The 106,568-nt window shown below is 50.1% G+C and overlaps 1 protein-coding gene across 2 annotated transcripts; it reads left to right on the plus strand.

Annotated features, from left to right (window-relative positions):
* The first annotated feature begins 18,145 nt into the window (after positions 1–18,145).
* Positions 18,146–102,324, plus strand: CPT1A (carnitine palmitoyltransferase 1A). 2 transcript variants are annotated; one of them, XM_010358429.2, is made up of 19 exons: positions 18,146–18,302; positions 42,516–42,669; positions 45,445–45,584; positions 50,658–50,829; positions 54,187–54,288; positions 58,950–59,087; positions 61,387–61,464; positions 63,410–63,517; positions 65,221–65,308; positions 74,585–74,780; positions 77,686–77,874; positions 78,886–78,991; positions 82,102–82,218; positions 86,977–87,141; positions 97,095–97,229; positions 98,115–98,267; positions 99,501–99,614; positions 100,180–100,272; positions 102,106–102,324. In XM_010358429.2, exons 2-19 carry the CDS (start codon positions 42,529–42,531, stop codon positions 102,190–102,192), a joined length of 2,322 nt encoding a protein of 773 aa, XP_010356731.1. In that variant the 5' UTR covers positions 18,146–18,302; positions 42,516–42,528; the 3' UTR covers positions 102,193–102,324. The 2 variants fall into 2 exon arrangements, with proteins under 2 accessions (XP_010356731.1, XP_030773706.1); XM_030917846.1 differs by lacking the exon at positions 18,146–18,302 and adding an exon at positions 20,326–20,435.
* The last annotated feature ends 4,244 nt before the right edge of the window (positions 102,325–106,568 follow it).

Genomic DNA, 106,568 nt, shown 5'->3' on the forward strand with positions numbered 1-106,568 from the left:
CATAGCTGAGGGCAGGCTATTGGGTGCTCCCACAGCAAACTCCACCAAGGTACGGAGTACTTTAGGATCCAAAGGAAGAGGGAATGTTTGTTTCCTTCACAGCACAAAAGGACCTTTCCAAAAATAGCCACCCCTTAGGTACAAGCAGAAACATCTGAGCCACGCTTGGAGGGTTAGTATTTTTTTTTCTCTCTTTTTTTTTTTTTTTTTTTTGGCATTACAATGATTCAACTTTTCAGAAAGAAAATCAAATGGAAAGTGCATGTCATACCTAGCAAGCCTTGTGAACAAGACTGGGCAAATTGCTTCCAAATTCTTAACATTCATAACCTTTGGTCTGGAGATACCAGTTATAGAATTTGTCATAAGGAAATAATCAAGTATACGAAGATATCTGTATATATGAGAATGCTCTTCCTAGCTGAAATAGCAAAAATGGGATAAACATGGACATCTAACAGTAGAGTAATGCTCAAATAATTACAAGGCAGTCATATGATGAGAAGCACCAGGCAATCATTACCAAAAAGCAGATGGGCTGCTGCCTGCGGAGGGGGTGCCAGGAGGGAGCAACCCCAATGGGGTATGAGGAACTTTCGGGGGGTGATGGATGTGTTCACTATGTTGATTGCGGTCATGGTTTCCCGGGTATATACAGATGTCAAAACTTACCAAACTGTATACTCTAACTATGTATAGTTTACTGTATATCAACTATATCTCAACAAATATGCTTTTTAAGAAACCATGCAGTTATTAAAAACCATGCTTCAGAAATATTTAATAAAATAGCAAATGATACAGAAATAACATACAGTGAAAGGTGAGGGAAAATAATATAGGTTTTTTGGAGAACAATTTGTCAATTTACAACAATTTTTTTTTTTTTTTTTTTTTTTTGAGATGGAGTTTCGCTCTGTCACCAGGCTGGAGTATACAGTCCCACGATATTGGCTCACTGCAACCTCCACCACCCTGGTTCAAGTGATTCTCCGGTCTCAGCCTCCCAAGTAGCTGGGATTACAGGCACCCACCACCATGCCTGGCTAATTTTTGTATTTTTAGTAGAAACGGGGTTTCATCATGTTGGTCAGGCTGGTCTCGAACTTCTGACCTCAAGTGATCTACATGCCTTGGCCTTCCAAAGTGCTGGGATTATAGGCGTGAGCCGCCATGCCCAGCCAATTTGCAGCAAAATTTGAACTGTCCATACCCTTAGACCCCCCGGTTTCCCATCTGGGTATTATCTTATCAAGTGAACAGTTCTAAAGATCTTATCTGCAGTTCCTCGGTATCATTAGAGCCTAAATCCAAGCCAGACTCCACAGTTACCTACCAGGCCCCACGTGGCCTGGCTTCTCTAGGAACCCATCCCTGTCCTCATTGCTTCCCCAGCACCTACAGCCACACTGGCCTTGCTGTTCTGGGAATCAGCCGAGCTTCCTCCCACCTTGAGACCTTTGCACAGGCATCCCTCTCCGTCTGTGGTCTCTGTGCATGGAGGAGAGTGTGCCTCCTGTCCTCAGTCTTCGTAAATGTCACCTCCCCACACTGGGCTAACTGCCCGACCAAACCCTTTCCTCCAGGTTGCCAGGGACACACACGGCACCACCTCGGGAAAATCGAAGAAAGTTGATGCATGTTCACGTCAGACACCAGAATAAAATCCACGTGGATCCAAGTTTTCTTTTTTTTCTTTTTTTTTTTTTGAGACAGAGTTTCAGTCTTGTTGCCCAGGCTGGAGTGCAATGGCGTGACCTTGGCTCACCGCAACCTCTGCCTACCGGGTTTAAGCGATTCTCCTGCCTCAGCCTCCTGCGTAGCTGGGATTACAGGCATGTTCTACCATGCCCGGCTAATTTTGTATTTTTAAGAGACGGGGTTCCTCCGTGTTGGTCAGGCTGGTCTCGAACTCCTGACCTCAGTTGATCTGCCCACCTCGGCCTCCCAAAGTGTTGGGATTACAGGCATGAGCCACTGCACCTGGCCGGATCCAAGTTTTCAATGGAAAGCCTGAAAGCCTAGCAGTCCTAGAAGAGAATATGGGGAAGTTTCTTTTGAATCTTAGCGCAGGGACAATTTTATCTATGACTCAAAACTCAGATGCCATAAAAGACTAAAGTGTTTGATTACAGGAAAAGTCTACATTAAAGAAAGCAAATGGGCTGGGCACAGTGGCTCACGCCTGTAATCCCTGCACTTTGGGAGGCCAAGGTGGGTGGATCACGAGGTCAGGAGATCGAGTCCATCCTGGCTAACACGGTGAAACCCCGTCTCTACTAAAAATACAAAAATTAGCCAGGCGTAGTGATGGGTGCCTGTAGTCCCAGCTACTCGGGAGGCTGAGGCAGGAGAATGGCGTGAACCCGGGAGGCGGAGCTTGCAGTGAGCCGAGATGGTGTCACCGCACTCCAGCCTGGGCGCAGAGTGAGACCCCGTCTCAAAAAAAAAAAAAAAAAAAAAAAAAAGTGGCTCACAATCTCAGCATTTTGGGAGGCTGAGGTGGATGACTCACTTGAGATCAGGAGTTTGAGACTAGTCTGGCCAACATGGTGAAACCCCGTCTCTACTAAAAATACAAAAATTAGCCAGGTGGGGTGGTGCATGCTAGTAGTTCCAGCCACTCGGGAGGCTGAGGCAGGAGAATCGCTTGAACCTGGGAAGCGGAGGCTGCGGTGAGCTGAGATTATACCACTGCACTCCAGCCTAGGTGACAAGAGTGAGACTCCATCTCTAATAATAATAATAATAATAATAATAATAATAATAATAAAGCAAATAAAAAGACAAATTGGTTAGTTATTGGGGAAAGGTAACTTGAAAGCATAATGAAACCCCCTCACAGCCACGAGTGTGGCTATCATCAAAGCTCCAGGTGAGAAGTGTTGGTGGGGATGTGGAGGAAGTGGGGCCTCATAGTGGCCCTGCTTCTGCTGGCTGGAATGTAAAATAGTACAGCCACTTTGGAAAACACTCTGGCAATTCCTGCAACAGGTTCCAGCAATTCCATTCCAGGAGAACTGGAAACACATGTCCCACAAAAAAACTTGTGCACAGACGTGTACAGCATCGTTACTCATAATAACCACAGTGGAAACAACCCAAACATCCATCCATAGCTGAAAGGAGACTCGAAATGTGGTCTCTCCACACAGTGGAATACTATTCAGCCACTGAAAAGGAAGGAAGTTCTGACGCATACCATAGCCTGGATGGAAGCATTACGCAGAGAAACCGGACACAAAAGATCCCATACTGTATGATTCCATTTGTATGAAGTGTCCAGAACAGGCAAATCGATAGAGACTGAAAGTACATTAGTGGTTGCCAGGGGCTGGGAGAGTTGGGGGAAATGAGAAGTGATTACTAATGGTACAGGGTTTCTTTTTGGGTAAGGAAAATTTTCTAAAATTGATTGTGATCATGTTGCACAATTATTTGAATATACTAAAAATCACTGAAATATACTTTAGAGGGTATATATCTCAATACTGTTGTTTTTAGGATACACTGGTAATAAATTTTTTTCAGCTCAATCTATAAAAAAGCAACAGCCTAACAAAACTGGGCAAAGCGTATGAGCAGTATACTGAAAAAGAAATACAAATGGCCCCACGTTTATAAAAATACGCTCAGTGATCGAGCCACTGCACTCCAGACTGGGCAATAGAGCAAGAGTCCATCTTAAAAAAAAAGAAAAAGATGTTCAGCTTCCTTTTTTTTTTTTTTTTTTTTTTGAGACAAGGTCTTGCTCTGTTGCTCAGGCTGGAGTGTAGTGGTACGATCATGGCTCACTGCAGCCTCAACCTCCAGGGCTCAGGTGATTCTCCTACCTCAGCCTCCCAGGTAGCTGAGACTATAAGAGCACACCACCACACCCACCTAATTTTTTTAGAGATGGGGTCTTGCTATGTTGCCCAGGCTGGAGTGTAGTGGCACAGTCATGGCTCACTACAGCCTCAACCTCCAGGGCTCAGGTGATTCTCCTACCTCAGCCTCCCAGATAGCTGAGACTACAAGTGCACACCACCACACCCACCTAATTTTTTTAGAGATGGGGTCTTGCTATGTTGCCCAGGCTGGAGTGTAGTGGCACAGTCATGGCTCACTACAGCCTCAACCTCCAGGGCTCAGGTGATTCTCCTACCTCAGCCTCCCAGAGAGCTGAGACTACAAGTGCACACCACCACACCCACCTAATTTTTTTAGAGATGGGGTCTTGCTATGTTCCCCAGGCTCGTCTCAAACTCCTGGGCTCAAGAGGACCTCCCGCCTCACCCACCCAAAGTGCTGGGGTTACAGGCAAGAGCCACCGCACCCGGCCTCAGGTTTACTTACAATGAAAACAATGCACATGCAAACTGCCCCCAAGACAGCATTTTTCACTTCGCAGACGCAGGAATGTCCACATTTCGGCAGGCACTTTGGTGAGGCCTGTGCAAACCCTCACACCCGGGCAAGGGGACCATGGAACAGGACAATCCCCACGGGGAGACGTGACGGTTACTCTGATGTGTCAGCCTGATGGGGCGACAGGGTGCCGGGATATTTGGTCAAACATGATCCTAGGTGTGCCGGTGAGGCTGTTTCTGGATGAGATGAACATTGAAATCCACAGACTGAGGAGAGCGGAGGACCCTGCTACCTCGGATGGGCTCCGTCTAGTCAGTTGAGGGTCTAAATGGAACACAAAGGCTGACCTTCCCCCAAGCAAGAGGGAATTCCTGCTGCCTGACTGCTCTGGAAGGTGGACATCGCTCTTCTCCTGCATCTGCTCTCCTGGGTTTCCAGCAGCCCACTGCGGATCTTGGGACTGTCAGCCTGCATAGTTTGGGGAGTCATTTCTCAATTCCTTACCCTAAATCTGTCTCTCTCCCCACCCTCCCATCTCTCTCTCTCTGTGTGTATGTGTTTGTGTGCGTGCGTATGTACACATATATCCTACTGGATCTGTTTCTCTGGAGGTCTTCGCTAATACAGAGGGCAACTCTGTGAAAGACGTCAACACTGACCGCACACATGGCTTTGACTCAGCAATCACAATTCTGGGAATCCACCCAGGGGATGAGCCTACAGGTGAAAACCTGACCTTTGTACAGAGTTATTCATTGCAACAATGTTTATAGGAGCAAAAGACTGGGAAGACTCTTGTGTCACAGGGAACAAATCACTGTGGTAAAATAAATCTGTATGATGGAGCACTGTGTCCCTTTAGGCAACATATATAAATAAAGTTAACGAACCCGGAAGCTCTCTATTTACTTAATGGAAATGAACACCAAGACGCAGAAGTAGATTCTAAAATGCAAGCACAGAGCACGGGTGATAGCGTGCTCCCTTCACCATGAGAAAGGAAGCAAACACATACAGGTACTCGTTTTTGCTTATATTTTCATGAGTAAATTCTGACGGATACACGAGAGACCATGTGTCAGATAAGCCATGGATGGTAGTAAGACTTTTCTCTAGATACTATATATTTTTTTTCTTTTTGAGACAGCCTTGCTCTGTCACCCAGGCTGGAGTACAATAGTGCCACCTTGCCTTACTGCAACCTCTGCTGCCTGAGTTCGAGCTATCCTCCCACCTCATCCTCCTGAGTAGTTGGAACTACAGGACTACAGAACTACAGGCGAGAGCCACCATGCCCAGCTAATTTTTGTATTTTTTTGTAGAGATGGGGTTTTGCCATGTTGCCCAGGCTGGTGGTGAACTCCTGGGCTCAAGCGATCTGCCCACCTCGGCATCCCAAAGTGCTGGGATTACAGGCGTGAGCCACCGCACGTGGCCTCTAGATACTTTTTAATTTTGATCTGATATTTGAACCATAGTAATGATCCAAATATATCCTCTTCTCAGAAAATAAAATATCCCCTCCTCACTCACCTCCAGTGTACTGGTTCATTGCCCTTGCAGGCCCAAGCCCCGTGATGGTGGAATGTGTCTGTTTGTTCCTCTCTGCATGCACTCCCTGCACCTAGAAGAGGCCGGGAGTTGAGCAGGTGCACACAGGGGCTGAAGGGCTGGATAGAGAAAAGCTGGAAACATACTAAAAACAACAGAGAATCCTTGAAATAAACGAAGGTGCGTTCCAATTGTGAGTGGCCTGTCTCTTCCCCAGTTAAGAAGGAAGCAGGTCCATTCCAGGGGCGCGGTGGCTTTCACCTGTAATCCCAACACTTTGGGAGGCCAAGGTGGGCGGATCACCCGAAGTCGGGAGTTCAAGACCAGCCTGATCAACATGGTGAAACCCCCATCTCTACTAAAAATACAAAATTAGCCGGGTGTGGTGGCGCATGCCTGTAATTCCAGCTACTTGAGAGGCTGAGGCAGGAGAATCGCTTGAACCTGGGAGGTGGAGGTTGCAGTGAGCTGAGATGGTGCCACTGCACTCCAGCCTGGGCAACAAGAGAGAGACTCCGTCTCAAAAAAAAAAAAAAAAAAAAAGCGGGTGGGAAGCAGGTCTAGGTCAAGCAATTTCCGAACTCACTGTTAAGTAGGGGGAAAGCCCTTTCTAGAACTGTAACTACAACCCCATCTGTTTTACGTTAAAGCGACCCCTAAATAAAACTATGTATTTCTGGATGTATATATATACACAGTACATAAAATGCGAAAAAGACTGGGAGAATACACAGCTGACTCACAACCACGCTTACTTCCAGAGCGGGAGTGGAAGGGTGTAGGGAGGGAGAGGGGCCAGGGGCCTTCGCTGTTCAGTTTCGGTGTCTTCCCAAGAGATTGCATTTATTACTCGAGGAAAACAACATTTATAAATGTAAACGTTAATAAATAACGAGCAGAAACGCTTATATACCAAATGACTTGCATTTTGTTAGCGCGCACAAAAAGAGTGGAAAAAACTATATGGAAATTAGCACAGACCAAAAACAGGAAGCAGAGCAGTATGCTGATTAGGTAACAAGATCTCAGGCGATTTTAATAAGCGTTTTGTTTTACAGGTCAGTGTTTCCTGTTTTTCCACAATGAATGCTTCTAATAACGGGGACTCGGAGCAGTCAGCCCGGGGAGGGAACTCTCGCTCCAGCCCGGACAGGGCGGGCCGGGAGCCCCTGGGGGCGCTGGGCAGGGCCGGGGGCTGGGCTGCAGGGTGGACCGAGGATACCGGAGCAGGAAGAGGTGCTCGGTGCTGAGCGCACGCAGGCGACCAGGGGATGCTCGCGCAGCGCGCTCGGTCCTCCCTCCGGGTCTCGGGGCTCTGCGCCAGCTCCGGGAAGCGCACTGGGCAGCAGGCGGCCAACCGCGCTCCGTCTCTTCCCACCCTCAGTCCCAGCCCAGGGTCGGGCAAAGGGGTGATTTCACACTCCGGAGGGGCGACTGAGGGGTTCACGCCTCTGCCCGCCGGTCCCTCCTGCGGTCTAACTTCTTCCCTCCGGGCGCAGCCTGGGCCAACCTCCACCTTCAGCCATCGCCCCCGGCGGGGGTGGGGGGGCTCTCCTGCCAGCCCCTCCGACCCAGCTGACTCTGGAGGGGATTCGCGCGCTCACCAAGGACGCCCTCCCCACTCGCCCCTGCACCTCCTCGTCTGCAAAAGAGGAGCCGAGGATGCCAGCACTTTGGGAGGCCGAGGCGGGCGACTCATGAGGTCAGGAGTTCGAGACCAGCCGGGACAACATGGTGAAACCCCGTCTCTACTAAAAATACGAAAATTAGCCGGGTGTGGTGGCGCGCGCCTGTAATCCCAGCTACTCAGGAGGCTGAGGCAGCTCCGCCTGCAACCTCCGCCTCCCAGGTTCAAGCAATTCTCCTGCTTCAGCCTCCTGAGTAGTTGGGATTACAGGTGCCTGCCATCATACCTGGCTAATTTTTGTATTTTTGGTAGAGACAGGGGTTTCGCGATGTTGACCGGTTTCGCTTGAACCCGGGGAGGCGGAGGTTGCAGTGAGCCGAGATCTTGCCGTTGCACTCCAGTCTGGGCGACAGAGCGAGACTCCATCTTAAAAAATAAATAAATAAATAAATAAAAGAGGAGCCGAGGGAGAGCCTGGGACGGAACGGGGGCTCTCCATGGGAGCCGAGAGGAGCTGAGGAACCTGGGGGACACGCGCACGCTCCCTCCCCAGCCTCCACCAGCTCCTTCCCAGAGGGAAGGACCCGCGGCTGCGCGGGCGCCCGGGACCTGGACTGCGCCCTGGACCCCCAGCCCCTCCGCGGTCCTGCGCGGGCGCCCGGGCCGGCAGGGAAGGGAGCTGCAGCGCCTGGACTGGCCGTCGAATTATGTTGAATGAAAAACAAAGAGAGCAGGGCCGTTTGGCGTTTCTCACTGCCGGTCCGCCGCTCCCAGCCCACCCCCCCACCCCGCGCCTTACAGGAGGGTCACTTCCTCCTACCCACCGGCCCCAGCTCCAAAATACCCCAGCTCTTCTTTCCTCCGTCTGAAATCTGTGACTTCAAGGAAACAATTAGCTTCTCCGGCAGCCAATTATCGTGCAGCCAATTCCCCATTTTTCCAGTGCACAAACGTTTTGGGGGTTTGGAGACACTCAGGACCCCAGAAACAGGACAACCGCAGTTTCAGCCTGGAGCGGCGAGGGGGAAGAGATGGGTGGGTCTTAAACAAGGAAGAAACCTCACTGGGAGCACAACGGAGGAAGGGATTATCAGTCCATTTGGGGTAACGCGCGGATGCAAGTGACCTCCGAGTGGACCTTGAAGGCTGAGTGGGAATTTTCCAGAAGGGAAAGGAGACAGCCATTGGGTTATATCTCAGGTCAAGGTCAGCATGGGAGGTCCGGGCACCCACACCCATCCCCAACAGGCAGACTGGGAGCTGGTTCCTCAAAGTGCTGTGCGCATCTGTCATATCGTGAATGGACGCATCCAACGTGGTCTATCCGGTCAAACAGAGTACTATTCAGCTGTACAAAGGGGTGAAACACCGACCCAGGCTACAACGTCGGTGAACCCTGAAGACATGATACTCTGAAAAAAGGCAGTCACCAAGGACCACATATTGTAGGATCCCATTCCTATGAAATGTGCAAAATAGGCAAATCCATATGTGAATTTGGCAGAAAGTGGACTGGTGGCCGCCCCGGGCGGGGAGCATAGGGAGAATGGCTGCTAATGGGTTGAGTGTTTTGTTTAGGGGAGAATGTTTAGGAAATTAGATTGTGGTGGTGGTTGCACAACCCTGTATATATACCAAAATCGATTGAATTGTACACTTGAAAACAGTAAACTTTATGGTATGAGTCAAATCTCAGTAGATTTTTTTTTAAAATGAGAGCTTAGCAGGGCCAGGCGCAGTGGCTCACATCTGCAATCCCAGCACTTTGGGAGGCCGAGGCAGGCGGATCACCTGAGGTCAGGAGTTCGAGACCAGCTTAGCTAAAATGGCAAAACCCCATCTCCAGTAAAAATACAAAAATGACCGGACATGGTGGCTCACGCCTACAATCCCAGCACTTTGGGAGGCCGAGGCAGGTGGATCACCTGAGGTCAGGAGTTCGAGACTAGACTGACCAACATGGAGAAACCCCGTCTCTACTAAAAATACAAAATTAGCTGGGCGTGGTGATGCATACCTGTTATCCCAGTTACTCGGGAGGCTGAGGCAGAAGAATCGCTTGAACCCAGGAGGCAGAGGTGGCAGTGAGCAGCCTGGGCAATAAGAGCAAAACCGCCAGTCTCAAAAAACAAAACAAAACAACAACAACAAAAGTTAGGCAGACGTGGTGGTGCCCACCTGTAATCCAGCTATGTGGGAGGCTGAGGCAGGAAAATCGCTTGAACGCAAGAGGCAGAGTTGCAGTGAGCCGAGATTTTGCCACTGCACTCCAGCCTGAGTGACAGAGCAAGAGATCAAGATTTCATCTGAAAAAAAAAAGAGAGAGAGAGAGAGAGCTTAGCAGAGTTGCACCTCAGGTCCTGCGCCGTGGTTCTTATGGCTGCCCCATTTTGCAGCAGAGGAAGCTTCTGCTTGAGCCTTGTGGTGGGGCAAGGCTGCAGCCGGGCCAGCACTCTGCCACCCTCTGAGACTGTCTTCTCTGGAGAGCTGACTGGGCCTGCTTTGCCTCCATCTCCTCTCCTGGCACCTGATCCATGGCCGTGCACAAAGACAAGAAGAGGTGAGTGGAAAGGCATGCTGGGCAGAGGGAACAGCGAGAACAGATGCTCAGAGGCAGGAAGTGAGGTGAGGTCTTGAGTGGAGGGAGCACAGAGTCCAGAGAAGTTTGTGAGCCCAGGGTGGAAAGGGTGTTTGGGTGCAGATCTCTAGAAGGTCTTTCCAGCCTGCCCTAGAGGAAGGGCCAGCTTCTGAGAAATGCAACTCGCGCATTTCACACAGGGGGAGAACTTAACAGGGCTTCGTGGTTAGTTTCATGCTCTGCGGTCACTGGCTTGAAATTCCTTTCTTTTTTAAAAAAAAATTTTAAATTTTGTGTATTTATTTGTTTATTTATTTTGCAGACAGGGTCTCAAGAGCTCTGTAACCCAGGCTGGAGTGCAGTGGTGTGATCATAGCTCACTGCAGCCTCGAACTCCTGGGCTCAAGCTCAAGCCATCCTCTTACCTCAGCCTCTCAAGTAGCTGGGACTACAGGCACACCACCAGGTAATTTTTTTTTTTTTTTGGTAGAGACAAGGTCTGGCTTTGTTGCCCAGGCTGGTCTCAAACTCCTGGTTTCAAGCGATCTTCCCACCTCAGCTTGACATTCTTCATAGTTTTTGATCAAAGGACTCAACCTTCCTTTCACTTTGCTTGACAAATTTTGAAGCCTGTTTTGCCTGGAGGCCACAGATTGCATCAAAGACATTGGGGCACAGAAGATGACCGTGAAGAAGGTCACGCATGGGGACAGTGTACAGGTTCCTGTGGGAGACATGGAAATGGGGTGAAGGCCTGGAAGGGAAGGGCCAGATGGAGGGGCACCAGGCAGCTAAGCCTGCAGAGCCCCAGGCCTCCACCCATCCATCCCAACTATCACTCAGTCATTCAGCTAACATTTCTGAAACCCAAATTATGTATCCAGTTCTGGTTTCCAGGGTTTCCAGCCCTAGGGGCTTATGGTCTATGGAATCTGTAAGCTAGTCCCCACCCACCCCATGCCAGAGCCACACTCTGCCCCAATCCCTGGTTTGTTTTTCTCCTTTGCCTTTTTTTTTTTTTTTTTTTGAGACAGAGTCTTGCTCTTATTACTCAGGCTGGAGTGCAATGGCACGATCTCAGCTCACTGCAATCTCCGCCTCCCAGGTTCAAGCGATTCTCCTGCTTCAGGCTCCTGAGTAGTTGGGATTACAGGTGCTTGCAATCATAGCTGGCTAATTTTTGTATTTTTGGTAGAGACGGGGGTTTCGCAATGTTGACCAGGCTGGTCTCGAACTCCTGACCTCGTGGTCTGCCCACCTCTGCCTCCCAAAATTACAGGTGTGAGCCACTGCACCCAGCCTCCTTTGCCCTTTCCACATGAGTCTGTTTCTTGACCGCCTCTCTCACTAGAATTTGGGCTTCTGAGGATGTGGCTTGGTTAAAATGCTCTGTTCACTGCCTGAGAGTCCCAGTGTCTAGAATAGTGCTGGCATAAGTATAGGGGCTCAATACATATTTGCAGAATGAATGAATGCATGATCAAATGAATGAGTATGTGTAAGACCAGGGCCAGATTCAGATGTTTCCTCTTTCCAGTACCTCCAGCCTGGGCAACACGGTGAAATCCTGTCTCTACTAAAAATACAAAAATTAGCCAGGCGTGGCATTTGCCTGTAGTCCCAGCTACTGGGGAGGCTGAGGCAGGAGCATCACTTGAGCCCAGCAAGTCGAGGCTGCAGGGAACTGAGATTGTGTCACTGCACCACTGCACACCAGCCTGGGTGACAAAGGGAGACCCTGTCTCAAAAAACAAACAAACAAAAAATCTTTCTAGGACCTAAGTGCTAAAAGGATTATGGCAATCTCTTCATATGTAATTTGAAAGATGTCAACTAAAGAAAAAAAAAATCAAGCTTTTGAAGCTTTAAAGTTAGTTTATTCGGAGATCTTGCTGAGGACTATTGACTGAAGCCTACATCCCAGGAGCAGTTCCATCATATTGCCCTGCCATGGTGTTTCAGGCCACAGCTTATATACCTGTGGTGGAGGTTCCGCCTGTGCAAAATCACATCAAACTTTCTCAGAAGTTACATTGAAACAGAATCACATCAGAAGCTGGGTTTGGCTATATTTGGTTATAGATTACAGAGGCATAATCCCTAACCTCGTTAGATGTTATTTACTTTTATTTATTTATTTTTTTGAGATGGAGTTTCGCTCTTGTTGCCCAGGCTTGGAGTGCAATGGTGTGATCTCGACTCACTGCAACCTCTGCCTCCCGGAATGAAGTCATTCTCCTGCCTCAGCCTCCCGAGTAGCTGGGATTACAGGAGTGCGCCACCATGCCCAGCTAATTTTGTATTTTTAGTAGAGACAGGGTTTCACCATGTTGGCCAGGCTGGTCTCCAACTCCCGACCTCCGGTGATCGGCTCGCCTCGGCCTCCCAAACTGCTGGGATTACAGGTGTGAGCCACCTCACCCAGCTGACGTTATCTTATGTGCAGAAAAAGGCAAGGATTAGGGTCACTTATCATTTAAGAAATATAGTAACTCAGGCAAGAGGCATGGGGGCCATGGGCTCTGTCCTGTTTTGTCTTCAAAGCGTCCTTCTGGAGAGCTGCAAGTCAGAATCAGGGTCTTTGTGAAATGATGCTGCAAACAGAAATGAGTAAACACGGTTTCTTATCTTTGTCTCATAAAGATGTGTGCTAAACTGTTAAATAAGTATAAGAAAGTCCATCGGCCAGGTATAGTGGCTCACGCCTGTAATCCCAGCACTGCTGGAGGCTGAGGCAGGCGGATCACGAGGTCAGGAGATTAAGACCATCCTGGCTAACACGGTGAAACCCCGTCTCTACTAAAAATTACAAAAAATTAGCCGGGCATGGTGGTGGGCGCCGGTAGTCCCAGCTACTCAGGAGGCTGAGACAGGAGAATTGCTTGAACCCGGGAGGTGGAGGTTGCAGTGAGCCAAGATCACACGACTGCACTCCAGCCTGGGTGACAGAGTGAAATTCCAACTCAAAAATAAAAATAAAAAGGAAAGAAAAGAAAACTGCCATAAGATTGCTACAAAACTAGTTAATGTCCTACAGGGCAATAAAATCATAACCTTGGGGAATTCTTGTTTCTATCAACTGGAAATCCTTTGAATTTCTATTGGACAAAAATCTACCAGCTCACATGTAACTTCACAGACTCTGGGGCCTTGTCCAAGATACCGTTCCCAGAAAATGAGCGAATCCTTGAATGGGACAGTTAGGCAATGATCCAGCGTGACGCTGAAATCACATTCAGACATGCTTTTGCCTTATTTCCAAGTTTGGGATATTTTTTCTTAACCTGTGTGACGCAGGAGGCTATAGACGGGCCTTCGAAGGGCCATGACTGGAATGATTTACTATGTGTGTGTGCCTGTGTGTGTGTTCGTGTGTGCGTGTGTGTGTGCATGTGCGTGTGTGTGCATGTGCACGTGTGTGCGTGTGTGCACGTGTGTGTGTGTGTGTGTTTTCAAGGATAGAATTTGTAGGCATCATCGGGTTTTCCAAGGGTCAGTGACTCCTCGTTCCAAAGTTTTTTTTTTTTGAGACGGAATTTTGTTCTTGTTGTCCAGGCTGGAGTGCGGTGGCACAATCTCAGCTCACTGCAACCTCCGCCTCCCAGGTTCAAGCGATTCTCCTGCCTCAGCCTCCCAAGTAGCTGGGACTATGGACGTGTGACACTATGCCTGGCTCATTTTTGTATTTTTAGTAGAGACGGGGTTTCACCATGTTGGCCATGCTAGTCTCGAACTCCTGAACTCAGATGATCCACCCACCTTAGCCTGCCAAAGTGCTGGGATTACAGGCATGAGCCACTGCGCCCAGCCCTTCCAAATTTAAAAACTATAAAGACTCAAGTTATTACCTACCTCTCTCGTTCTCCTTCTACCTCTACCTCCAAAGGGGAGGATTTATGTCCTTAACACAGAAGACCTTTTGCCAATGCTCTCATTTAAAAACTCAGGTGTCTGCTAAAATGAGCTACAGGAGGGTCACCTCCTCCCTGTGCGTGAAGTCCCAGTGTCGGGGCTGCCGGCATAGCAGTCAGGAGCAAGATTGCCCTGGCTCTGGTGATAGGCAAGTCGAGACACCAACTTCAATAGCATCCATTAAGGCATTGCCTGCTCTGGACCCAGCATGCTGCTCTGATCCCATGAAGAAGCTCAGGTCCTGGCCTGAACACATACTCTCTAAGTAGGCTGGGTAGATGGGGGCCTCAGAGATGACTGGGGAAACTGAGGAGGGAGTAATAGTGACCCTTGAACTATTCTGACCATTTCAAACGGCCTTAAAGAGGCCCCTCATCTATCTGAAATTAACCTGTATAGATTACAATGCCCAGCCTTTTGGTTCTTGGCTGGCAGTACATGGTGTCTTGGCAGCCACTGTGCTTATTGACAAGCGTCTTTTAAAGGAATGAATTAATTTTATGCTGGTTGTAGTCTCCAGCTAGCAGTTTTGCAGATTTCTGCCGTATGTACCAGAAAATTTTGTTATTCCCCCATTAAATGTACTGTTTATAAGCAACAGTTTTTATTTATTCATTTAGATATTTTTTCCTTTTTTTCCAACATTCTCTGATCTGGGAGGGCAACAGTTTTGAAAACATGGACTCATGATGGGGTGGGGGGAATAATAATCCCAGCTAAAGCTTTACGTGGCACCTGCTCTGTACCAGGGAACGCTCTAAGCACTCCTGTCAGTTACTCATCTTCATTACAACTCTCCAAGGCAGCTTCCGTTTCTTTCCCATGTTACAGATGAGGAAACTGAGGTGCAGGGAGGTTAAAGATCACTCGGCTAGTAAGTGGCAGAGACAGGATTTGAACCCAGGCTGAGTGGATCTGGAGTTCACGCTCCCAACACCAGAATATGACTGCTTCTCCAAATAAATGAACTAATCAGAATAAGATTAGAAAGAAAAGAGTGGTGAAAAGGTTGCTTATTAGTGCGCAGGGTCAATGTCCTCTCTTTTTTTTTTTTTTTTGAGACGGAGTCTCACTCTGTTGCCCAGGCTGGAGTGCAGTGGCACAATCTCAGCTCACTGCAACCTCTGCCTTTTGGGTTCAAGTGACTCTCCCGCCTCACCCTCCCAAGTAGCTGGGATTACAGGTGCCAACCACTATGCCTGGCGAGTTTTTTTTTTTTTTTTTTTTTTTTTTTTTTTTTTGTATTTTTAGTACAGATGGGGTTTCACCTTGTTGGCCAGGCTGGTCTCGAACTCCTGACCTCAAGAGATCCACCTGTCCTCAGCCTCTCAAAGTGCTAGGATTACAGGTGTGAGCCACCACGCCTGGCCCATCCTTTTTGAAGTGAGGAAACTGAGGCCAGATGGGCAGTAAGGCACCCATGCAGCCAGCCAGACTCAGCTCTGTGCCCTGTGGCCTGCTGTACCCTCTCCTGACCTCCATTCTTGCTTCTTCACTGTGCTGCCTCCCCAGGAAGGCAACCCCCTGCCGACCTTCCTTGTGCCTCAATGGGCCAGCCAGGGTGCTGGGGACTAAGAGGTGCAGAAGAAACAGCGGAGTCCTGGATCTGAAGGGATGAGGGAGAGTGGTGAAAGCTTGCTCATTAGTGCCCTGGGTCAAGGTCCTCTTTTTTTTTTTTTTTTTTTTTTTTTTTTTGATTTGTTCATTTGTTTGTTTTTAGGCTGAGTTTCAATCTTGTTGCCCAGGCTGGAGTGCAATAGCACGATCTCGGCTCACTGCAACCTCTGCCTCCCAGGTTCAAGCCATTCTCCTGCCTCAGCCTCCTGAGTAGCTGGGATTACAGGAGCCTGCCATCATGTCCAGCTAATTATTGTATTTTTAGTAGAGATGGGGTTTCACCACGTTGGTCAGGCTGGTCTCCAACTCCTGACCTCAGGTGATCCACCCGCCTCAGCCCCGAAGTGCTAGGTTTACAGGCGTGAGACTCCGCACCCAGTCAGTCCTCTTTTAAGTGAGGAAACTGAGGCACAGATGGGCAGCAAAGCAGCTAGGAACAGCTGGATAGAACGTGTTCTGGGCCGGGTGCGGTGGCTCATGTCTGTAATCCCACCACTTTGAAAGGCTGAGGCGGGCAGATCACTTGAGGTCAGGAGTTCGAGATCAGCCTGGCCAACATGGTGAAACCCTGTCTCTACTAAAAGTACAGAAATTAGCTGTGGTGGCATGTGCCTGTAATCCCAGCTACTTGGGAGGCATAGGCAGGAAAATCGCTTGAACCCGGGAGGCAGAGGTTGCGGTGAGCCGAGATCACACCACTGCACTCCAGCCTGGGTGACGAAGAGAGACTCCATCTCAAACAAACAACAACAAAAGAATGTGTTCTGATCCCACGTCAGAGCAGACCTGTTCCATTAAGAAAACAGTGCACTTGTTGCTCTGAGTCCTTTCCGTGCACATCCTCTTGCTGCGTGCAGGTGCTTTCGTCTGCATCACCCAGTTCTGTCCTCATGAAACCCTGGTGATGCAGGCTCAGCAAAGTGGAACTGACCATATTTACTCAACACCTACAGGGGCCCAAGGTTCAAGGTCAGAGGGACTACAGGCTTCAGAGAGGAGAGGGAAGCACACCACGTGGAGATTTCAACACTGTTTCCTATGGGGAAACCAGAACTGAGTTCCAAAAAATCGTACATACTTCTGGATCAGAATCTGCTGGGAGTTGCCAACAAGAAATGAGGCTGGTGAGATCGAGTGGGGACTCAGCTGTGCTCTTGGCAGGCAACAGGGTTTACCATTTTCTGTCACAATTGTTCATCTATTTTAGATGGACAACAATAGTATGGTCATATTTTTTCATTAAGAATGTTTATCTTTTAGAGGTTTGTACTCAAGAATTTGAGGGCCGGACACGATGGCTCACACCTGTAATCCCAGCACTCTGGGAGGCTGAGGCGGATGGATCACCTGAGATCAGGAGTTGGAGACCAGCCTGGTTAACATGGTGAAACCCTATCTCTACTAAAAATACAAAAATTACCGGGCATGGTGATGCATGTCTGTAATCTCAGCTACTCGGGAGGCTGAGGTATGAGAATCGCTTGAGCCCTGGAGGCAGAGGTTGCAGTGAGGTGAGATTGCGCCACTGCACTCCAGCTTGGGGGACAGAGCAATACTCCAAATCAAAAAAAAAAAAAAAAAAAAAAAAAAAAAAGAGGAATTTGTGGACATAATGGTAGAATTTATGAATTTGCTTTAAAATAAACAGTAGGACTGGGCAGGAGTGGGTAGGAACACAAGCATATACCTTGGCCCTAGCTCAGTAACTGCTGAACTTGAGTTTTGGTTGTACGGGCCTTTATTACACTGTTCTGGTTAATTTTTTTCAAAGGTTTGGATTTCTTCAAAATATTAGCCAGGCATGGCGGGACTTGCCTGTGGTCCCAGCTACTGAGGAAGCTGAGGTGAGAGGATTGCTTGAGCCTGGGATGTCAACACTGCAGTGAGCTGTCATTTTGCTACTGCCCTCCAGCCTGGGCAACAGAGAAAGATCCTGTTTCAAAAATGAATGAATGAATGAACAAAAAAGTTTGGATTTTTCCATAAAAAAGTATTTTTTAGAGTAAAAAGAGAAATCTTAGCGATAAATAAAAACATTACCTGCATTAAAAAGAAAAGTTTTCTTGTAGCTATGGTAGGCAACTGCTACAGTATTCAAACTGGGGCAGAATTTGTAAAAAAAAAAAAAAAAAAAAAAAAAAAAAAAAAAAAGGCTTGAGAAAGAAAGATTATTCTAGTTTCAGAGGCAGGCATGGAGATGTTTTTGGCCCCAGGGAACTGAGGCTTAGGCCTGGAGCTCCCCGGGGGGCCTGGTTCTCTGGTTCTTTATTAATAGACTCAGCTTCGCAGCCGGGGGAGCCGCCGACCAGGGGATGACAGCTGCCGCGTGGTCGGCGGGAGGGGAATGAGGCCTCCCCAGTGCCGCTGCAGTCGCAGGCTCGTTGCCGCCGCCGAGAGCAGGGCCTCCATGGCACAGGTGAGCGTGGCGCCTCGACGCCCCCACAGACCGGGTCCCTGTCCCTGCCCCGCCCGGCCTGCAGGTGGCACCGAGGCGGGGCGCAGGGAAGGGCGCACTGTCAAGGCCGAAGAGCCCTGGGAACAGACAGGGCGCGGGGCCAATCCCAGCTGGGCGCGCACCGGGACGCTGAGCGAGGGAGGAAGTGACCTTGGAGCGGGACCTGTCGGCGGCTGAGGTTCCAGGGAAAGGAGGGAAGGGCATTTGAGGTGAGAATGACAGTCCAGCTTGTGTAGCGCAAACCGTGAAGGCCCACGCGCAAGGAGAGCCCCACGCGCAAGAGCCGCCAGGGCTCGTGGGGTGCAGCCGCGCGTCGGGAACGTGTGCCCTGGCCCAGCCCGCCTGCCTTTTGGGGCGGTGAAATCTGCGGGGGTCGAGTGCCCGGGCTCACTTGTGGTCCAGACAAGAGCCAGCAGGGGGACAAACCCCCAACTTCTAACCTCAAAGAAACGCAAGTTAAAAGGAGAGATGAGAGGTTCTTCCCTCCTCCACCCCTCTTTTTAGGATTGGCAAAGATTAAAATAATCCCTTGTCGGAGACAGGGACCCGCTTCCACGCGCGGGTGGCAGTGGAAGTTGGTAAGCTTTTCGGCATGGTCGCTTGGCCTGTGGCACCAAAATGTTGCATGTGCCTGCTTGCGTCCCCTCCAGGGATCTATCCTACAGGAGAACCAGGAGCTCCAAGAGGTACATCGAGGGCCAACGCAGCTTTTATTTATACCTGCAATGGTGGAGTGGGGGGCGGGGAGGAGGGCTTAATTGTCCACTGGGGGCCGCGTAAATAGATCACAGCATCGTCAAAGGAAACCTTACGCAGCCTTGGGAAGGCCGTTGGCATCTCCGTCCCCCCACAGAGAACTATGTCAACGACTTAAGCCAAGCGAAAACAAAACAGCCTTACAGACAGCTTGCATCCTGGCCTTCCTTTAAAACAGCGAGCCTGAGAACCGCAGGGAGAGTTAACTGAAGCAGTGGTGGGGGGCGGGATCAAAGGAGAACTTTCATTTTCTCTTCTAAATTATTCTGCGGTAACAACCAAATAATACAGAGAGAGAAGGCTGGTTGCTAACATGGATTTTTCATAACTAGAAGTAGTCGACCTTAAAAAGAGCCGGGTTCATAAAAAAAGGTTTAAAAGAGTCTTTGTTCATAAAATCGGTGCACTTATGGAGCACCTGCTGTATGCAGAGCCGCCAGCTCGCGCCTGGAAGCATTGCGGGTAAAGATAGGGGAGGGGTGGCTCCCGGGCAGGAAGAGCCCCTTGGCCCTCCTGTTATGCTTGGGGCCCCTCTCCCTCCCCGTCAACCCCCCAGGTCCCCTGCAGCTGCGCTCGCCCTAGACTCCTGGGACGGGTGGATGTTCAGTTCCCTCTCCCGGCCCCTCTCCCGAGCTCCAGCACAAGGGTCTCTCGGTCACTCTGCCCTGGACTCCAGCTACTCCTCTCCCGGCACCTATTATGTTCTTGACATTGGAAGAATTATTTTAGTAAATCTAACCAAAGCCCAGCAAGGGAGGCATTTATATACTAGCTAGATGAGGAGAAGCCACGCTGCCTCCAGATCGCTCATGGTATAAGGTCTGATTTGGGGCATAGGCTGTGGAGTCAGATCTGGACCCACTATCCGGTCTATCACTCCCCCCCTTTTTTTAGAGACGGGGTCTCCCTACGTTGCCCAGGCTGGCCTTGAACTCCTGGCTTCAAGCGATCTTCCCGCCTCAGCCTCCAGAGTAGCTGGGGTTATAGGCGCGCGCCACCACTCCCGGTGGATCGGTTGCTCCTCAGCTCAGTGACGTTGGGCAACTTATTTCCTGGCCCGCCACCCTTGTCTGCAGAAAGGAGTCGGGGGTGAATACCATCAGGGGGTGCCTGGAGCATTACACGAGGCAATGCCGATAAGCCGCGAGCATGAGCCAGGCTCATAGCCAAGCATTTTATGCGCACAGCCTCCACGAGATGAGTCATTTTACGGATGAGGAAACTGAGGCTCGGAGGGTGAGGAATTTCGTGCTAGACCCCATTCCGGCAGAGGTCGAGGACGCGAGCACCCGCGGGAGCCTCAGTTTCCCTCCCCTTCTCGCCAGGCGGACGCCCCGCCCAGCTCAGGCCCCGGGTCCGCCCTCCGCGCGGCTGGAGTCCCCCGCCCGCCGGCGCCGCAGCCGGACCCGCCTCAGCCAATCCGCTGCCGCCGGCGTCGGGTGCGCTCGGCCTCACCCGCGGCCCTCCTTCCCCGGAGCCCGCTCGCCGCTCGCTCACTCAGCCGCCGCTACCACCGCTGCCACCGCCGCCGCCGCCGCCGCCGCCGCCGCCGCCGCTGCCGCTGCCGCACCTCCGTCGCTGACTTGGTGAGGCCCGGCCGCGCGCGGTGGGGAGGGACGGAGCGGCCCTGCGGGCTGCGGGGGCCGGGCACGGGCGGCGCGCGGGGCTGCCGGGAACCGGACCTGGTGGGGGACCCCGCCGGAACCGGGGCGCCGAGAGGAACCCCCGTATTCCCCCCGGACGGTGGGGTTGTGGAGATCCTGAACCCGGAGAGGGACCGGGGCTCGCCATGTCCCGCAGGGGATTGGGTCTGGGGGCCCGCCGGGGGTCGGTCCGTCAGCAGGCGGGTCCCGTGCGGCCGTGGGAGGGATGCTCGGCCCTCCGGACTTGGCTGGAGGCCTCCGGCCCGGGGCCAGCGGGGCCACCGGCTCCCTTGTCTCCCACTCCTTAATCCGCCCCGGACTGGATTGAGTCTGAGGGTCTGACCGGGGTCGGTCTGCCTGCGGGTGGCCGCGGCAGGGATGCTGGACGCTCTGGATGCTTTCCAGGATGCCTTCGCCCGGGGCCAGTAGGGCCTCCGGCTCCTGTCCCTGCCCATCCCACCCCGGCTCCGGAGAGGATTGGGTCTGAGGGTCCGCCCGTGGATCGGTCACCTGCGGGCAGGTGCAGTGCGGCTGAGGGAGGGATGCTTGGCCCTCGGGATTCGGCAGAACGCCGCTGACCCCATGCCAGCGCCCGTCTCCCGGGTCCCCCTCCCCAAGCCCGCCCTCGCAGTGCAGCCGTCGGGACACGCCCTTGGCGCAGGGACTTCAGGCGGGTCCGAGCGCTGCCGTGAGCAGGATGAGGGTGCCGGGCCCCGTGCCTGCTTGGGAGCGCCCCGCAGCCTCTCCCGTGCAACGCTGGGTCAAGGGCAGGTGGGCGCGGAGCGCGTGCCCAAGGTCGTGCCGGGCCGGGAGCTGCGGAGCGGCGCGGGAGGGTGGGGGTGTCACGTGGCCGGGCCCTGGCGAACTTGGCCTGCGAGCCCGACGGTGCGGTCAGGGCCACGCGGGGCAGCCCCTTCTTGGAGCCACCGCCGCGGCCAGCCAACAGCCGGCTTCTTTCGCTTTGTCAGGAAAGGCCGTGGGTCAGCCTCTTAAAAATGTAAATCCGCCCTTGGCTTTCCTTAAAGCCGCAGGACTCAAAGATGAGGGCTGATCTTACTTAAAAAAAAAAAAAAAAAGAAAGAAAGAAAGAAAAGAAAGAAAGAAAGAAAAGAAAGAAAACAACTCAGAGAGTTAAAATCCCAACTAACTACCAGGTTAAATAAGTAACAGAGTTAATATTCCCAACTCGGCACAGGCTTTTGGTTCCTCTCGGCTCCGTGTGTTATAAAATATTTAAGAACAGATTTTAGTAGGAAGCCGGTAACTCTGTAAGTTACCGAATAAAATGAAAATCGGTTTTACCTTTTGCAACGGTGTATTTTGTTACACCATTTTCTTCCACAGGTGTCTGGTTTCTGGTCATTCCAGATATGCAAGCATGTTTATTTCCAAGCCACACACCAAGTGAATAAAAAGTGGCTGAGCCCTGGTCTTTTATTTATGTCAGGAAACACCCCCACCTCCGGGCCTTTCCAAATTCTTTAAGGCGACTCTAATCGAGTAAACGTAGCAATAAATTGAGGACATTAGTGTCGCTGAGAATGCACACCGCTGAGACCAGCGAGCATCCAGCTGTCATTTGGTCTGGGGATTCTTTGGGTTGGTTTTGCCTCAATACCAAGAACCTGTAGACTGCTTTTCGCATGTAAATGACTGGTTTCTTTCCTGTGAAGCATTGCTGCCTCGACCTTGCACTTGAACTCTTATCTTAACAGTTGGAATCAAACAGTAAAAAGGACCAGGTTTGGGAGTGCACACACTTTGTTTCAAAGTGGCAGAAATTAGCATCATGCACAGGCCAAAATAACGTTTCGAGTTGGTACTAAACACAAGCCGCCTACCCTGGGGCAGAGAATTAAACTGGGTTCCTTCCGATGCTGCTGCGGCGGCTGTGTTTGGCCCCGGACCAGTGGTCACCGAGCGGTCAAGCTGGGCCTCCAGGGAGTCCTGGAACGAGGGCCTGCCCTTACCCAACCCTGGCCCCGCGTGCCCATTCATAAAAACACTGTCAGTTTTCACTGGGGCTTCACAGTGAGCCCCTTTTAGACGCGCCCTGGGCTCTTGAGCGCGGTGCCTGCGTTTCTGGCTCGTTGGATGCAGCATCTGTCATCAGAAGCACTGAGCACCGAGCTGTCCCCAAAGTTGGGCACCGCAGGGCTCGACCTTTCCACGGAGAGGTGCGTTGCATTTCTCCCGCTGGGGTGGCCACAGGGACGGGCGCCAGCTCGCTCCGGAAGGTCTCTGTGGGCACGGCGGGTGGAACAGGATCCGAGCGCCTGGGACGCGCCAGCCCGGGGGCGGGGCGGCTGCTGACCTTTCCCCTACTTTTCTCAGCCGTCACGTGACGCCCGCCCGGGGCTTGGGGGAAGGGGCGGGGCGCGAAGCCGCAGTTGCTGGCGGTGCCCTTCCGAAGACGCGTTCCAAGCAAGCAATTAAACTTGCTGCCCGAAATCTAAAGGCGCAGGGGCGGTGGCAGCGGCGGCGGGAGTCGGAAACCGGCGCCTGCGCTGGCCAAAGGCTGCTTCTGCACTTTGATCGTTTGCATTTTTTCCTTTGTTGGAAAAAATGTTTAGTCACTCTGCATGGTTATTATTGGCAGGCCAGAGTTCTGTTGCTGGTGAAAGCCTGAACTTGAATGCCGGAAGAATTGGTGCTTTGAGAATTAAAATGGCTGTTCGAGATTGTGTTGGAGAGATTCTCTCCAATACACTTTAAAGAGGCCCCAATTGTCTTCTGCCAGTCTTGAGCTTTTCTTGTGAAGATTTTTTTGTTGTTTTTACAAATAAGCGATATAAGCACACGATGCAGAGTTAAAGAGGCACGAATGGGCCTGGACTCGTGGCTCACGCCTGTAATCTCAGTGCTTTGGGAGGCCAAGGTGGGAGGATTGCTTTGAGGCCAGGAATGTCCAACCTGGGCAACAGAGCCAGACCCCGTCTCTACAATTAGTAAAGCCTGGTGGAGTGCATCTGTGGTCCTAGCTACTCAGTAGGCTGAGGTAGGAGGATGGCTTTAGCCCAGGAGGTGGAGACTGCAGTGAACTATGATTGCACCACTGCACTCCAGTCTGGGTGACAGAGCCAGATCCTGTCTCAATTTTTTTTTTTTTAAAGGTGCAGATACAGAGTAGAGTCCTTCTCACTTGGTTCCCCTCTCCAGATGCCACCACTATTAACAGTTTCTTTGACGACATGTACAGGATATGTTTTTTAAACAAATTGATTGCTTAACACAAGTAAGGACTTTTTTCTGCTTGCTGGCTTTAAATATTTGTTACCTTGTGTAAATTTCAACTTTTACCTCATTCAAATGTCAGGTAAAGGTTGGATCCCCAGCAGGCCCTGGGCTGAGGCCAGCTGCCTATTTGGGTAACTTGATAGCCTCAGAAGTGTCTGTCGGCCTTTGCCTTTTTTTTGGTGAGGATTGTTCTTGGGTCCAGGAACATCTTTGGAAGTTAACAATGAAAGAAATGATGCTGCTGAGTGAGGCGTGCCTCTCCGGGGTGGGCAGGAGGATCACGGTCACCCTGGAGGGTTGGGCGGTAGGGTGGGGACCGCTCTGCTTCCTGAGGGATATAGCTTAGGCGTTGGACATCAAGTTCTTTAGGTTAAGAAAGGAAGGCTTCATACTCCTGATGCTGGTGGTTTGTGGTACCCAGCCCAAGAGCCGGAGAGCCAGCCTGCATTCTTCTTGTTCCCTAAGCCCCCACATGCGGCCGGGGCTAAGTGCTGCTACTTCTTCCTAACTCGCCCTTACACTCACCTTCCTCATTGTTTCAGTGGCCCAGAGCAGACATTCAGATATGTGTTTTGTAGAGATGGGGTCTTGCTACATTGCCCAGACTGGTCTCAAATACCTGGGCTCAAGCGAACTTCCTGCCTCCGCCTGCCAAAGTGTTGGGATTATAGGCGTGAGCCACCATACCCAGTCCAGAATTCCTTTGATTTTATTATTTTTGTTTTTTGAGATGAAGTCTCACTCTGTCACCCAGGCTGGAGTGCAGTGGCATGATCTCGGCTCACCATAAACTCCACCTCCCGGGTTTAAGCGATTCTCCTGCCTCAGCCTCCCGAGTAGCTGGGATTACAGGCACCCACCACCACACCTGGCTAATTTTTGTATTTTTAGTAGAGACGAGGTTTCACCATGTTGACCAGGCTCGTCTTGAACTCCTGACCTCAGGTGATCCACCTGCCTCAGCCTCCCAAAGTGCTGGGATTATAGGCGTGAGCCACCATGCCCAGCCCAGAATTCCTTTTATAACCTGACAACCCATTATATTGACCCTATAAATGTGAATAGTCCGTCATGATAAACTTCAATACAGGAAATTCACTCTGTGGCCAATTTAAATAATGTGAATATTGAATGATCAGTCATGAATTCAAGGTGCAACCTTTCATAATGAGAGCTCCAGGCTGGGTGTGGTGGAGCACACCTGTAGTCCCAGCTTAGGCTGAGGCAAGAGGATCTCTTGAGCCAGGAGTTCAAGGTCACCCTCAGCAACAGAACAAGACCCTGTCTTATAAATAAATAAATAAATAATGAAAATGCCTTCACGTTTCTTGTACATGAAACCCTCCAAAAAACATAAGGTGAGTCTCACATTCTCACTTCTAAGGTGCTTCCGTCGGGTTTGGGAAACAATTTCTTTTTTTTTTTTTTTCTTTTTTGAGATGGAGTTTCGCTCTTGTTTCCCAGGCTGGAGTGCAGTGATGCGACCTTGGCTTACTGCAACCTCCGCCTCCCGGGTTCAAGCAGTTCTCCTGCTACGGGCGCCCACCACCACACCCAGCTAATGTTTTGTAATTTTAGTAGAGATGGGGTTTCACCACGTTGGCCTGGCTGCTTTTGAACTCCTGACCTCAGGTGATCCACCCGCCTCGGCCTCCCAAAGTGCTGGGATTACAGGCAGGAGCCAACACACCCAGCCAACTTTGGGAAATAACTTCTATTTGTGTGTATACACATTTACTGGAAAAGTACAGGGGCACCATTACAAATACGCATATCTGCAATTGAATAACGACGTGGCTCACACAGTGTGGAGAGCATGCACCCACGCTTGCCCAGTGAAGAGGAGCTGCTGCTTTTCTTCCTTCCCATTATTGCTAATTTTTGCCTGCACCTCAGTTCAGAAGAGCCATGAACTTTACTGCACGCGCGTGCTAGTTTTAGGGAAACCCCTGGGCTGCTGATGTCCTTCCAGAGCCTTCCTGGTACTTCCCTTGAAGTTCTTTGGGCAGCAGTGAGGAGACCAGGCCAGATTTTTGCCACCTTGGAAGTCATGCATATTGTGAAGGTGGTTTCCCCGGACTGGAGCCAGTCCCGGAGGCCCACACTAGCTTTCTAGCCAAGCAGAACCTTCCCAGACATTGGTCACCCGGGCATCCAAGAACGTGTTGTAGATGATAAGATAACTGCCCTGCCCTTCGCCAGAGACACTGCTTCCGACTCTGCCTACGATGCTGCCTCCAGTTTTTCCAGGAATGGGGCCCATGTCATCCAGCCTCACACTTTCTCTTTTCCTAGAGTCCCTGCTGGTATTCCTGCTGAGCTAAGCTGTCGCTTCCCACGGCTAACCTTTTCTCAGAGGATTTCCAACACAGTTGTTTACCGCTGGAGGAGATGGGCAGCTGTTAGCTAGGTTTGAGTAGAAGGCAGAGCCTGCTCCTGTGTGCGTGGGCACTGGGCAGTGGGAAGACTGCAGCATGTGGATAATTTTACAGTTGGCGCTGACGGTGTTTGTATTCGCTGGAGTTTTATTGCTGGCTGCAATCTCATCATTTTGGTTACAACAGTGACCTAATTTTATATCTGTGTTGTAACTTTAGGAATCCTAAGTAGAAGTTTTTGTATAGTACCTACCACTTTGCTTGGGGATTTAAGAGTACAAGTTTTGGAGTTGGACTTGGGTTTTTTTTTTTTTTTTTGAGACAGAGTCTCATTCTGTCGCCCAGGCTGAGTGCAGTGGTGCAATCTCGGCTCACTGCAACCTCCACCTGCCGGGTTCAAGAAATTCTCCTGTCTCAGCTTCCCTAGTATCTGGGACTATAGGCGCACACCACCAGGCCCAGCTAATTTTTTGTATTTTTAGTAGAGACTGGGTTTCACCATATCGGTCAGACTGGTCTCGAACTCCTGACCTCAGGTGATCCATCTGCCTCAGACTCCCAAAGTGCTGGGATTAGAGGCGTGAGCCACCACGCCTGGCCTGGGCCTGGGCCTGGGTTTGATTCCCAGCCCTGCTATTTGCTGGCTGTGACATTGGGCAAGTTTCTTGACATCTAAGCCCTGGTTTTCTCATTAGTACATGGAGGTAGCCCTATTACCCATTTCCTAGGGTGCTAGCGAGAATTAAATGATCTAATGCTAGTCAGATACATCAGTATAAAAATATATATGGGTCACATTGTCTAGCATATGCCAAAGGGTTTGGTAAAAGGAATGTTCTGAGTTGGGTGCAGTGGCTCACGCCTGTAATGCCAGCACTTTAGGAGGCCAAGGTGGACGGATCGCTTGAGGTCAGGAGTTCGAGACCAGCCTGGTCAACATGGTAAAAGCCCATCTCTACTAAAAATACAAAATTAGCCAGGCGTGGTGGCGCATGCCTGTAATCCCAGCTACCTGGGAGGCTGAGGCAGGAGAATCACTTGAACCCAGGAGGCAGAAGTTGCTGTGAGCTGAGATCATGTCACTGCACTCCAGCCTGGGTGATGGAGCAAAAAAAAAACAAAAAGGAACATTCTTTATCTTCATTATTGAGAGCACAAAAAGGAATCTGTATGTCTTACCTACCTACCTTCCCACCCACCTGTTAGTATCGCCATACCTGTTGATTGCAAGGTTATGTTGGAAGACTTCTGCCCCACTCATAAATTATTTACATATTTCAGTTGCTATAAAGACCATTTTCTTGGAAGTCTGTTATCACGCACCAAGTTTTATTGTTTGTTTTATATTACAGAGGCAATTCCCGTATCTCCGTTTTCCTTGGGCGTGTTTTGAAACCTGGCAATGCACGGTGCATCATACGGACCTTTCACCTGCTTTCCTTGGCCACCTGCCTGTCTCAGCTCTGCAGGGTTGGGGGTGCAGGGGTGGGGAGGTTTGCTTAAAGGGCATAAGGACCTGTGTTGTGGGTGGCTTCTTGATTACGTGGCCAGTGTTAGGATTCATAGGCCAATGACTTCGAAAGAGGTGAAAGGTTTTGATTAAAAGGAATTGATTATGGAGAAAGAGAACAAAGTGAACACTTTCCAAAAAACAAAGTAGCAGAGCAGTTTATTGGCCAAGGATTTGGGGAATATTGAGCAAAGTTGTAAAAATGAAGATAACCGTAAGCAAAATTGAAGATGTGTTATCACCAGCCCCCCTAATTGTTCATGTAGCATTCAGTGTCAGAGAACTGTCTGTAGTCTTCAGGATTCGATTCGGATGACACGAGGATTCAGGTTCTTGAGAAGTGTATTTGGAAGACTGGACACGTAACTCACAAGTGAAGGTCGTTTGCCAGCCGGTGCAGGTGACATTGATAAATGTCTCTTGTAGAATTTCTTGGGGAGTTTGGGTTCATGGGCTGCCCGCTAAAGTGCTGGCAGCTTTAAGCTAAGTATGAAGAAAGGAGAAAACAGAAATGGAAAAAGAGCTGAAGACCTCCCAGCTGCGAGCCAGTTAGTGGCATAGGTCCAGGCTGGTGGGCCTGGCGGAGGGGCAGGTGACAGGGAGAGCTGAGCTTGGAAGACAGTAGGAACAACCACGGGAGAGGTGAGCTGGAGATGGGACAGTGGATTTGTGACAGCTGTGATGAAGGGGTTGCGGCCTTGGTTGGGGCCTCTTATTCTGCATCTCTGTGTGGTTCCGAGAGCAGATTAGCATAAGGTGCTTAAGTGCTCTGGCACAGACCTCAGTGAGGAGTCCCTTCATAGCCTCCAGGATGGCACATGGCCTGGCTCCCATGCTCTACCTGGGAGTTGCTGGGCACCCAGTGTGCTCTGGGCAAGGAGGTCTGTGTGAGCTCCCAGCAGGGCAGGTGGGCTCCAGGTGGGCGATCTCCACCCCGCACCCCCCAACCCCGCTCAGCCTCCCCCACTCCCCAACCCCACTCAGCCTTTCTGTTTTTGTGAGACAGGGTCTCACTCTGTTGCCCAGGTTGGAGTGCAGTGGCACAATCTGGGCTTGCTGCAGCCTCGACCTCCCAGACTCAAGAAATCTTCCCATCTCAGCCCCCAGAATGGCTGGGACCACTGGTATGCACCACCACGTCCAGCTAATTTTTTTTTTTTTTGAGACAGAGTCTCACTCCGTCGCCCAGGCTGGAGTGCAGTGGCACGATCTCGGCTCACTGCAAGCTCCGCCTCCCAGATTTACACCATTCTCCTGCCTCAGCCTCCCGAGTAGCTGGGACCACAAGCGCCCGCCATCTCGCCTGGCTAGTTTTTTGTATTTTTTTTAGTAGAGACGGGGTTTCATCCGTGTTAGCCAGGATGGTCTCGATCTCCTGACCTCATAATCTGCCTGTCTCGGCCTCCCAAAGTGCTGGGATTACAGGCTTCAGCCACCGCGGCCGGCCCCAGCTAATTTTTTGTATTTTTGGCAGAGAAAGAGTTTTGCCATGTTGGCCAGCCTGGTCCTGAACTCCTGGACTCAAGCAATCTTGCCCTCCCAAATCATGCTGGGATTTCAGGCGTGAGCCACTGCGCCTGGCCTCCCACTCAGCCTTTCAGAGCTCATATCCACTTGGGGCAGAGGCACAGGCCAGGCCCTAGCTACCGTGGCAGCTTCTCAGAAGTGATTTATGTACTTTCAGTAAAAATAGACACGTCCCCGGCCCCACCACAATGCCGGACGATGTGGTGTCTTTGGCGTGGTGGAGGCCGCTGGGGTGTTGCCTGCCGCCTCCGATTTACCCTATAGCTGTCCTGGGGGCACACAGCAAGGAGGGGTCTTAGGTCAGGAACAGCCCCCAAGGGTCCGCCTGTTTCACTTACCCAGAGCTGCCTCCTCCACGAGTCCGTTCCCAGGGCTAGTTTGGGATTCCCGTCCGAGGGCTCCGTGATGATTTGAGGGAGCGAGTGAGTGACAGGGAAGAGGTTAAGTTGCCTTTTCATCCATCTGTATTTTTCTGCATTTTCTTATTTCTTCCTTTTAACTTTTCTTCCTCCTTCTCTTTTCTGCCTTTCTTTCCAGTAAAAGTGTTCTCTCCTCTAGCCATCCTTGAACTTGGGGCGCGGGTGCACGCCCTGCCGTGCACCTTGGATCCCAGTGGTCACACTGTGTAAACTTCGTCCCCCGGGACACCACCTTTCCCCACCTGGGCTGTGATATGTCTCTGAGACCTGGGCATGGAAGAAAATCACAGCAGGAGAGGGGCTGCAGATAGGCCAGCCCCTGGGATGACGTGGGTTAAAGAGCAGTTGGGCAGGTCTCTCTGGGAAGTCTCTGTATGGGGGTGGCTTGGAGAAAGGAGGGCTGGGCTGTAGAGCGGATGTGTTGCTGGTGGGACATGGGAGCCCGGGGACCTTCACATCAGCAGGTTCTGGGGACTGGAGTGAACAGCCCTAGTCCATCCCTACTTCTCCCCAGGCAGGGCAGGTGCCGGCGTTCTCAGTAAGAGAAACCCTGGGGAGGATGTGGGCACGTGGGCAGGTGGCAAGATTCATTGTCAGCTGGTGAAGTTTTGGCTGGTTGAAGATGTGCTTGGAAGGTCAGGTGCAGTGTGCTCAGGTTTAAGCTAAAGTCCTGGGGGGCTGGCTGACTCCCGGGGTGCAGGGGGAGCCGCCTACTAGTTCAGAAGCCAGAGGGGCCCAAGGCAGCAGCAGATGGACCAGGGCCAGCTTGTGTGCCTGGAGGCCTCCCCCAGGAGGAAGAAGGAACAGGAAGTGGGACCAGCCCACAGAGACTAACGGTTTAGTTGTACACCATGAGTGGGACGTGCCAGAGCCCCCACCAGCCCGAGGAGGCTGCTGCCTACTTGCCCACGCTCAGGCCATGCCGTGCCCCTGCTGCCCTCCTCGCTACAGCCTCAGGAGGACCGAAGGGGTGAGCAGAGAGGCTGCCTAGTGTTGGTGGCCTGGATCCAGACACAGGCCCGGCCGCCAGCTGGCCTGAGGGCCCTTCCTCCCAGTGTGCTAGAGCTCCCAGCCACAGTGCCCAACCTGGCAGGGCATGCCCAGGACTCCAGGGAAGTCTTCCAGGAAGGGGAGATGTCACACATAGGTGCTCTGGCCTCCTGCCCTCGATGAAAGGTGCTGGGGAGGAGAAGACGCAGTGAGCCTGGTGAGGGACTCCCACGCAGGTGGGAGGTGGAGGGCCCTGACCCAGGCCTGGCTGTAGCGGACAGGTGGCCCATTCTGGACACACAGACGTGGAAGGAACACAGGCTGCAAAGTGGTGGAGTGTGCTTCTGCTCCAAGAAGCCCCTGGCTGGGGCCGATGTGGCAGTGTTGGCGAAGTGGGCAGGGCGCTCAGACACCCTGGGAAAGCTGACTTGGGAGACACAGGGAGATGGGGTGTCGAGCAGCAGGTGGGACTTTGGTGAGGGCAGAGAGGACAGGATGACCACATCAGGAAGGAGCTGGACCTTTGGTAGAGCAGGCAGGGCAGGGCAGGCATGAGGAAGGCTGCCCCAGAGGCCAGGGGTGCCCACGAACACCATGCTCTTTTTCTACCCCCATTAAAATACGATGCTGCAACATGGACAAGACTACTGTCTGCTTCTTTGTTTGTAACAGTGAAAAAGTGAACAGAGAAGTTCCCTGAACCCCAGCAGGGACACAGGAGCAGACTGGTTCCTGCTGGCAGAGGGGTGCAGGACAGCAGGGCCAGTGCTGCATGGGTGGGCGTGGGGCAGCTTGGAATTCAATGTGTACGAGAAGCAAGTTGCAGGAGTGTGCACAGAGTAGGCAGCATTTGTGTGTGCCTCACACGTGTGCGGTGGTACTGTATGCACTTGTAGATACTCACATATGTAGGGAAAGATGAGCCCCGCATTCTGGGGACAGGGAGAGGAGGTTGTATCTATTGCATCTTAGAAATTTTTGCAGGGCTGGGCGCCTGTAATCTCAGCAGTTTGGGAGGCCAAGGAGGGAGGACTGCTTGAGTCCAGGAGTTCAAGACCAGCCTGGGCAACATAGTGAGATCCCGTCTCTACAAAAACAGAAATAAACGAACAAACTGGTGTCGGGAGGGAGGTTGGGGAGGACATTCTAAATCAATACAGCAAAATGTTAAATTTGTTCATTCCGGGAGGGTATACAGGTGTTATTCTCTGCTTGCCTGCGTGTTTGCAGTAGCTTGTGATTTAAAGCATTTAAGATAGAAAACAATCTTGCTGTATAATATAGTAAAGTTCACTGGGGCATGTGTGTGTGTGTGTTTTGAGACAAGATCTCATTCTGTTGCCCAGGCTGGAATGCAGTGGTGTGATCATGGCTCACTGTAGCCTCAACCTCCCAGGCTTAGGGGAGCCTCGCCCTAGCCTCCCAAGTAGCTGGGACTACAGGTGCTCACCACCACGCCTGGTTTATTTTTGTATTTTTAGTAGAAATGAGGTTTTGCCATGTTGCTCGGGCTGGTCTCAAACTCCTGGGCTCAAAGCGATCTGCCCATCTTGGCCTTCCAAAGTTTTTGTGAGGCTTATCTGAGGTCCAGGAATTCATCAGTGACTGGCCTTCTTCACCCCCTCCTCACCCCCACTCCTTCTCCCTAAGCCCCAAGCCCTCGGAAGAGCTCTGCGCCCCTGGCCCTGGGCTTGTGGTCTGCCCATCCCAGTCTCAGCTGCTCACCTGCCTCAGCTGGCTGCTCTGTTTCCAGGAAGGTGAGGTTAGCCACCTGTGGTCCCAGTCCTGTTTATGCCAGTGCAGTGAGGCCACAGACACGATTTACTTTGAGGGATCCCATTTGCGCTAAGTATGTTATAGAAAGGCATGCTGAGGGCCAGATTGGCTTGCTTTTTTTTTTTATTTTGACGGAGTCTCACTCTCTCACCCAGGAGTGCATGGCCTGATCTTGGCTCACTGCAACCTCTGCCTCCCGGGTTCAAGCGATTCTCCTGCCTCAGCCTCCCAATTGGCCGGGAATACAGGCACGCACCATCAGATCCGGCTAATTTTTGTATTTTTAGTAGTGACAGGGTTTCACCATGTTGGTCAGGCTGGTCTTGAACTCCTGACCTCCAGTGATCCTCCCGCCTGGGCTTCCCAAAGTGCTGGGATTACAGGCCCAAGCCACCGCACCTGGCCTCGGGTTGACTTTCAGTGCAGGGGTACGTCAAGGCAGGAAACGTGCTGACCACTCTCAAACTCTGGTCTGGTACCCTCTACCCTCCAGGGCCAGGGAGGGAAGGGGGGTGCAGTGTGAATGGCTTTATCTGGTTATCATTCTTATGAGTTCCTCAGTTTTAGAGACATTAGGAACCCTCTGCCCCACGTCTGGAGTGAGTGAGGCTGGCCCAGGAGCTGCGTGGCTCTCACCAGGGTCGGTTGGCCTCCGTGAAGCCATGGCGGCTGCGTCTTCTGCAGTCCCCCAGCTTTGTTTCCGGTGACTCAGAGGTGGGAGAAGCTGCTATTCTGCACCCACCCCCAGCTGCGTGAAAGCCAGGGAACAGGTGTGCCCTCTTTCTGGGGAGAGGTGAAGTCCCTGCATGGGCCAGGAGCGTGGCCTCCTGCCGGAAGAGGAAGCACCTGGAAAAGACTGGCTCGGTGAAGCAGGGGGCGCAGGCACTGGGGGGAGGTGGGTACTGGGGGGAGGTGGGTACTGGGGGAGGTGGGCACTGGGGGAGGTGGGCACTGCGGGGAGGCCCTGCTTTTCCTTTTTCTTCCTTTTTATTCCAGGGTCATAAAAACCCTGTTGGGTTGGGCAAGCAGGTGGTGATTGTTCAGCTATTTCCAGGTTGTGGGTAGTGGGGATGGAGTAAGGGGGCTTGGGCATGGCCACCTTTCCACACACTCTGGCCCCGGAAACCTTTGCTCCTCCTGGTTTCATCTTCTCTGGCGCTGGATGGGTTATGCCATTTCTCTGCTACCAGCCGTGTTGTATTGGGTGGGCTATGGGGTGAGAAGTGTGTGCTTCCCTTCCTGGGAGGTGGGCACCTGGGGCACTTGGAGTATCTGAGGAGCTCTCCAAACGTGAGATTTTTGAGCTCCGATTGCAGTGGACAAGTGTTTCATTTCATTCAACACATTCTAAAACATCAGGAGATCGCGAACGTGCATAGAAGAGAGACTTGTCTACCGGGCTCGGGCGGCCCTGCCCTTCACCAGTTCTCACGCGTGGCTCCTTCATACCCGTCCCTCCATTCATCCCACCCCAAGTGATTTTGAAGCAAGTCCCAGACATGATAAAAGATAAAATTAGGTTGGGCACAGTGGCTCACAGCACTTTGGGAGGCCAAGGTGGGCAGATCACCTGAGGTCAGGAGTTCAAGACCAGCCTGGCCAACATGGTGAAACCTGGGCTCTATTAAAAATACAAGGATCAGCTGCGTGCAGTGTTGGGCGTCTGTAGTCTCAGCTACTGGGGAGGCTGAGGCAGGAGAATTGCTTGAACCCGGAAGGCAGAGGTTAAAGTGAGCCTAGATAGTGCTACTGCATTCCAGCCTGGGTGACAGAGCGAGACCTAAGAGTCTCAAAAAAAAAAAAAAAAAGATAAAATTGCATGTATCATTATGTTAGTTCCTATCGATAAAAGACGGGAAAGTTTTTTAAAAATCACCACTGCCTGAGTGCCATGGCTCACACCCAGTCTCAGCTACTCAGGAGGCTGAGGCAGGAGGATTGCTTGAACCCAGAGCTGCAGTGAGCTGTGACTGTGCCACTGCACTCTAGCCTGGGCAGCAGAGCGAGACTCTGTCTCTTAAAAAACATAACCACAATATCTTGTAATACCTAAAAGATAATTAACAGAAAGTCCTTAATGCCGTGAGGTAACAGTTGTTTTGGATGAGTCTTTTTTAAAATTTAATTTAATTTTAGATTCGGGGGTACATATGCCTGTTTGTTACATGGTATTTTGCATACTGGTGGGTGTTGGGCTTCCAGTGTACCCAGAGTGCCCTCGATGAAAGGGAAGAGAGTGAACATTGTACCTGATAGGTAATTTTTCAGCCCTTGCCCCGCTTCCTCCCTTCCCTCTTGGAATCTCCAGTGTCATTATTTCCTCCTTTGTTTTTTTTTTTTTTTGAAACGGAGTCTTGCTGTCTCCCAGGCTGGAGTGTAGTGGCCCGATCTCAGCTCACTACAACCTCCACCTCCCAGGTTCAAGCGATTCTCCTGCCTCAGCTTCCCAAGTAGCTGGGATTACAGATGCCTGCCACCACACCAGGCTAATTTTTGGTATTGTTTGTTCGTTTGTTTGTTTTTGAGACGGAGTCTTGCTCTGTCCCCCAGGCTGGAGTGCAGTGGTGCGATCTCAGCTCGCTGCAAGCTCCGCCTCCTGGGTTCACGCCATTCTCCTGCCTCAACCTCCCAAGTAGCTGGAACTACAGGCACCCGCCACGATGCCCGGCCAATGTTTTGTACTTTTAGTAGAGACAGGGTTTCACCGTGTTAGCCAGGATGGTCTCGATCTCCTGACCTCGATCTCCTGACCCGCCCATCTCGGCCTCCCAAAGTGCTGGGATTACAGGTGTGAGCCACTGCGCCCGGCCAATTTTTGGCATTTTTAGTAGAGATGGGGTTTCACCATGTTGGCCAGGCTGGTCTCAAACTCCTGACCTCAGGTGATCCACCTGCCTCGGCCTCCCAAAGTGCTGGGATTACCGGCGTGAGTCATCGTAGCTGGCCTGTTACTTCCGTCTTTATGTGCATGGGTACCCATTGTTTAACTCCAACTTATAGGTGAGAACATGCAGTATTTGGTTTTCTGTTTCTGAGTGAGTTCACTTAGGATAAAGCCTTCCAGTTGCATCCGTATTACTGCAAGAGACATGATTTCTTTTTTTTCTTTCTTTCTTTTTTTTTTTTTTTTGAGACAAAGTTTCACTCTTGTTGCCCAGGCTAGAGTGCAATGGCGTGATCTCGGCTCACCACAACCTCTGCCTCCTGGGTTCAAGTGATTCTCCTGCCTCAGCCTCCCAAGTAGCTGGGATTACAGGCGTGCACCACCACACTCGGTTAATTTTGTATTTTTTAGGAGAGATGGGGTTTCTCCATGTTGCTCAGGCTGGTCTCGAACTCCCTTCCTCAGATGATCCTCCCACCTCTGCCTCCCAAAGTGCTGGGATTATAGGCATGAGCCACCATGCCCGGCCAATTTCATTCTTTTTTATAGCTGCTGAATGAGTCCTTAATGTGGCCAGAGCACTATGGTGGACGGGATATGGAAGACAAGAATAACATATCCACCCCCACTATTATATATCTGAGGAGAGAATGGTTAGGTGCATAGACATTAAATAGACAATACTTCTTGAGACAGTATTTTTTGGTAACAGCTTTATTGAGATATTCATATACCATAAAATTCACCCATCTAAAGTGTACACTTCGGTGAGTTTGTTTGTTTTTTTGTTTTTGTGTTTTTTTTAGACAGGGTTTTGCTCTATTGCTCAGGCTAAAATGCAGTGGTGCAGTCACGGCTCACTGCAGCTTTGACCTCCCAGGCTCAAGTGATCTTTCCACCTCAGCCTCCCTAGTATTTGGGACTATAGGCACACATCACCACACCCAGCTGATTTTTGTAGTTTTTGCAGAGACAGGGTTTTGCCATGATGCCTGGGCTTTCAGTGGTTTTTAGTATATTCACAGAGTTGTGCAACTATCACCACAATCAATTTTGGAATGTTTTCATCACCCTAAGAAGATACTCCCCCTCCTAACCCATTACCTCCCTATCTTCCCATCTGCTCCAAGCCCCTGGCAACCACTAGTGTACTTTCTGTCTCTGTAGACTTGCCTGTTCCAGACATTTAGAATAAACAGAATGAGCAATATATGACCTTCTGTGTGACTTCTTTCACTCAGCGTCACGTCTTCAGGGCCCATCCATGTTGCAGCAGGTGTCAGAGGTCCATTCCTTTTCATTGCTGAATACTATTCCACCGTATGATTGGACCACATTGTATTTATCCATTCATCAGCAGAACATATTGCCACTTTTTGGCTATCATGAATAACATGAGTGTTCATGTGCAGGCTTTTGTATGGACATGTTTTCAGTTCTCTTGGGTATATATGTAAGAATGGAATTGCTGGGTCATATGGTAAGTCTATTTTTATACAATTTTTTTTTTTAAAGACAGGATCTCCTCTGTTGCCCAGGCTGGAGTGCAGTGGTGCAATCACAGCTCACTGAAGCCTCCACCTCATGGGCTCAAGCAATCCTCCTGCCTCAGACTCCCAAATTGCTAGGGTTACAGCGATGCACCATCATGCCTGGATAATGTCTTTGATTTTTAATAGAGATGAGGTCTTCCCTCGTTCCCCAGGCTGATCTGGAACTCCTGAGCCAAAGCAGTCCTCCTGTCTTGGCCTCATGAAGTGCTGGGTCTACAGGCGTGAGCCACTGCACCTGGCCCAATTTTTAATTTTTAAATTTTTGTTTATTATATAGAGACAGGGTCTTGCCACGTTGCACAGGCTGGTCTGGAACTCCTGGCCTAAAGCAGTCTTTCTGCTTTGGCCTACCAAAGAGCTGGGATTGCACGTGTGAGCCACAGTGCCAGACCAGTAACTCTGTATTTAAGCTTTTGAGGAACGGACAGACTGTTTGCCAATGTGGCTGCACCATTTGACCAGCCATCCATGAGAATTCTGGTTTCTCCACATCCTCACCAACACTTGATATCATCCATCTTTGTGATACTAGCCGTCCTCCTGAGTGTGAAGTGGTGTCTTCCTGTGGTTTAGAGCTGTATTCCCTGTTGGCCACAGGAGGCAGTCTTACACTTACAGTGGCCTCCCCTTATCCTTGGGGGATACATTCCAAGACCCCTTATGGATGCCTGAATCTGTGGACAGTACCAAACCTGTACAATCAGCTTTGTATCCTCAGGTTCTGCTTCTGTGGATTTAGCCAACTAAGGATTGAAAATATTTGTGGAAAAAGAAGAAAGCTAGATAATAACAGAAAAAATACAAAATGTAAAAATACAGCATAACAACTGTTTACATAGCATTTACATTGTATTCATTATTGTAAGTAACCTAGAGATGATTTAAAGTATACAGGAGGGTTGGGCGTGGTGGCTCACACCTGTAATCTCAGCACTTTGGGAGGCCGAGGTGGGTGGATCACCTGAAGTCAGGAGTTTGAGACCAGCCTGGCCAATGTGGTGAAACCAGGTCTCAGAATACAAAAATTAAGGCCGGTCTCGGTGACTCACACCTGTAATCCCAGCACTTTGGGAGCCCGAGGCGGGTGGATCACCTGAGGTCAGGAGTTCAAGACTAGCCTGGCCAACGTAGTGAAACCCCGTCTCTACTAAAAATATAAAAATTAGCCGGTCATGGTGCCACATGCCTGTAATCCCAGCTACTCGGGGGGCTGAGGCAGGAGAATCACTTGAACCCAGGAGGCAGAGGGTGCAGTGAGCCGAGACCATGCCATCGCACTCCAGCCTGGGCAACAAGAGCAGAACTCCATCTCAAAAATAATAAAATAAAATAAAAATACAAAAATTAGCCAGACATGGTAGCACATGCCTGTAGTCCCTGCTACTCCAGAGTTTAAGGCAGGAGAATCACTTGAACCCGGGAGGCGGAGGTTGCAGTGAGCCGAGATCATGCCACTGAACTCCAGCCTGGGGGACAGAGCGAGACTGTCTCAAAAAAAAAAAAAAAAAAAAGTACACAGGAGGATGTGTGTGGGTTCTGTGCAAATACTACACTATTTTCTATAAGGGACTGCACACTCATGGATTTTGGTATGCATGGGGGTCCTGCAACTAGTTCCCCTTAGATGCCAGGGGACAGATGTGTATATGAGGTTTTTCCTGTGTAGTAACAGGCAGGGAGTGTTGGCAGCATGGATAGCCTGGGTAAAGGGGTGACTCACATCCCGGGCAGGAGGGAGAGGAACGGTGGGCGCTTGCATCATATTGCTCAGAGTGATGCACAATCTAAAACTATGATTTTTTTTCTTTTTTGAGGTGGAGTCTCACTCTGTCCCGCAGGCTGCTGTGCAGTGGTGCAATCTCAGCTCACTGCAACCTCTGCCTCCCGGGTTCAGGCAATTCTCCTGCCTCAGCCTCCCGAGTAGCTGGGATTATAGGCACGCACCACCCTGCCCAGCTAATTTTTGTATTTTTAGTAACGACGGTTTTGCCATGTTGGCCAGGCTGGCCTCGAACCCCTAACCTCAAGCGATCCACCTGCCTGGGCCTCCCAAAGTGCTGGAATTACAGGCATTAGCCACCAGGCCCAGCCTGGAGTTTTCCATCTAATATTTTCAGATGGTGGTTGACCATGGATAACTGAGACTTCAAAAAGCACCATCACCAGGCAGGGTGGCTCACGCCTATAATCCCAGTACTTTTGGAGGCGGAGACGGGTGGATCGCTTGAGTCCAGGAGTTCGAGACCAGTCTGGGCAGGGTGGTGAAACCCTGTCTCTACAAAAAAATACATCAATTAGCTGAGCATGGTGGTGCATGCCTGTAGTCCCAGCTCCTCAGGAGGCTGAGGTGGGAGGATCACCTGAGCTCGGGGAGTAGAGGCTGCAGTGAGCCATGATTGTGCCACTGCACTCCAGCCTGGGCAATACAGCAAGACCCTGTCTCAAACAAACAGCAAATAAACAAAGGTGCAAACTGTGGCTGAGCGGGGACTGCTGTAGGTGCAGCTATATCAGTGTTTTTAAACGTAAGGCCACTGATCCAGCCCAGAACCCAGGGTGGGATTTGCGCTCATTAGATTTGCACAGGGAGCTCCTCTGGCCCTTGTTGAGTTCACTCTTTGCTGCTTATGACTCAAAGAGGGAGAGGCTGGGTCAGGACAGCCCATCTCAGCTCCTGCAGAAGTAGAAAAACAAATTGTGCACCTTAGGGAAAGTTAGGACTCAGGGTTACCCTGAACGAGTCAAAATAAACAAGTCCTTCCTTATACTCAGATCACTCTGCAAGGGCGTTTCACTCCTGGAAAGGACACAGTCATTACCTCCAGTCTGACTCTTCCTATCAGAGGTTAGATTTCTGAGCAAGCGTCGGATACATACCTTTGGAGAGACTTGGCTACAGACGCTATATTTAATCCGCTGCCTTGCATAGTGCCTTTGTGTTCTGTATGAAGCCAGGAGATCTTATCAGTCATGCAGAGGGGGCCAGTCACATCACTTTATTTGACAGGGTGCACGCTTTGCAGAGTCCTCTTCTGGGATGACTGCCTCATGGTTACTGCCAAGGCTCTGATGGGGAAGGGGGCTAAGAGTTAACCTTGAGGCCGGGCGCGGTGGCCCACAGGCGTAATCGCAGCACTTTGGGAGGCCAAGGTGGGCAGATCATTTGAACTCAGCAGTTTGGGACCAGCTTGGCCAACATGGGGAAACCCCATCTCCACTAAAAATAGAGAAAATTAGCCAGGCATGGGGGCAGGTGCTTGTAAGCCCAGCTACTCGGGAGGCCGAAGCATGAGAATCGCTTGAACCCAGGAGGCGGAGGTTACAGTGAGCTGAGATGGAGCCACTGCACTGCAGCCTGGGCGACAGAGTGAGACTCCGTCTCAAAAAAAAAAAAAAAAAAAAAAAAAAAGTTAACCTTGAGACTCCAGGGTTGCTTGCTTTGATGCCCTCTTCAGCCCATGGCAAACATCTGCTTGGTGATCTTGCTGCTTTCAAAAATGGGATCCATTCCTTTAAAACTGACCAGGCCATGGGAGTTGGGTGCATGCCTACTAAATAGTATGTAAATACTGTTTTGTTGTTGTTGTTGTTGTTGTTGTTGAGATAGGTTCTCACTCTGTTGTCCCGGCTGGAGTACAATGGTGTGATCATGGCTCACTGCAGCCTCTACCTCCTGAGCTCAAGGGATCCTTCCGCCTCAGCTTCCCAAGTAGCTGGGACTACAGGCCCACGCCACCACACCTGGCCAATTTTTTATTTGTTAGAGAGATGGGGTTTCGCCATGTTGCCCTGGCTGGTCTTGAGTTCCTGGCCTCAAGCGATCTTCCCACCTCAGCCTCCCAAAGTGTTGGGATTACAGGTGTGAGCCATCATCATTCCTGGCCCATACATATTGTCCATTGCTTTGCAAATTGCTCTAAGCTAAGGTTATAGCTAGTGGAATGTAGTTTTGCCAAATTACTCTTTCAGAGTCATTGAGGCAGAGCTCACAGGATCTGTGCTGATACCTCTTGGGTATATCGTCCGGCCCAGCTCCTCCCTCACTCTGGCAGTATGTGGCATCTCCACCCGGATGTCCTGGCGACATTTCACATGTGGCAGGTCCAGGCATGAATTCTCAGCTTCCGCCCCAGCCTGCCTCCTTCCCTCCCTGAGACTGTCCCATGTCAGTACCTGGCTTCACTGAGTGGGTGGCTCAAGTCAGGAGCCTGAGAGCCCTGTTTCACCTCCAAGGGCCTGGCTCCAAGGCCTCCAAGGGCCTGGCTGTAAGATTGAGATTTGTCTGTGCTGTGCGAGTTGCTGAAGCGCCATGGGCTTTGCGTCAGCAGGTGTGTCCTGGATGCTGGCTTGGAGGCGTGGTTCCGGGGGACGTCCAGGGCCAGGGTTGGGGTACCACGGACCTGGATGCTGGCTTGGAGGTGTCGTTCCAGGGCACGTCCAGGGCCAGGGTTGGGGTACCACGGGCCTGGATGCTGGCTTGGAGGTGTGGTTCCGGGGCACGTCCAGGGCCAGGGTTGGGGTACCACGGGCCTGGATGCTGGCTTGGAGGTGTGGTTCCAGGGGACATCCAGGGCCAGGGTTGGGGTACCACGGGCCTGGATGCTGGCTTGGAGGTGTGGTTCCAGGGGACATCCAGGGCCAGGGTTGGGGTACCATGGGCCTGGATGCTGGCTTGGAGGTGTGTGTTCCAGGGCACGTCCAGGGCCAGGGTTGGGGTACCACGGGGATGCTGGCTTGGAGGTGTCGTTCCAGGGCACGTCCAGGGCCAGGGTTGGGGTACCACGGGCCTGGATGCTGGCTTGGAGGTGTGGTTCCGGGGCACGTCCAGGGCCAGGGTTGGGGTACCACGGACCTGGATGCTGGCTTGGAGGTGTCGTTCCAGGGCACGTCCAGGGCCAGGGTTGGGGTACCACGGGCCTGGATGCTGGCTTGGAGGTGTGGTTCCAGGGGACATCCAGGGCCAGGGTTGGGGTACCACGGGCCTGGATGCTGGCTTGGAGGTGTGGTTCCAGGGGACATCCAGGGCCAGGGTTGGGGTACCACGGGCCTGGATGCTGGCTTGGAGGTGTGGTTCCGGGGCACGTCCAGGGCCAGGGTTGGGGTACCACGGGCCTGGATGCTGGCTTGGAGGTGTGGTTCCGGGGCACGTCCAGGGCCAGGGTTGGGGTACCACGGGCCTGGATGCTGGCTTGGAGGCGTGGTTCCGGGGGACGTCCAGGGCCAGGGTTGGGGTACCACGGACCTGGATGCTGGCTTGGAGGTGTCGTTCCAGGGCACGTCCAGGGCCAGGGTTGGGGTACCACGGGCCTGGATGCTGGCTTGGAGGTGTGGTTCCAGGGGACATCCAGGGCCAGGGTTGGGGTACCACGGGCGGGATGATGGCTTGGAGGTGTGTTTCCAGGGGACATCCAGGGCCAGGGTTGGGGTACCACGGGCCTGGATGCTGGCTTGGAGGTGTGGTTCCGGGGCACGTCCAGGGCCAGGGTTGGGGTACCACGGACCTGGATGCTGGCTTGGAGGGGTCGTTCCAGGGCACGTCCAGGGCCAGGGTTGGGGTACCACGGGCCTGGATGCTGGCTTGGAGGTGTGGTTCCAGGGGACATCCAGGGCCAGGGTTGGGGTACCACGGGCCTGGATGCTGTTAAGTGGGGAGGAAGAACTTAAGTTCAGAAGGAATGGCACTTCTGTATGGGGGTTTTTTGGTATCTGGTCCCAGAAAATGTGGTACATTTTCTCCTTCTCCTTCCAGATAATTCCTGAAGATGGCAGAAGCTCACCAAGCTGTGGCCTTTCAGTTCACGGTCACTCCGGATGGCATTGACCTGCGGCTGAGCCATGAAGCTCTTAGACAAATCTATCTCTCTGGACTTCATTCCTGGAAGAAGAAGTTCATCCGATTCAAGGTTTGCTGAGATGTGTTGAAATCTACACAGTATGCCTTTTAATGTCTAAGAACGGGGCTCTTGCAGCAATTGAAGTCTACGTGTTTCAGACTGGCGATTGCATATCACTTACCTATTTGCACGGTACTTAAGGCTTGGGGACACCGTCACACAGACTTTAGCTCACTGGATGCTTGGAGCAGCTCCATTAGGCAGGTAAAGGGAGTTGGCATGCTCTAAAGCAGGCCGGGAAACTGAGGCTCACAGGGCCAGCGACCTACTTAATAGAAGGCAGAGTAAAGACTAGAATTCACATCTTCTGTCTGAGTCAGAATCCTTTACACCGTGTTCAAAAAGGATTTTTTCCGGGCCAGGTGCAGTGGCTCACACCTGTAATCCCTGCATTTTGGGAAGCTGAGGTGGGTGGATCGCTTGAGCTCAGGAGTTTAAGACCAGCCTGGGTGACACGACAAAACCCCATCTCTACAAAAAATACAAAAATTTGGCAGGTGCGTTGGCATGCACCTGTAGTCCTAGCTACTCAGGAGGCTGAGATGGGAGGATCTCTTGAACCTGAGAGGCAGAGACTGCAGTGAACCGTGATTGAGCCACTGCACTCCAGCCTGGGCAAGAGAGCGAGACTTTGTCTCAAAAAAAATTTTTTTTTCCAAACTTCAGCAAGTAGATGTAATAATTGCTTTGTTGATAAAACATTCACACACTAGAAACTCTCCACATAAGGGCGGGGGGCGGTGGCTCAAGCCTGTAATCCCAGCACTTTGGGAGGCCAAGGCGGGTGGATCACGAGGTCAGGAGATCGAGACCATCCTGGCTAACATGGTGAAACCCCGTCTCTACTAAAAATACAAAAAATTAGCCGGGCGAGGTGGCGGCACCTGTAGTCCCAGTTACTTGGGAGGCTGAGGCAGGAGAATGGCCTGAACCTGGGATGTGGAGCTTGCAGTGAGCTGAGATCCGGCCACTGCACTCCAGCCTGGGCGACAGAGCGAGACTCCGTCTCAAAAAAAAAAAAAAAAAAAACTCTTCACATAAGTTCAAATACAGTTGAGTCCACATGTTCTCAATTCTGTTTATCTAAAGAAGTGGAACTCTGTTCTTTTTTAAGTAAGTGTCTTGTTTTTCCATGTATTTAATTTATTTTAAACATCATAGAAGGCATAAGTGCATGTTTGAAAACACGCAAACTAGATGAAAGTTCATCAAGTCGAAAGTGGATGCCCCCGCCGACCCCCGCCAGCCCGAGCAGGAGCTCAGTTCAGTTTGTGGACTTCCCAGTGCTCCTTCTCTGAGGGTGACACTGAAGTGGGCCACTGGGAAAGCCCTAAGCTCAAGAGTAGGTGGCAGCAGGGACGGCGGGGAGGTGGGCGAGCGCCTGGGAGCCAGCACAGCTGCACAGGTGTCCCTGGGGCTCAGCCTGTGGATTCTTGGGCCCATAGAAATAACCCACCAAGGCGACATCCGAGATGTCACTGAGGCACTAGCTCGGCTCGCCGAGGGCTGCTCTTTTTCACCTTGGAATCTGGGAAAGTAGAAACTCGGATGCAGAGGCTTGGCCATCATATTCAACCCAGTGGGAATGTTGTTCTCCCCGTCCCCTCCCCTTCCCTCTCCCCTCTTTTTTTTTTTTTTTTTTTTTTTTTTTGAGATAAGGTCTTGCTCTGTTGCCCAGGGTGGAGTGCAGCGGTGTGATCACGGCTCCCTGTAGCCTCACTGGGCTCAGGCAATCCTCCTGTCTCATCCTCCCAAGTAGCTGAGATCATAGGTGCACACCACCATGCCCACCTAATTTTTTTTTTTTTTTTTTTTTTTTTTGAGACAGAGCCTCACTCTGTTGCCCGGGCTGGAGTGCAATGGCGTGACCTTGGCTCACTACAACCTCCGCCTCCCAGGCTCAAGCGATTCTTCTGCTTCAGCCTCCTGAGTAGCTGGGACTATAGGTGCCCGCCACCACACCTGGCTAAGTTTTTGTATCTTTATTAGAGACAATATTTCACCATGTTGGCCAGGCTGGTTTCAAACTCCTCACCTCAAGTGATCTGCCCGCCTCAGCCTCCCAAAGTGCTGGGGTTACAGGCATGAGCCGCCTCACCTGGCCTGCTTTGGTCATTTTTAATCCATTATCTTGGTCAAATCAATATCTTATTAGGATGGTTTAGTAAGAATGTTGTTTAATTGGAGTTGTCAAACATACACAAGAGTGTAGAGGACTGATTACACATCCCCACCGTCCCCTTCCTTGTTCAACAATTTTGCCAATTTCATTTGATATAATCCTTTTTGTATTTTTTTGGCTGGAGTATTTTACAGCAAATTCTCGACATGGAGTGAGGCCTCCCATGAAATCTTCAAGGTTAAGCAGCCTTCTGACACAGGGGCGGCAAGAGGGGCAGTTTTGGAGCTGGGGTCTCAGGGCATTCTAGACAGTAGCAGGCTGGGGACAGGGCATCATGGTGGCTCAGTGACATCCTTCACCAGCTAAACTAGTGCCTGGGCTGATTCTCATGTCCTGGGGTGTCCACTCGTGGGAAAGCTTTCAGGGTGGGTTTTGGCTCAGAGGTAGTGGAAGGGAGGAAACTGGAACCGCCGCAGGCTGTAAACTCTGGGGAGAGTCCCAGCTAGTGGGGTATGGTTTCTTAGAAGAGGGTGTCGGCACGCTGCCGACACCCTCTTCTCACTGCCTGCCATCCCGGCAGTCCTGTTGCCGGGGGCCATGAAACGCCGTTGTCCTGTGGGTTGTGGGAGGACACCGCTCACGGCCCGTGTGTCTGTCTTTAGAATGGCATCATCACTGGCGTGTACCCGGCGAGCCCCTCCAGCTGGCTTATCGTGGTGGTGGGCGTGATGACAACAATGTACGCCAAGATCGACCCCTCATTAGGAATAATTGCAAAAATCAATCGGACCCTGGAAACGACGTAAGTCATCCTGCGAAATCTCCGATTGTCTGGGAAGTTACCAATTTTATTGCTGTTTTTACGTCTCTTCAAATGTGATGATGGTCACTGTTCTGGATTCGATGTGAAGCTCCTGATTCTGTCCTCACGTCGGCTTTCTTCCCGCCTCCTGGGTGGTGCTAAGGTCCCTCTAGGAGTTTGCCGTCCCCTGCGGCCTTTCCTCCGAAGACCAGGGTGAGAAGAGTGGTAGTGGCCCTGGGGCACCCCTTGGAAGGTGTCAGGGCCCGAGGGTTTGGCCAATAGTGACAGTGCCCGTAGCCCGGCCAGTGGGGCTCTGAAACGGAATTTCTGCTCAAGGGGCTGATTCACCATGTAGTGATTTCTTTGCACTTGGAGTCTGTTCATCCCAGAGTTCTGTGACCCTTGAACGGACTGCTCTGCGGTCCTCTGCAGGGACCTCCCCCAGCTTTCTGTCAGGGTGGTTTAGAAATCTCCAGGGGGGCCGGGCGCGGTGGCTCAAGCCTGTAATCCCAGCACTTTGGGAGGCCGAGACAGGCAGATCATGGGGTCAGGAGATCAAGACCATCCTGGCTAACACGGTGAAACCCCGTCTCTACTAAAAATACAAAAAACTAGCCGGGCGAGGTGGTGGGCGCCTGTAGTTCCAGCTACTCGGGAGGCTGAGGCAGGAGAATGGCATAAACCCGGGAGGCGGAGCTTGCAGTGAGCTGAGATCCGGCCACGGCACCCCAGCCTGGGCAATAGAGCGAGACTCCGTCTCAAAAAAAAAAGAAAAAGAAATCTCCAGGGGACCCCCTGTCACTCCCACCCCTAGGGTTTTGGATTTTCCTGGGGCTTATCTCTTGCTACCAAGAGATAAGGCCCCGAGACACCTTAGGTAACATTCAGCACATGTTCATTTTATTTTTTTTCCAACCACCTGCCGCCTGTTGATAGCGCGTGTTTATTGCACGCCTGTGATGCCTGTTATTCCATCCAGTTCTGGAGATGGCCCAGACTCCCATCTAGGAAGGTCAGGCCCTGCACTGCAGTGACCTCTCATTAGGATCCCTTTCACCAGTGAGGAAGCTTTCAGACAGATGCAGGCGTCTGCCCAAGTCACAGGAAGAGGGAGCGGGGAAGCTGGAATTCAAACCCAGCTCTGCGCCAGCTGTGAAATCTGTGCTTTTTTCAGTGTAGCACTGAGGTCCCCCCACCCCCTGCCCCAGAAGCTTCCGTGAGACAAATGCACGTGAACTGCTTTATCGCCATTTGAACGTCGAGACGGTGGAACGCGAGGCGACTCAGCTTCCTCGTGCAGCTGTGACCCTTGCACTTGGACACACGTTTTCCTTTCCGATCTGAAAGCTCCATGGTGCCTTGAAAGTGTCTCTGCTGGCCCGTGCCAGGCGTTTGATTCGATTTCTGTGCTGCTTGTTTACACCAACGGCATTTTTGCCATTGGGGCACGGTGGTTCACACCTGTAATCCCAGGACTGTGGGAGGCTGAGGCAGGTGGATCACCTGAGGTCAATAATAGCCGCCAACTCCTCATAACTGGGCTTTGTTTGGGGGCCAGGAGTTGCAGGTGGAAGGCACAATGCCAGGTCAGGGCTAAGCTAAATATCAAAGCTCTGGATCTTCATAGTCACGCCTTGTGGGTTGTTTGCATGTAAATATTGTTCAATCAGAAAGAAATAAGAAAATAAACTGGCAGAAAAAGGGACATAAACGAAAACTCACTCACAGTTAACGGCTGAATTTGATTTTTTGTTGTTGTTGTTGAGATGGAGTTTTTGCTCCATTGCCCAGGCTAGAGTGTGATGGTGCTATCTCGGCTCACTGCAACCTCCACCTCCTGGGTTCAAGCAATTCTCCTGCCTCAGCCTCCTGAGTAGCTGGGATTACAGGGGCCCACCACCATGCCTGGCTAATTTTTGTATTTTTTGTAGAGATGAGGTTTCACCATGTTGGCCAGGCTGATCTCAATTATTGACCTCAAATGATCCACCCGCCTCGACCTCCCAAAGTGCTGGGATTACAGGTGTGAACCACCGTGCCCAGCCTTGATTCTGCTGACTAGAAATAAAAGATGAAGCAGATTAATGGTCTGAATCTCCTGATGACAGCTTGAGCAGGTACCCTGATTCCTGCCTCTTTTTGCAAAGGGTCTGCAGAGGACCCCTTCACATCCTGTTCCTTCTCCAGGAAGCCCCTGGACCCTCCAGAGTCATTGAGCATCCAGCTGAGTTGCTTGCAACCTTGAGGTAGCTCAGGAACGCTGGCTCAGGCCTCTGTAAGTGTCTGCAAGAGACAGAATAAAGGTTCCCAGTCATTTTAGCAGAAGCATGCCTGGCTGGGATGCCTGCCAGGTTCCTTGTCTGGGGACTACTGTCACTGCTGTCACTCAGAAAGCAGTTGGCAGACCTGGGCACTCAGGGCAGGCCTGGCTGCTGTCTTCCTTGAGGTCCCAGAACCCTCAGGCCTGCAGTGGATAGCTGCCTCCCAGCCTTGTGTGTGGAGCTGTCCCTTCATACTTTTCATTCTCTCGTGGGGTTAATGAAGATCTTTTTTTTTCTTTTTGAGATTGAGTCTCACTCTGTCCCCCAGGCTGGAGTGAGTGGTGCGATCTCGGCTCACTGCAACCTCCACCTCCCGGGTTCAAGTGATTCTCCTGCCTCTGCCTCTTGAGTACCTGGGACTGCAGGCACACGCCACCATGCCCAACCAATTTTTGTACTTTTGGTAGAGATGGGGTTTTGCCTTGTTGGCCAGGCTGGTCTTGAACTCTTGATCTCAAGTGATCCACTCGCCTCGTCCTCCCAAAGTGCTGGTATTACAGACGTGAGCCACTGCACCCAGGCCAGATCTTTAATTTACTCTCTAGTGTAGGCCTTCTCTTAAAACTGGATTATATTTAGAAGTGTTGACTGTTTAAAGCCCTTAATAATCTGGGTCTTTGTAAGATTTGTTTCTTTGTACCTCTTAAACCTATTTTGGTAAACTAGGCCATCCCTGGCCTAAATTTAGAAAGGCCGGGTTAAGGGCCAGCGTCTTCCAGCCTCATGGGCCATTCCAGAGCTGCTGTCCTGGAGGGAACTTGCAGTATCTCTGGGCCGCTGCCTTCAAAACTGGAGTCAGGCTGGGCGCAGTGACCTGTAATCCCGGCACTTTGGGAGGCCGAGGCAGGAGGATTGCTTGAGCCCAGGAATTCAAGACCAGCCTGAGCAACATAGTGAGACCCTATGTCTTAAAAAAAAAAAAAAAGAATAAAGAATAAAAATGTGGAGTCATACGTGTTACGTGGGGTTTGTCTCTGAGTCTGTTCCCGACAGGCTTGTAAGCAGCATGGCCTTTCAAAGAAAGCTTTTTGCTTAGATAAAAAGTTTTTTATCTAAGTGCCTATATGTCTATATTTTTAAAAATCTTGAATGAGTCATTTATTTGTTTATGCTAAAATATTTTTAGTTTTGCAAATCAAGTAAGTATATAGGTCTTTTTCTTTCAGTAATCTAAAATGTAGATTATCTAAAAGATGGCTTCTGAAATCCCTAAACCCAAGTTTGCTGATAGGTTAGCTGGCCAGAAAAGAGCATATAGGTTTAAAAAAGAGACTACAGTTAAACTCCAGTGCTAGATTTCATGGGTTATAGAAAGATACACATTTTGGAGCAAGAGTATGTAACCTTGAAGACAATTTGTTTTTGTCCACTTAAATATTATGCAGTGTTCAATTCATGGTTTTCTTTTTTTTTATTTCTTATTTTGAATTAGTTTATTTTCTTTTTTACATTTTATTTTTATATTGATGGGGTTTTGCCATGTTGCCCAGGCTGGTCTCGAACTCCTGGACTCGAGTGATCCACCCATCTCGGCCTCCCAAAGTGCTGGGATTATAGACTTGAGCCACTGCACCTGGCCAAATTAGTGCTTTTCAAATATTGGGCATACCTTTAGGTTATATATATTGGTGTTTTAATCATTTGAAGCATGCCTAGTTTTTATTTAAAAAATACTTTGCAGTTACCAAAACTAAAACAAACCACAAAATAGCTGCATTTCTGGCCAGGCACAGTGGCACACCTATAATCCCAGCACTTTGGGAGGCCAAGGCAGGTGGATCACCTGAGGTCAGGAGTTCGAGACCAGCCTGGGCAACATGGCAAGACCCCATCTCTACAAAAATACAAAAATTAGTTGGATGTGGTGGTACACACCTGTAATCCCAGCTATTCGGGAGGCTGAGGTGGGAAAATTGCTTGAACCTGGGAGGCGGAGGTTGCAGTGAGCCAAGATCACCACTGCACTCCAGTCTGGGCAACAGAGCGAGACTCTGTCTCAAAAAAAAAAAAAAAAAGCTGCATTTTGTCTCATTTTTAAAGTCCCATCTTTACCATAATATATACTACGTTCCTTCACAAACAAAAACCTTTCCTGTATTTAAGTTAAATATTTACATGACCGTTTTACACAGTCCATTTCTTTATTCGTGTTAAGTACTCCTAAGTCAAAAACAAGCTCTTTTGATATAAATACTGGAGGTAATAGTTGTAACAAAATAATTTGAGATTACGATTACATCGAAAAGTAAGTTTGGGAGAAAAAAGTTCATAAAGAGCTGAAGAAAGTGGCCCAGAATCTCTTGCTCACCTGCCGGGGACTCGCAAGTCTGCAGGGCATGGCTCTGACGGTGGCCAGGTCCTGGCCTCACAGCATCCCCCTTGCTGTTGGTCTTGAGGTCCTGGAGGAAACTGTGTCTTTTTCCAGATGACACAAATTGGCCCTGGTTGGTTTCAAGTCCACCAGAGCAGATCAGGCTGAAGGGACCTCTGGGAAGAGAGCAGACAGGCCTGCCCCGGGCACCCGGGTCTGCCAGCTACTTTCGGCGTGATTGGTTTTGGGGTGAGGAGGAGAGAGCCCGTGAGTGTTTTAAGAGCTCAGTTCTTGCAAGTGCTCTCCCTCTGACTTTCCCGGCTCTACATGGGGCAGGCTGCTGGACCCTGAAGCACGTGGTGTCTATGGCGTCACCAGTGGCGTTTGGTGGCACCGTGCGTCCTCACACACAGCCTCCCTTGTCTGGGTCTGTCTCCGCAGTGACTGCATGTCCAGCCAGACGAAGAACGTGGTCAGCGGTGTGCTGTTTGGCACTGGGCTGTGGGTGGCCCTCATTGTCACCATGCGCTACTCCCTGAAGGTGCTGCTGTCCTACCACGGGTGGATGTTCGCTGAGCACGGCAAGATGAGTCGCGCCACCAAGATCTGGATGGTAATTGTGCATCCCTCTGGCAGTGGAGTGGGGGTGGACGATTTGGCCTTTGGGAAGAAGGACACCCCGGGACCTTTTCTCCCTCGATGCTTGGTTGGTGACCTGGGCCTCAACCTTGAATGGCTGGAGAGGTTTCAGTCACCATGACACAAAAGCAGGGGCCGAAGAGTGCTTCTCTTTCCTGACGTTAGTGAGATCTGCAGCGTGTTTTATTGAGGTCTGCTGGGTTTGTAGTTAAGGTCATTCATCAAATAAAAGTGCTGTCCATCCGGTTCTTTGTAGCGTTCTTGACTCACTTGTTGTCAGGCATTAAATGGTTACCTTAGCTGACCCCTCGGACAGGCTCCTGTGACTCGGACTTAGCTTCTGGAATGTTCCCCCAGCTTGCCTTGGCCCTTAGCCCAAGGGTCCTTTATTTAAGGTAATGGCTTTGCCATATATGTGGATGCTTGTCCAAATTTCATGATTAAAATGTTTTTCTTTTTTATTTTTATTTTATTTTATTTTTATTTTTTTGAGCTGGAGTTTCACTCTTGTTGCCCAGGCTGGAGTGCAACGGTGCGATCTCAGCTCACTGCAAACTCCGCCTCCCAGGTTCAAGCAGTTCTTCTGCCTCAGCCTCCCAAGGTGCTGGGATTACAGGCATGCACCACCACGCCTGGCTAATTTTGTATTTTTAGTAGAGACAGGGTTTTACCATGTCGGTCAGGCTGGTCTTAACTCCTGACATCAGGTGATCCTGCCTTGGCCTGTCAAAGTGCTGGGATTACAGGTGTGAACCACCGCACCCAGCTTTTTTTTTTTTTTTTTTTTCTTTTTGAGACAGGGCCTTGCTCCATTGCCCAGGCTGGAGTGCAGTGGCACAATCACAGCTCACTGCAGCCTCGACTTCCTAGGCTCAAGTGATTTTCCCACCTCAGCCTCCTGAGTAGCTGGGACTATAGGCGCACACCACCATGGCTGGCTAATTTTTGTATTTTTAATAGAGACGGGGTTTCGTTGGCCAGGCTGGTCTCAAACTCTTGAGCTCAAGTGATCTGCCCACCTCAACCTCCCAAAGTGTTGGGATTACAGGCGTGAGCCATCAAACCCGGGCTCAATTTAAATGTTTTTGTGGGAACTGGGCACGGTCGCTCATGGCTGTAATCCCAGCACTTTTGGAGGCCAAGCCCGGTGAACCACCTGAGCTCAGGAGTTTGAGACCAGCCTGGGGAACATGGCGAAACTCCACCTCTACTAAAAATACAAAAATTAGCCAGGCAAATTAGCCAGGCATGGTGGTGCATGCCTGTAATCCTAGCTACTCAAGAGGCCAAGGTGGGAGGATTGCTTGAGCCCAGGAGGTCAAGGCTGCAGTGAGCTGTGGTTGCGTCCAGCCTAGGCAACAGAGCCAGACCCTGTCTCAAAAAAAAAAAAAAAAAAAAAAAAAAAAAATTATGGGCTTAGTTTTTCTGAAAATAAACCCTCCAAGATGGGTATCATCTCTGGACTTTCGAGGCCTCTGTCTGGGGGCTGGGGCCCCTGTGACCCCCTGCAGGTGGGCATGTGCCCCGTGTACCATCTGCCCATTGTAGTCGTGGCCCTGGGCCTTGGGCTTTGCTCGGCACCTCAAGCCCATCCTGGGTCTTTGGGGCTGGACACGTGTAAAGAAACATCTGGTTTATTCACCCCTGTCTTGCCAAGTGGCCTAAATGGTTCTAATGGACCAGGTAATCATGAGAAAATTTTCTGCAGAATCTTTCTCGAAGGAGGCTGCTCCATGGGTCTGCCAGTGTATATGAAGCCGTGGGTCTGCTTTGGTTTTCTCTCTGCCCTGACCTTGGCCCCGGGGCCATTCTGCTCAGTTGCCTCTGGGTAGCCCCACAGTGGTGCCTGCCTGGACTGGGCTGCTGTCCCAGCCTCTGGGGAGCCTTAATGAGAGAAGTGTGGGAGTCACCGCAGTGCCCACCACACACCGGGACTCCACTCTTGCCAAACACATTTTTTTTGGTTGTTTTTTTTGAGACAGCAGCTTGCTCTGTCACCTAGGCTGGAGTGCAGTGGTGCATTCTCGGCTCATTACAACCTCCACCCCGCCAGGCTCAAGCGATTCTCTCACCTCAGCCTTCACAGTAGCTGGGACCACAGGCACACACCACCACGCCCAGATAATTTTTTTGTATTTTTAATAGAGACAGGGTTTCGCCATGTTGGCCAGGTGATCTCGAGTTCCTGGGCTCAAACGATCCACCCTCCTCAGCCTCCCAAAGTACTGGGATTACAGGCGTGAGCCACCGCACCCAGTCAAACCAATTTTTTCTCTCAAATCAGTTTTCTGCCATTTGGATATAAAGTTTCTGATTTCTAGAGAAGCAGAATTTAACACCTAGAAGAGACTCAGGGGTGGTTCCCACGCTTGGCAAAGCAAGCTAAAGGGCACTCCCTCCGGTGGGTTCGCAGCTGAGGTTCAGCTGAGTCCCAACGCCCTGCGGTACCAGGACTCCCCACCTGGGCCCGAGGACTGCCTTTGTTTTGGTCGGCATTGAGGTGACTCGTTATTATACAGACTTGATCATCCAGCCTAAAACCAAGGGCCACAAATGTGCCCTCTGGGAGGCTTGGCAATGACTGAAGGAAAGATACTGCTTCCCCTCGGCTTGGCTCAGGGTCAGGCACGTTGATCCTCCTCACTGTTCCTAGAGCCTGGAGCCCATCCCTAAACTAAGGGCCTTGCAGAAGGAGGTGGGGTGAGACTCACCCTAGGTACAGAAGCACAGTTCGGGTCCTGGCCAGTCACGACACTGGCAGCGACATCTCACGGCCTCCATCAGGCTTGGCTTTGATTCCACGTGGTTTGTTTGTTTGTTTTTGTTTTGCTTTTTAACATAGGGTCTCACTGTGTCGCCCAGGCTGGAGTGCAGTGGGGTGATCACGGCTCACTGCAGCATCACCCTCCCAGGCTCAATCAATCCTTTCGCCTCAGCCTCCCAAGTAGCTGGGACAACAAGGACATGCCACCACACCTGGCTAATTTTTTGTATTTTTTTTGTAGAGATGGGGTTTTGCCATGTTGCCCAGGTTTTTATTGGCATGGAGGGCGGGGTTATATGCTTGTTTGCTAGAACCTGTAAGTATGGGGCGGGTAAAAGATGGACCAGATGAAAAATAAATCGACACAGAAAATCAGTAAGTGGTTGACACGTTGTGCACACTGGAAAGGTGACTTTGGATCTTTAACATAGCCTTGTCTTTGAAATTGTAATTCTCACATCCAAGTACTAACCAGGCCCGACCCTGCTTAGCTTCTGAGATCAGACAAGAACAGGTGCGTTTAGGGTGGTATGGCAGTAGACTGAAAATATAATTCTCTCTCTTCAGGGTATGGTCAAGATCTTTTCAGGCCGAAAACCCATGTTGTACAGCTTCCAGACATCGCTGCCTCGCCTGCCGGTCCCGGCTGTCAAAGACACTGTGAACAGGGTAGGTGTGGCTTAGGCCTCACACTGAAATGTCAGCCATCTGTGGATTAAGGCTTAGGTCTTAATTATGATGAACTAGGTCACCGTCATTTGACTCAAGTAGCCTTCAGTGGTGTGCCTGGTAGGGTTCTCATAGGAAGTCTTTTTTTTTTTTTTTTTTTTTTTCCAATGTATCACTGCTGCATCTTAGGTGTTTTTTTAAAAGTTTTAAGTTTCATAGAGAAGCTGCTTGGTGCATTTTTTAAAGCTTTATTTTATTTTTATTTTTATTTTATTTTATTTTTTTGTGATGAACTCTCCCTCTGTCATCCAGGCTGGAATGCAATGGTGCAATCTCAGCTCACTGCAACCCCCACCTCCTGGGTTCAAGTGATTCTCCTGTCCCAGCCGCCCGAGTAGCTGGGATTACAGGCACCCGCCACCATGCCTGGCTAATTTTTGTATTTTTAGTAGAGATGGGGTTTTGCCATGTTGGCCAGGCTGGTCTCGAACTCCTGACCTCAAGTGATCCACCTGCCTCAGCCTCCCAAAGTTCTGGGATTACAGGCATGAGCCACTGCGCCTGGCCAGTTTTTGCTATTTTACATAATTGCTAAATACAATATTGTATTAAATGATTGCAGTCACTCCCCATTCTTCCCTCCCCCCACCTAGTAACTTCTATTCTACTTTCTGTCTCTGTGGATTTGCCAATCTGAGGGACCTCATATAAGTGGCATCATATCATATTTGTCCTTCTGTGACTAGCTTCTCTCACTCAGCATAACGTCTTCAAGTTTCATCCACATAGCAGCCTGTGTCAGAATTTCCTTCTTTCTTACGGCTGAATAGTATTCCATTGTACGGCTAGACCATATTTTATTCATCCATTCATCTGTTGCTGGGTGGTGAATGTTTTTGATCTGATTGGTGAGGGTCCTCCAGTTGAGGGTGGGGTGATTGTCAGCCTCCAGCCGGTCTGAAGACAGGTTTTTTCTTGACACCCCAGGCCCACTTCAAAGCCAGGTCCCTAGGGGCAAGGCACTACCTAGAAAGCCTGTCATTTCATCCTCAAAACTACTCATTTCTTTTTCTTTTTTTTTTTGAGACAGGGTCTTGCTCTGTTGCCCAGGCTAGAGTGCAGTGGCGCGATCTTGGCTCACTGCAGCCTTGACCTCCTGGGCTCAAATGATCCTCCCACTTCAGCCTCCTGAGTAGCTGAGACTACAGGTGCATGCCACCACACATGGCAATTTTTTTTTTTTTTTTTTTTTTTTTTTGAGATGGAGTCTTACTCTGTCACCCAGGCTGGAGTGCAGTGGTGTGATCCTGGCTCACTGCAAGCTCCGCCTCCTGGGTTCACGCCATTCTCCTGCCTCAGCCTCCCGAGTAGCTGGGACTACAGGTGCCCGCCACCACGCCGGGCTAATTTTTTTGCATTTTTAGTAGAGACGGGGTTTCACCATGTTAGCCAGGATGGTCTCGATCTCCTGACCTTGTGATCCCCCTGCCTTGGCCTCCCAAAGTGCTGGGATTACAGGCATGAGCCACCATGCCTGGCCCTATTTTTTCTTTGTTTTTGTTTTTTTGTGGAGAGGGAGTTTCACTATCTTGTCCAGGCTGGTGTTGAACTCCTGGGCTCAAGTGATCTACCTGCTTTGGTCTTTTTTTTTTTTTTTTTTCTTTAATTGAACAAAAGGGGAGGGAGCAGCTCCATCTCTTTCGTTTTGAAAAAATTATGGTAAAATGTACACAACATGAATCATACTGTTTTAACCATTTTCAAGTGTACAGTTCAGGGGCACTAAGTACATTTATAATGTCACGCAGCCCTCACTGCTGTCTCATTCCAGGACCTTTCATCACCCAGAGGCTCATAGCCACTAAGCAGTCACTCCCTGTCCTTCTACCTCCCTCTCCCAGCCCCTCAGAACCACGAATCTCCTGTTTGTCTCTATGGATTTACCTGTTCTGGACATTTCACATAAATGGAATCATGTGGCCTTTTGTGACTGGCAGGTCGTTAAGGTTCACCTGTGTTGTAGCGTGGATGAACTTCATCTGTTTTTGTGACTGAATAATATTCCGTCGTATGGAAGGACCACAGTGTATTGACCTGTTCACCCGCTGTTGGGGACATAGCCAGGAGCGGAATTGCTGGGTCGTGGGAATTCCGTGGTAACTCGTTGAGTAACCACCAGACCCTCACGCAGCTCCACCATTTTGCATTCTAACCAGCAGTGCGTGGGTGCTTTTGTTTTTGCACATCCTGGGACCCCATTTTAAAAACTATAATAAGTAGAAACTTCTCGGGGTAAGGGTTTGAATCCAGGATTGGTTACTGAGTCCCTGAAGGTTTGAATCCAGCCTTGGTTATTGAGTCCCTGTTAGCCTTGGTAAGTTTCTTCCCATCTCTGCTCTTTTTTTTTTTTTTTTTCTCTGTCGCCCGGGTTAGGGTGCAGTGGCGTGATCTCAGCTCACTGCAGCCTCCATCTCCCAGGTTCAAACAATTCTCCTGCCTCAGTCACCCGAGTAGCTGGAATTACAGGTGTGTGCCACTACACCTGGCTTATTTTTGTATTTTTAGTAGAGACAGGATTTCACTATGTTGGCCAGGCTGATCTCAAAACTCCTGACCTCAAGTGATCTGCCCACCTTGGCCTCCCAAAGCGCTGGAATTACAGGCACAAGCCACCATGGCTGGCCTATCCCATCTCTCCTCTTCTGTACCCACACTTGTGAATCAAGGCTGACAATGGCCCCTGTTCCACTGGCAGGGTGGGGTGAGGGTGAGATGCTTGACCTTCAGTGACCTCTGTCTGTGTTGCATAGCTCAGGGTTCCACTTCAGCTCATTCAGGGCATGATTTTCTGTCTCATTCACAGGCATTTTACTTTGAATAAGCCTCAATATGCTTGACAACTGTCCCACGCGCTTTCTGTGGGAGACAGAGTCTCACTCTCTTGCCTGGGCTGGAATGCAGTGACACCGTCCTAGCTCACTGCAGCCTTGAATTCCTGGCCCAAGTGATCCTCCTGCCTTAGCCTCCCAAGTAGTTGGGGCCACTAGGTATGCACCACTATGCCTGCAAATATTTTTTTGTAGAGATGGGGTCTTGCCATGTTGCCCAGACTGGTCTTGAACTCCTGGGCTCAAACAGTCCTCCTGATTCAGCCTCCCAAAGTGCTGGGGTTACAGTCATGAGCCACCGTACCTGGCCACAGCTGGCCCTTGTAAGGGAGTGGGGTCTTACTTTCTAACGTACAGGGAGGGACCCTAGAGAGATTACTGTTTCACCAAGACTTTGGTTTTTACAGCAGACAACTTGTTGGATTAAAATATTTCATGGCAAATTGTGGGGTTAGCAACAGTTTTGCTTTTTGTTGCTGTTGTTGGGGGAGACAGCATCTCACCCAGGCTGGAATGCAGTGGTGTGATCATGGCTCACTGCAGCTTTGAACTCCTAGGCCCAAGTGATCCTCCCACCTCAGCCTTCCAAGTAGCTGGGACCACAGACACGTGCCACCACGCCCAGCTAATTTTTGTATTTTTTTTTTTTGCAGAGACAGTGTCTCACTCTGTTGCCCAGGCTGGTCTTGAACTGGTCAAGATTGCTTGGGCTCAAGCACTCTTCACATGTCAGCCTCTCAAAGTTCTGGGATTACAGGTGTGAACTACCGCACCTGACCAGTGTCACTTTCTGTAAGAGCTTGCTTAGGTGTGTAGCAGAAGCTTTTGAGTGTCTTTTTAAACAATTGCTCTCTGTGTTTCCATCTCTGAGCATTTGTTCAACCAAAGTAGCACATGTAAAAGGATGAGGTGGGGTGGGGGCTGAAAACCCTGCACCTGAGGCCCTGGCCTTGGCCTAGTTCCGGGACCTATTCCAGCCCCTCCTTCCCATCCTGCTGCCTGAGCACCTGCCCGGCCCCAGCACCTAGCTCTCAGCATGACTCTGCCCCATCTCGTGGTCACCATCACAGGTCATCAAAGCTTACTTAGGTCAGAACAGCTCTTTTATTAAGGGCCAAATAATAGATAAGAGACATTCTTGAAATTTCCTTGTTAACTTTTCTTGTCAACTCTAGAATTTATTTTAAATTCTAAAAATTTAATGGTGGCTTTCTGGTGATGCAGGATTTGGGACACTTTTAAAACTAATAAAGGAAGAAAAAGTTTAATTGTTAAATTATTGTTACCCTATGACACCATTTACATTGAAGGGAGTTAACCTGTTTAAGGACTGCTAAGACCAACTTGGGGGAAGAGTCTAAACTTTTTTTTTTTTTGAGATAGGGTCTCACTCTGTTGCCTAGGCTGAGGTGCAGTGGCGTGATCATGGCTCACTGCAGCCTCGACCTTCTGGGCTCAAGCGATCCTCCCACCTCAACCCCTCACGTAGCTGGGACCACAGACATGCATCACCATGCCCAGCTAATTTTTGTCTTGTTTTTTGTAGAGATGGGGTTTCACCATGTTGCCTAGGCAGGTCTTGAACTCCTGAGCTCAAGCAATCCACTGGCCTTGACCTCCCAAAATGCTGGGATTACAAGCATGACCCACCATGCCCAGCCTAAAACCTCTTCAATGCGTTAGAACTTCTCCTAAGGCACAGGTGAGGCAACCATAGGCTTTGATTAATGTGTTTTAACTTGGGTGATTTTTTTTTTTCCCCGATAATCCCAGTATCTAGAGTCGGTGAGGCCTCTTATGAAGGAAGAAGACTTCAAACGGATGACGGCACTTGCTCAAGACTTTGCTGTCAGTCTTGGACCAAGATTACAGTGGTATTTGAAGTTAAAATCCTGGTGGGCTACAAATTACGTAAGTCTGTATACACAGTTTTTCTTGATGAAATTTTTCTGTATGAAGATGCTAATTCTGAGGAGCGGGGATAACAGGGCTGAAACGACAGCTGTGATTAGCCAAAATCACACCTTAGGAAGTTCCAGCTATGGTTTACCTGCATGCAGCACGGGGTGTGTGTGTTAGGACTGACGTATAGTTACAGTGACAGTTTCTTGGTTTTTGGATTTTTTGTAGAGACAGGGTCTCACTATGTTGACCAGGATGGTCTCAAACTCCTGGGCTCAAGTGATCTTCCCACCTTGGCCTCCCAAAGTGCTGGGATCACGGGCATGAGCCACCACACCCAGCCTACAGTGACAGTTTTACCCTGAGTGCAGGTGCATCATCACAATGCTGTGTTTTGCACACAGGAGCCCTCTCCCTCTCCCTCTTCCCCGAGGATTCCTCTTGTGAGCTGTTTCTCCTGCAGCAGTGCTATGCTGTCCCAGAGACCTGCTCCTATCCTCCTCTTTAGTTTATTTTTATTCCAAGGGCATCCTTCCTGAGCTCGCTGGTGGATGCAGGGATGGTGTGGGATGCTTGCTGGGATTGAGTGTGGCTCAGTGGTCCCAGGAGCATTTCCTCCAACCAAGTGTCTTAGCTGGTGCCCTGTATGTGGGGAGCTGACTGGGCTTCCATGTGCTGGGAGGGTGAGAGCAGGCCTCTGGCAGACGAAGCAAGGGAGGGAGTGTAGCTTTGAGGAACAACTAACGCGGAAGAGAAAGTGTCCCGAGTGGCCCTGACAGAACCAGCAGGTGGTGCAGAAGTCACATCGTGGGTGGATGGGCAGTGCCTGGAGGGGTCTCTCGAGCCTCAGGGCGCCGGGCATGTTTGCTGGCTGCACGGGTGTGCTGGACTGGTAAACATCAGCTCTCTGCGCAGCTCTCCGCACACGAGACCCTTGCATGGCCACTGTTCTGTAGTTACGTGTGTTTGAGCACAAAGCTGAAAAGGAAGCCATCTCAGGGTCCAGCAGGCTGTGAAGGGACAGCAGCTGTGAGGTGGCTGGGGGGCACTGCCCCGGGTGGCTTCAGGATGCATGTGCCAAGGAACAGGGACGACACCCGTGGAACGCCAGGTTAGTGCCACGGACTAGACCGAGACGGTGGCTTCTTCAGGGAGACCTGGGAAGCAGGAAGACAAGAAGCGGTCTGTGGAGCAATTCTGCATAACATTGGTTTTGTTGTTATTCTTTTCTTTTCTTTTCTTTTCTTTTCTTTTTGGGGTGGAGCCTCGCCCTGTTGCCCAGGCTGGAGTGCAGTGGTGCGATCCCAGCTACTGCAACCTCCGCCTCGCGGGTTCAAGTGATTCCCCTGCCTCAGCCTCCTGCGTAGCTGGGATTACAGGCGTCCGCCGCCATGCCCAGCTAATTTTTGTATTTTTAGTAGAGATGGAGTTTAATCATGTTGGCCAGGCAGGTCCGGAACTCCTTACCTCAAGTGATCAGCCCGCCTCAGTCTCCCAAAGTGCTGGGATTACAGGCGTGAGCCACCGCACCTGGCCTTTGCTTCTGTTTTCTTTTATTTGAGAAAAGGTCTTGCTCTGTTGCCCGGGCTGGAATGCAGTGGCACAATCATAGCTCACTGTTGCCTCGAACCCCTGGGCTCAAGTGACCCTCCTGCCTTAGCCTCCCATGTAGCTGAGACTCCAGGCGTCAGCCACCACACCTGGCTAATTTCTTACATTTTTTTTTGGAGAGCTGGAACCTTGCAATGTTGCCCAGGCTGGCTTCAAACTCCTGGCATCAAGCGATCCTCCTGTCTCAGCCTCCCAAAGTGCTGAGATTACAGGTGTGAGCCACCATGCCCAGCCCACAGTACTGGTTTTTAGAACATGTTAGCAGTCAAACATTTATGATTTATTTTCCATCTGGTCTTTTAAACATTTTTAAAATTTTTATTTTATTTATTATTTTTATTTTTAATATAGAGCTAGAGCCTTGCTCTTGCTAGGTTGCCTAGCCTGGTCTTGAACTCCTCGTCTCAAGCAATCCTCCCACTTCGGCTTTTTTTTTTCCCTTTTGAACCATCTACAGAATGAAGGTGATGTACCTTCTTTCTGCTCGTCTCAACTTAAAAAGAACACTTTTCGTTTCCCACGGTGTCGCATTCCGTCTCGTTAGGACTGCGTTCCCTGTTCTGGAATGGCCTCCGTTAGATGCCAAAATGTCTGCCAAAAGCACTGCCTGCCCTTCCCCGCGGCTCTGGGCTGCTGCCAGGGAGACTGCCTGGCCCCTGCTGAGCCTGCGGGTTTGTCTGGTGTTTGCGCCCACTAGGTGAGCGACTGGTGGGAGGAGTACATCTACCTCCGAGGACGAGGGCCGCTCATGGTGAACAGCAACTACTATGCCATGGTGAGTGCCCCTGCCCAGGCTGCCGTCTGACGAGGACGGTGGGGCGGCGGGTCTGTCCACAGAGGTGGCGTCTTCACAGGCCTGTGGACGGCCTGGGAAGACTCTGGGGACTGGCTCATGCTCCTCTCTGTCCTGCTTCCAGGCTGGAGAACCCTGTGAGTACCCTTCAGTATTAGCCTAGTAGCCCAGGGTGCTCTGCTACTGCAGGGGGATTTGGGCTGCAAAAATAAGTTTCTGGCAAACAGGAATTCCTCACTGTGCTGTACCTGTCCTGCTTTTTTTTGTTTTGTTTTGTTTTGAGATGGAGCTTTGCTCTTGTCCACCAGGCTGGAGTGCAATGGCACGATCTTGGCTCACTGCAGCCTCCGCCTCCCAGGTTCAAGTGATTCTCCTGCCTCAGCTTCCCAAGTAGCTGGGATTATAGGTGCCCACCAATACGCCTGGCTAATTTTTGTATTTTTAGTAGAGACGGGGTTTCGCCATGTTAGCCAGGCTGGTCTCGAACTCCTGACCTCTCGTGATCCGCCAGCCTCAGCCTCCCTAAGTGCTGGGATTACAGGTGTGAGCCACCGTGCCCAGCCTGTCCTGCTGTTATTATGACTTAGCACTGGAAGTTAGTGCCACAGCGGCCTTAAGATCCCTGCAGAACCCCTAGAGCTCAGGGACAGTGGGTTGGCCAAGATCCTACCACCAGTGCACTACGCTTCACCCTACTGTTTTCTGAGACGCCAAAGGGGTGTGCATCAATGGTAGTTTCTGGTTTCCTGGGCTTTGTCTTTCAAAGCATGGATGGTTAGAAGGCCCTTAATTTGGGTTCTCGACCACTGCTTTAATAACTGGCAAAGAGAACTCTTCTCTTTCCTTTTCCTTCCATTCCTTCACTTCCTTTTATTTTTTTCCCTTGTTTATTTTTTATCATTTACTTTTTCTTTTTTCCCCTCCTTTTTTTTTGAGATGGAGTCTTGCTCTGTTGCCGAGGCTGGAGTACAGTGGTGCAATTCATCTCACTGCAGCCTCTGCCTCCCCGGTTCCAGCAATTCTCCTGCCTCAGCCTCCCGAGTAGCTGGGATTACAGGCACCTGCCACAACGCCTGGCTAATTTTTGTATTTTTTGTAGAAACAGGATTTCGCCATGTTGGACAGTCTCATCTCAAACTCCTGACCTCAGGTGATCCGTGCGGCTCAGCCTCCCAAAGTGCTGGGATTACAGGCGTGAGCCACCGCACCCAGCCTATCATTTGCTTTTTCTTTCTGTTTTTCTTCATTTCAAAATTTTCCTTTCTTTTAACTTTTTTCCCCCATCTGAAATAATCTCAGACTGAAAGAAAAACCGTCAGTGTAGTCTGTAGAACTTCCTTTCCTGCTCTGTTTGGAAGTGAGCTGTTTATCTGATGCCCTTCCCCCCCAGGAGACCCGTGTTCATTTCCTACAAACAGAGGCACTTTCTACATCACTGGGGACATGGTGTGGACATAGACTCTTCCAAAATGTAGGTTAGACCTGTGTTCCTTGGCCTTTTCTTCCACTTGTGGAAAATGTAGACATTTGGAACAGGGTCTCAAAATTTAGAAAGCTGCAGGCACAGCTCTGTATAAACAATTATTTCAACCTTTCATTGTGTCTCATCCAGAAAACTTCCTGATTGTCTAATTGCTCCCTGACTAATTTTTGCTTTCCTTTCTCTGTGTTATATGAGGGTATTTGGTGCGAATAGTTATCTTTAATAGCTCAAGAGTTTTGGAGGACTTCCGTTCTCATAAAACATTTACAAAGTAAAAGACAAAGTGTAGAAAATCAAACTACCATTTATTTTGTAGCATTGCAGACGTAACTGAATACATCTCTGGAAATATTTTGACAGCGTGCAGGATGTGCTGTGATGTATTTAAATTTGCTTATCTTTCCCTATGCAAATTCTCTCCATGTCACCTTTTTCGCTTTTCAGGATCTGCTGTATGTCCTTCCAACTCACATCCAGGCAGCAAGAGCCGGCAACGCCATCCACGCCATCCTGCTTTACAGGCGCAAGCTGGACCGGGAGGAAATCAAACCAGTAGGCACACAAATTGCTTTAAAAAAATTCTTTTCAAACAGCTTAACAGAGGTATAATTGACATATTGCACATGTTTAAAGTATACAGTTTGTGGCCGGGCACAGTGTCTCACGCCTGTAATCCTGGCACTTTGGGAGGCCAAAGCAGGCAGATCATCTGAGGTTAGCAGTTGAAGACCAGCCTAGCCAACATAGTGAAACCCCATCTCTACTAAAAATACAAAAATTAGCTGGGCATGGTGGCACATGCCTGTAATTCCAGCTACTTGAGGGGCCGATGCAGGAGAATCGCTTGAACCTGGGAGGCAGAGGTTGCAGCGAGCCGAGATTACGCCATTGCACTCCAGCCTGGGTGATAAGAGTGAAACTCCATCTCAAAAAAAAAAAAGAAAAATTATAAAGTGGAGAGTTTGATAACTTCTGATGTGTGTATATTGATGCATCTCAGAAACCATCATCACTGCAGTCAGGATGGTGAATATATCAGTCAACCCAAAAACCCTCTGCCCTTTGTTATCTCTCCCTCCCACCTGGTCCTGGACCCCCGGTCTACTGTCTGTCACTCTAGATTAGTTTGTAATTTGTAAAGCTTTATGTAAGTGGAATCATACAGTATGCACTCTTTTTTTCTAAATTCTAGTTTCTTTCACTGAGCCTAATTATTTTGAGATTTAATTCTACTTGTGTCTCCTAAATGAATATACATCTGTTGTACTTTAGTTCTGTAATCTGCCCTTCGAAGAAGCCCTTGTTGTTTTTGAACTAATACTAGCTGGTGGGTTGCTCGTAAGAAACAAGACTTTTCTTCCTGAAATATTTCTTTGGTTTTAAGTGTCAGTTATAAATAGATTAGAATGTGTTATTTAGGGTTTTACTGTGCAAGAAGTTGCACCCTGGCATGGTTTAATGAGTCCCCCAACGAATCATTCCAGGGAGCCATTGGAAAAGATGAAGTCAAACCAAGCAATTTGCACAGAAAACACGTTCAGCATTTCCACGTGGTCTTAACTTGCTGCTTTTCTCTCTCTCTCTTTTTTTTTTTTTTTTTTTTTGAGATGGAATCTCGCTCTGTCGTCCAGGCTGGAGTGCCGTGGCGCCATCTCCGCTCACTGCAAGCTCCCATTCCCAGGTTCACGCCATTCTCCTGCCTCAGCCTCCCAAGTAGCTGGGGCTACAGGCACCTGCCACCAGGCCCGGCTAATTTTTTGTATTTTTAGTAGAGACGGGGTTTCACCGTGTTAGCCAGGATGGTCTCGATCTCCTGACCTCGTGATCCGCCCGCCTCGGCCTCCCAAAGTGCTGGGATTACAGGCCTGAGCCACCGCGCCCGGCTTTTTTTTTTTTTTTTTTTTTTTTTTTTTGAGACGGAGTCTCACTCTGTCCCCCAGGATGGAGTGCAGTAGCGCGATCTCGGCTCACTGCAACTTCCGCCTCCCAGGCTCAAGCAATTCTCCTGCCTCAGCCTCAGGAGTAGCTGGGACTCCAGGCATGCGCCACCGTGCCTTGCTGAGTTTTGTATTTTTAGTAAAGACGGGATATCTCTGCGTTAGTCAGGCTGGTCTCAAAGTCCCAACCTCAGGTGATCCGCCCCCCTCAGCCTCCCGAAGTGCTGGGGTTACAGGCGTGAGCCACCGCGCCCGGCCAGCTTGCAGCTCTTCTTCCGTGGGATTCTTCTGTGGGTTTGAAATGTGTTTTTGTTACAGATTCGTCTCTTGGGGTCCACAATTCCGCTGTGCTCCGCGCAGTGGGAGCGGATGTTTAACACGTCCCGGATCCCCGGAGAGGAGACGGGTGAGTGAAGCTTCTTGGGGCACCCTGGGGAATGGGCACTTTCCATCCCTGTGCTCAGAATCAGGAAGTGTCAAAGGGGCCAAATTGATTTTTGCTGACCCTTCCTGAGACTGTAGGCTGGTGAACGTTCCTTCTGCTGAATTTCCTTTGTCTTTCTTAGGCCTGGACACTGTCGTTGACTTATCTCCAGATTTTAATTTCTCTTTGGTTGGAGACTGTCGACTGTCTTATAGAGTGATTGATTGATTGACTGATTGATTTTGAGATGAGGTCTCTCTCTGCCACCCAGGCTGGAGTGCAGTGACATGATCACGGCTCACTTCAGCCTCCACCTCCTGAACTCAAGGAATCCTTGCATCTTAGCCTCCCCAGTAGCTGGAACCACAGGCACATGCATCATGCCTGGCTAATTTTTGCATTTTTTATAGAGATGAGGTTTTGCTGTGTTGCCCAGGCTGGTCTCAAACTCCCGGACTCACGCCCAGCTGAGTGTTTTTCTCCTGAGTCCGAATTCCTCAGAGGCATTTTGCTCCGGCTCACAGGCAGGGTTTGTGGTGGAGCGCACACTGGGTCGTGCTCGAGAAGGTCGATTTGTGTTCCAGACACTCCCGTATCAGCTGCCTGACCTGGGCAGAGTGGCCACATAAGCCACCATCCAAACCGGGATATCCTTGAGAATGACAGGGAAGGGAGAACAGGCACCATAGGGACCATCCAGGCCAGGCACGGGCCCAGGCTGTGCCATCCATGGCCTCCATTTCCCCCATTTCCCCAGGTGCCTGTGAATAGGGAACTACCCAGAGACACTTGATGAGCTAGAGCCCAAGACCACCATGGCAGGCCTGTATGATGGGCGGGCCTCAGGGCTGCTTGGGAAGCTGGCTGGAAAGGGCCAGAGCTGACCCGGAGCTTTGAGTGTCTTGTTGCAGCCCAGTCCTTCCAGACCAAACCCTAGTCAGTAGTGTGCACTGTGGTGGTCGCTGGGGAGCCTTTGCTGTAGCCTTGCACAAAAGCTGGCTTCTGGGCTTTCCTAAGCAGATTCTCCCCTTTCCTCTGATCCTGCCTTCAGAGGTTCTCTAAAAACCCATTCTGGCCAGGCGCAGTGGCTCACACTTGTAATCCCAGCACTTTGGGAGGCTGAGGCGGGCAGATCACCTGAGGTCAGGAGTTTAAGACCAGCCTGACCAACATGGCGAAACCCCATCTCTACTAAAAACACGAAATTAGCCGGGTATGGTGGCAGGCGCCTGCAGTCCCAGCTACTTGGGAGGCTGAGGCAGGAGAATCACTTGAACATGGGAGGCAGAGGTTGCAGTGAACTGAGATTGTGCCACTGTACTCCAGCCTGGGCAACAAGAGCGAAACTCCATCTCAAAAAAGCAAAAAAGAACCCACTCCATGTTTGTTCACGGATTTCACGGTGTTTCTGGCTAAACCCCTCCTGTCTTCCTGCCACACACTGTCGTCCATTGCCCTGCAGCTCCACACGTGAAAAACAGATGTGTCGGCCAACAGCAGTCCTGGGGCGGTTGGGCAATGAGGTGGAGGAAGGTGAAGTTGGTTCTTCCATCGTCTCACAGTGTCTCCCTGATTGGAGGGGCAGTTGCCCCTTCACCGACCAGGGCAAGCAGTGTCCCCAAAGGGAAGCAGGTCAGGGTGTCTCGGGGAGGCTGCCACCTGCTCTCAGTCAGTACCATGGTATGGGGATGTCCTTAAGATCATTTAAGTTTGGGACATGCGGCCTACACTGATAGTGATTCCAGGAGGTAAATATTTATGTGTTTAAAAAAATAAATAGCCGGGCGCGGTGGCTCAAGCCTGTAATCCCAGCACTTTGGGAGGCCAAGACGGGCGGATCACGAGGTCAGGAGATCGAGACCATCCTGGCTAACCCAGTGAAACCCCGTCTCTACTAAAAAATACAAAAAACTAGCCGGGCGAGGTGGCGGGCGCCTGTAGTCCCAGCTACTCGGGAGGCTGAGGCAGGAGAATGGCGTAAACCCAGGAGGCGGAGCTTGCAGTGAGCTGAGATCCGGCCACTGCACTCCAGCCTGGGCAACAGAGCAAGACTCCATCTCAAATAAATAAATAAATAAATAAATAAATAAATAAATAAATAAGGGAGGCCAGGCACAGAGGCTCATTCTTGTAATCCCAGCACTTTGGGAGGCCGAGGCAGGTGGATCACCTGAGGTCAGGAGTTCAACACCAGCCTGGCCAACATGGTGAAACCCCATCTCTACTAAAAATACCAAAATTAGCTGGGTGTGGTGGCACACACCTGTAATCCCAGCTACTTGGGAGGCACAGGTAGGAGGATCGCTTGAACCCAGGAAATGGAGGTTGCAGTGAGCCGAGATCATGCCACTACACTCCAGCTTGAGTGACAGAGTGAGACTCCATCTCAAAAATATATGTATATAAAGTAAAAATAAAACAAATCAATAAGCAAGGGAAATGCTGGAGTAAAACCTAGTTACTTAGTGTACCTGGACAGCCATTCTGAGCATGATGCCTGAGTAAGTTTCCTGGGGCTGCTGGAATAAATGGCCACAAACTGGATATCTTAACACAACAGAAGTTTCTCCTGCCACAGCTCTGGAAGCTAGAGTCCGAGATCAAGATGTCGGCAGGGCCATGCTCTTTTCGAAGGCTCTGGGCTCCAGAGGCCTTTGTGCCTCTTCTGGCTTCTGGGGGCTCCAGGTGCTCCTTGGCTTGCAGGCACATCACTCTGATCTCTGCCTCCATGTCACCTTGGCCCTCACCTCTGTGTCTATGTGTGTCTCTCTTACAAGGACAATAGTCATTGGATTTGGGGTTCACCCTAGTCCAGTGTGACCTCATCTTAATATTGAATTATATCAGCAAGACCCTATTTCCAGGCCAGATGCGGTGGCTTATGTCTGTAATCTCAGCACGTTGGGAGGCCGAGGTGGGTGGATCACCTGAGTCCAGGAGTTTGAGACCAGCCTGGGCAACATGGCAAAACCCCATCACTACAAAAAAATACAAACATTAGCTGGACATAGTGGTGTGTGCCTATGGACCCAGCTACTCAGGAGGCTGAGGAGGGAGGATCACTTGAGCCTGGGAGGTAGAGACTGTAGTGAGCTGACCTGTGATCACACCACTGCACTTAGTCTGGGTTACAGAATGAGACCCTGTCTCAAAAAAAGGAAAAAAAAAAAAAAAAAAAAAAACACACTACTTCCAATTAAGAAATAAGGTTCTCACAGGTACCAGGGCTAGAACATGGACGTATGTTTTGGGGAGACACAGCTCAACTCATTACAACAACGGAAAAACCCAAATATTGTAACGCAAAGATTTTAGTTTTCTATATTTCAAAAATACTTGAAACTGTTTTAAAAGGTAGGTAACAAATTGAGGGTAAGTGCTCACAACAGAGAACAGGGTTAATATGTAAAGAGTTCTTATAAATCTGCCGGAAAACCATGAAGATCCTAATTGGAAAGGAAATGATGGGCACCCCTAGGAGTTCACAGAAGGAGAAATGTTTAATGAGTTGTAGAAAAGCATTCAACATCACTGGGAATAAAAGAAATGTAAATACAAAGGCTGGGCACAGTGGCTCACACCTGTAATCCCAGCACTTTGGGAGGCCCAGGTGGGCGGATTGCCTGAGTCCAGGAGTTTGAGACCAGTCTGGACAACATGGTGATACCTCATCTCTACAAAAAATACAAACAAGTTACCTGGGCATGGTGGTGCACCTGTAGTCCCAGGTACTTGGGAGGCTGAGGTGGGAGGATTGCTTAAGCCCAGGAGGTTGAGACCACGCTGAGCCATGATGGCACCACTGCACTCCAGCCTGGGCAACGGAGAGAGACTAAATTAGTCTGTCTCCACACTGCTGTAGAGAAATACCTGAGGCCAGGCAATTTATAAAGGAAAGAGGTTGAATTGATTCACAGTTCCACATGGCTGGGGAGGCCTCAGAAACTTACAATCATGGTGGAAGGGCAAGCAGGCACCTTCCTCACAAGTCGAAAGGAAAGAGAAGGGTGAAGGAGGAACTCCCAAACACTTATAAAACCACCGATCTCGTGAGAACTCACTCACAGCATGGGGGACCCGCCCCCGTGATCCAATCACCCACTCCCTTGACACGTGGGGATTACAGATCCCTCCCTCAACGTATGGGCATTACAATTCGAGATGAGATTTGGGTGGGGACACAGAGTCAAACTATATCAGAGACCCTGTCTCAAAAAATGACCAAGAAAAACAGAAAAAGAAATGTACATATCAGAGGCTGGACGCTGTGGCTCACGCCTGTAATTCCAGCACTCTGGGAGGCAGAGGTGGGTGGATCACTTGAGGTCAGGAGTTCGAGACCATCCTGGCCAACATGGTGAAACCCCCACCTCTACTAAAAAAAACCCACAAAAATTAGCCAGGCGTGGTAGCAGACATCTGTAATCCCAGCTACTCAGGAGGCTGAGAGAAGAGAATCACTTGAACCCGGGAGGAGGAGGTTGCAGTAAGCTGAGATCGTACCACTGTACTCCAGCCTGGGTGACAGAGCAAGACCCTATCAAAAAAAAAAAAAAAAGAAAGAAAGAAATGTAAATGTATATGACCACGTGCAATTCCATTCATTGGTAAGCAACGAGCAAAGTCCTACGCACTTTCTCAGACATCCCCACCAGTGGATCCCATCAGTCACAGTCCTCACCAATTAGGCCATTCAAATTCCCCAAAATAAAAAAAGGGAAAGAAGTATAGACTTACCTTAAGGGTCTTCAGTTCTGGCATTTTCTATTTAATAGTATATATTGCTCTATAATGGAATTACTACTAAAATTTAGAAAATCTTTTAGCAGAAGATATAGCCCTAATCTCACCACTCCAGTACAATCATTACTGACATTCATGGTGTGCTTCATTAGAGTATCAAAACAATTCTAGTATGTGACTCTTTTCTTTCTTTCCTGTTTTCCTTTTCTAAGTGACACTCAGTGAATTCTGTGCATGTTTCTCCCCTGTGTGCACTGGTCAAACCGTCTCTAGAGCAGGCACCTAGAACTGGCTTGCCGGCTGCCCTGGGGGACATTTTCCGTCTTACTGGCATTGACAAATTACCCTCAAAGTTTTTTTACCAACTTTCACGTCCCCAGCAATCTATAAAATACCCTTTTCCCTTCATTTTTGCCAAAAGGGTTAGCAACTTTTAAAATGTCAACTGGACACTTGGGTTTCTTCTGTTGAGAATATTGTTCATATATTTTGTATTTTTTTTTTTTAAAAATGGGTGTATATCTTTTCCTTATTGATTTGTAGAAAGTCTTTATATATTCCAGACATTCTGCTTTTAGTTTTTATTTTTTTATTTTTGTTTGTTTGTTTGTTTGTTTTTTCGAAACCAAGTCTCACTCCATTGCCGAGGCTGCAGTGTAGTGGCGCAATCTTGGCTCACTGCAAACCCCATCTCCCAGGTTCAAGCGATTCTCCTGCCTCAGCCTCCCTAGTAGCTGGGATTACAGGTGTGTGCCACCACATCCAGCTAATTTTTGTATTTTTAGTGGAGACAGGGATTCACCATGCTGGTCAGGCTGATCTTGAACTCTTGGCCTCAAATGATCCACCTACGTTGGCCTCCCAAAGTTCTGGGATTACAGGCATGAGCTGCTGTGCCTGGCCCCTTTTTTTGTTTTTTAGGCGATTTTAATAAAATGTCATACTTTTCTCCATAAAGGTCTTGCACATCATTTGTTCGAGCTATTTCTAAGCACCTTTATTGTTTAGTTCCTTTTCAAGAATATTTTCAAGTTGTTGGTTATGCAGCGTGTAGATTTGCTCAGGCCACCATAACAAATACCACAGACTGTGCAGGTTAAGCAACGACAGCGATTTTCTCACAACTCTGGAGGCTAGAACTCCAACATCAAGGTATTGGCAGAGGTGGTTCCTTCTGTAGGCCTCTCTCCTTGGACAGCCATCTCCTCCCTGTGTCCTTACATGGTTGTCCCTCTGTGCGTGTCCTAAACTCTCCTTTTTTTTTTTTTGAGACCGAGTCTCATTCTGTTACCCAGGCTGGAATGCAGTGGCACAATCTTGGCTCACTGCAAACCCCATCTCCCAGGTTCAAGTGATTCTCCTGCTGCAGCCTCCCAAGTAGCTGGGACTACAGGTGCCCGCCACCACGCCTGACTAATTTTTTAGTAGAGACGAGGTTTCTACTAAAACATGGGCCAGGCTGGTCTCGAACTCCTGACCGCAGGTGATCCACCCACCTCGGCCTCCCAAAGTGCTGGGATTACAGACGTGAGCCACCGCGCCCAGCCCTAAACTCCTCTTCTTAAAAGGATACAGTCATGTAGGATTAGGGCTTACCCTAATGACCTCATTTTATGTTTATACCTCTTTAAAGACCCCATCTCCAAATGAGGTCACATTCTGAGGTGCTGGGGGTTAGAACTTCAATGTATGAATGGGGGGCACAGTTCAGTCTGTGCCCTGGGGTATAGGAACGTGAAAGGTTTTTATAAACTGAGTTTCTACCCAGCTGCATTTTTTAAATTTAATTTTAATTTTAATTTTTTAGACGGTCTCGCTGTCGCCCAGGCTGGAGTGCAGTGGCATGATCTTGGCTCACTGCAACCTCCGCCTCCCGGGTTCAAGCTTCTCCTGCCTCAACCTCCTGAGTAGCTGGGACTACAGGCGCATGCCACCATGCCTGGTTAATTTTTTGTATTTTTAGTAGAGACAGGGTTTCACCACGTTAACTAGGATGGTCTTGATCTCCTGACCTCGTGATCTGCCTGCCTTGGCCTCCCAAAGTGCTGGGTTTACAGGCGTGAGCCACTGCACCCAGCCACTACCCAGCTGTATTCTTAGTGGTTTAAATAGCTGATAGGTTTTCTTGGATTTTCTACATGCTAATCATAGCTGCAAATGACACCTTTGATATTTCCCTTTCAATACCTTTATCTTTTATTTTATTTATTTCTTATTTTACTGCCCGGCCAGCATCCCGAGTGTAATGTGAATATACATAGTCATGGTGTGCATTCTTGTCCTGTTTCTGACTTTAAAGCGAAGGCTTCAGATGCCGTTTGGTCCAAGTTTCTGGTAGGAACCCTTCAGCAAACCACAGCAGGTCTCCTCCCTCCTTGGTTTGGTAAACATTTAAAAAATGAGAGCGGGAGACCAGGCACAGTGGCTCATGCCTGTAATCCCAGCACTACAAAAATGAGCCGGGCATGGTGGCAGGTGCCTGTAATCCCACCTACTCAGGAAGCTGAGGCAGGAGAAGCTTGAACCCGGGAGGCAGAGGTTGCAGTGAGCCGAGATCGCGCCACTGCACTCCAGCCTGGGCGATAAGAGCGAGACTCTGCCTCAAAAGAAAAAAAAAAAAAAAGAGATCGGGCTTAATATTGATGAATTCTGTGCTTCATCTGGCCGGGTTCTTCTTAAATGTCACTTCTTTAGTGGGGGTGGCAAGGCTTTCTCACATCTCCAGGCTAGGCTGGTCCCAGTCCTACACTTTCTAGCCTTTTGTGACACTTGTCCTATTTTGTTTTTGTTTGTTTGTTTGAGATAGGGTCTTGCTCTGTCACCCAGGCTGGAGTGCAGTGGTGCAATTTCAGTTCACTGCAGCCTCTGCCTGGAAAGAGGTTGAATTGATTCACAGTTCCACATGGCTGGGGAGGCCTCAGAAACTTACAATCATGGTGGAAGGGCAAGTAGGCACCTTCCTCACAAGTCGAAAGGAAAGAGAAGGGTGACACCAATCTTGTGAGAACTCACTCACAGCATGGGGGACTCGCCCCGTGATCCAATCACCCGCTCCCTTGACATGTGGGGATTACAGATCCCTCCCTCAATGTATGGGGATTACAATTCGAGATGAGATTTGGGTGGGGACACAGAGCCAAACTATATCAGAGACCCTGTCTCAAAAAATGACCAAGAAAAGCAGAAAAAGAAATGTAAATGTCAGAGGCTGGACGCTGTGGCTCACGCCTGTAATTCCAGCACTTTGGGAGGCTCAAGTGATCCTGCCACCCTAGCTCCAGAATAACTAGGACTACAGGTGCACACCATCACACCCAGCTGATTTTTGTATTTTTTTGTAGAGATGTGGTTTCGCCATGTTGCCCAGGTTAGTCCTGAACCCCTGGGCTCAAGCGATCCTCCCTCCTCGGCCTCCTGAAGTGCTGGGAATACAGGCATGAGCCACTGCTCCCGGCAGCTTGTCCTATTTTTAACCATGCATTTATTACGTCTTCCCCACTAGACGATCTGCCTTGATCAGCTGTCACTGTGCGTCCCCACTGAGCAGTGCTTAAGAGGACTTGATACATATTCGTGGAGTGAATGTACTTCATCACATTTGTGTGATGTTGAAGCTTACTGAGGATCTTAAATTACTGTTATAGTAGTTTTTACGGAATGGCTTGGTTTCATAATTTTCCACTTCCTTTCTCAGAACATTTCTCGGGTTCTCAGAAACAATTCTCAGAATGTTTCTCAGAATAGTTTCTAAGTTGCCCTATTGTCATTAATTAATAAAAAGTTACTACACCCATCCAGTGCCTACTTTATATGAGCTTCATGGATATCATCTCTAAATTCTTGCACAGTGCACATGGGGAACATATGATCTCCATTTTACAGAAGAGAGGCTTAGGGAGGGTTGGGCAATTTTTTTTTTTATGATAATATTCCATTTTGCTAAGCATGCTTTTTTTTTTTTCTCTGAGACGGAGTCTCACTCTGTTACCCAGGCTGGAGTGCAGTGGCGTGATCTCGGCTCACTGTAACCTCCACATCCTGGGTTCAAGCAATTCTCCTGCCTCAGCCTCCCGAGTAGCTGGAACTACAGGTGCACGCCACCACACCTGGCTAATTTCTGTATTTTTAGTAGAGGTGAGGTTTCACCATGTTGGCCAGGCTGGTCTCAAACTCCTGACCTCATATGATCCACTCACCTCACCCAAAGTGCTGGGATTACAGGCGTGAGCCACCACTCCCAGCCTCCCACTGCGCCTGGCCTCAGGTAATTTGTTTGAGGTCATAATCTAATGAGTGACCAAGCTGAGCTCAGAAGTCAGACCTATCCAATCCAGAGCTTTAACTCCAGGCTGTCCTTAATCGTTTAAAATGTCTTGAGGAATAGGCTCCTGAGGCTGCCTGGAGGGACACAGAGCAGGGACTCCCATGCCCTTTAAAGAGTCAGGGTACGGTCGTCTCAGCACGTGGTGAACTTGGGACTCTTGGTTTTGTGTCTCCAACCCGCGGCCGGCTCAGACACCATCCAACACATGAGAGACAGCAAGCACATCGTCGTGTACCATCAAGGGCGCTACTTCAAGGTCTGGCTCTACCACGACGGGCGGCTGCTGAAGCCCCGGGAGATGGAGCAGCAGATGCAGAGGATCCTGGACAACACCTCGGAGCCTCAGCCTGGGGAGGCCAGGCTGGCAGCCCTCACCGCAGGGGACAGGTGCGCAGCCCGGGTCCCTTGTCCCGTTTTGAGGGGTGGTGGAGGCGCTTGTCCTCACCAGGGCCCATCCCCGTCGGGGCCTGTGGAACCCTGGAATGGGGCTCCCCACCTCAGCTCTGTTTTGCTCTGGGGTCTCCCGGCTCGGTGGGTCTCAAGAGCAGTGGGGACATGGCGGGGAGTCCCTGGCCACTCCTGTGTGTGTGTCAGGCAAACGTGTGTGGAAACCCTCCAGAGTCCAGGACGGGGAGAAGTGAGGACTAGAATTAGGCTTGCTTGCTTTTTTTTTTTTTTGAGAGGGAGTCTCACTCTGTTGCCTAGGCTGGAGTGCAGCGGCGCTATCTCGGCTCACAGCAACCTCCGCCTCCCGGGTTCAAGTGATTCTCCTGCCTCAGCCCCCCTGAGTAGCTGGGAGTGCACCACCACGCCCAGCTAATTTTTGTATTTTTAGTAGAGACAGGGTTTCACCATGTGGCCAGGCTGGTCTCAAATTCCTGACCTCAAGTGATCCACCCACCTCGGCCTCCCAAAGTGCTGGGATTACAGGCGTGAGCCACACGCCTGGCCAGGATTAGCCTTTCTTACAGGGCTGTGGGCGTGTTTATTAATTTAGGAAACAGAACAAATTGAAACCAACGCCCCTGTGTTAGTTACCTTTCCTTGCCTCAGTGAAAAAGAATCAGGCTGGGCGCAGTGGCTCATGCCTATAATTCCAGTGCTTTAGGATACCAAGGCAGGAGAGTCACTTGAGCCTAGGGGTTTGAGACCAGCCTGGGCAACAGAGTGAGACCCCATCTCACAAAAAATTAGCCGGGCTTGGTGGTGCGTGCCTATAGTCCCAGCTACTCAGGAGGCTAAGGCAGGAGGATTACTTGAACCCAGGAAGTCGAGGCTGCAGTAAGCCATGATTGAGGCACTGCACTCCAGCCTGGGTGACAGAGTGAGACCTTGTCTCAAAAAATAAAACAGAAAGAGAATCACCCAAGCTTGGTTTTCTCGAGGGTGTGGTGTGTGATGTATAGTAGGGTTTCTCACCTCAGCGCTGCACACGCTCAGGGCCGGGTGACTCTTTGTGGGGGGCACTGCCCTGTGCAGCGTCAGATGCTGAGCAACAGCCCCGGCCTCTGCCCACCGGCTGCCAGTAGCAACCTGTGTGACAACCAGAAGTGCTGCAGACATTGCCCAGCATCTGGGGGACACTGTTGTCCCCGGCTGAGAGCTGCCGCTTTCCAGCAGTGTGACAACTGCTCTGGGAGTAAGGCGGGAGGGGCAGCTGTCGGGTCCCCTTCTGCAAAGATCAAGAGAGGTTCTGTGCAGCGTGCAGGGGCCGCAGGTGAGCTGGGTCTCGCAGAGGGTGGGAGCAGACCAGGACAGTGGGTGTCCAGGGGGTGGAGCGGCATTCCCTGGGGCAGCAGAGCAAGCAGGAGCTGTGGAGTGGGCTGGATGGCTGGGCCACGGTGCCAGGCTGGGGAGGGTCCCAGGCACCCAACCATATTTGAGCTTGATTCTGTGACTAGGGGCCACTTCAGGTGGTGTAGGGTGGAGTGGGCCGGGGGGCATACGTAGGTTAATGCAGGAGATTCTTCTGGTTGGGCAGGGAGGAGGGGCCTTGGACACAGGGATATTTTTCGGTGGCCCAAGTAGTGAGGTCCTGAAAGAGGGCCAGGCCCGAGTGCAGGAGAGAGATGGGGGAGGATGTGTGCAGGGAAGCTGGCGTTGTTCGTTGTCCACTGTGGTGCTGACAAGGCTGGAAAGAGCGGCGGCAGGAGATGCGTCTCGGGTGAAGATGCGCTTGCCCGATGTGCTCCTCCAAGAGCCTGGAATCCCCAGCGGAGGAGACGTGGGGAGCCTGAGCAGGCGCTGTGGGGCCTGGGCTCCCTGTGGGTCTGCAGGTGCCTCAATCCCGATGCCCCCTCTGGATAGGGCCAGACCAGCGTCTTAACCACGGGAGTCCTTCACAAGAAGGGCTGCATACATGCCGGCCACCATCACCGTCACCATCACCTTTGTCCCCCCAGTGGGGTGTGCACTGGGGCCTGACGTGTTTCTGGGTTTATTGGCCCTGTGGGCCACCATATCCAAGCACTCGTAGAGAGAAGACGGTGGGAAGAGAGCCAGATGGCCCCGATCTGGAAGGGTGGGCAGTGGCAGACGGCCCTGGAGGAGCTGGAGTGAGAGGGACCCAGGAGCATTCGAGGAAGCCCAGCTGGTGGGGTCTTCCAAGAAGGAAGTGGGCATCACATCAGTTCTGTGTATTCCAAATAAGACGGGCACGGAGACCCTGTGGAGGGGTCACATGGGCATCTGTGGCATGCACTTGGGGGCTGATGACCTGGGTTCCAACTCTGCCTCAAAATAGCTGTGACCTAATCTTTCCGTGCTTCAGTTTTCTCATCTGAAAAATGGGTATAGTAGCATTGAGAAGATCAGTGAGTTGGTACACAGAAAAGGTTTGGAGCAGAGCCTGGCATGAGGGACACACTCTTACGCATTTACCGTGACCTGGGCTGCTGGAACTTACCTAGGGTGGTTCCTGTGGAGGGGAGGGAGGGCGTGTCGGGGAGCATGGACGTGTCAGGGAGCAGGGAGCATGGTGATCTGGGTCTGCTGCTTCCTGGCGGCTTTGCCCACAGGGCCAGCCTGCAATCTGACCGTTCATTTAGTCAGCATTTATTGAACAAAAATTACCCACTGCTCCCTGTGCTGTGGTCTGGAGACCAGGAGAAGGTGAGAGTCTTTCCAACAAACAGTCTCAGATGGGGAACATTGTCAAAATGGAGTTTTCCTTCGAGAAATTCTGAAAAACCGCAAAGGTTTGATTGTGTCATTTCAAACATCACGTGCCAGGAGACATCGCTCCATGGCTGCAGGTCCGGCTGCCTTTAATCATATTTCATCTTCACTGCAGAGTTCCCTGGGCCAGGTGTCGCCAGGCCTATTTTGGGCGGGGGAAAAATAAACAGTCTCTTGATGCCGTGGAGAAAGCAGCGTTCTTCGTGACGTTAGATGAAACTGAACAAGGATACAGAACGGAAGACCCAGATACATCGATGGACAGCTACGCCAAGTCTCTACTACATGGCCAATGTTACGACAGGTACTGTCCTTACTTTCTGAGAGATGGGAGTTTGCCCATGAGCTTGGAAGAAATACCCTATGTGTCTGACACTCACCCCTAAGTATCTATAATGCTAATGAAGAAGGTGGCATAAAAATATAACCTTCAGTTTTATTTTATTTATTTTTGAAATGGAGTCTTGCTCTGTCACCCAGGCTGGAGTGCAGTGGCTTGATCTCAGCTCACTGCAACCTCCACCTCCCGGGTTCAAGCGATTCTCCTCCTTCAGCCTCCCAAGTAGCTGGGATTACAGGCGTGTGCTAACACGCCCGGCTAATTTTTGTATTTTTAGTAGAGACAGGATTTCACCACGTTGGCCAGGCTGGTTATGAACTCCTGATCTCAGGTGATCCGTCCACCTCAGCCTCTCTAAAGTGCTGGGATTACAGACGTGAGCCACCGCGCCTGGCCAGCCTTCAGTTTTCTTCCCTCCGCCAAAACTGTCACACATACACAGCTTAAGCTGCAAACCTGAGATTCCCTCCTCTGTACATGACCACCTTTGTTTGGAGGTGCTTATGAGATGCAGGGCTGCCAGGTCCCTGGACTCAGGCAGGGGATAGTGGCAAACAGGGCTGGGCACAGGGCTAGGCCAGGGTGTTGGCACGTGGCTATCTCAAGTCCTCTTTTCCTTATCTGTAAAGTGTTGACCAGCCCCCTGCAGGGTGGGGCCAAGGATTGGCTAATGAAGGGGTCACATGCCCACGGGAAGCGCCTCCCACCTCTCCCCAGTTGCCTTGTGATAGTAACAGGTCCTGACTTCAGGCTCCCGGGATATTAAGCGCTCATCTTTGTGTCTGGGACAGGAAAGAAATGAGGGATTCAGTGTCCCGTCTGTACTTTCATCCTCACTTCAGAGACCGAGCAGCCGCTCCCTGTTAGAGGGGCAAGTGCAAAGTAAATTAGTCCATCCAGGATGAAGCAGAGAGGTGCAGTGTCTCCTCATTTTTGCCTCGTTGAACACTTAAGTTCCACACATGTTTCACACAGGTGGTTTGACAAGTCGTTCACGTTTGTTGTCTTCAAAAACGGGAAGATAGGCATCAACGCGGAGCACTCCTGGGCAGACGCGCCGATCATGGCCCACCTTTGGGAGGTGAGTTTTCGTACTTTTCACTTGAATATGGAAGTTGCTTTTGAAAATCCAAACTGGCCGGGCGCAGTGGTTCATGCCTGTAATCCCAGCACTTTGGGAGGCCAAGGCGGGCAGATCACGAGGTCAGGAGATCGAGACCATCCTGGCTAACACAGTGAAACCCCGTCTCTACTAAAAATACAAAAATTAGCCGGGCGTGGTGGCGGGTGCCTGTAGTCCCAGCTACTCAGGAGACTGAGGCAGGAGAATGGTGTGAACCCGGGAGGCAGAGCTTGCAGTGAGCCGAGATTGCACCACTGTGCTCCAGCCTGGGCGAAAGAGCGAGACTCCGTCTCAAAAAAAAAAAAAAAAATTAGTAGTAAACTTGTGAAGACATCATAATGTATGACCTTCTTATTTCTTTAAACTTCTGTGAATGTTTTGAATCTTGACTTTTTTTTTTTTTGAGATGGAGTCTTGCTGTCACCCAGGCTGGAGTCGGGACCATAGGCAGCTGGATCACACAGGGTACATTTATCAAGTAGAGAAATCTACTGGATATTTACAAGATCAGGCTTGTTTTTTAAAGTTCTCCAGATAAGGATAAAGGGATTTTGTCTTAGACCAGGGTGGCCACAGAGAAGTAGTGGTGTTTAGCTGTTAGGGTCCAGCAGACAGGATGGCCTGACGCTAGGGGCCCCTGGCTGGGGGACTCATGTGATCCAGACACAGATGGGGACTGACCTAGTCTCATGTGTAGGCCCAGTGTAGTCAAACTTGAGTCTATTTGCTCTTGTTCTGTTTTTATTTTTTATCTTTTGAGACAGGGTCTTCCTCTGCAGCCCAGGCTGGAGAGCAGCGGTGCGATATCAGTTCACTGCAACCTCCAACTCCTGGGTTCAAGTGATTTTCCCACCTCAGCCTTCCGAGTAGCTGGGACCACAGGTGTGTGCCACCACACCCAGCTAATTTTTGTATTTTTTGTAGAAACGGGGTTTTGCCACGTTGCCCAGGCTGGTCTCGAACTCCTGGCTTCAAACAATCTGCCTGCCTTGGCCTCCCAAAGTGCTGGGATCACAAACATGAGCCACCACACCCGGTCTTGCTCTTGATTTATTTCTGATGTTTCTGTGTCGGGCTCTCCTGGAGCTCTGACTCAGAGCAGGTGGAACCTGATCAAGTCTGTTCCTTCGCTGGCTCAGGTCAGCCTGGATCGTGACCCACACATATCAGCGGCACCTTCCACCCGCCCTGCCCCCTCGCCAGCCGACAGTTACCCCAACCTTGTGTTGTTTTTGCCTCCCTCACTAGAATGTAAGAGTGTAGAATGAGCACAGGGATTCCTCTGTTTAAAAAACCTAATTTTTTTAGTTGAGATATAAGTCACATACCTTAAAATCTACCCTTTAAAAGTGTACAGTTCGGTGGTTTTTAGTATATTCACAAGGTGCTTGTGCAACAGTCACTACTTAGCCTCTCGAGTAGCTGGGATTACAGGCATGCATCACCACATCCACCTAATTTTTGTATTTTTGGTAGAGGCGGGGTTTCCCCTTTTGGGCCAGGTTGGTCTTGAACTCCTGACCTAAAATGATCTGCCCGCATTGGCCTCCCAAAGTGCTAGGATTACGGTCATGAGCCATGGAGCCCAGCCTAATTCTGTAACATTTGCATCACCTCCAAAAGAAACTCCTCGTTCCTTTCTCCCGCAGGTTCCCAATAGCCACTAATCTGCTTTCTGTCTGTATGTATGTGCCTATTTTGGACATCTTATATAGATGTCCATACAATATGTGCTCTTCTATGTCTGGCTTCTTTTTTCTTTTCTTTTGCTTGCTTTCTTTCTTTTTTGTCTTTTTTTTTTTTGAGACGGAGTCTCGCTCTGCCCCCAGGCTGGAGTGCAGTGGCGCAATCTCGGCTCACTGCAAGCTCCGCCTCCCGGGTTCCCGCCATTCTCCTGCCTCAGCCTCCCGAGTAGCTGGGACTACAGGCGCCCGCCGCTACGCCCGGCTAATTTTTTTGTATTTTTAGTAGAGATGGGGTTTCACTGTGTTAGCCAGGATGGTCTCGATCTCCTGACCTCATGATCCGCCCACCTCGGCCTCCCAAAGTGCTGGGATTACAGGCGTGAGCCACCATGCCCGGCATGCTTGCTTTCTTTTTTAGAGACAGGGTCTTGCTCTGTTGCCCAGGCTGGAGTGCAGTGGCACAGTCATGGTTCACTGAAACCATGACCTCCTGGGCTCAAGTGATCTTCCCACCTCAGCCTCCTCAGTAACTGGGGCTACAGCCATGTGCCACCACACCTGGCTAATTTTTTAAATTTCTTGTAGAGATAAGATCTCACTATGTTGCCCAGCTGGTCTGGAACTCCTGGCCTCCAGCAATCCTCCCACCTTGGCCTCCCAAAGTGCTGGGATTACAGAATTGAGGCACCGCGCCTGCCTGCTTCTTTTCTCCCAGCATAATGTTTTCAAGGTTTATCACATTGTAACATGTACCCGGGCTTCATTCCTTTCTAGGGCTGGATAATATCCCATTGTATGGATTGACCACACTTAGTTTATCTCTTCATCAGTTGATGGGCATTTGTGTTGTTGCCACTCTTCGGCTATTATGAATAATGCTGCTATGAACATTCTGTACAAATTTTTGTGTGAGCAACTATTTTCATTTCATTTCACTGAGTATATACCTAGGAGTGGAATTCCTGGGTCATACAGGTATATTTCACTTTTTAAGGAAGGACAAGAATTCTTGTCTGTTTTGTTCACAAAACTCAGTTCTTGTCTGCACTGTCACCACTGCTTGGATGCCACTGGTGCTGCAGTGGTTCCAACCCATAGTAGGTGCCCAATAAATACTGTTGAATAAATTGGCTTAAGTTTACTTGCCAGTGAAAGGAGAGTGTCGTGAACCTGAGCAAGCCGTTAGCCCTCGTCTGTCTTCTCTGTCACATCTGACGTGGAGATCAGATCCACCTCATTAGGTGCTGAGAATACTGGAAGCGTTAACAGTTGTGGTTCAAACTTTGTAACATCTCTGCAAAGAACAGCCCTCTGTTCATGTTGGAGATTAATACGTTTTATGTGCCACTGTTAGTTTTAATAATTTTGTTCTATTTTTGACAGTACGTCATGGCCACTGACAGCCGCCAGCTGGGCTATGCGGAGGATGGGCACTGCAAAGGCGACACCAATCCGAACATTCCGTACCCCACCAGGCTGCAGTGGGACATCCCGGAGGAAGTAAGTCTGCATCATCCAACCGTTGTTACTTACCTGGGATGGGAAACACATTTGAAGTCTTACAGATGAATTTTCCAACTGTAGTTCGTGCCCGATCATGAGCTCAGTTGAAGACCACTGAGGCTGAAAGTTGTTTGCTCAGAGAGTTTCGTGAGGTCTGCCGGGCTGTCACAGCTCCTGTTTCTCGGAAGCCTCGGTAAATATTTCTTCTTCTGTTTGAAGCTTCTGGCTAAGATTGTCAGTGTGACTTCCAGCTCAAACTTAACTAGACATCTACAGAATGCTCATCATCAAAAACTAAAAGCCAAAATCATATAGAGGTTAGAGCTGAAAGCCTCTAAATTGCTAATTTATAATTCTCAAAGTTTAATTCATTTTGGCACTTCTTAAACATAATCAGAGGCAGCCCACTCATGGGAGCCCTTTTTGGAAGGAATTTTAGGGTTGCAAATACCAAATCTTAGTTCACTTACTCCAAAGAAAAATTCCCTGGAGTCCAAGATATCATTTTCTATTTTTTTTTTTCTTCTTTGAGATATAGTCTCGCACTGTCACCCAGGCTGGAGTGCAGTGGCACAATCTCAGCTCACTGCAACCTCCGCCTCTCAGGTTCAAATGATTCTCCTGCCTCAGCCTCCCAAGTAGCTAGGATTACAGGCACCCGCCACCATGCCCAGCTAATTTTTGTATTTTTAATGGAGATGGGGTTTCATCACGTTGGCCAGGCTGGTCTTGAACTCCTTACCTGATCCTCCTGCCTCGGCCTCCCAAAGTGCTGGGATTACAGGCGTGAGCCACTGCACCCAGCCCACCATTTTCTTTTTAAATTTATTTATTTATTTATTTGAGACAGAGTCAAGGTCTGTTATTCAGGCTGGAGTGCAGTGGTGTGGTCACAGCTCACTGCAGCCTCAAGTTCCCCGGGTCCAGCAATCTTCCCACCTCAACCTCCCGAGTACCTGGGCCACAGGTGCATGCCACAACACCCAGCTAATTTTTATATTTTTGGTAGAGACAGGGTTTCACCATGTTGCCCAGGCTGGTCTCAGACTCCTGAGCTCAAGCAGGCCACCCGTCTGGCCTCCCAAAGTGTTGGGATTACAGGCATGAGCCACCGCACCTGGGTTAGAAATAATTTTCCACATAGTGAAGTACTGTATCTAGTGCTGTGGTCTTACCCCACCGCTTCTGCTTGCCCTGTGGCCGCAGGGCTGGTGTGGGTTCAGAAGAGAGCTGTAACCTATGCGGAGCACTTGGGCTTACAGTCCTGGTATCTCACCAAGTCACTTACCACTTATTTTTTAAAATTTCTTTTAGCAGACTATTTTTTAGAACAGTGTGGGTTCACAGCAAAACTGAGTTTCCATACACCCCTCTCCCCACACTTACACAGCGTCCCCCAACTATCCACAACCCCAACAGAGTGATGCATTGGTTACAACTGACACACCTGCACCAACCAATGGTGGATTTACTGTTGGTGTCATACGTTGTCATGAACAATGCCCTGTGTCTGCCATTACAGTGTCATACAGAATTGTTTCACTGCCCTAAACATCTTCTGTGCTTCCCCTATGTATTCTTCCTTCCTACTCGCCCCTGGCAACCATGAATCATATTCACTGTCCCCATAGCTTTACCTTTTCCAGAATATCACATACAGTAGCTTCCCCCATTAGCTGAGGTTTCACCTTCTGAGATTTCAATTCCAAGGTCCGAAAATATTAAACAGAAAATTCCAGAAGTAAACAACTCATGAGTTTCAAGTTGTTGCATGCTATTCTGAGTAGTGAGAGGTGGCAACGTGCTAGCAGCCCTCGCTCTCAGCCTCCTTAGCTTCGGTGTCCACTCTGACTGCGCTTGAGGAGCCCTTCAGCCCGCCACGGCACTGTGGGAGTCCCTCTCTGGGCTGGCTGAGGCTGGAGCTGCCTCCCTCTGCTTGCGGGGAGGTGTGGAGGGAGAGGCGCGGGTGGGAACCGGGGCTGTGCGCGGCGCTCGCGGGCCAGTGTGAGTTCCAGCGGGCGCGGGCTCAGTGGGCCCCGCACTTGGACCCAAGCCGGCCCAGGGCAGTAAGGGGCTTAGCACCCGGGCCAGCAGCTGCGGAGGTTGCGCTGGGTCCCCCAGCATGCCGGCCCGGCGGCGCTGCGCTCAAATTCTCGCTGGGCCTTAGCTGCCTCCCCGCCGGGCCGAACTCCGGACCTGCAGCCTGCCATGTCTGAGCTCCCCACCGCCCCCCTGCGGTGGGCTCCTGCGCGGCCGAGCCTCCCCGACGGGCGCTGCCCCTTGCTCCGTGGTGCCCAGTCCCATCAATAGCCCAAGGGCTGAGGAGTGCAGGTGCCAATCGGGACTGGCGGGGAGCTCCGCCTGCAGCCCCTGTCTAGGATCCACTAGGTGAAGCCAGCTGGGCTCCTGAGCCGGATGGGGACTTGGAGGACTTTTATATCTAGCCAGAGGATTGTATGTGCACGAATCAGCACTCTGTATCTATAATCTGGTGGGGACTTGGAGAACTTTTATGTCTAGCTGGAGGATCGTAAATACACCAATCAGCCCTCTGTGTCTAGCTCAGAGTTTATAAATACACCAATCAGTACTCTGTCTAGCTCAAGGTTTGTAAATACACCAGTTGGTACTCTAATGGGGACTTGGAGAACTTTTCCGTCTAGCGCTCTGTGTCTAGCTCAAAGATTGTAAACGCACCTATCAGTGCTCTGTCAAAACGGACCAATCAGCTCTCTGTAAACTAGACCAATCAGCTCGCTGTAAAATGGACCAATCAGCAGGATGTGGGTGGGGTCAGATAAGGGAACAAAAGCAAGCTGCCTGAGCTAGCAGTGGCAACCTGTTAGGGTTCTTTTTTAGACGGTGGGGGTTTTGGTCTTTCGCTGTTTGTAGTAAATCTTGCTGATGTTTACTCTTTGGGTCCACGCTGCTTTTATGAGTTGTTACACTCACCATGAAGATCTGCAGTTTCATTCCTGAAGCCACCACCACTGGGAAGAAGGAGCAAACTTGGGACACACAGTCTTTAAGAACTGTAACACTCACTGCGAGGGTCCGTGGATTCGTTCTCGAAGTCAGTGAGATCAAGAACCCACCAATTCTGGAGACAGTAGTGTGATGAAAGCTTCTGCTGTCCTGTGCAGTCCCATGCAGGATGGAATCATCTTTTTGTCTCTTTGTCAAGTGTGTCCGTGCCATAGGTGCTACCCACTTAGTGGCTGTCTTGGTTATGAGATTGAGAAAACACCGTATGTATAATGTTTGGCACTATGTGAGGTTTCAGACATCTGCGGGGAGTCTTAGAATGGATCCACATGGATAAAGGCTGCTGCTGTAATTGGAGTCATCCGTGTGTAGCATTTGCAGATTGGCGTCTTGCACTTAGTAATAAGAGTTTAAATTTCCTTGAAGTCTTTTTCAGTTTTATGGCTCATTTATTTCTAGTGCTAAATAATATTTCGTTTGTTGAAATATGTCCATTTATTTTCTAAGATATATTTTTAAGAATATGTTTTATCAGTTGGGCACAGTGACTCACGCCTGTAATCCCAACACTTCAAGAGGCCGAGGCGGGTGGATCACCTGAGGTCAGGAGTTCAAGAGCAGCCTGGCCATCATGGTGAAACCCCATGTCTACTAAAAATACAAAAATTAGCTGGGCATAGTGGTAGGCGACTGTAGTCCCAGCTACTCGGGAGGTTGAGACCGTAGAATGGCTTGAAGCAGGGAGGCAGAGGTTGCAGTGAGCAGAGATGGCACCACTGCACTCCAGCCTGGGCGACAGAGCGAGACCCTGTCTCAAATAAATAAAAAATAAATAATAAAAAGTAAAAACCGTGTTTCTTGATCGCCGCTATCTGATGACCGTGGGCTTCATAAGATGACGCATGACTATTTGAAACACTTTCTGGAGTCTCACTGTACCGGTGTGCAGCAACCTCAATTCTTGCCTTCCCCAGAACGAATTTGACTGTGGGGCAGAAGGCAGGAGAGACCAAGAGCGGGAGAGAAAGTTTATTTAAAAACTTAGTACATTTGGAAGAGGGCCAAACGGCCAACTTGGGAGATCAAGTGCGAGGTTTGACCTCTTGACTTGAGATTTTACACATTGGCATGCCTCCAGGGTCTTGCGTTACTTCTGATTCCTCCCTTGGGGTGGGCTATCCGCTTGCACAGTGGCTGCCAGCACTTGGGCAGGGAGCATGCGCAGTGTGTTTACTGGAATTGTGCGCATGCTCACTTGAGGTGTTCTTCCCTTGCATGTCTAGCATTCCTAGAGGAAGATCATACTCCAGTTAGACGCCGCCATTTTGCCTCTCCGTGCGCATGCTTGAGCCCCTTCGCCCGGCACCTGAGATCTTATCCGGAAGCTGCTGGTCACCAGCTCCGTTTCTGTTTACTGGGAGGCTGCCTTTCCCTGGCACCAGCTGTGATCAATTATTATGTGAGAGAGGCAGTTCACAACCACCTGACCATCAGTGATGGTCGCCTGACATTTCTAGTGTGTGTCGATGGAAGCCCTCTCCTGGCCTGCTCATGTCAGACCAGCTACCTGCTCTAACATTCTGGCTTCTCCCCCGGGGTCAGGGAGCCATGCCCCTAACTTACTAGTGCTTCTGGGTCAGGAAAACGTTCGTGTACTTCCCAGTACCGAGTTTGTAGCTGCACCGAAAGCCAGCCTCCGATTTCCTTCTGGGTGTGCGTCAGTAGTTTTATCCCCTCGTTCCGTAAAACCTTTTTCTTCTTTCTCTCTAGTGTCAAGAGGTTATAGAGACCTCCCTGAACACTGCAAATCTTCTGGCAAACGACGTGGATTTCCATTCCTTCCCATTCGTTGCCTTTGGTAAAGGAATCATCAAGAAATGTCGCACGAGCCCAGACGCCTTTGTGCAGCTGGCCCTCCAGCTGGCGCACTACAAGGTAAGAACCGACCGCCTAGGGTTTTCTCGTGAGCATTTTGGGGTTTCCTACACCTACCTAAGACTGTTCACCTAGTGGGGAGGGAGGGCCCGAAACCCAGCATAGGAGAAGCACAGCCCCTACCCCCGGTCTCCGGGGACCGGGTGGCTGGGGTGTTTCACCACGCATGCAGGCGAAGCTTGCAAATCCGCCTCCAGCAGGCGTAGATTCCCAGCTGACACGGGAGAGGGAGAGTCTGGGGGATGGGTACAAAGTGAGATCTCATCACTCTACAGAGGGAGAGTTAAGCCCCAAAATAAGCCCCGAAACCTAGCATTTGCTAAAGTGGAAATAGTGTGGGCAGGTAGGGGAATAGTCAGTTGCATTCGTCTGGCGCTTGGTAAATCTGCACTTTACACAGGTCAGGTGATCCCAGAGTGAACATGTTCTACCTTTCATCTGTCGCTCTCTGCTTGGGAACAAAATAAAAAGCAGCTTCTTGCATGACTCAGCTTTCGGCTTAATCCTTTCCTTTTGGCAGAGTAAATCTTCCTTTCATGATACTAAATTATGGTATTTTCATACAGAATATTATATAGCTATTAAGTGATGTCTGTGGGCAAATTAGTTAACATCTCTGGCCTTTGACATCCCCTTCCATAAAAGGAGAAACTCCAGCCACTTGGAGGTGCCATGGGCTGGATCCTCCGTATACACGTGGCATTTCCATCTATTTTTTCTGAGCACTGACCATATTTTGACTTGCACCTGGTGACTCCTGTCGGAGGAGCAGCCCACACCCCTAGCAGGGACGTAAATGGGTCTTCTTGTCCATTGGAGGGAGAATTCCATCCCAGAGAGGGGTCCCCTGGTTTCTGGGAGCAACAGAAGTCATCGTGGCATTGGCTTGAGATATTCCCAACTTTTTTTTTTGAGATAGAATCTCACTCTTGTTGCCCAGGCTGGAGTGCGATGGCGTGATCTCGGCTCACTGCAACCTCCATCTCTTGGGTTCAAGCGATTCTCCTGCCTCAGCCTCCCGAGTAGCTGGGATTACAGGTGTGTGTGCCACCATGCCCAGCTAATTTTTTGTATTTTTAGTAGAGATGGGTTTCACCATGTTGGCCAGCTGTTCTCCAGCTCCTGGCCTCAGGTGATCTGTCTGCCTTGGCCTCCCAAAGTGCTGGGATTATAGGCATGGGCCACCGTGCCTGGCCTTGTTTTAAAACTTGAGTGCTGTACACATATGCAGCGTGTGGCACTGCCCCCCCCAACCTTGGTAACGATTGTGCCATTGTTGAGTTTTGCTTGGTGCATCATGTACGTCACGCTTCACTGTCTCTCCACCTGAGAGGCACTCTTGTTATCCCATTTTTAAAAATTTACAAGTCTCCGTTATGCCCCAGAAACTCTTGTTATCCCATTCTACAGGTGAGGAAACAGGTGCGGAGAGGCCAGGTGCTTGGCCAGGGTAGCACTAGGCAGGGATAAAGCCGGCTGGCGGCTCCAGAGTCTGTGCCCTCTCCACCTAAAGTTAAGAAAACAAACAGTTACAGAGAAGTAATAGGCAGTGTTAATATCGGATGAACTGGAATGAATGGGCCAAAATCATATTTAAAATGCATGCTAATACAGTTCTGCAAAGACTGTCACAGTTACGAAGCTTTGCTTTCCCAAGTAACATGCTCGCTAGGCGTGAACCAAAAGCAGCTGGGCAGAGCACCCAGAGTGCAGTGACAAGCTCCTGTCTGTGACAGATCATTGACTAAAGATCATGTGATTAAAAGGTGACATGGAATAGAGGCATCGCATCTCAGAATCAATGAGCTGGATTTTGAGAATTGATGAGCAGATTTTGCCCATACATGTGCAGTGTGAGGGCATGCAAGCAGTTGATACCTCACCTACAGAAAGGATTTTATTTTATCTTTTTAAATTTTTTTCTTTTTTAAAAGAAGTCCCTGCAAGTAAGTGCAGGACCCAGAGAGGAGTTTAGTAAGGGAATACCACACTGCATTTTAGTACATCTTAAAACTTGATGAAATGACTCTTCTGCAAGCAGTACAAATTAGTGATGCTGACTCAAGGTAGAAAGCCTGAAAAGGTCTGTGGTCCATGGACCACAGTGAGAGGTTGTCAGGGAGCCACCTCGTGGCTCCAAAGAGCTTGCAGCTCAAAGACTCCACAAAGAAAGGAAGCCACCCCATCTGCTCCCCAGAACCTACGTGGCCCGGGTGTGGGAATGAGCTGCAAGGAGCACCAGCCACTGTGCCAGGTGCTTTCCAGGAGCGAGCGAAACGTCCGGATAGCCCCAAGGAAGGCATCTCTTCATCTCTGCCTTCCACACTCGGAGGTGAAGCCTCTTGCCTGAGGGCTGCAGCTCCTACGCAGCAGGACTGAGATCGAAACCAGGCAGGCTGGTTCCAGAACCTGTGGCTTTCACCACTGTGCTGCAGCTAAACACAGAAAGAGGAAGCACAGACCAGCTTCCCTCATGAATGGAAGTGCAGAGACCCTCAATAAAATCTTAGCAAGTAGAATCCAGCACTGTAGGAAAAGAAGAGTCACCGACAGTGGCATCCACCAGCAGTGAGAGGCTGGTTTTGTGTCAGTACATCCAGTCATACACTAAACCATAGTGGTGGGTCAGAGAAGAACCTAGAGAGTGAGTTTCACAGATCCTAAGAAGACATTTCACGTTTAACATCCATTCCTGATCATAGCTCTTGGTCAAGGGGCTTTAGTAATAGGGCTCTTTCCTTAACAGGATAAATGGCATCATGTGGTAATAGCTAGCTACTGCTTCAAGGTAAAAGTGTGGGAGGCAGTCCCATTAAAACAAGAAAGATGAGGATGCCTCCAGCAGCTGACAGGGTAATTGGGCAGGAGGAACATTGGTGTCTGCTCAGGAGATGGAACAGCAGAAAGGCTTTGATGATTAAGAGGTGCACTCAGTGAGCCGGCCCAGCACAGAGTCGCGCGAAGACCACCAGCTTTCTTGCATAAGGACGATGGCCAAGTGGGATATACAATAAGAGAATGTAACAGAAAGGAGAATCTGGGGCCCCACCCTCCAGGCATACGTGTATAAAGCAGACTGGACTCTGGGAAGAAGGCCAAGGAGCACCTGCCCCCCAACTCTTCCCCAGGGAGAGGGAGAAAAAGCCATGATTTTAGATTAAAAAAAAACTTCAGAACCATAGAGGGAGGGATGTTCCCAGTTCACACTTTTTTTTTTTTTTGAAACGGAGCCTTACTCTTGCCCAGGCTGGAATGCAGCAGCATGATCTTGGCTCACTGCAGCCTCTGCCTCCTGGGTTCAAGTGATTCTCCTGCCTCAGCCCCTTGAGTAGCTGGAACTACAGGTTCCTGCCACCACACCCGGCTAATTTTTGTATCTTTAGTAGAGACAGAGTTTCACCATGCTGGCCAGGCTGGTCTCAAACTCCTGACCTCAAGTGATCTACCTGCCTCAGCCTCCAAAAGTGCTGGGGTTACAAGCATGAGCCACCATGCCTGGCCCAGTTCACACGTTTAATATGAACACAGTAAAAGGTTAAGCAGGAGCTTCAGGAGAGGAGTTTGCCCAGTTGATCTTGAAGCTTGAAAAGCCTAACATTTGAGTCACCCATAACATTTTTGAAAAGAAAATCGGCCGGGCGCGGTGGCTCAAGCCTGTAATCCCAGCACTTTGGGAGGCCGAGACGAGTGGATCACGAGGTCAGGAGATCGAGACCATCCTGGCTAACACGGTGAAACCCCGTCTCTACTAAAAAATACAAAAAACTAGCCGGGCGAGGTGGCGGGCGCCTGTAGTCCCAGCTACTCGGGAGGCTGAGGCAGGAGAATGGTGTAAACCCGGGAGGCGGAGCTTGCAGTGAGCTGAGATCCGGCCTCTGCACTCCAGCCTGGGCGACAGAGCAAGACTCCGTCTCAAAAAAAAAAAAGAAAAGAAAATCAGGCAGAGGTGGGACAGGGACAGGGGGAGGTGGACATGTACTTTTTCAAATCCTAAAACTCAAAAGTGTGGGAGTTAGAAGATTGTAGCGATTAAAGTGGTCTCACTTCTATAATCCCAGCACTATGGGAGGCTGAGGCAGGTGGATCACTTGAGCCTGGGAGTTTGAGACCAGACTGGGCAATATGGCGAGACTCTGTCCAAAAAATACGAAAAAACATTAGCCCAGCATGGTGGTGCATGCCTGTAGGTCCAAGGTACTCAAGAGGCTAAGGTTAGAGGATCACTTGAGCCCCAGAGGTGGCGGCTGCAGTGAGTCCTGATCATGCCACTGCACTATAGCCTGGATGACAGTGAGACCCGATCTTTTAAAAAAATGTTTTTAATAAAAATAAAATGCTGCAGTCCTCGTTCAAAGGCAGGCTTTGAAGGGAGTAATGTAGGGAGTATTTGACATCAGTAGGGGATGGGGAGCTGGTGAGTAAATGGAGTTGGAAAATCTGGCTAAGTGGTTGCCTTTGGGGTTAGTAAAGGCTTTTTTTCATGTTGGTGAGGGTGGATTGAGGCAAGGATGTTCATAGCAGCAGCTGGGAATCGTTTTAATAAATATAAGGGCCCCATGGCAGGCCCAGGAGCAGCACAGACCGCACAGCTGGAAACATGCATCAGGGAAGAATAACTTTGACCGTGCAGATGATCCATGAAAAAGGGTAGGTACACAAAAAAAACACTTGTGAGCAAGCTTACTGTAAAAATGTGAGGAAATCTGGCCGGGCGCAGTGACTCATGCCTGTAAGCCCAACACTTGGGAGGCCTAGGTGGGTAGATCACTTGAGGTTGGGAGTTCGAGACCAGCCTGAACAACATGGTAAAACCCCATCTCTGCTAAAAATACAAGATTAGCTGGATGTGGTGGCGCACACCTGTAATCCCAGCTCCTTGAGAGGGTGAGGCGGGAGAATCACTTGAACCGGGTTGGTGGAGGTTGCAGTGAACTGCCTAGACTGCACCACTGCACTCCAACCTGAGCAATAAGAACAAAACTCCATCTCAAAAAAAAAAAAGAAATCTTAAAAGTTAATACTGGTAGGCTGGGCACAGTGGCTCACGCCTGTAATCCCAGCACTTTGGGAGGCCGAGGCGGGCAGATCACGAGGTTAGGAGATGGAGACCATCCTGGCTAACACGGTGAAACCCTGTCTCTACTAAAAAAAACAAAAAATTAGCTGGGCATAGTGGCAGGCACCTGTAGTTCCAGCTACTCGGGAGGCTGAGGCAGGAGAATGGCGTGAACCTGGGAGGCGGAGCTTGCAGTGAGCTGAGATCATGCCGCTGCACTCCAGCCTGGGTGACAGAGCGAGATTCCCTCTCACAAAAAAAAAAAAAAAAAAAAAAAAAAAAAAAAAAAAAGTTAATGCTGGAAACCAGAAAGGGTCTGAGATAGGTCTCAATCCATTTAGAAGTTGATTTTGCCAAGGTTAGTGATGCGTGCCTGGGAGACAGGCCTGTGCCTTCCTCCAAAGGTGGTTTTGGTTTTGAGGGCTTCAGTATTTAAAGGGAAAAGCAGGCTGGAGGGGAAGGAGGGAGAGCATGGCCATATTATGGAATTGTAATCCTTTCCTTTCGGCAGAGCAAATCTTCCTTTCATGATACTAAATTAAAATATGGTATTTTCATACAGGGGAATATTTTATAGCTATTAAGTGATGTCTATAGCATATATATATATATATATATATATATATATACTTTTTTTTTTTTTTTTTTGAGGCAGGGTCTCACTCTTGCCCAGGCTGGAGTGCAATGGCACAATCATGGCTCACTGCATCCTCGACCTCCCTGGGTGCAGGCGATCCTCCCACCTCAGTCTCCCGGGTAGCTGGGACTGTAAGCATTCACTACCAGGCCTGGCTAATTTTTGTATTTTTTGTAGAGATGGGGTTTCACTTTGTTTCCCAGGCTGGTCTCGAGCTCCTAGGCTCAAGCAATCTTTGGCCTCCCAAAGTGCTGGGATTACAGGTGTGAGCCACCACACCTAGCCATCTATGGCATATTATACGGAAAAATACTTAGTCATAAAACAGTATGTGAAAGTCAGTTGTTTCTTACAATGATCTGTAGACTGTGGCTCACAGGCCAAACCTGGCCCTTCGCATGTTTTTGTTTTGTTTTCTTTTTTTTTTTTTTTATGGCTTTAAAGCTAAGAATGGTTTCACATATTTAATAGTTGAAAAAAAAATCAAAAGGCAACCAGTACTTTGTGACATGTGAAAATTACATGAAGTCTCAGTGTTCATGAGTGAAGCGTTCTGGGCACGGCCATCCTGGCTTTCACATGTTGTCTGTGCTATTCTCACTCCAGTGGGAAAGCAGAGTAGTCGCCACAGAGAACACGTGGCCTGCACAGCCTGTTCTGCATTTTACAGAAGTTTCTCGACTCTTGCTTCATTATACACAAAGTCTAGAAAGGATAAATGCAACATATTAGTAGGTGGTGTTGTGAAGGTTCCTTTTTCTTTTCTTTTTCCTCCTTGACAGAGTCTCACTCTGTTGCCCAGGCTGGAGTGCCAGGCATGGTGGTTGACGCCTGTAATCCCAGCAGTTTGGGAGGCCGAGGCAGGTGGATCACCTGAGGGCAGGAATTCATGCTCAGCCTGCCTGTGCCGGGAGCATCAGTCAATCAGTATTGAATATTGAATATGGATTGAATGCTAACACTGGACAGTAGTTTTCATTCTAGTCTGCAGTTATTTGCTTCCTGCTTTGGAATCTTTTTTTTTTTTTTTTTTGAAACTAGAAGTGACAAATTCCCAGGCCCTACCAACCTGAATCATTAGCCCCGTAATAGCAGTGCTAGTGTGTGATGCCGTATGTGTCATTATATCTATAGACGGTCTTTGAATCCTGCTTCTTAGAAACTGGAGATGTTTTGGTGGCAGCAAAGGGCCATCCTCCTGATGGCGGCTGGTCACAGTGGGTCAAGGGGGCTGCAGTTGTAACGTGGTTTGGCTCTTTGATGGCGCCTGAGCTCAAGTGGGGCTTGCACACTAATACTCAATGCATTTGCCAAGAAGTTTTTTAGATGACTGTCTTTTAAACTGTGGGCGCAAGGCATGACTTCTCATAACTTGCGCAGTTAAAGTTTGATATTGGAACGTTGACTTCAAATGAATCATTGTATCATATAGTTCAAGTTTACCTTTATTAAATAACTAAAATGCCACATTTCCGCTTTCCCTTTTATCTGCTTCTCTCCCTCTCCCACTCCCCACTTCTTCATCGTGAGCCCCTGTGAAGCGCCCTGTGGTGAGGAGACACAGGAAGTGCTCTGAAAGGCGTGTTTGCTATCAACCTGGGAAGCAGGAGGCCCCGTGTCCTCATGGCAGGCCCCAGGCCTGTGACTCCCACTCCCAAGGGAATCTTGAGTGTCGTGTCATGCCACCAGTGTTGGTGGCATCTGTGGGTTGGGAGAGAGAGCTCCCCAAGGCGGCCAGCTATTCTGGGGGGATCCTGGGGGCTCAGCCAGGTCCTCACTGGAAGTGCTGTTCGGTGCTGGCATCCGAGGTGCTCTCACGGTCTCTAGACGTTTCCCTCTGCAAAGCTGCTGCTCTTGTCAATGCCTTCCATTTCCTTTTTCTTCTGGCTGATGCACTCTCATTTCACAGGGCCCTGGTCCTGGACACTTCCTTCTGCCTTTCGGGGGCCTCCTCTCCTCCAGAGATCTTGGCTGCACTGTGAGGAGCCTGACTTCAGCTGGGCCTGTGGGCAGGTGCCAGGCCTTCCCCGGCTGAGTGGGTCCTGTGCTCTGTTCAGCTCCCCCTTCCCCAGGCTGAGTGGGTCCTGTACTCTGTCCGGCTCCCACTTCCCCGGCTGAGCAGGCCCTGTACTCTGTCCAGCTCCCCCTTCCCAGGCTGAGTGGGTCCTGTGCTCTGTCCAGCTCCGCCTTCCCCAGGCTGAGTGGGTCCTGTGCTCTGTCCGGCTCCCTGTTCCCCAGCTGAGTGGGTCCTGTGCTCTGTCCAGCTCCCCCTTCCCCAGGCTGAGTGGGTCCTGTGCTCTGTCCGGCTCCCCCATCGCCAGGCTGAGTGGGTCCTGTGCTCTGTCCGGCTCCCCCTTCCCAGGCTGAGTGGGTCCTGTGCTCTGTCCGGCTCCCTGTTCCCCAGCTGAGTGGGTCCTGTGCTCTGTCCGGCTCCCCCTTCCCCAGGCTGAGTGGGTCCTGTGCTCTGTCCGGCTCCCTCTTCCCCAGGCTGAGCGGGTCCTGTGCTCTGTCTGGCTCCCCCTTTCCAGGCTAAGTGGGCCCTATGTTCAGCCCAGCCTTGTCTCTGGCACCCTCTTCTGGGTTCGTTTGACAGTGTCAGCCTGCCACATGATGTCCTCTGCAGATTGGCAGGTCTGCCACCCTGGGGCCACCAGGGCCTGTGCCAGGGTGCACCCTAATGTCCAGGGATGTGTCTGGTCAGGAATCATTTGGGTCCATAAACTGCTACTTATCACCTTCCCGTCCCCACTTGGAACCTGGCCCTCTTTGAGCTGACCTGGTGGCCCCGGGCCCCCTCTTGGAGCAACGCGCAGATGCTGTTCCTCCCACTGCCGTGTGCTCCCTTGGACCCAGTCTGTGTCCGTATCCACCATCTGCTGTTCCCAGCAGGCGCCCTTGCTGCACTATTCCCGCATCTCCACCAAGGCTCAGCCTCAGGGGCCACCAGCCCCTCCTGCTGTGCCGTCCTCTGTAGGCCCAGATGCCCACGTTCCTTGACCCCATCCCCTTCTCCCTCCCTGCCCTCCCTTTTCTCTTCCCTGGGCATGGGTTCCATGGTTCTTTGGGACCATCCCTTCCCTCGGCTCCCTGGTCCCCCTGAACTCACCTGGGGAGCCTACAGAGGCTCCCGGGTTCAGCCCAGCTCTCCAGCTGCTGTGATTCTGTTCCCAAGGAGCCAGCCTAGCTGGAAAAAAGCATTCAACAGCTGGCTTGTCTCCCCTCCCCATGAATGAGCGCTGACCCCAGTGGGCCTGGGCATCGTGTTCCACACCCCTAAATGCCACGTCACACCTCCCTCCCCTAAATGCCAGCACCTCCTCCCCAGCCCAGCCCTCAGCAGGCACCCTTTCTTCTGTTTCACCCAGAAAACAGGAGCTTTCGGAAGAGACCTTCCCTTTGCATCTGCCAGAGGCTCCTGTCTAACAGGGGCAGTGGCTGTGCTTCAGGCTCCGGCCCCACCCACTTCCCGCCCTCCTGCTAAAGACATTCCTCCTGCACCCCAGCATAGTCTCTCCCAGATCATTCTCACCATCTTCCAGACACAGTGGAATTGCTCCAGGCAATACGTTGTGTCTTTAAATAATTTCAAATGCGATCCCCTGCTGTGCACAGCATTCCTCCTGTACACAGCTGCAGGCTGCACCTCAGCGGGAAGGGAATGCAGCGGAGATGTGTTGGACTCGGGGGTGGGGAGGGTGTCATGGTATCAGTTGCATCTTGAAACAGAAACCTGGTTAACCTAGAAACTGACCTCCCACCTCCACCAGGCCCTTCCGGAAGCCAGTGACACCTCTGTCCGCTGCCATGTAACTACCCACATGTAAAAGCGGCCGGAGACTGAAAACGTAAATTGACGATAGGCTGGGCACAGTGGCTCACACCTGTAATCCCAGCACTTTGGGAAGCCAAGGCGGGTGGATCGCTTGAGCCAGGAGTTCAAGACCATCCTGGGCAACCTGGTGAAACCCTGTCTCTACAAAAACTAAAAATAAAAAAATCAGCCAGGCATGGTGGCATGCACCTGTAGTCCCAGCTACTCAGGAGGCCGAGGTTGGGGGATCACCTGAGCTGGAGGAGGTTGAGGCTGCAGTGAGCTGTGATCATGCTACTGCGTGCCAGCCCGGACAACAGCAAGACCCTGTCTTAAAAAAAAGTTGATGATAAAGTCCACTTCTCCTTGCCGACCTTACCCTATCCTTCCTTGTGTTTTAGACATATCAGCGTGCCCTGCCGTGCACTAAAGTACTTCTCTTTCCCCAGGACATGGGCAAGTTTTGCCTCACATACGAGGCCTCCATGACCCGGCTCTTCCGAGAGGGGAGAACGGAGACCGTGCGCTCCTGCACCGCTGAGTCGTGCGACTTCGTGCAGGCCATGGTGGACCCGGCCCAGACGGTAATGTGCCATAGGCTGAGGGCACAGCATGCTTGTCACGCTTCCCTAAAAGGCCTCTGGAGGCCGCCACTCCAGCTTCAGCTCTGATCTCATCATTCCTGTACCACCTTCTTCAGGGGTGCTCAATTCAGCTTCTTTCCTCTGCCCCTTTCAAGGGTACAGAAGGTATTAAAAGGTAAAGGTAGGGACAGGTACAGAGAGGCATGTTACAAATGATACTTCTCCGAATCATATTCTACTTTCTGAGAGTCTTTAAATTCGTCCAGGACATCACAATGAGGAAAGGCATAGCGGGTGGCTGCTTCGGAACTGGACAGGTAGGCCAGCTATGACCATCACACGGAGACCTTCCATTGGTTATTAGAGCCATTGCCACACTGGGCCCCAAGTGCCAGGCTGGGGCCTGGGAGTTTTCTGTGACTGTACTTTAAATTCTTAGCAGTGGTCCTGAGAAGGGTCCTCAGTTCATTTCCATAGATAAAGAAACGGAGGCCTAGATGAATTCAGCAGCTGCTGGGCCACTCGGCTCATTAATGGCCGAGGTCAGACCCAGGCACTGGGTCCACCTGACCCCACCGTGCAGGTGCTTTCTGCTGACCCCTGGAGGAGACACAGGCCAGGGCTCTTTTTTCCGAGACAAACTTCATTCTGGAAAGGCTGTGAGCCCAGGCACGGTGACTCATGCCTGTCATCCCAGTACTTTGGGAGGCTGAGGCAGTCAGATTGCTTGAGCTCAGGAGTTCAAAACCACCCTGGGCAACATGTTGAAACCCTGTCTCTACTAAAAATACAAAAAATATTAGCCGGGTGTGGTGGCTAACTTAGATTCGTAACCGCTCACCTTGAGACACGCAACATACGTCCTTCCTGCCTTTTGTCACGCAGGTGGAACAGAGGCTGAAATTGTTCAAGTTGGCGTCTGAAAAGCATCAGCATATGTATCGCCTCGCCATGACCGGCTCCGGGATCGATCGTCACCTCTTCTGCCTTTACGTGGTGTCTAAATATCTTGCTGTGGAGTCCCCTTTCCTTAAGGAAGTAAGTCTCTTCCACTTCTTCCATCAGTTGTGTTGGCTAGACCAAAACTTAGTAAATGACTGCAGCCTTGCATTAACTCGTTTTAACGTCAGAATGGGCCTTTGAAAAAAAAAAAAAAAAAAAACGAGTCTGTGGGCGTAGCGGTCATAAAATGGAAAATGTGAGCAGCACGTTTAGTACTGCACTTCTTCAGTAACTGCTCACAGGTAGCCCCTGACTTAATAGACCCGAAGACCTCGAGAGCTTACGTCACAGTAAGATGCACGGAAGTAACTAGGGAGTGATGAGCTGTGAGTGCATACCACCTTTGTTTTTAAAATCCTTTGTTTTATTGTAAGTTTATGAAATTTATTATTAGTATTTTTTGAGACAGGGTCTCACAGTGTTGCCCAGTGTTGTCTCAAACTCCTAGACACAAGCAATTCTTCCTCCTTAGCCTTCTGAGTAGCTGATGTGCACCACTGTGCCCAGCTCAAATTTAATTTAATTTTATTTATTTATTTATTTATTTATTTATTTATTTATTTATTTTATTTTTTATTTTTGGAGATGGAGTCTCACTCTGTCACCTAGGCTGGAGTGCAGTGGCACCATCTTGGCTCACTGAAACCTCTGCCTCCTGGGTTCAAGCTATTCTCCTGCCTCAACCTCACGAGTAGCTGGAATTGCAGGCACACATTGCCACACCTGGCTAATTTTTTTTTTTTTTTTTTTAATACTTTAGTAGAGACGGGGTTTCACCGTGTTGCCCAGGCTGGTCTCGAACTCCTGAGCTCAGGCAGTCCACCCACCTCGGCCTCCCAAAGTGCTGGGATTACAGACATGAACCATTGTGCCTGGCAAATTTAATTTTTAATAGTGGCTGTATTTAACAGCCAGCTTGAAAATTCTCTGAAAATTTGGCAGCTGGCTCATGAGAGTTGGTACAAGTCTGACACCTCTGTCCCCGTTCCGAATCATACTCCATATATCTGTTACCTTCACTGTCTGAGGTGCTATTGGCTGGTATGCCCCCCACTCCCTGCCCTAGTCCGGGGGTCCCACCCACCCCACTTCCTCTCTGCAGATACACTGTCCAAGCCAGCGAGGCCTTCGGAGACACAGACTTGTGGTGTCTGGAATAATCAAAAGACCAAGCCAGGCTTTTCTTGTCTTCCCAAGGACTCCTGAGGGCCGGTAGAGGAGGGGATTAGTAAAAGTGTCATTGGAACATTTCGCTGTTTCACTCAATAGGTTTTATCTGAGCCTTGGAGATTATCAACAAGCCAGACCCCTCCGCAGCAAGTGGAGCTGTTTGACCTGGAGAATAACCCAGAGTACGTGTCCAGCGGAGGGGGATTTGGACCGGTGAGTGAAGTGGGCTGGGCGAGGCACAGTGGGGCGTGGCGATGGGATGGGTAATGGGGTGTGATGGGCCCATCTCCGGGCTGGGTGCCCCTGTTACCTTGCAGTTCTACCGCCGTAGAGGAATTACTGCTGATCGTTGCTGTGGATGTCCTTGGCAGTCTTGCACTTATTTATTTATTTATTTTTTTGAGACAAGGTCTCGCTCTGTCACCCAGACTGGAGTGCAGTAAGCATGGTCATGGCTCATGGCAGCCTGAACCTCCCCCATCTCAGGTGATCCTCCCACCTCTGCCTCCTGAGTAGCTGGGACTACAGATGCATGCCACCATGCCCAGCTATTTTTGTTGTTGTTGTTGTTGTTTGTAGAGACAGGGTTTCACAATGTTGTCCAGGCTGGTCTCGAACCCCTGGGCTCGAGTGACCTGCCTGCCTCAGCCTCTCAAAGTGCTGAGATTACAAGGAGGAGCTACCGAGCCCAGCCAGTGTTGCATTTAGAACATTAGAAAGTCCCTTTTTCATGCTGTCTCATTTCCCAGCAACAAATTCAAATTCCCTTGTCCTCCAGGTTGCTGACGATGGCTATGGTGTGTCGTACATCCTTGTGGGAGAGAACCTCATCAATTTCCACATTTCTTCCAAGTTCTCTTGCCCTGAGACGGTACGTATGAAAAGAAGTTCCTTTTCCTGAAGATGGGGTATTTTTACGTTATTCTTTTTAAGGGAACACATCTTTAATTTGACAGAAAAATTCAATTCAACTGCCTGTTTTTACTTGTTTTGGGCATTTTCACATAAATGGACTTCTTTTTTAAATGTTGTTTTTTTTTGGAGACACAGTCTTACTCTGTCGCCCAGGCTGGAGTGCAGGGGCGAGATCTTGGCTCACTGCAACCTCTGTCTCCTGGGTTCAAGTGATTCTCCTGCCTCAGCCTCCCGAGTAGGTGGCACTACAGGCGCCCGCCACCACGCCCAGCTAATTTTTTTCTATTTTTAGTAGAGACGGGGTTTCACCATGTTGGGCAGGCTGGTTTCGAACTCCTGACCTCAGATGATCCACTTGCCTTGGCCTCCCAAAGTGCTGGGATTACAGGCATGAGCCACCATGCCTGGCCTAAATTTTTTTAATTAAAAATTTTTTTGTACAGACAGGGTGTCCCCATGTTTCCCAGGCTAGTCTCGAACTCCTGGGATCACACGATCCTCTTACCTCAGTGTCCCAGTGTTGGGATTATAGGCTTCAGCCACTGTGCCCAGCCATAAGTGAATTCCAAAATTCTCTTTACCTAGTTTTAAAGAAATGTATCTCGGCTGGGCACGGTGGCTCATACCTGTAATCCCAGCACTTTGGGAGGCGGAGGCGGGCCAATCACTTGAGGTGAGGAGTTCGAAACCAATCTGGCCAATGTGGTGAAACCCTGCCTCTACTAAAAATACAAAACTTAGCCAGTGTGGTGGCGCACGCCTGTAATCCCAGCTACTCAGGAGGCTGAGGCAGGAGAATCACTTGAACCTGGGAGGTGGAGGTTGTTGTGAGCCAGGATCATGCCACCGCACTGCAGCCTGGGTGATGGAGTGAGACCCATCTCAGAAAAAAAGAAAAAGGAAATATATCTAATTTGGTTTAACATGTTTACCTCTGTTGGCAGCAGTGGTTTTGAAGCTTAACGTTGGGGTGCTGCTGTAACTTTCAGACTCTTTAGCACTTGGAAGGTGAACTAAGAATAATGGGTACACACTAAGAAATCTGCCTACAGAGCAGGGGACCCCCGGCTTCCTCTGTGGATGGATCAAGGGACCTCCTCCCTAGCATGGCACATTGCCCTTATTTATATTCTGCTTTCCTTGTTGTACATGGCCTGGCAACCCATGCCACCGTCGCCGTTAACAGAGGAAGCTGGGGTTCACTTGTTCATCGCGCTTTTCTTTTGTTGTTTGTTTTAGACAGGGTCTCACTCTGCCACCCAGGCTAGAGTGCAGTGGTGTGATCTCGGCTCACTGCAACTTCAGCCTCTTGGGCTCAGGGGATCCTCCTACCTCAGCCTCCTGAGTAGCTGGGACTATAGGGGAGTGCCACCACACCTGGCTGCTTTTTGTATTTTTTGTAGAAACGTGGTTTCACCATGTTGCCCAGGCTGGTCTTGAACTCCTGGGCTCAAGCGATCCTCCTGCCTCCGCTTTCGAAAGTGCTGGGATTACAGGCATGAGCCATCACACTCAGGATGGTCACTGTGTTTTTCGTGGGATAAATGCATTGGCATTAGGCAGAGGCTTGGATCGACAACACACCCGCACAAACACGTCAGCTGTCATCTCTTTACCCTCAGCATTTCTCCGGAATGTCTCCGTTAAGCTTTAAGACATTGGTCAGATCTTAAAGAACTGGCAGAAAGGAATTTAAATTAAATGTTGGGTCAGATTGCAAATGAAAAAGCTTGAAATATGGGGATGGCCACGTTTTAATACGTTTTTGGTTTTTGTTTTGACATGAAAGGATTCTCATCGCTTTGGAAAGCACCTGAAAGAAGCAATGTTTGACATCATCACTTTGTTTGGTCTCAGTTCTAATTCCAAAAAGTAATTACACGGAGCTGCTGGGAAGGAAAACGAGCTCTCCTGATGCAAACCAAATGAAAAATAGGCATTAATCCTGATCTTAGTTCGGGATGAAACATTGCTCTGAAAAAAACTCAGAAGTTTTCCTTCCAGAAAATTTGGGTGTTTTTGTTTTCCTAAAACAGTATCTCTACCCCTGTGAAGCGTAACCCCACTACTTCCAGACTTGCCTTCCCTTGGGGGGACATTTGATAAAGTCTCCGCTGAAGTCTCCAGATGGGCTTGTGTTTATTAAGGGATGCAAATCGTGCTGAGTTAATGAAGGAATTAGTAGGGTTGTGGCTTCACACACATTGGAATGGAAATGGTGTGCTTTCTCAGTGGCAACCGAAGGCCTAGTGCTTAAGGGCATCTAGCGTCATCCAAGCAGGGTAACTTTCGTTTTGTTAAAAGAAAAATGTGTTATTCAAGCTGGTGGTGTCCACAGTCATAGCTAACACATCTGGAATGCACTAACCAAAATGCTGTGCTTTGGAGACCTGCTTTTGTCGCCGTGGGTAACTGTTCCCGTCTGGTCCAGTTGCCTGTGTTTGCCTCTCCACATTTGAAGCAGGCAGCATGCAACGTCTTTAGTTTTACTGAGCTTGTATGTCTTCGTGTCTTCACAACCCAGTGCCTTAAAAATGAAAGGCCCTAAACGTAAGGGAGATGGAGTGAAAGATTTATTTTGTGGAGTCTTTGGTCGGAATTGTGGCTATACTTTTCCCTTCACAATTGACCGAGTATGGATAACCCTACATAAGCATTTGCTACACCCCACCAGCCCCTACCCCTCAGAAAGACCAGTTCCTTCCCAAGGGCAGCTGTGCCACACTCCCCTCCCGGGACTGCCTTGTTGTCATCATAAGCAACAAAAGAAATAACAGGCATGGCCGGGCGCGGAGGCTCAAGCCTGTAATCCCAGCACTTTGGGAGGCCGAGGAGGGCGGATCACGAGGTCAGGAGATCGAGACCATCCTGGCTAACACGGTGAAACCCCATCTCTACTAAAAAATACAAAAAGCTAGCCGGGCGAGGTGGCTGGTGCCTGTAGTCCCAGCTACTCGGGAGGCTGAGGCAGGAGAATGGCGTAAACCCAGGAGGCGGAGCTTGCAGTGAGCTGAGATCCGGCCACTGCACTCCAGCCTGGGCGACAGAGCGAGACTCCGTCTCAAAAAAAAAAAAAAAAAAAAAAAAAAGAATAAAACATGACGCGTGCCTCAGGGGGATCTCTTCCCTAGAGTGACAGCAAGGAAAGCAGGGCATTGGCCATGGAGTGGGGACCAGCAAGTGAGGAAGGGGAGGGCAGCCCACCGTGGTGAGGAGAAAGCAGCTCCACGACCCCAAGGGATGACCTTCTCCTCCCACCCGGTGAGGGGGAAGACTCGCAGGAGGGTGATGGAGACAGTATGCCAGCCCACCTTGGTGACCGGCCAAGGTGTCTCGAGTGACGGTGCTAGGTTCACCCAGCCTGTCCTTCAGATAGGAGTGCCTTCACGAAAGCGTCTCATGGACCACAAAGCAATTATGCACTGAGTCATCTTGAGTATTTAATGCAAAAATGAAGCCTCATGGAATGAAATTCCCACTGGCTGTCATGACAAGCTTAGCTGTCCATTGTTTTAAATTGTGTATTCATTTATTTGACCACTTGGTTCTAGTTGGGACTGACTCCTTCAGAGTCCTGCACCCCGACAGTACAACAGCGACGGCTCAACTGTTGGAGTCGATGGAAGGTGCTTGCTGGAGAGCACATGCTTTTTTTTTTTTTTTTTTAAGATGGAGTTTTGCTCTTGTTGCCCAGGCTGGAGTGCAATGGTACGATCTCAGCTTACTGCAGCCTCCACGTCACAGGTTCAAGCGATTCTCCTGTCTCAGCCTCCCAAATAGCCGGGATTACAGGTGCCCGCCACCACGCCTGGCTAATTTTTGTATTTTTAGTAGAGATGGGGTTTCATCATATTGGTCAGGCTGGTCTTGAACTCCTGACATCAGGTGATCCGCCCGCCTCAGCCTCCCAAAGTGCTGGGATTACGGGCGTGAACCACCGTGCCTGGCCCACATGCATATTTCATGTATGTATACTTTGTGATGTAAAAACATCACCTTTATGGGCCAAAGATTCTTTTTCCTCCTAAAAAAAAAAAAAAAAAAAAAAAAGCAGCCAGGCACGGTGGCTCATGCCTGTAATCCCAGCACTTTGGGAGGCCGAGGTGGGCAGATCACGAGATCAGGAGATCCAGACCATCCTGGCTAACACGGTGAAACCCCGTCTCTACTAAAAATACAAAAAATTAGCCGGGCGCGGTGGTGGGCGCCTGTAGTCCCAGCTACTCGGGAGGCTGAGACAGGAGAATGGCGTGAACCCGGGAGGCGGAGCTTGCAGTGAGCCAACAAGATCACACCACTGCACTCCAGCCTGGGCGGCAGAGACTCCATCAAAACAAAAACAAAAACAAAACAACAAAAGTCCCTGATTGTCTGTGGTGTACGAGTCAAGCAGGCTGAGGGGATGTAACTCCCTCTGCCCTCGGCAAGAAGAGTGCTTCCGTCAAAAGCCGGCAGCCGGTGTCAGTCCCTATCAGAGCCAGCTAGATCATGCACTGTTGACCACTGAGCAATCTGTGTTACCGTACAGTTCACATGGGAATTTGAGTGTAGACATGTGAGTGCTTAAACATATTTGAGTTTCTCTCTCAGGTTTTAAATGTTTCAAATGTCATTGTTGCTCATCAGTGCAGTTATCAATGCAATTTTATATTCCTTGAGGGGAGAAAGAGGGGTCTTATTGTACATGTCCAAGGAGATTGGTAAGAGTATTATCTATTTAATTTAATTGGGAACAAACCATTGTCTTAACACAGCCATGGTTTGAATTTGTTATCTTGGACTGACCGGTGCATGTAAATACAATATGCTCTTTGGATGTAAATCTTAGAAATGCAGTGTGAATGTAGGTTATCATTAATAAAACATTAACCCCCGTCTACTACAAGATTTGCTTCTGTCTCTTTTGTTATATTAATTAAGAGGATTATAAGTCAAGGATCAGGTTCAGATACTTGAGACAAAGTAGAAAGTCTGAGCATATGGAAACAAGGCCTTGGAGTAGACAGACATCACCAAGTTCATGTGCTGGGCTGGAAAGAAAAGCCTGTTGATTTTCACTTGCTGTGCATTTATTCATCCATTCCTTTGCCTCAATGCTGAGAACAGTGCCTGATATATAGTAGATGCTCAATAAATACGTTAAAGGAATGCAAGAATTCCATTGTTCTGTTTTTCTTGAGCACCTGGAGTAGGCCATTCTCACATTGCTATAAAGAAATAGCTGAGACTGGGTAATTTATAAGAGGTTTAGTTGGCTCTCAGTTCTGCAAGCTGTACAGGAAGCATGGAGGCATCTGCTTCTGGGGAGGCCTCAAGCAGCTTTTTACTCATGGTGCAAGGCAAAGGGGGAGCAGGCATTCCACATGGCAAAAGGAGACAGAGAGAGGAGGTGCTCTCTTACACACTTGCAAATAACCAGATCTCACAGGAACTCACACACTCTATGGTGAGGTCAGTAGCAAGAGGGATGTTGCCATTCATGAGAAACACGTGACCATGATCCAGTCACTTCCCACCAGGCCCCACCTCCAACATTAGAGATTACCACTGAACGTGAGATTTGGGTGGGGACACACATCCAAACCATATCAGCCCCTGTTCTAGACACTGGGGAGACAGCAGTGACACCACCAGGTTCTGGCTGTCTCATTAGTCCATTTTCACATTGCTGTAAAGAACTTCTTGAGACTGGGTAAGTATAAAGAAAAGACAGTCAATTGACTCATAGTTCAGCATGGCTGTGGAGGCCTCAGGACACTTACTATCACTGCAGAAGGCGAAGGGGAAGCAAGAAACCTCTCACCCAGCAGCAGAGGAGAGAGAGTGAGGGGGAAGTGCCGAACACTTTTAAACCATCAGATCTTGTGAGAACTCACTCCTTATTACAAGAACAGCATGGGGGAAACCACCTCCATAATCCAATCACCTCCCACCAGGTCCCTCCTTTGACACTGAGGGATTACAATTCAAGATGAGATTTGGGTGGGGACACAGAGCCAAACCATATCACAGAGGAAAAAGAGAACAAGCCAACTGGTTGAAGGATCTTAAGTGTTCTGAGGCAACTAAGAGGGTCATCGGGAGGGGGTGGTAGCTGGCAGGGAGGGTGACCCACTTACAGTGGGGTTGAGCTGAGACCTGAGAGACTTGACGGAGCCAGCCTGGCCAGTGCAGCAGGGCAGCAAGTGTCTAGGAATAACAGGTGCAGAGCCTCCAGGCTCGTTGCAACCCGTGGGCGACTCCCACAGGTGG

This window comes from Rhinopithecus roxellana, chromosome 15, assembly GCF_007565055.1.
Source record: "Rhinopithecus roxellana isolate Shanxi Qingling chromosome 15, ASM756505v1, whole genome shotgun sequence".
In the NCBI taxonomy this organism is placed as follows: Eukaryota; Metazoa; Chordata; class Mammalia; order Primates; family Cercopithecidae; genus Rhinopithecus; species Rhinopithecus roxellana.

Excerpts from the sequence above, each read along its gene's own strand:
- CPT1A (XM_010358429.2), top strand. The coding sequence starts at position 42,529 with ATGGCAGAAGCTCACCAAGCTGTGGCCTTTCAGTTCACGGTCACTCCG. Across the intron at positions 50,830-54,186 it reads GCGCCACCAAGATCTGGATG|GGTATGGTCAAGATCTTTTC; the intron begins GTAATTGTGCAT and ends CTCTCTCTTCAG. Across the intron at positions 54,289-58,949 it reads TCAAAGACACTGTGAACAGG|TATCTAGAGTCGGTGAGGCC; the intron begins GTAGGTGTGGCT and ends CGATAATCCCAG.